We start from the raw sequence: 140,644 nt of genomic DNA on the forward strand, positions 1-140,644 counted from the left end.
GATTCAGATATATATATATATATATATATATATATATACATATGTTCGTTTTCAGATTATTTTCCTTTATAGTTTATTAGAAGATATTGAATATAATTCCCTGTGCTATACAGTAGGACCTTGTTGTTTATCTATTTTTTATATAGTAGTTTGTATCTGCTAATCCCAAACTCCTAATTTATCCCTCCCCCTTTTCTCCTTTGGTAAGCATAAGTTTGTTTTCTGTATCTGTGAGTCTGTTTCTGTTTTGTAAATAAGTTCATGTGTATCATTTTTTAGATTTCACATGTAAGTGTTATCATATGATATGTCTTTCTCTGTCTGACTTATGTAGTATGATAATCACAAGAGATGTACTTTAAATAGTAAGACAAAGTAAAGCATGTAAAAGTAAAAGGATGGAAAAAGATACATCGCACAAACACTAATCATGAGTAAGCAAACATGATTGTATTAACATCAAACAAAGTAGACTTCAGGACAAGGAGTGTTGCTAAAGGTAGAAGGAATATTTTATAAAGATGAAAGGATCAATTCTTCAAAAGAAATAGCTATCCTAAATGTGTATGTAACCCAATAACAAAGCTTCGAAATACATAAAGCAAAAGTTGATAGAACTAAAGGGAAAAATAAATCAGTAATTGTAGTTGGAGATTTTATCACTCCTTTTTCAGTAATTGGTAGAACCAGTAGACAAAAACTCAGTAAGGATACTGAAAAAGGTATAGAAATTTTAATAATACTATCAACCCACCTAATCTAGTTGATATTTATTAATCACTATAAGAATAACGGTAGAAAGCACATTCTATACACATGGAACATTTATCAAGATAAACCATATGCTGGGCCTCTAATATCTGGACGTGCTCCTACTTCAGAACCTTTGTACTTGCTGTTCCCTATCCCTGGAAAAATTTTCCCTCAGCTATCCTCATGGCTTATTTCTTCACAACTTTTATATCTTTACTCAAATGTCACCTTCTTAAGGGGACCTTCCCTCACTATCTTATTTTATTTTGTAGCTCCTCTCCAGAGCAACTCCCAATTTTTCTTTCTGTGGCCCCAGAGGAGTTGGCTATCCATGGAGTGCCAGATCTGGGATATGCTCACTCTTCCCTGGCTTGAGCCTAAGGCCTGAGACCTCTGAAAGGGCATTGCCCAAACACTGCAGCTTGTCGTGAGCAGTAACAAAACCAGGCACCAGATGCCTTATCATGGCCCTTTCTATTACTAAAAATTCACAGCTGATGTAGAATGTGTAATAAGGGGCTCAAGATGTCCCTGAGGACTTGACCATGCAGCCAGGAGGGCTGGAAGGTGAAAGAGGAGAAGGCAGCTGATGGACAGGGGCTAGGAAGGGGAGGAGAAAGAGCTACCATTGCCATAAATTATTATCATAAACACTCTTTCTGTGCTGAGGTCCCCCTACCACTGGCGGCTGCTAACCCTCCATATCACCTGATCTCTCTCCTCCTCTGCTGGCATCTACTCATCAGAGGCAGAAGAGAAGGTGACTGGAAACAAAACAGGTTCCCAAGGCAACACACCAGGCTCTGTCCTTCCTAGGCAATGGCAATGGAATATGAGCTGGGGAGGAATGTGTGAAATCTACATAATCCCTACCCTGAAGAGCTTATAGTTTAATGGGGACAGTAAAACAGACCCACAAAGCATATCATTTCAAAAGTGCATTGCCTCTAACCATCCATACTGTATACCCACTTCCTGGCTCAAGCCAACATTTAAAGAGTGTTATGCTGAATGCCTAGGACAGTGTGCTCAAACCTTACTGAATCACCTGGAGATCTAATTACAATGTAAACCACACTTTGATTAGCAAGGCTGTAGAGGATCCAAACACCTTCCCTTTAAGGTAAGAAAACACCAGACTCAAACCCAGGCCCAGTGTTCTCTGGAAGAGCCCACAGTGCTTCCCTTTCCCTGGAGCTGAGATCGTGAATAAGGACAGCTCCACAGTCCTCATAGAATCATCCCTGTACCCCCTCTGCAAGGTATGAGGGACAAAGAGAAGAGAGGCAAATCCTCTGCCTGGGGTGGAAGGTGAGGGGCAAGAAGGATTGGTTTATCAGTTTTGGGGCCATCCTCAGAGGCCAGTAGGCAGGACTGTGTGCCTGGTGACTCAATCTCAAGAAGCAGAACCACCTGGCTGCTGAGAATGGTAGAAGTTATCCTAGACTGCAATCCCCCAGCATGATGGAGGGCCAGCAGGAGTCGGGTCCAATGGGTACCACCCCAGAGTTAGGAAGACCTTGTGTCCGGGTTTGCCTAGGACAATCCCAACACATAATATACAACTGCTACCCAAGCATAATTATTAAAAGTGCCCCCTTTCGCTACACATCACTGCTATTATTTTAGACAATCATTTCTCTGGTCACCATGGAGTAGCTCCAAGTTTCTGTCTGGTGTCCGGGTCCCCCCTTTGGTAAGAGTTATGGAGAGAAACCCTAGACAAGGTTAGAAGGTTGCCCTGCCAAGTCTTCCTCAGAATTACTCTCTCCGAATATGATACTTCTGCTGAATCACTGACCCCACTGTATTGCGATTTTCTTTCCCCCTAGGCTGTCGTCACCTGCTAGGCTCGGCGTGACTTGGGACAAGGATCGCATCTTATTTGTGACCCCATCACGCAGTTGGTGCCTGGCATGTAGTAGCAAATGCTCAATAAGGATTTGCTGACTGAGTGACTAAGCGAGCGACTGAATAAAGGAATGCGAGTTGGGTTGTGCTCTCACTTTTGCCCCCATTATACTGTATGACCTTCTAGCAAATAACTTCTCTGAACCTTGGTTCCCTCGTCCGTCGATTGAGAGAGTTGCACTAGAAGATCTCCAAGACTTCTTCTCATTCTGACACTCGGCGATTTTTAACCCCCATCACAGACCAAAGAACTCCCACTTCTGGAGTTGTTTCTTTGGATTGAGGTATTAACTATGCAGATATCTCCTGTTAAAATGTGCATACAACCACATGGGGAGGTTATCATAATAAAAAAATCCAACAGCATCACTGAGGAAAATTCTCTGGTGTTTATAAATAGCGGGCCCCAGAAACAGGTGTCTGGAGGAAGGGGGCAAAGGGGAGGTCAGTGTTGACGTGGATAGGAGAGAAAGTCTGAAGCAAGGTGAATTGTGTATTCTGGGACTAACTGAGATTCTGCAAGAAATAGAAAGGAAGCTAGGAGTCTGGGTAACTGGAACACAGGGGACATAAAGACACTGGAGAATTGTGGGACACAGAAAGTTGCCAGAGAAAACACCATCAGCTGCCTATGTCTGTCTAGCGGAATAGCTGAGCATGACCAGCCAGGCTGTGGATCTCAGAGTCGGGTTGGGGCAGGGACGGATACCTTGCTTCCGGAGGGCAGACCAGGGCACCTGATGGAAGGCACCTCTGGGCAGCATGTTGTCAGGATGTGGCCTGGAAGCATTGACCTTCCACTGTGATACCCCATGGGACAGTCCTTGCATGGCTAAAACTGAGCAGAAGAGAGAAGAGCCTGTCTCCCGCGCCTTCCAGACCCACCTCCGCTCTGCCCGTGCAGGGAAAGAGTCAGACCCAAGGCAAGCGGCATCTTCCCAGGGTGCCTATTTTTGTCTTTTTGCTTAACCTGTCACATTCTCTTCCCCTCACAGATATTTTTGCCATGAATATAATGGTATCACTTTATTATTTGTCACTGACCCTGCAAGTTCACATTTTTTTTTTTAACCCCAGGTACATTGGATTAATCACAATCCTTTGTCTATAGCTCTCTTTCTTCACCGATCCAGGTGTGGCCCACCTTTGTGTTTATTTCTGTTTAATAAATTGTTTATTTCAAAATAATATAAAAAACACCCATGAACACCCAGTGCTAGAACTAAAATATGGACCACAGCCACCTCTACGTATGTGCTCCTTCTTCATCCTATCCCTCTCTCCACCACCCACTACCCTCCACAGATTTTTTTTTTTTTTTTTTTTTTTTTTTGCGTTACGCGGGCCTCTCACTGCCGTGGCCCCTCCCGTCGCAGAGCACAGGCTCCGGACGCGCAGGCTCAGCAGCCATGGCTCACAGGCGCACCCGCTCCGCGGCCTGTGGGATCTTCCCGGACCGGGGCACAAACCCGTGTCCCCTGCATCGGCAGGTGGACTCTCAACCACTGCGCCACCAGGGAAGCCCCCTCCATAGATTTTTTTAAAAATTTGCTCTCCAGGGCTTCTCTGGTGGCTCAGTGGTTAAGAATCTGCCTGCCAGTGCAGGGAACACGGGTTTGAGCCCTGGTCCAGGAAGATCCCACATGCCGCAGAGCAACTAAGCCCGTGTGCCACAACTACTGAGCCCACAGTCTAGAGCCCGCACCACAACTACTGAGCCCGCGAGCCACAATTACTGAAGCCCACACTCCTAGAGCCCGTGCTCCGCAACAAGAGAAGCCACTGCAGTGAGAAGCGCATGCACCGCAATGAAGAGTAGCCCCCGCTGGCCACAACCAGGGAAAGCCCGCATGTAGCAATGAAGACCCAACGCAGCCCAAAATAAAAATAAATAATAAAATAAATAAATTTATTTAAAAAAAATTAAAATTGGCTCTCCAAGGTTGATGAATTATTACACCTACTACCAGAGTTTACTCACCAGGACCACAACCCAGTGCTTCTGATTTCCAACTGGCTGGATGTGCTTATGCTCAGAGGGGCCCCAGACTCAGTGGATGACACGTATTCACAGCATCGTGGCTGGAGTCACCAGCTTACTATGAAGTCAGATCACCCACAAATATATTTCCCATTGTTTTAACATTTTATCTAAGCCTGGGTTTCTCAGCTTTGGCAATACTGACATTTTGGGCTGGATCATTCTTTGTTGGGCAGAACTGTCCTGTCCATTGTTGGATGTGCAGCAGTATACCTGGCCTCCACCCGCTAGATGCCAGTAGTACCTGTGCCCCCGCTCCTCTAGTTGTGACAGTCAAAAATGTCCCCTTGGGCTTCCCTGGTGGCGCAGTGGTTGAGAGTCCGCCTGCCGATGCAGGGGACGCGGGTTCGTGCCCCGGTCCGGGAGGATCCCACATGCCGCGAGGCGGCTGGGCCCGTGAGCCATGGCCGCTGAGCCTGCGCGTCCGGAGCCTGTGCTCCGCAACGGGAGAGGCCGCAGCAGTGAGAGGCCCGCGTACCGCAAAAAAAAAAAAAAAAAAAAATGTCCCCTCAGGGAGGAGGCAAAAATCACTCCCCATTGAAAACCACTAATCTAAACAAACATTTGGCAATATCCAGTTCAACAAATTCTGCAGATAAAATGCCCCCCTTAAAAGAAAAGACATGCATATTTGTGCTGTAAAGCCTTGCTTTGAAAAGTGTGGTCTTGAACAAGCAGCGTGAAAAACACCTGGGAGCTCATGTGAAATACAGATTCTCAGGCCCCGACCCAGGCCTACTGAGTCAGGATCTGCATTGTAACAAGATCCGCAGGTGATTCATGTGCTATGAAGTGTGACGAGCCCTGCTGCAGGGATTACACAAACTGCACCCTGTGAATAAGGTGGACCCTGATGCGGTGTCTCCCAACAAGGGAAGTTACTGCCTTTTGCGGGGGACAATCCATTGTTCTGTTGGGTGGTCCCCTGCTTTACAGGGTATCCCTGCCCCTTCCCCATTAAATGCCCACACAGTGCTCCTTGGTCTCCAAGGCAATCAGAGCTACCCTCACCCTCCAGATGCCCTCTGAGGAGCAGAACCACCTCAGGGTACAGACCCCTGGAGGGGCGTGTTTCTTGCAGCATGGACAGTGTGCCCGACAGCGGGCTGCCTCAGTCTACAGATGGGTCCAGGAGGCAAGGAAAGATGCAGAAGTCAAAACATCGCAGTGCTCTTCACCACATCCCCGAGGGGTGGAGGGTACCAGCTGAGGAGCGCTGGCCCCGGAGGAGCCACCCCAGCTAATGGGAACATGGCAGAGCTGGGGTGGCGGAGCAGAGGAGGGGAGCAGGGGAGACACAGAAGCCCTGTGCAAGAGACAGAGCTGCGACTGCAGCCCAACCAGTCAGACCAGCTGGGGCAGTCCCCCCTGGTCCTGGCAGCCTCAGTGGCCTAGTCGAGATAAAGCAAATAAATGACAACAGGTGGGCATCCGAAAGGCCCGTCTGAGCTGTCTGAGGTGAGGAAGGGAAGGCATCCAGGTGGGCGAGGTGCCCATTCTGTGCCCTGCCCTGTCCCCTTCTCACCTGGGATGGGGGAGAGGAATCCTCAGGCCCTTCCCAGAGCCGGGAGAAATAGGTGGCTCAGTAGCTGGGAAACCTGAGAGCTCTGTGGAAGAGATCCAGCTTCCAGACTGCAGCTGGACGCCTGCCCTAGGCTGGAGCAGAAAGGGCTGGGTTTGCCCTCCAACCTTGCCATTTGCCAGGTGCAGTGAGTGAGGGCATCCTCAGCCAGGTCCGCACACCCCTCCTAAGCTCCTGCCGTTATGACTACCTGCAGGCCCCTCAGACACCTGCACACTCTCTCTTTCTCAGGGAGGCACATTAGCTGTGCTGTTCCTTCTGCCTAGAAGCCACTTCCTCTCCTTCCAGTATCTCCTACTCATTTTCCAACACCCCTCTCGGGGAGTTCTTTCTGACCTCCCCTTCTCCCAGCCCCTCAGCAGAGGAAGGAACTATATCCTCTTCTGAGTTTCCCTAATTCTAGGCACATGCTGGGTTTTAGCTCATAAGCTGCCATGCTATAGATTGTTTTTTCAAGCATAGGACTTGTGTTATTTTTCATATTTATATGAAAATGTGTCCATACCTGTCAGGTACAGCACCTGACATGAAATATTTATAAAGTGTTTGTTGAGTGAATGAAGGACATCCTGGAGTACTTGGTCTACCAAGGTCATGCCACAGAAGTAGAGAATGGACTTGAGGACGTGGGGAGGGGGAAGGGTAAGCTGAGAGGAAGTGAGAGAGTGGCATGGACATATATACACCACCAAATGTAAAATAGACAGCTAGTGGGAAGCAGCCCCGTAGCACAGGGAGATCAGCTCGGTGCTTTGTGACCACCTAGAGGGGTGGGATAGGGAGGGTGGGAGGGAGACACAAGAGGGAGGAGATATGAGGATATATGTATACGTATAGCTGATTCACTCTGTTATACAGCAGAAACTAACACACCATTGTAAAGCAATTATACTCCAATAAAGATGTTAAAACAAACACACATACAAGCAAAAAAAACTCCTCTCTTTTGTTTGCTTCTGTCAGTCAGTCAGTTAACCAGTGTTGATTGAGCACCTGCCTTGGGCCAGGTCCTGGGAATTCAATGAAGGGCCAGAACTGCCACACCCTGTCTCAAGGCTCTTACACGGAGGAACGCAGAACCTCTGGCTGCTCGGAGGAGCCAGCAGGTCCAATATCTGTTGGCAGCTGAGGAAGAAACTGCCCCCCACAGATGGGAGGCCTGAGCCTCTCTCATACCTGACTGTGAGGCCGGGTGCTCCCCATGACAGCCACCATAGGTAATATATGCCCAGGGTCTGTCTGTTCCAGACACACGTCTTCCAATTGGCAGAAGCCAGCCTTTCGAATATCACAGGTCCCCTGGTGAAATCACAGCTGGCAAACGTCCCTGCCACTTTTCTTGGCATGCCCACTGCCTTCTCTAACTCCTTATAAAGGGGCTGGATAGAAAATCAGAAAGAGGATCAGATTGTCTTTAGCTGTTAAGAGATGATGTTTTTCTAACTCTGCCTGTCCCTGGATTCTCTTCTCCCTCCTTCAGTTTGGGAGCCTGTGTTGCAAGAAAGACATTGCAACTTCCCAGGGGCAACACGTCCTGAAGACCTCTGTGGAGAAAGGAAGCTTGTATGGTTTTGATCTGGCTCAAGAGCCTGGGGTTCTTATCACTGGCATGTTCAAGCCCAGGAGTGAACCTGGGATTCTGAAATGTGAAGAGTTCCTCTAACGTTGCTCTAGAAGTGGCCCAAATTCAGGTTTCCCACTGGCCCTCAGTCTCAGAATTGTTTTAAGAAAGGAAGAATGTTGACCAGTCCTGAGAGGACCCACACCTCCAAGCAAGGACCAAAAAAGGACAGCTTTCAGGGGAAAAGGTGGAGGTGGCAGCAGAGGCCAGATAGCTTGTCACCTCACTTAATTCCCTGAATCACCTCACATCTAGCCATGGCCACTTCTCACTGTACAGTCCAAACATTTCCATGCTTGGCTCCCAAACTCAGTTGTTTCCACTCATCTCATCCTGTCTCAGCCTGGGGGCCTCTGACCTCTGACCATTTCTTGGAAAAGCAGCACGTAGCCCAGATCCGCAGAATGTCTCCCACAGCTGGGCCCCTCAGAAAGTCAGAAGCAAACTTTCCACGGTCTGCACCAGGCCCCAGGAGGCAACGTCTGAGAGAGGGAGCGAGGAAGCTTGCCAGGTGTACAAGCAATGGGAGGTGGGGTACCCACGCCTACACACTCCATCCTCCTGTCAGTTTCCCATATTGGTTGGCTCTGCCAAGTGCCCTCCCAGGTGTTGTCCCCCTGTCATGGTATCAATACCTCCTTGAATAAGGACAGACCAGTACATAACTCATTCCTCAAGCCTCAATGTTATGGAGCCACATGAACATGAGTAACGAAAATTCCACTGGCTCTTCCGTAGGATCTCCAGGCCCAGGGTCATGGCTAGCACACACAGTGCTTTGTGTGAATTAGGAAAAGGAGGCCCCTCCGGGCAGATGAATTTTTTAAAGTACCTACTCTGAGCGAAAGCAGGAAAAAGTGTCTCCATTCATGCCTCTGGCCAGGCACTCTTGGGTGTGGCATTAATTGAACAACTATACATGCAGCCCTGAATCAGCCTCCCTTTCAAAGCCTCCCCCAGGTCATCTGGGTGTTTTCCAGAGCTCTGGCGCTCACAAACCAGTCCGTTCCCCACTGCAACCAACCAGTATCTGCCATGCTCTTCCTTTCCTGCTCTAGCTTCCTGGCTGATGGCCTCTACCTCTGAGGTCACTGGAGGGTCTGTCCCCTCTGCTGCATCCTGCTGTGAGGGTGCTGATGACCGGGTCCGGGAGTGGCCTCCCAGTGTTCTCAGAACGGCCAGAACTTGAGATGCTGGAGCTGGGCTGTACCCTTGGCACCTGGGCATGAAGACAGTGCTGGTGGAGCCCAGCATCACACAGTACCAACTCCTACAGCCTCTGCCTACCAGTCCTCTCTCTACAAGGCCAGGGCTCCTTGGGGCCAGGCCAAGGAAGGGTCGCTGCTCAAAACAGATATCAAGTGGCCCTCCCCATTCCAGTTCTCCCCAAGTCCGCGGTTCCACTGTTCTTATTCCTCAAAAGCACACAAAATTGCCTGCCAGGGGCCCCACCCACTGTTTTTTGGAAATATCTAACATGTTAGGGTAAGTGGAGGCTCCCACTCCGTACGATGCTGGTTTCCTCCCCCAGAATTTGGCACCCAGAAGCTGACGTTTATTAAACATAAACTTGGGTTGAATGAATTAAACATAAATTAAGGTTGAATCCCTTAATTTAGAGCTTAGGTTTGTGGCGCCCAGAGTACTGGGCTTGAAGTAAGAAGCTGGCAGCATTCAGATCCTACTCTGTTCTTCCTTAATAGCTGACTCTCATCGACACTTTACTTCCTTGAGGTTGAATCAGCTCATGTGCAAATTGAGCACAATGATGAATATTTGGGAACCTTCTAGATTCTCCAAGACCTTCCTGGAGCACAAAACTCTGGTCAGGCTAATTCCAGGGCAAAAGAGCCTAATTTTGTACTTCTTATTAGCAACATAGCTTATTTAGCTCTACATCTTAACTTGTATCTTAACAGCCCTGCCATATGACTGCTTCTGTTCTCAGCTTGTGGTCCATTCTGACCTTTTGGTCCTTTTCTGCCAGATGCAGAAAAGTTGATAACTGATATCTTCTTGTTCAGTATGTATATTTTTTACATATATCAGTGTGGAAATTCTGGGTCAGGCAATTTCCAATGATTTGAGAAGACCCATGAAAAGTAGGGTGGTTCTGCAGAAAAGCAAACACAGAGTTCAGAAAGAAGTTTTCATGGAACTGGAGAGAGACCCAGCTCCTAGGAGATTCCCTAATACCCTGTAATAACAGCTACTGTGAGATGCAACTAGGCAGCAGCCAGTAGCCTCCAGCCTTGGGACTAATGCATCTTTTCACCCTTCACCTCCCTTCCTCTTGGCAACACAAGATGGTTTGGATTATTATGCCTCCTTCTCATTGGTTCTTCTACCTCATCACTGGTAAATAAAAGACGCAGCTGCTGCTCTGATTGGCTGATCTGTTGCTGGGGTAAAGGCCAGCTTGGTGATGCTGCTTTGCCAGATGTGGTCTCCTTCAGGCCCTGAACACACACACCCTCATTCAGTCTCTCTTGACCTTCCTCCCACCCCCAGATAGTCCCTCTCTCTTCCTGTGGTTGCACAGTAAACAAGCAGTTCGTCCAAGGGTTCCCTGGAGACCCAGAGGTTTTCATCTTTGTAGCGTTTAGCCTGCTAACGTAGGACTTTGCATAACCCATGAAGGCAAAGTTGGGGAAAATCAGCCTTTGACAATCAAGAACACACATATCTCCACAAGACCAAGCAAGAGATCATAGATTTTGACACCTAAATCCCTCTAACAGCCACTGATGCACATAGGTATGGCTTTGCATATAAATGGGTGAAAATGAGAGTCCCCAACAGCTACCAGTTCCCACTGTACCTGAAATTCCACCATTAAGATTTATTCCGTTATGAATTTTCTTCTCCTGGGACCTACTGTTAAAACACAAAGAGCTCCAAATCTGTTCTGAAAGATGTGTGAAAAGGTTTATGGTCAAACGAGTTTAGAGATGCCAACATATTTTAGCACTCCCTGTGGCAGGCAGAATAATGGCCCCCAAAGACGTGCATGCCTAACCCACGGAACCTGTGAATATGTCAACTTACATGACGAAAGAAACTTAGCAGGTGTGATTAAGGTTCAGGACCCTGAGACAGTTTATATGGATGGGCCCAATATAATTACATGAGTCCTTCAAAGCAGAGAGATTTTCCTGACTGTGGTCAGGGAAAGAGATGTGATGACAGTCACTGGGTCAGAGAGGTGCTATGCTGTTGGCTTTGAAGATGGAGGATGGGGGACACAAGCTAAAGAATACCCATGAATGTTTCTAAAAACTGGAAAAAAAGAAACAAATTCTCCTGAAGGGCTTCCAGAAACAAAGTCCTGCCAACACCTTGTTTAGTGTGAAACTCGAGTCTAATTTCTGACTTACCAAATTGCAAAGTAATAAATTTGTGATGTTTTAAGCTGCTATGTTTATGGTAGTTTGTTAGAGCAGCATTAGAAGATGGAGTACACCCCCTCCCTCAGAGATTCATGGTGTGCTTTAGCTATTAAGGGCTCTAGAGAGCCTTTCAGGACTCCAGTGTAGCTGGGCTTGTTCAGCTTCCCAGCTACATCTGAGGCTACCATAGTTTCTTCCTTAGGAAATCAGAACAGTGGAGGTTGGTCTGCTGAAGGGGAAAAGAGGTAAAACCTAGGGAGCTGTGGAATAGCTGCATTTTCTGTCTGGGACTATGCAGCAGAGAAAGCAACGCAATATCACCGCATTATAGACGAGGAAAATCAAAGGTCAGAGAGATTATGTGGCTTGCCTAAGGTTGCACATTTGGTATGATTCTTACAGAACTAGAATCCGGCTTTTCTCAGTTCAAGGGTGGGGCAGGAAACAGCTGGGTCAGAGCCGCCCTAAGAGCTCAGGACATGTGTGAGACTTGGGGCAGACGGGTGGTCATAGCCTGGCCAGCCACCCCAGAAAAAAGTCAGGCCAAGCGCAAGCACTCAAAGATATCTCACTATGCTCATGACATCAGAGAATCCTGGTGCTTAAAATGTCCCTCGCTAGGCTCAAAGATTAGCTCTAGAGCCTGGACGCAGAGAGCACCTGGAGAGAATTTACACCTGGACAGCCACAGTCCCCCGGAAACTACCACTCCCACTATGCACCGCGACAGCGTGGCCTAAACCTGGGATAAACTACAAGTCCCAGAATTCCTTGTGTGGTAGGCGCGAGCGCGGAGGAGCGGAGGGGCGTAGCACGTTGTCGGCGCGGGACCGTTAAATTTGAAACTTGGCGGCTGGACGTGAGAGCTTGAGGTGGCTGGTTCGCGAGGGAGTCAGGTGCGTGGTTTTTTTCGGGAGCGCCCTCCGGTCGCTTCAGTACGTCGAAGGGCAGGTTGCAGAAGGACGCCCAGGCGGTCTGCAGCCCTGAAGAAAGGCCCTCGGCAGGACGAGGCCCTGAGCCGGGAATGCAGGATGGCGGCGATGCAGAAGGAAAGGGGTGCTCCGAGGTAGGTACCGGAGAAGGGCGGTCGGGAGCTGGGCCTGCGAGCCCCGCGGGTGCCTGGCAGGTGACAGAGGCTTCGCTCAGAGCAGCCCAGGAGAGCACCGGCACGGTCAGGAGAAGAGCAGGCCCGGCCGGATCCTCCTCCCTGCTGGAGTCGGACGCAAGCGGTGGAGGTGAAAGCGCAGAGCAGGGTTAGCACCGACCTCAGTGGGGTGAAGGGCGCGTGAAAATCATGCTGCATCCTGCTTCAAAGCCAAGGAGGCTGTGGGACGCCAGGGGTCCAAAGAGCTTGGAATTTGTCGTGTGTTCTGTGTTGGTATCTCAGCCCAGACGTTTGCTAGCTCTTTGACCTTGGACACGTCTTAATATGGAAAACGCTGCTGTTAACGCTACCATGCCGGGTTCTGGGAGAATTAAGAGTAGCTGTAAAGTAACTGCCTCCAAGTAAGTGCTCAGCACATGGTGGGTGCTAGCATTAAGCTAGTAGCATAGTTAGAAATCTAAAAAGCCCTTGTCTGCATGCTGGCTGCTCTTCCTTATTTATACATATATAAGCTCTTACTCCTACCCTCCTGAAGCTTAAGTTCTGGGGTGGGATGAGGGTAGGGGCAACAGACAATAAACAAGATAAATAAACTAAAAGTTAGATGGTGGTCGGTACTAAAAAAATAAATAAATAAAACATTTGGGGGGTGCAATTTTCGATAGTTTTGAACTGAGGGCCTCACTGAGAAGGTGTCATTTGGGTCAAGACTTGAAGGAAACTCAAGAGCTAGTCCTGCATAGATCTGGGGGCGGGGGCGGGGAAGTACAAAGGCTGGTGGGTGAGAGTTGCAGGAGGGAGGCGCACTGGGCCAGTATCTGGAGCAGAATGAACCAGAGTAAAAGGAAGCGAAGTAAAAAAGGTGAGGATGCAGGCATTGTAAGGACTTGGCTTTTACTCTGTAGTTGAAAGTTATTGGAAGGTTTTGAGCAGAGGAGAGACATGATCTGACATGTGTTTAAATGGGATCACTTTGGCTGCAATGTTGAAAAGACTAAAGGTAGAAAAGGGTGGAAGCAGGGAGACCGGTTTAGAGGTTATTGAAATATTCCAGGCAAGAGAAGGTGGTGGCCTGAGCCAGGCTGGAGACAGTGGAGATGGTGAGAAGAGATTAACTTCTGGATATGTTTTGAAGGTAGAACCAACAGGACTCGCTGAGTGACTGGCGGGGTGGGTGGTGGGTGAGTGGAGTGTCAAGGTTAGCATTAAGAATTTTGACTTGAGCAACTGGAAAAATGAAATTGCCATTTATTTGAGATGAGGGAAGGACCAGGTCTTTGAGGAGGCAAGAGGAGGAGGAGGAGGGATGGAGGAAGTAATCCAGCTCAGTTTTGGATACTATTTAATAGAGATAATGGGCTTCCCTGGTGGCACAGTGGTTGAGAGTCCGCCTGCCGATGCAGAGGACACGGGTTTGTGCCCCGGTCCGGGAAGATCCCCCATGCTGCGGAGTGGCTGGGCCCGTGAGCCATGGCCGCTGAGCCTGCGCATCCGGAGACTGTGCTCCGCAACGGGAGAGGCCACAGCAGTGAGAGGCCCGCGTACCACAAAAAAAAAAAAAAAAAAATAGAGATAGTTTAATTGCTATTTTAAGAGCAGGAGAAGAAATTTAGATGAACTTAGGAAATATTTATTCAGTGCTAACTAGGGTTAGATACTATATTAGAGCATGAGAAAATAAAAATAAATGACATGGCCCTTACATTTACAGGATTCACACAAAATAGTTAAAAAGATATGAGTAGTTACAACCTAAATTATTATTAATCACTTACAGTTTACTTTCTTGAAGGAAGTTTTCAGCTCTCATCTAGACTGAGGTCTCACATAACTTTCACTTTGTTTTGAAGAATAATGCCTATCTGTTTTAAACCCAGAGATAGTGTCTCTCAGCCAGAAGTAAGCTTCTCTTCGACCATTGCAGAGCTCTGAAGTTCAGAGTGCATACCCTTTGTAGTGATTACCTCCAAAAACCTTTTGGGGATTCCCCCCATAGAATTGGTAGAATTGGGGGAGCCATTTGTGACCAGTAAGCTGTATTTTTGTCTGCTTCTGCTCTTGGCTACCCGTATACATAAACTTCAGTTTTAAGTCATCAGTTGAAACATGGGGTGTTAGTCTGATAAACACGTTGCTAATTTTAAATTAAACTAGATGATGCATTCAGTGTAGGCATCGAACTGCTTTTTGTCTACCTAGCCAAATTTATAATACTTTTTTCCCTTTTTTCCTTCCTGCCATAAACTTTCTTCTTATAATATTGTTCACAATACCCTAGCTATGTTCTCTCTTCCATTAGGCAATAGTACAGCTGTAAACTTGGAAACCATGTCACAGAAAGGCTCCGAAGCTTAGGAGTATAATAACACTACTAATGTGCCAACCCACTATATTCAACCCAAAGATCACGATCACTTTTCTGAAAACATTTACAATAATCTAGTGTTATAATAACTCAGTGTTGGTATGAGATTTACTTTTGTTTCCCTCTTCGCAGTGAAGTCATGTCCTTGGAGGGAGATGAATGGGAACTGAGTAAAGAAAATGTCCAACCTTTAAGGCAGGGGCGGATCATGTCCACACTTCAGGGAGCACTGGCACAGCAAGAATCTGCCTGTAACACTACTCTTCAGCAACAGAAAAGGTATGTAGAATGGTTGGGGCTCAACCTGTCATCATTTATCCCCAGTTTGGTAGGTAATGTGGGTGTGGACCCGTGCAGTATGGCATGAGGAGTACTAAACTACTCTTCAAAAGCTGGTAGGATGAGAATCTGTTCCTCTCCTGCTTTCTCATCACACAACAGCTATCTAAAGATCTCCTCAAGTGCACTTAAGAACAAGAGCTATAGGATTTCATTTCATTGTGGAGCAGCCAAACTCTTGTATCAATAGAAATATTTCTCATACAGGGGGAACTGATAAGTAAAGCAAGTATCATTTTACAATATTTCACAAAAGTATTATGACATTCTGAATCCCTAAACAGAATGAACTCTTTGAGAGTAATCAGTTAGTGAAATTGCTTCTTTGGATTCTGAGTACTGAGGGAGAGTGAATCTGCTATCTTTTATGTGTACTCAATTATTAACTTTCTAGGAAAGTATTTTCGAGAATGTGCCAGAAAGAAATAGTGGTCTCCAAAGAAAATGTAAACCTCGGAGAAACTGAATTTAACAAACTCAGGATAATGAAAAGCTGAAAAATACCACTACATCATTCAAATGGACCTATGGAACTTGCTCTCCTCTGACAAATGTTTTGATAAATATACTTTTTTCAAAAAAGTAAAGTATCAGTTTCTACCATCAGTCTCGTGACAAAATTCTGATATTATAGGCAAATTATCATATTTTTTTATAGATACTTTATTTATTTTATTAATTTTTTTGGACGTGCCACGTGGCATGCGAGATGTTAGTTCTCCCACCAGGGATCCACCCCACAACCCCTGCAGTGTACGCGCGGAGTCTTAACCACAGGATGGCCAGGGAAGTCCCCAAATTATCATAACTTTGATAGAATGTGATGAATATCCTTGTTCATCTCTTTGGATCTTTAAAAGCATTGAATTTTATGGTTTTGTTTCACAGATGGTGTTCTATTCTTTTTTTTTTTTTTTTTTTAATATTTATTTATTTATTTTTGGCTGTATTGGGTCTCTGTTGCTGTGCACGGGCTTTCTCTAGTTGCGGTGAGCGGGGGCTACTCTTTGTTGTGGTGCATGGACTTCTCACTGCGGTGGCTTCTCTTTGTTGCGGAGCACGGGCAATAGGCATGCGGGCTTCAGTAGTTGTGGCACGCGGGCTCAGTAACTGTGGCTTGCGGGCTCTAGAGCACAGGCTCGGTAGTTGTGGCACACGGGCTTAGTTGCTCCGCGGCATGTGGGATCTTCCTGGACCAGGGCTCAAACCTGTGTCCCCTGCGTTGGCAGGCGGATTCTTAATGACTGCTCCACCAGGGAAGCCCTGGTGTTCTATTCTTAAAGCTTCTTGGTTCTGTGACGTTGTGCTAGTTTTTCCACGTCACTAACTACTCTTCCTTTTTTCTTGTTGGCTTCCTACTGCATTTTATCTAAGTCTCTGTTCTTTGTCCTCCGTTCTCATTCCATATTCAAATTTTCCAGGATTGTTTAACTACTATTTACATCTCTTACTTGCCTTCTATCAATAAATGTCTTTTTATCTACCTGTAACATATAATTAGATAAATGTTTTACTAATATATTAAATACTGAATCGTTTCTCTCATAAATGACTTATCTTTTTCTACTCCATTTTGATTAATGGTACCAAAACTCATCTAAATGATCTTACCTCACTGCCCTCTCACTCTAATTTTATTTAGTCAATTACTAAGGATTTGTGGTTTTTAATTTTTATTTATTTATTTATTTATTGCGGTACGTGGGCCTCTCACTGTTGTGGCCTGTCCCGTTGTGGAGCACAGGCTCCAGACACACAGGCTCAGCGGCTATGGCTCACGCGCCCAGCCGCTCCGCAGCATGTGGAATCTTCCCGGACTGGGGCACGAACCCGTGTCCCCTGCATCAGCAGGCAGACTCCCAACCACTGCGCCACCAGGGAAGCCCATGTGATTTTTATTTTTAAAGTATAATTTACATGCAGTGAAATGCTCAGATTTTTAGTTAGTTTTAAGACATTTCAAGACACAGAACATTTTTATTACCTCAGAAAGTTCTCTCATGCCCCTTCCTAATCAATCTTCCTCTCCCTCATGAAGCAAGCAGTGATTAGATTTCTATCACCATAGGTTATTTTTGTTTATTCTAGAATTTTATATAAATGGAATCCTACACTTCTTTCAGTATGTTTTTTAGCCTTTTTCATGTTGCATGTATCAGTAGATTTTTCCTTTTTATTACTGAGTAGTATTCCATTTGTTTATCCATTCAGTTGATGGACAAGTAGATTCTTTCCAATTATGTGCTTTATGAATAAAGCTGCTATGGACATTCTTGCATAAGGCTTTCTGAGGACATAGATTTTCATTTCTCTCGGAATAGAATTGCTAGGTCATAGAATAAATGTATGTTTAATTTTTTAAGAAACTGCTGGTTTTCCAAGGAGGTTGTAACACTTTACACTCCTATCAGCCATGTATGAGGATCTATTTGCTCCACATCCACTCCCATATTTGATGTGGTCATTTATTTTCATTTTAACCATTCTGGTGGGTGTATAATAGTATCTCATTATGGTTTTGCTTCCCATCTCCCAGGTGACTAATGATGGTGAGCACTTTTTCACTTGCTTGTTGGCCTTTTATATATCTTCTTTTGTGGTGCATTTGTTTAGACATTTGGCCTAGTTTTAAAATTGGATTGCAGGAGTTCTTTATATAGTCTTATCAAATATATGTGTTACAAATATTTTCTCCCAGTCCATGGCTATCTATTTTCTTGGTGGTATTTTTTGACAAGCAAAAGTTTTTTATTTTTGTTTTATTTTTGAATTTTTGAATTTTATTTATTTTTTATACAGCAGGTTCTTATTAGTTATCCATTTCATACATATTAGTGTATATATGTCCATCCCAATCTCATCCCACCACCACTTTCCCCCCTTGGTGTCCATACGTTTGTTCTCTACACCTGTGTCTCTATTTCTGCCTTGCTAACCGGTTCATCTGTACCATTTTATTAGGTTCCACATATATGTGTTAATATACGATATTTGTTTTTCTCTTTCTGACTTACTTCACTCTGTATGACAGTGTCTAGATCCATCCACGCCTCTACAAATGACCCAATTTTGTTCCTTTTTCTGGCTGAGTAATATTCCATTGTATATATGTACCGCATCTTCTTTATCCATTTGTCTGTTGATGGGCATTTAGGTTGCTATCATGACCTGACTGTTGTAAATAGTGCTGCAATGAACATTGGGGTGCATGTCTCTTTTTGAATTATGGTTTTCTCTGGGTATATGCCCAGTAGTGGGATTGCTGGGTCATATGGTAGTTCTATTTTTAGTTTTTCAAGGAACCTCCATACTGTTCTCCATAGTGGCTGTATCAATTTACATTCCTACCAACAGTGCAGGAGGGTTCCCTTTTCTCCACACCCTCTCCAGCATTTACTGTTTGTAGATTTTCTGATTATGCCCATTCTGACTGGTGTGAGGTGATACCTCATTGTAGTTTTGGTTTGCATTTCTCTAATAATTAGTGATGTTGAGCAGCTTTTCATGTGCTTCTTGGCCATCTGTATATCTTCTTTGGAGAAATGTCTATTTAGGTCTTCTGCCCATTTTTGGATTGGGTTGTATGTTTTTTTAATATTGAGCGGCATGAGCTGTTTATATATTTTGGGGATTAATCCTTTGTCCGTTGATATGTTTGCAAATATTTTTTCCCATTCTGAGGGTTGTCTTTTCATCTTGTTTGTAGTTTTCTTTGCTTTGCAAAAGCTTTTAAGTTTCATTAGGTCCCATTTGTTTATTTTTGGTTTTATTTCCATTACTCTAGGAGGTGGATCAAAAAAGATCTTGCTGTGATTTATGTCAGAGTGTTCTTCCTATGTTTTCCTCTAAGAGTTTTATAGTGTCCAGTCTTACATTTAGGTCTCTAATCCATTTGGAGTTTATTTTTGTGTATGGTGTTAGGGAGTATTCTAATTTCATTCTTTTACATGTAGCTGTCCAGTTTTCCCAGCACCACTTATTGAAGAGACTGTCTTTTCCCCATTGTATATCCTTTTCCCCATTGTGCTTCCTTTGTCATAGATTAGTTGACCATAGGTGCATGGGTTTATCTCTGGGCTTTCTATCCTGTTCCACTGATCTATATTTCTGTTTTTGTGTCAGTACCATATGACAAGAAGAAGTTTTTAATTTTTTTTTTTGGCTGCATTTGGTCTTTGTTGCTGCACGCGGACTTTCTCTAGTTGCAGAGAGTGGGGACTACTCTTCGTTGAGATGCGTGGGCTTCTCATTGCAGTGGCCTCTCTTGTTGCAGAGCACGGGCTCTAGGCGCGTGGGCTCAGTAGTTGTGGCTCGCGAGCTCTAGAGCACAGGCTCAGTAGTTGTGGCGCAGGGGCTTTGTTGCTCCGCAGCAAGTGGGATCTTCCCAGAGCAGAGCTCGAACTCGTGTCCCCTGCATTGGCAGGTGGATTCTTAACCACTGTGCCACCAGGGAAGTCCAGAAGTTTTTAATTTTGATGAAGTTTAATTAATTAGTGTCTTTCTTTTAATGCGTTTTGTATCTTCTCTAGGAAATCTTTTCCTGCCCCAAAGGTGAAGAGATATTCTCCTGTGATTTCTTCTAACTTTATTGTTTTAGCTTTTATGTTTAAATTTATCCTTGAGTATGGTGTGAGGTTGGAGTAAAAGGTCTTCTGCATCCACCCCCACCCCCACCCCCACGTGAATATCTAGTTGTTCTGCCTCCATTTGTTGAAGAGATTATTTTTTTCTTTCCCCATTGAATTGCTTTGGGGCTCTTGTCAAAAATCATTTGACTGTATATGTGTGGATCATTTCTGAGCTCTCTATTCTGTTCCTTTGATCTAATTGTCTTTCTTTTCACCAATTATATATTGTCTTGATTAGCTTTATATAGTAAAGACTAGAATCAGGTAGCGTGAGTTCTCCAACTCTTGTTGTTCTTTTTCAAAATTGTTTTGGCTATTCTTGGTCCTTTGCCTTTCCAAATTTTAAAATCATCTTGTCATTTTCTAGAAAAGAGACTGCTGGGATTTGGGTTAGATTGCATTGAATCCATAGATAAATTTGGAGGATTGCTGATTTTTATCAGTAGTGTACATAATTGTGTCACCTTAGCTACATAATTGTGTACCCTTTTCTAATTTTTCCTTTTCTTATAGTGTTGTTACCACCCAGGGTTCTTGGACTCTTTAATCAATAGAAATTGATAAGGGGCCAGACCAGAAATTCAGGCAAGGCTTTACTGGGACTCGTGCTGCAGGGAGCAAAAACAAATAACAGGTTCCCCTGAGCTGGGGCGAGCTGGTTTCTTAAATGGGGTGAGGGTAGGAGTGGGTCCAAGGGTTGGGCCAGAGGGGTGACTTGGGTGATCGGCCCCACCCCCTTGGTGGTGCTGTGTGCAGGGATTATTAGCAGTACTCTGCTTTTGTTCCTGAAACCTCAGAAGTGGTGGGTTTTGGGTCTTTTTGGATCTTTTTGTTCATAATTTGCCCCAACTGCAAATGTACACAGTTATCTTTAGTCCCTTATAGTTTCTTTGTATTCTGTTGCACAAGGAGACTTTTGTCCAGGTGCCAGGACTGCGGCAAAGGGTCCCAGGTCCCAGCCTGTCTCAGTGTTACCTGATTAGTCTTTTTGAAATCTTTACTTACCATATTCAAGATACTCTCCAATTGAAGAACCACTAGTGGCTTGAACAGGTAGAATCCAAACTCTTTAAATTTACATTTAAAGCATTCCCTTCTTACCTCTCCAGATACCTGCATTTATTCCCAATACTGACTTTATGTTATAGCTTAATTCCCTCTGGGTTAACTGTCCCATTTTGACAATTTTATTCAGTACTGATTTCCCTCTTTCTTGGAAAATTCCCTTTTTCTTTCAAATCTTATGGTTCCTTCAGAGTCCCACCTTCTAAGATTGCTTCTATGATACCTCCTTTTGACTTCATAAAGCCTTTACTATCCATTCTTGGCAATTGTAATATACTGCTCTGTATTATTAATTTTTCATTTATGTATTGTCTTTCTTATTAGGGCATAAATTCCTTTGTGTCAGGGACTATTCTTTATGTCAAACATAACCCCTTATACAGTTTTTATTGATTAAGCATTTATCTAAATTGTGGTTTATTACCCAATACTTCCCCTCTATTCTAACTGGTCAGTCTTAACTTAGTCTTAGCCCTCTGCTTTCCCAGCTCTTTACAGTCATATTTCACACTTTCTCTGAAGCATTCCTCCAATTTATATGTGGTTTAATTCTTCTCTGACTAATGTTACCCATGGAATTTTTCTTTAAGATTCTTATTTCTATATATATCTGTATGTGTGTGTGTTTAGTTTTTTTTCAGTGCTATCAGATACATATAAAATAATAGCTGTCATTTATTGAGTACTTACTATGTCTAAACACTACACTTAAGACTAGTCAACCTAATAAGATAGATAGTATTATTATCCCCATTTTATAGATGAGGAAACTGAAAACAGTTTAAATAGCTTTTCTAATGTTACTCAGCTAGTGATTACTGGAGCTGCATTGGAACCTAGGGAGTCTTGTTCCAGAGATTTAAACTGCTGTGTAATACTTCTTTTCTGTATGTTGTCTTGGAATTTCTCTAATTTCTGTATATTTTATCTCTTCTGTTATATTATCAGGCAGAATCCTGATTGTTTCTATTCTTTTTCTTTCTGTTTAATAAGCCCTCAAACTCCAGTGCAGTTATGTAGGTTGATATTAAACACTTAATAATGAATAAAAATGAAGGTGATACTTGTTCATTTGGCTTTTATCACTATTGCTTATGCTCACATTTTCTGTTTAAATTTCAGGGCATTTGAATCTGAAATTCGATTTTATGCTGGAAATGACCCTCTGGATGTTTGGGACAGGTGAGTCTTTTTATTTAACAAGGGCCATAGAAACTTAACAGGTGAGTCCTTATGGCCATGCATCTCAAACTGGATGTTTTGCAGACACAGATAAGCAGAATAATCATAGTGTATCTTCCTGAGGTGTGACTGAGCTATACCTGTCTATCACCATCCCCATTATTTCCCACAGGTATATGTTAGCAATATTTGGAAAAGTTTGAGGTATACAGGCTTAGGGCATGTCATTGAGGACCTCTAAATATACTGGTAAATATATCAGTATATTAGATATTTCTGCTTTAAAAAGTCCATAATGGGTCTTGGAGCAAGATAATGTTAAACTTGAAAAATATTCTTTTCCTCTCTTCTCATTCAGGTATATTAACTGGACAGAGCAGAACTATCCTCAGGGCGGGAAGGAGAGTAATATGTCAACATTATTAGAAAGAGCTGTAGAAGCGCTACAAGGAGAAAAACGATATTATAATGATCCTCGATTTCTTAGTCTCTGGCTTAAGCTGGTAAGTCTTTCTCAAGTGCCATCTGAGTTTAAAATATTAAACCAAGAGATTTTCTCTAGAGGTATCTTGTACACCAAAAAACTGAGCTGTTCAGTAGATACTAAACATTTAATAAATATTCAATATTTGTTAAATTGTTTCTACTTTAGAGGTGGATTTTACTATAAGGTTTTTTTATCCCTTTAAAAGTGATCATAAGGCCTGTCTTATTTCTCTGTAGGAGTGGGTTATTTATTGATTTTAAACACCATTGGGCCATGCAACTGTACTGGGGGAGGATGTGTAGGAGCCAACACATGGCAGTAATACAATTGTTTGGGGAAAAGCTTTTGTAGGTGATTCTGGTATCCCTTTCTCCCAGCTTTTGAATCTTCACCATAAAAAAAAAGTGATGTTTATTTTTCATCTGTCTTTGGGTTTCTTTCACCTAGTATGTTGCTACAATTAAAAATATTGAGCTGACCTGACCACTTTGTACTATCTTACTTGACATGTAGTTCTTTTAAGAACACTCTTGAGGATTTTTTTATGAAAATGTCTTTGTAAAAATTATGGCCAGGGTTTCTTAGACATTAATTTCATTGCTTTTATCCTAAAAGAGATTAGAAAAAAAGCAAGTGATAAATATTTAGAATAGAATTTTAGATGATAGAATTAGATATTGGATTTAAAAAATTTAAGTAAAATATATTTTAAAATTAAAAATACATTTTTAAAAATTAAAAATTTATTAAAAATAAGTAATTAGATAATTCTAAATAACGGAATATTTACAACCATTGTAATATGATAAAATACTGACACTAGAAATTAATAAGATTTCTGGCTAAAATATATCTCTTGGGGAGGACTTAAATTAAACTTCAAATAGTTTCTAATACAGGAAGTTAGGTGAATCCTGAAGATATCATTATCTTGATTTCTGCAGGACATTTGACATATCTTGGCATCCTTATACAAGTTGGTGAAATTACCTTAGGGATAGTAGTTAGGGGAATTTATAACAAAGGATGGCACACAAAGAATTCTAAACAGATTTGTTAGTATGGAGACTGTGGTTCCTGGTGGTATGCTAATGGATTTTGTTCTTCATTCTATTCTATATAATATTCTTATGTGTGATTTATTAGAAGGTTGAACTAAATAAACCTCTAAAGTGACTTTTAATCCCAGGTTTCTATGACTATATTTAGTTGGAGCTATTAAAAGTAACAATTGGAATAATTTCTCTGTTCACTTATGTTAACCTGGTGCTTGGACTGAAAAGCAGTTATTATCATAGAGTAAAAGACATAGTCTAAACCAGTACTCCTGAAAGAATGGTCTGTAGACTGTTCAAGATAAGTACAAAAATTGAGAGTAAGCATTTAGACATTTTGTTAACAGTTTAGCATTGGCACAACATCTAAGCACATCCTCATTTTTCTGGTAACTTCTCTTTTTATTGTATTTTTAAAAAATATCAGTCAGTACCTTGATTTCAATGTGGTGAAACCTTGAACAGGGAACCCAACTGATCCTGACTCAAAAAACTGTAAGACAGTAAACTTGAATTGTTTTATGCTACTAAATTTGTGGTAATTTATGATACACCAATAGATGAATGCAATGGGGAAAAAAAATCAGCGATGGAATGGAAACTTTTAAACACACACACACACACACACACACACACACACACACACACACACAACTGTCTCCTTCACCACAGGTAATCTGAGAAGGACTGGTCTAGATAACCGTAAAATTCAAATTATCAGCCCTAGAGTGATCAGCAGTAATTTAAACTTTGCACCTGGAAAATAAGGTCCATATGAAACTATTTTGCTGTCTTTCTTAGTCAAGAGGAGTAAAGGTGGGTTTCTCACAGTACTCTTTTGATTTGCAGAAAGATTTCTGCAGTCAGAGGGTTTTTTTGTTTTTTTAAAAATTTATTTTATTTTATTTATTTTTGGCTGTGTTGGGTCTTCGTTGCTGCACGCCGGCTTTCTCTACTTGCGGCCAGCGGGGGCTACTCTTCGTTGCAGCGCTCTGCCTTCTCATTGTGATGGCTTCTCTTGCTGTGGAGCACGGGCTCTAGGCGCGTGGGCTTCAGTAGTTGTGGCATGCAGGCTCAGTAGTTGTGGCACACGGGCTTAGTTGCTCTGCGGCATGTGGGATCTTCCCGGACCAGGGCTCGAACCCGTGTCTCCTTCATTGGCCACCAGGAAAGCCCCAGTTATTTTTATAAAGGATAACTACAATCGAGCTAAGGAAAAATTTGTTCTTAGAAAATATCCAGTATTTTTAGTTAAAAGTGTAAAATTGTTTTAATTTGGCTTTTTAAGGTTACCAAAAAGGTATGTTTAACTTTTGAATCCATTAATCTCACCATCTTATCCTTTTATTGATATTTATGTTATTTCTTAGGTGATCTCATTCAGCAGTCTGGAATAACCTGATATGTATTGGCTATCCCATGCTGTACCACAGCTATTCAGAAAGCCGTTAACGAAGTGCAGTCAATTTTAAGCTTTATTTATGTAGTAATAGATATCGAGGACTGGATCTTATACTGATAACGGATTGAGAATTACAACTTTGCTTGAAACACCATCACATATGGGAAAACATCTCTAATTCGGATAAGCAGAAAAACTGCATTTACTAAATTACTGCAAAATTAAAGTATAAAATACTAATTGTTTCTGTCAAAGATATAAATGGAGCATTTCATTTTTTCAGCCTTTTTCTACCAGACCCTGGGTAGGGAACTGAATATAGTAGATAGCAATGTTTTCTGCTTTCGTGGAGTTTACTTTTTTGAGGAAGACAGATGGTAAATGAACAGGAGAAAATGTTATCCTCCCCAGTAGTAAAAGAACTCCTAACTAGAACACTGAAATGCTACTTTCTATATGAAAGGAGAAACTTTTAAAAATAAGTATTATCTGTGAAATTATATTTGGGAATAACTGCTAACATTTTAAATTTGTAAAACCGTCTTAGAAAGCAATTTACTTTTTAACATAGTTCTACTTATAGGAATTTAAGGGAATAATGTAAATTGTGAAAGGCAGTATGCTTAAGGATATTTATTATACAATTATTTATATTAGGCAAAATTAGAAGTGGTTTATCAAAAAAATAGGGGAATAATTAAATGATGGAAGATCTACTAGATGGAACATTTTTCACCCATTTAAAAATAATAATGGGGCTTCCCTGGTGGCGCAGTGGTTGAGAGTCCGCCTGCCGATGCAGGAGACGCGGGTTCGTGCCCCGGTCTGGGAAGATCCCACATGTCGCGGAGCGGCTGGGCCCGTGAGCCATGGCCGCTGAGCCTGCGCGTCCGGAGCCTGTGCTCCGCAACGGGAGAGGCCACAACAGTGAGAGGCCCACGTAACGCAAAAAAAAATAATAATAATAATGAAGAGTAAGTAGCCGCATGGAAAAATGAATGATGCACTATCAAATGGAATAAAAACATTTAATTATGATTAAAACTGTAAAATGACAAAAATCCTTTTATCCTGGGTAAAATGAAATATGTTCCTTTTTTTCCCTAAGGGAAAAACAAAGACTGAAGAAAATACATAAAACTGTTAGTGGTGTGGGATTTTTAATGATCCCTCTCTCCTCCCCTTCTTGCTACTAGAATTATCTACATTGTAACTGGTCTTATAAGGTCCCTTCTAAAATATAGATTTGACCATGTCATTTCTTTGCTTATGCTCTCCTACCCCAACACATATAACATTGACTATCAAGTATATTTAAAATTGATTAGCTTGACTTTCAAGACTGTTCAGACCTTTTTTTCCCAAACTCCTGTCTTGCCTACACCCCTACAAATTTCTAGTCTTCGGTGTCTTTGCTTATGCTATTTTCTCTGCCTAGAATGCCCTTCGTTTTCCATTGTCTACCTTATGTAAGTCTATTCTTCCTTAAGCGCCACACTCAAATGTCACACCTTCTTAAAGACTTTCCTCCCTATCTCTTTTTCTTACAAATTAATCTCTTTTGTCTATGTTTTAGGTCCTCCCAATATATTCCTTATAACATTGTATTATAATAGATATATTTTTTTCAGTGCAGAAACTACATATAGTATTTCCAGTGATTGTTTGGCACATAATAGACACTCAGTAAGTGAAGAGAAATTGGTTAACTGCTAACACTTTTCATTTGTTACAGGGGCATTTATGCAATGAACCTTTGGATATGTACAGTTATTTACATAACCAAGGAATTGGCATTTCACTTGCTCAATTCTATATCTCATGGGCTGAAGAATATGAAGCTAGAGAAAACTTTAAGAAAGCAGATGTGGTATTTCAGGAAGGGATTCAACAGAAGGCTGAACCACTGGAAAGACTGCAGTCCCAGCACCGGTAAACTGCTTCTCTGGAGCTTGTCTTAACTCGTTAAAACTAGTAACAGTCGTTTTGCATCTGAATAAAGTGCTCTCTATGGATTGGCAAGTTAACTTCATTACTATTCAGTTTTTTAAAAGACATATTTAAATATTTAACATTCTGTAAAATGTACTCTTTGGTGTACAGTTCTATACATTTTCACAAGTGAGTAGAGACATGTAACCATTACCATAATCAAGATATAGAATAATTTCATCACTCCATAGAATTCCCTCACGTTATCCCTTTGTTGTCCACACCTACTCACAGTCCCAACCTCTAGCAACCACTGATGTGTTCTCCAGCCCTATAGTTTTACCTTTTCCATAATGCCATATAAATGGAATCATACAGTATATAGTCTTGACTCTGGCTGCTTTCATTTAGCACAATGCATTTGAGTTGTAAGAGTTCTTTATATATTCTGAATACAAGCCTTTTGTCAGATGAGTGATTTGTAAGTCTTTTCTCCTAGCTTAAGTCTGGGAGTGTTTTTTATAGACCAAAGTTTTTAATTTTGAAGAAGTTTAACTTACAATTATTTCTTGTATGGATCGTGCTTTTGGTATATCTAAGAATTCCATCTAGCTGAAGGTCACAGAGGTCACTCCTATGTTTTTATCCTGAAGTTTTATAGTTTACTTTTTACATTTAAATCTGTGATCCATTTTGAGTTAATTTTTGTAGAAGGTATCAAGGCTGTTTTTTTTTTTATTTTGCATATGAGCCTCCATTTATTCCTGTGCCACTTGTTGAAAAGACTTTCTCCATTGAATTACCTTTGCATCTTTGTCAAAAAGCAAGTGATCATATTTGTACAGGTTTATCTCTGTTACTCTGTTTTGTTCTGTTGATCTCTGTATCTATCATTGGTATATATCACACTATCTGGATTGCTGGAGTTTTATAGTAAGTCTGGAAATCAGGTAATATGTCTTCTAACTGTTCTTTTTAAGTCTTCTAGTTCCTTTGACTCTGTGTATAAATTCTAGAATCAGCTTCCTGGGATTTTGATGAATATTGTGCATGAACAAGGTATATTTCTCCATTTATTTAGATCTTTGATTTCTTTTAGTGGGCTTTGGTAGTTTTTGTCTTTCAAGGAATTGGTCCATTTCATCCAAGTGATGAGTTTATAGACATAGAATTGTTCATAGTATTCCTTTATTATCCTTTTAATGTCTGTAGGTTATATAGTAACCCCCCTTCTTTCGTTTTTCATATTGATAATCCTGATATTGGTCTTCTCTTTTTCCTCTGTCAGTCTGGGTAGAAGTTTATTGATTTCTCTTGATCTTTTTAGGGAATCAGCTTTTGGTTCCATTGATTTTTCTCTTAATTGATATTCTTCTCTTAATTTTATTAATTTCTGCTCTTTATTATTTCCTTCTCTGTGCTTGCTTTGGGTTTAACTTGCCCTTCTTTTTCTAATTTAAGGTGACAGAGCACTGATTTCTAGAATTTTCTTTTCTAATATAAAAAATGTCTGTCTAAGCACTGCTTTAGCCATATCCCACAAATTTTGATATAATATTATGTTTTCATTTTCATTCAGTTCAAAATATTTTTTAATTTTCTTTATGTCTTCCTTTTGATCCATGGGTTATATAGAAGTGTATTGTTTAATTAGGACATGTTCGGAGATTTTTCAGATATCTTCCTGTTACTGATTTCTAGTTTAATTCCGTTATGATCAGAGAACATAATTTGTATGATTTCAATTCTTTTGAATTTATTAAGGTTCATTTTATGGCCCAGAATATGGTCTATCATGGTGAATGTTTTGTGTATACCTGAAAAATATGTCTTTTCTGCTGTTTTGGAGTAAAATGTTCCGTAAATGTCATTTAGGTTAAGTTGATTGGTAATCTGTTCTAGTCTTCTGTATCCTTGCTGATTTTCTGTCTACTTGCTCTATCAGTTACTGAGAGAGGAATTTCGAAGTTTCTTTTATTGTGTTTTGTTTGTTTGGTGGTTTGTTCATTTTTCTTGCCGCGTGGCTTGTGAGATCTTAGTTCCCTGACCAGGGATTGAACCTGGGCCCTCACCAATGAGAGTGCAGAATCCTAACCACTGGACTACCAGGGAATTCCCTCTTTTATTGTGAATTTATGTTTCTTCTTTGAGCTCGTATCAGTCTTGCTACATATATTTTGAAGTTCTGTTGTTAGGTTTATACACATTTAGAATTGATCCCTTTATGATTATATAATGTTCATCTTTATCCCTGATCATACTTGTTCTGAAGTCAGCTTAATCTGATATTGATATAGGCAGTCCAACTTTCTTTAGTTTGCATGGTACATCTTTTTCCTTTCTTTACTTTTTTTTTTTTTAACAGTTTTAGAGTTGTGCAGCCATTGCCACAATCTAATTTTACAACATTTTTAACACCCCAAAATGAATTCCATACTTATTAGCAGTCACTCCCCATTCCCACTCACCCCAGTTCCAGACAACCACTAATCTGCTTTCTCTCTCTGCATTTGCCTCTTCTGGACATTGCACATAAATGGAATCCTACATTATGTGGTCTTTTGTGACTGGCTTCTTTCACTTAGCATGTTTTCAGGGTTCATCATAGATGAACATAGTTGTGGCATATATCAGTATTTCATTCCTTTTTATTGCTGAATAATATGTCATTCTATGGACATACCACATTTTGTTTATCCATTCTTCAGTTATTGGGCATTTAGGTTTTTATTTTTTGGCAATTATGAAATAATGCTGCTATAAACATTCACATTACAGGTTTTTGTGTGAATTCCCTTTTACTTTTTTCTTTTTAACAAAGGGAGTTCTTTTTGTTGAAGTATAGTTGATGTACAGTATTATAAAAGTTACGGGCGTACAATATAGTGATTCACAATTTTTAAAGGTTATACTCCATTTATAGATATTATAAAATATTGGCTGTATTCCCTGTGTTGTATAATATGTCCTTGTAGGTTATTTTATACCTAATAGTTTGTACCTTCCAATTCCCTACCCCTATGTTGCCCCTCCCCCTTCCCTCTCCCCACTGGTAACTAATAGTTCTCTATATCTGTGAGTCTGTTTCTTTTTTATTTTATTCACTAGTTTGTTGTATTTCTTAGATGCCACATATAAGTGATATCATACAGTATTTGTCTCTGTCTCTGTCTTATTTCACTTTGCATAATCCCCTCCAAGTTCATCCATGTTGTTGCAAATGACAAGATTTCGTTCTTTTTTATGACTGAGTAGTATTCCACTGTATATGTATACCACATCTTGTTTATCCATTCATCTGTTGGTGGACACTTAGGTTGCTTCCATATCTTGGCAATTGAAAATAACACTATTCTGCACACTGGAGTGCATTTATCTTTGCAAATTAGTGTTTTTGGTTTTTTTGGATATATACCCAGGAGTGGAATTGCTGGGTCATATGGTAGTTCTGTTTTTAGTTTTGTTTTTTTTTTTTTTTGCGGTACACGGGCCTCTCACTGTTGTGGACTCTCTCATTGTGGAGCACGGGCTCCGGACGCGCAGGTTCAGCGGCCATTGCTCACGGGCTCAGCCACTCCGCGGCATGTGGGATCCTCCCAGACCGGGGCACAAACTCGTGTCCCCTGCATCGGCAGGCGGACTCTCAACCACTGCGCCACCAGGGAAGCCCTGTTTTTAGTTTTTTGAGAAACCTCCATACTCTTTTCCATAATGGCTGCAGCTACATTCCTACAATGGTGTACAAGGGTTCCCTTTTCTCCACATCCTTGCCAACATTTGTGATTTGTGTTCTTTTTGATGATAGCCATTCTGACAGGTGTGAGGTGATACCTCATTGTGGTTTTGATTTTCATTTCCCTGATGATTAGTGATGTTAAGCATCTTTTCATGTGCCTCCTGGCCATCTGCATTTCCTCTTTGAAAAAAAGCCTTTTAAGGTCTTCTGCCCATTTTTTAATCAGGTTGCTCCTTTTGCTTTTAACCTGTCAATGTTTTTATATTTAAAGTGGTTCTTACACACTAAAGAGTTGGGTGTTGTGTTTTTCTCAGTTCCTGCAGTATCTTTTATGTGGTATACTTAGAACATTTTAATGGAATTATCGATTTTGGGGGATTTAGATCTGTTATTGTTTGTTTTCAGTTTGTTCTCTGTCTTTTGTTCATCTGTTGCCCCTTTCCTGTCTTCTTTTGGATTATTTGAATTTTTTTTTCATTTAAATTTATTTTATTGGCTTTTTGTCTGTTACTTTTTTAGTGGTTGCTCTAGGGTATATTATACATATATCTAACCTTTCACAGTCTCCTTAGAGTTAATATTTTACCACTTAAAGTAAAATATAAAAGCTTTATAACCATATAGGTTCTTTATCTTCCCGACTTTTTTGATATACTGGTTGTATGTATTATATTTACATACATTGAAAACCCCATCCGGGACTTCTGTGGTGGCGCAGTGGTTAAGAATCTGCCTGCCAATGCAGGGGACATGGGTTTGATCCCTGGTCCACGAAGGTCCCACATGCCCTGGAGCAGCTAAGCCCGTGAGCCACAGCTGCTGAGCCTGCTCTGTAGAGCCTGCGCTCTAGAGCCCGTGAGCCGCAACTGCTGAGGCCACATGCCACAGCTGCTGAAGCCCGCACACCTAGAGCCTGTGCTCCCCAGCAAGAGAAGCCACCGCAATGAGAAGCCTGCACACCGCAAGGAAGAGTAGGCCCCGCTCGCTGCAAGTAGAGAAAGCCCATGCGCAGCAACAAAGACCCAACACAGCCAAAAATAAATAAATAAAATAAATAAATTTTTTAAAAAAAGAAGAAAACCCCATCAGACAATGTTATAATTTTTGCTTTCATCAGCCATAAATATTTTAAAGAACTTAAGAGAAAAATAATCTTTTATATTTACCATTTTTGTTCTTTCTTTATTCCTGAAATTCCAAGTTCTCCTCTGGTATCATTTCCTTTCAGCCCCTTGAGGGGTTTTTTTAGCCGTTCATTTAGAGTGAGTCTTTCACCTAAAAATTATCTTAGTTTTGTTTTCATCTGAGAATGTCTTTATTCATCTTCATTCCTGAAGGATATTTTCACTGGATGTAGAATTCTGGGTAACAGTTCTTTTAACATGTTTCTGTCTTCTGGACTCCATGACTTCTGATGGGAAACCTGTAGTCATTTGAATGGTTCTTCCCCATTTTTTGTAGTGTGTTGATTTTCTCTGGGTATGTTTAAGGTTTTTTTCTTTAACGTTGCTTTTCAGCAGTTTGATCACGATGTGTCTAGGTGTGATTATCTTTATGTTTAATCCATTTGGGGATTACTGCACTTTTTAAATTTGTAAATGCATGCCTTTCACAAAATTTGAAAAGTTTTCAGCTATTATTTTAAAAATATGTGTCTAGGACTTCCCTGGTGGCGCAGTGGTTGAGAGTCCGCCTGCCAATGCAGGGGACACAGGTTTGTGCCCTGGTCCGGGAGGATCCCACATGCCGCGGAGCAGCTGCGCCCGTGAGCCATGGCCGCTGAGCCTGCACGTCCATAGCCTGTGCTCCGCAATGGGAGAGGTCACAACAGTGAGAGGCCCGCGTACCACAAAAAAAAACAAAAGCAAAACGTGTCTATACCTTTTCTTCTGGGACTTCAGTTACACATATGTTAGACTTTCTGATATTGTCCCACAGGTCCCTGAAGCTCTGTTCATTAAAAAAAAAAAATTTAACCTTTATTCTTTCTGTTCTTTAGGGTGGCCAATTTTTATTTATTTGTTTTCAGGTTCATTTACTCTTTTCTCAGTCTTCTCCATTCTGATAATGAGTATATCCAGTAAATTTTTTATTTCAGATACTGTGTTTTTCAGGTCTAAAATTTCCATTTGATTCTTTTTCATACTTTCTGTGTGTCTGCTGAGAACTATCTTTCCACTCATTTCAAATGTTTTTACCTTTATCTTATGGAGCATCATTATAATACCTGCTTTAAAATCTCTGTCTGAAAACTCTAACACCTGGGTCATTTGATGTTTATATCTGTTGATTTTTTTTCCTTTGAGAATCGGTCACATTTTCCCAGTTCTTCATGTGTGACATAATTTTGGATGATATCCTGGACATTTATCCTGAATTATTTGATTCTAGGTCCTGTTGGTTGATGTTCTCTGGAGAATGTTGATGTTTTTGTCTTATTAGGTAACTCACCTTCAGATATCATAATTTCTTTTTCATCTTATGTGGGTATTGGTTCCAGTGTCAGTTCAATTTTCCAAAGACCTTTGGGTCTATCGCATGTGTCTGTTGCTCTGGGGTTAGTCTAGGACTTGGGCAGTGGTTTATACTATAGTTCAATTCTCAAAGCCTTTTCTCTGCTGCTTTGGGTCTGCCCTGTGTATGCATAGCTCAGGGGTGAGTCCAGAGCTTGTGCCAATTTATGTATAGAATTAGGAGATCCCTTTCTTCAGCTCATCCTCTCCAATGTTTCTCCCATACTCATTGGCCCTCAGAGTCCTGTTTTCCCAGTCCTCTGGCCAGAAAGATGAGGTTTCTCTAGGAGTTTTAGCTTCCCACACCACCAGTGTAACAATTCAAAGTGAGGAAAAGAGATGAAGGGGAAAAAAAAAAACAAACGAGGAAGCAGCCCTGTGTGGGTTGTTTCTCAAGTTTGACTCCTCTCCACAGTCCACTTGCTTTTGTTTACGTTTCAGAGACCTCAGTTGCTTTTTTGTATTTTGTCTAGAGTTTTTAATTCTAATCAGTGAGAGAGAGAGAAGCTATCATGAGCTTGTTCCATCTTGGCCAGCGTTCGCAGTTTATTCAGTTTTTTTACCCTTTTAATAATGCTTGAAACTTGGACAGCAGCACAGGAAGTTTAGACTTCAAACTTCTGCCAGCTTTACTAAAGTAAAATGTCCCGTTGGATGCAACTTCACTTCATCTGATTCAGGAAAAATGGTGGGGTAGGGGGTAGGGTGGGGATTCTGTGTAGAGAAAGACATGCAGCGATAAAAATAGACGTGGCAAGATGTTAACAATTAGTGAATCTAGGTAAAGGGTATATGGGTGCTCATTTACTCTTTCAACTATTTCGTGAGTTTAAAAAGTTGGTGGGAAAGTCTCATCTTAATAAGTTCTATGATCTTAATCTTAGACATCCTGATCTGATCCTGAGATCAACTTACTCGTGCTCTTCAGAGTATTTTTAATTGGTCAAGTTTGGACATACAGAGGGGGAGCTAAATCATTCTAGCCAAAACCTTTTCTGATTTCAAGGTGGCTTTCTTTATTCCTGAGAGCTTAAACACTTCCTTTTGGCTATTTGTATATATTTCTTCCCTTATCCCAGTTTTCGCCCTTGTTTATTTAACAAATTAAGAAATTTGAATCTGGTGAGTAGTGTTCATCTCACCAAATGTTAATTGTCCATTCTCTTACTTTAGACAATTCCAAGCTCGAGTGTCTCGGCAAACTCTGTTGGCACTTGAGAAAGAAGAGGAGGAGGAAGTTTTTGGATCTTCTGAACCACAACGAAGCACATTGGCTGAACTAAAAAGCAAAGGGAAGAAGACAGCAAGAGCTCCAATCAGCCGTGTAGGAGGTGCTCTCAAGGGTAAGTTTGTTAAGTGTTATTATGGGAAGCTCTTCGTCTCAGGTGGTAGGCAAATTATGTAAGGAGAACATGTATAAATATATATATGGACATTGTCCTTCTGTTCTGAGTACTAGGTAGCAAAAAAGAAAAGTCTAAGGAGAACTGAGATCACAGTGTGCAGTAACACTAAAACATGTCAGCATTTTGTCTCTTAATTAAGAAAAACCCATTCTGAGGCCCTTATAATGCAAAAGAAAAAGAGAGAGAAAAAAACCTAACCTAATATACAGGGAGCATCTAGAGTTTCTCAGTTTTAGTTGTTAGTTGAAAGAATATATGCAATGATATAGCAAGTATTATCAAAGTAAAGCTTACATGTACCAAATCCTCAAAGAATGTTTTAACTTGGTTTTCAGCTTTTGAGGGGTCAGAAATTGGGCTTTCTTTGTATACCTAAAGATGATCAGTAATAGCTTTTTTTAAAATTCACTGTTTTTTAGGGAAATTTAGGTTTACAGCAAAATTGAGTGGAAGGTGCAAAGATAAATAATTATTAACCAAATTTATAGCAGTTAGACATGTAGACCAGATTTTTAAAAGATCTCTTATCCCTTTTCTGATATCAACTTTTAATAATACTCAGAATGGGGACTTCCCTGGTGGCACAGTGGTTAAGAATCTGCCTGCCAATGCAGGGGACATGGGTTTGAGCCCTGGTCTGGGAAGATCCCACATGCCGCAGAGCAGCTAAGCCCATGCACCACAACTACTGAGCCTGCGCTCTAGAGCCTGTGCGCCACAACCATTGAAACCCATGCGCCCTGGAGCCCGTGCTCCCCAATAAGAGAAGCCACTGCAATGAGAAGTCCGTGTGCAGCAACAAAGACCCAACGCTGCCAAAAATAAATAAAAATTAATACTCAGAATGTTCCTTGGAGATCTGAGAATTAGGGTATAAGGAATATAGTCTTAAAGAATATTTCATCCAGATCATGATGAAGCTTGATTCTAATAAGCAGCCTCACTAAAGAGAATACCACTAATAAGTGGGTTAATTTGTTTTTTCTAGATTCAGTACATTTCAGCTGATTTCCATTGAGAGAAAGCTTTAAACTGAAAAATGAAGATTAAGATTAGGTTAGTCTGGTAAAATTAGGCAATGTTAGAATGATGACTGAAGGAAGATGTAGAATTTGTTTCTTGGATATCTATGTATAAAAGATTACAGGTGAGGGAAAAGAGGTAGGGTATAAGTAACATACAGAATGGACTTAAAAATTACTAATTTGATCCATTAAGGTTTTTTAAATTATTATTTAAAAAAATCTCTGATTGTGTGGTAGTAGAAGTAATCTCCTTGATTTGGGAAAGAATTAGGTATACCTTCTTGGGCATCTAAATTGATAATTAAAGATTTTACATGGAGTTTTAATATTTTTCTCTTAGCTCCAAGGCAGAACAGAGGACTCCAAAATCCAGTTCCTCAACAGATGCAAAGTAATTCTAGAATTACTGTTTTTGATGAAAATGCTGATGAACCTTCTAGAGCGGAGTCATCTAGGCCTACAGGGCAGCCATGGATAGCACCTCCTGTGTCCAGGGCCAAAGAGAATGAGCTGCAAGCTGGCCCTTGGAACACAGGCAGGCCTTTGGAATACAGGGTAAGGACTCTTAGATCCAGTTTATTTGCTGACATAACAAAGACTTCAGAGTTAGAGTAGATGAGTATTTTTAGCATCTCTCTTAATTCCTCTTGAATAATTAGGCATGGTCTTCATATGTTGTGTCAGAATGTAAAACCATGGTAATTTTAGTTTTCTTCTTCATCACCAGCCTCGTGGCAATGCAGCTTCTATGACAGCTGTACCCTCTGTGCTTCCCAGTTTTACTCCATATGTGGAAGAGACTGCACAACAGCCAGTTATGTGAGTTTGGTTTCCAGATATTTTGAGGTGGGAATTATGAAGAGTGGGCAGGGGCACCTATCCTAGTTCCCAAAGACATTTTCTTCTTTGTGGGGATGAAGGTAAACCAAAGTTTTATTTCCTTTACATCTATATTTTTTTGAGTATGTTAGGGCTAAAAGACTATTTGTTAGTATTATTAAGGAATAAACTCAATAGGTTTACATTTACATTGCTGTAGTCAAAGACAGTCACTGTGATTTAAATGAGGTGTTCTACCTTTGTTATTGACAGTAATAAGAAATTATGGCAGTTTTTCCTCGTAACCTGCTTTTTCTTTCTGGATGTCTTTTTCTTCCTAACCCTTGGCATTTCTGTTTATAAGAAAAAATATGATAGATGATGATTAAATAATCAGGCAGTCTGAGATTCAGTCTAATATGTAACATTGTGGAGTTCTAATATTAGGTCGTATTTTGCACCCCATGGCAAGAGTTTCCTCATAACTAAGCTATAACCCTTCGTATATGCTAGGTATGATGTTTGTGTGGGATTTTCGTAGAGTCTTTTATCAGTTGAGGAAGGCTTTTAAGCACGTAGATGCTTGGGCCATTAAAAGTTCTGATCCAGTGTATCTGAGGTGAAGACCAGGTATCTTTAGTTGTAAAAAGGTACATAAGAAAATAAAAGATACATAAGTGATTCTGATCCATTGTCCAGATTGAGAACATCTGCCCTATCCCGATTGAGGTACTTTATGCTTCATTCTTTTCAAACCTATATTACCACTCTCGTTCTTCCCCCTCAGCTGAGAACATTGAATTTCACATCATCAGTTCCCTAAGTGCTATATTCCTAACTCTAATTCTTTGGGGTGCTAAACAATGGAAAATGGGCTGTATTGCATAAGTTAACTTCATTTCATACACTGGCTTTGATTTAGATATTTCCACAGACATAGAAAATAAACTTATGGTTACCAAAGGGGAAAGATGAGGGGAGAGATAAGTTAGGAGGTTGGGATTAACATATACACACTACTATATATAAAATAGATAACCAACAAGGACCTACTGTATAGCACAGGGAACTATACTCAATATTTTGTAATAACCTATAAGGGAAAAGAATCAGAAAAAGAATATATCTATAAGTATATATGTATAAGTGAATCACTTTGCTGTACATCTGAAACTAACACAAATCAACTATACTCCAATAAAAACAATTTTTTAATAAAAATATTACATCCTTTAAAAAAAAGATATGGTATTCAGATTTATTTTTACCTATAAGTAATAAAAGCTATATGATGACCCTAACTTACACCTAATGTCCTTCTTCATCATAGTAGTACTCAGAACATAATTGTTGATGGACCATGTAAATTATTTTTAGCCTGTTTTCTCAGTCTTTTTTGTTTTTGTTTTTTTGGAATCGATCACATATAGCCTCACTACTGACATTGTCCCTGTGTTCTGTCAAAACGTAAGAAATAACTCATTTGATCTGTATGGTGAATAATAATTATCTTGCTTCTTTTAGGACACCATGTAAAATTGAACCCAGTATAAACCACATTCTAAGCACAAGAAAGCCTGGAAAGGAAGAAGGAGATCTCCTGCAAAGAGTTCAAAACCTTCAGCAAGAGTCTGAGGAGAAGAAAGAGAAAATGATGTATTGTAAGGAGAAGATTTATGCAGGAGTGGGGGAGTTCTCCTTTGAGGAGATCCGGGCTGAGGTTTTCCGGAAGAAATTAAAAGAGCGAAGAGAAGGTATATGTATTGATCTAGTTCAAGTTTGTAAAAATAACTTAGTTGTAGGAAGATTGAGTTGATATGTTAAGTCTGAGGAAAATTACCCCATTGTGTGTACCTTTATGTGATGCTTCTATGGTTTCTACGTTTCTCCATTTAGGCTGAATTTCCATTGTTGCTTTCCATGAAACCCCTGAGAAAAAATATTAAGCAACTAAGTTTGTGTTCAAAAGTAAAGGAACTGCATGACCAATTCATAATTTCCCTGCAATCGGAGACAGAGTGCTTTTCCTAACATTTCCTAAATATTTCACTTTACTTTTGATACTTCGGCCGAAATTTCTCCCAGGGCTTATTTAGGTTAACATACTCACTCATTTGGATGATAGTTATGTGTACTGTTTATTAAAGACATTATGTTCTTTCTAAGTTAAGGGAAGCTTCACTATAAATTGAAAAACTGGGAATTTGGGGGAAGTGGGAAGTGGTTCTGATTCTGAAGCCTAGAAGTACTTGGGGGCAAGAGGTGTGCAGAATAGGCTGAAAGTAGGGAAGTATAGCATTTGGAGCTTAAGGCATTAGAAGATGCGCGAGAGTACAGAAAAGGAGGTAGGGGAGAGTCCAGAAATAAATTTCATTCATTTAGACATTTTGACTAGGATCTATACCAAGAAAGAAGAAAATATTTTTTTTTTAAACACAGGCATCCAGAGTAACCTGCTATTGCAGCTCAGCTCACTTAAGGAGACGTGGCATTCATAAGGCTAGCTGGGAAACTTAACCATCAGTTGTAATTTGTTTGAGAAAAAAATATTTCAGAGTTCCAGGTGACAAGTTAGAAGCAAACGTCTGTAAAGCAGACTGTACGTTTGGAATTGCCCTGTTTGTTACATCAACTGGTGCCTTCCAAGGTTGACAGAAGTGCTCTGGGCTCAAATAATACATTGAAAAATGGAATCTACGTGTCTAGGTAGGAGACAGGGAATGGTTAAAAAGCAAGGAGCTGGTTATGTAAAGCTTTCCAAAGTGGGAACCACCACGACAAAGAAGTAGGCTAGCAGAGTAGCCAAATATGAGCTGGGAAAGGAGCTAGGTACTTAGATTAAAACTACTGCTTCCTAAAGGGAAGGCTCTAGCTATGCCAAGTATATACAGGTAAAATAGTACATTTTATTCTCAACTAGCCAAAGAAGGACCTGAGCTAGGGTTAGTTGGGATTTGAGTAGTTAAAAAAAGTATTGACCTTTGAGGATATTTTAATACTCATTTCCTAAACTTGTCTCTGAATCTAGTTTGTACTCTTATAAATCCTTATGCCTATAAGAAAGAGGTTTCTTCTTATATTGAAAATTAGCTTCAAAGATTGTTGCAGACTTTCACTCTCAGGTAGGGATGAGAAATGAGGAAGCCACAGGTTGGGCCTAAAGACAAGGCTGTTATCCTTTCTTACCATTGCTACTTCCAAACCATATTCCCCCTCCTCCTTCAAAAAGCTTCTTTCGGATTCATGTCTTCCAATTTTTTTTTTTTCTGCCTCTTGAACCTCCTTAGTGTTCTCACCTCAGACTTTTTAGTCACTCCCTGTCACTCATTAACTGACTAAGCACCTGGCTCATATCTTACTTTCTACTCCCTACATCATCCACTATACTGTATTCACCTGGCAGAACCTCAACCCTGGTTAAATCCAGCTCTCTGCTCACACTCTGTATCTGCATCCAAGTATTGATAGTTTAAATGTAGCTGGAGAAAAATGCCACTGTGTGCATCGGTCTCGTTTTTTTTTTAATTGGGGTATAGTTGTTTTACAATGTTGTATTGGTTTCTCCTGTACAGCGAAGTGGAGTTCCCTGTGCTATACAGCAGGTTCTCATTAGTTATCTATTTTATACATACTAGTGTATACATGTCAATCCCAATCTCCCAGTTCATCCCACCCCACACTTTCCGCCCTTGGTAGCCATACGTTTGTTCTCTGCATCTGTGTCTCTATTTCTGCCTTGCAAACCAGTTCATCTGTACCATTTTCCCAGATTCCACATATATGCGGAAATATATGCACATATATTCCACATATATGCAAATATATACAATATTTGTTTTTCTCTTTCTGACTTACTTCACTCTGTATGACAGTCTCTAGTTCCATCCACATCTCTACAAATGACCCAATTTTGTTCCTTTTTATGGCTGAGTAATATTCCATTGTATATATATACCACATCTTTTTTTTTAATATATAAATTTATTTATTTTTGGCTGCATTGGGTCTTCATTGCTGTGTGTGGGCTTTCTCTAGTTGCAGCGAGCAGGGGCTACTCTTTGTTTTGGTCCCTGGGCTTCTCGTTGTGGTGCGCGGGCTTCTCTTGTTGCGGAGCACAGGCTCTAGGCACACGGGCTTCAATAGTTGTGACATGCAGGCTCAGTAGTTGTGGCTCGCAGGCTCTAGAGCACAGGCTCAGTAGCTGTGGCACATGGGCTTAGCTGCTCCGTGGCATGTGCGATCTTCCTGGACCAGGACTTGAAGCTGTGTCCCCTGCGTTGGCAGGCAGATTCTTAACCACTGTGCCACCACATCTTCTTTATCCATTCATCTGTTGATGGACATTTAGGTTGCTTCCATCACCTAGCTATTGTAAACAGTGCTGCAGTGAACATTGGGGTGCATGTGTCTTTTTGAATTATGGTTTTTTCTGGGTATATGCCCAGTAGTGGGATTGCTGGGTCATATGGTAGTTCTATTTTTAGTTTTTTAAGGAACCTCCTTACTGTTCTCCATAGCAGCTCTATCAATTTACATTCCCACCAACAGTGCAAGAGGGTTCCCTTTCCTCCACACCCTCTCCAGCATTTATTGTTTGTAGATTTTCTGATGATGCCCATTCTAACCGGTGTGAAGTGATACCTCATTGTAGTTTTGATTTGCATTTCTCTAATAATTAGTGATGTTGAGCATCTTTTCATGTGCCTCTTGGCCATCTGTATGTCTTCTTTGGAGAAATGTCTATGTAGGTCTTCCACCCATTTTTTGATTGGGTTGTTTGTTTTTTTGATATTGAGCTGCATGAGCTGTTTGTATATTTTGGAGACTAATCCTTTGTCCATTGCTTCGTTTGCAAATATTTTTTCCCATTCTGAGGGTTGTCTTTTCGTCTTGCTTATGATTTCTTTTGCTGTGCAAACGCTTTTAAGTTTCCCTAGGTCCCATTTGTTTATTTTTGTTTTTATTTCCATTTCTCTAGGAAGTGGGTCAAAAAGGATCTTGCTGTGATTTATGTCAAAGAGTGTTCTTCCTATGTTTTCCTCTAAGAGTTTTATACGGTCCAGTCTTACATTTAGGTCTTTAATCCATTTTGAGTTTATTTTTGTGTATAGTGTTAGGGAGTGTTCTAATTTCATTCTTTTACATGTAGCTGTCCAGTCATTTTAAATTCTTGACCACAAATCTCAAATGAGCATTTAACAGTGCCTAACAATCATTCTAGTTTCCTGGTAGGTGAAGTTCTTCTTTCTGCTAAACAACTAATTTAATTTTCTTTCATATTTTCAGATCTGCATCCCTGTCCCTCCTCACCTATAATCTCGTTTCTAATTTCATTGAGAAAATAGAAGGAATGTAATGGTAACTCCATTTTCTTCCACCAAATCTGCCATATCTGCAATCTGTACCTATACACTCATTCTTTCTGTTAAAATTAACGTTTCCCTGGGGCTTCCCTTGTGGTGCAGTGGTTAAGAATCTGCCTTCCAATGTAGGGGACACGGGTTCGAGCCCTGGTCTGAGAAGATCCCACATGCCACGGAGCAGCTGAGCCCGTGTGCCACAACTACTGAGCCTGCGCCCCTAGAGCCCATGCTTCGCAACAAGAGAAGCCACCGCAATGAGAAGTCTGTGCACCCCAACGAAGAGTAGCCCCACTCACAACTAGAGAAAGCCCATGGGCAGCAATGAAGACCCAACATGGCCAGTAGATAAATAAATAAGTAATTTTTTTTAAGAAATTAATGTTTCTCTGTTCCTATCAAAGGAGTGGCCCTTTTTTCTTCCCCTTCCAGCATTTTCCCTTTTTACTAAACCATTCTCACTCATTTATACATATATACTCTAATGTCTCCATTCTTTAAAAAAAAAAAAAGAAAAAGAAAAAATCTCCATTATCCTCATATTCTTCTCTAGCTACTACCCCGTTTCTATACTCTCTTTCACAGCAAAATTTGGGGGCAATTGCAATCATCTTTTGCTGCCTATTATTTCCTCAAGCATCCCTTCTATTCCAGTGATCACGGTGACCAGAAACCTCCTTTTTGCCAAATCTTATGGCTCTTTCTCAGTCCTGATCTTTATTGACCTCTTGGCTTCATTTGGCACAGTTGATGAAATACTACTTTATGAAATGCTTCTCTTGGCTTCTTCCTTGATGTGTATTCCCATTCAGTTTCCTTTACTCCTGTTCTTCTCATTCAGGACCTCTTCCTGAGGCCCAGGGGAGAGTTCTGAAGTATCCCAATTATCTTTTCTTTCAACAGCTATCTTTAGGTAATAGATTAAATACTGTTTTCAAGCCATGGACTCTCAAATTCATATCCCCATCCCTGACATTTCACCTGAACCGCAGACTCACATTTAGTTGCCTGCATCTATTGGCTATCCTAATAGACATTTTAAACTCAACCTAAGCAAAAATAGTTACTGGGACTTCCCTGGTGGTCCAGTGACTAACATGCTGCACTCCCAATGCAGCGGGCCCTGGTCCGATCTCTGGTCAGGGAACTAGATCCCACGTGCTGCAACTAAGAGTTTGCATGCCACAACTAAATATCCTACATGCCTCAACTAAAAGATCCCGCATGCCACAAGGAAGATCCTGCATGCTGCAACTAAGACCTGGTGCAGCCAAATAAATACTTCAAAGAAAAACAAAGTTGGTGATTTCTGTCACAAACCACACCCCAATATGCAAGTGTACCACAGGCTTCCCTATCTCAATAAAAGGCATCCCCATGCACGCAGTTGGTTCGAGCCAAAAAAAGTCCAGAAGTCATCTCTGATCCCTCTTTCTTTACCATTCCCCCACATCTAATGAATAAGCCTATCAACTTTACCACCAAGAAATTTCATAAATCTTTCATTTATCACCATTCCCATTATTACCTCAATCGAAACCACAGTCTTTTAGCTGGACTACTGCAATTAGACTTTCTGCCCTCATTCTGGCCTTAACACAGTCCATTTTATTCACAGCAAATTATCTTTTTTAAAAAGTCAGAGCATGGGTTTCCCTGGTGGCACAGTGGTTGAGAGTCCGACTGCCGATGCAGGGGACACGGGTTTGTGCCCCGGTCCGGGAAGATCCCACATGCCGCAGAACAGCTGGGCCCGTGAGCCATGGCCGTTGAGCCTGCGCGTCCGGAGCCTGTGCTCCGCAACGGGAGAGGCCACAACAGTGAGAGTCCCGCATACCGCAAAAAAAAAAAAAAGTCAGATCATGTCACTCCTTTATTTTAAAATTCTCCAGTGTTTTTTCATTGTCTTAGAATGCAGTACAGCGTCTTTACCCCTATGTGATTTGGCCGTTGCCTACCTCTCCAACCTCATCTTTTACTTTGCTCCCTCTATCTGTGCTACAACCATGTTGGCCTTCTTTTGGATCCTTGAACACAATAATCTTGTTCCTGCATTAGGACCTTTGTGCCAGCTAGTCCTTTGGCCTAAAATCTTTCCCCAGATCTTTATATGACTGGCCTCTTGTCATCCAGGTTACAGCTTTCTAATGTAACTTTCTTAGATGATCTTTCCTGATCTCTGGTCTTAAGTAGCCCCTGACCTCCATCCCCCTACCCAGTGACACATTCTCACATCACCTATTTAGTTTTATTTTTAAAACTGATTTTTCTTGTTAATTTCTGTGTTTGTCTGTCCCAAATTGAACGTTAGCATCACATGACCAAGGACTTTGTATTATGTACCACTAAAACCTAAATTCTTAAAGTTGTGCTTGGCACATAATAGATATTCTATTTTTTATTGACTGAATAAATAATAGAGACCTTGGGGCTTCCCTGGTGGCGCAGTGATTGAGAGTCCGCCTGCCGATGCAGGGGACACGGGTTCGTGCCCTGGTCCGGGAAGATCCCACATGCCGCAGAGCGGCTGGGCCCGTGAGCCATGGCCACTGAGCCTGCGCGTCCAGAGCCTGTGCTCCACAACAGGAGAGGCCACAACAGTGAGAGGCCCGTGTACCGCAAAAAAAAAAAATAATAATAATAGAGACCTAGACCTCAAGTTGAGGGCTTTGCTCCATTTGTATCATTCTCATCTGTAATATTAACATACGTTGAGGACATGAGCCCCAAAGACAGTTTTTGACAGGTTAAATTGCTATGAGGAGTAATGCCTCAGCCAACTTCACTGTTTCTAGCTGAGCTACTGACCAGTGCAGAGAAGAGAGCAGAAATGCAGAAGCAGATTGAAGAGATGGAGAAGAAGCTAAAAGAAATCCAAACTACTCAGCAAGAAAGAGCAAGTGATCAGGTCATTCTCTTTTTCAATACATACAATTAATGCTTATTGAAACAAATTTAAACTATAAAAATATAGAAAGTAAAAAGTCCTGTCAGACCCACTCAGTTTCTGATAGTTTCTTTGCTATTAGTATCAGTAAAGTTGAGCAGGAAAGTAATTTTAACAGGTGACTTCAAATGGAATTTGTGGCATATAAGTGATGCAATTTATTGACTATTGACTTCTTAGTTATACTCTAAATCACTATTCTGTTACTTCTTACTTTAGATTTTTATTCTAGTTATGTTCCATTAAAATGAGATTAGCTAAAGAAATTTAGTGTGTATTTCCGTGCCACTACTCAGTTGAGTACAACAGTACCAGTTTATACTGGGAACATAAATTATTGGGAAGAACTTTTGTGGTACAGACATTTTATATGGTTAATATATGTCTAGGGGAAGAGTATAGTAAAGTTAATTTTGGCACTAAAACTTGAGAATAGGTAGCATTTTCTATATAGGAGGGACACATTGATTTTGTTTATTTAATGCAAATAGCAAGAAGAGAAGATGTCTACAAAGGAGACAGCTGAACTGCGAATTGTTTCAGAGTCTCAGGAAATACCAGGAATGGCTCTATGCAATTCTGTTTGCCCAGTAAACTCTTGTGCCAGGTAGGACCACATTGGTGGGAGGGATGGTGCTTATAGGAGGGCATCTAGAACTGACCTTTGACTCTCTAGTGACTTGAAGTCTCCTTAACTTTTATAGTATTGAGACATGATTTTTCCAAGTCTTTGTCACAACATAAGCTTTGATGCTGATGAGGGAGGTCTGAGTGCTGGCTTTTTTCCATTAAAAAAAATACATGTTTCTTATAAAAACAACCAAATAATTTTTTAAATGATAATACCACCCATTTCTACTACCAAGAGATGACTAGTATTAACATTGGTATATTCTTATTTATTGTTTTGGTTTTGTTTTATAAAAATGAAAGCTTACCATTTTGTAATCTGCTTATACTGTTAATGTAACTTAACATCTGTTATCAAATATAATTCTATGACAATTTTAATGACTGAAGGTTCTATCTTAAAGAATTTGGTTTAATGGTACTAGAATATTTTCTTTATCTTAGAGTGAAGAAGATTATATTTAATAAAAAGACCTCTTGGACTTTTAAGAATTAAATAATTCTTTCTGTGGGTACTTAAGCACATGTTTTAAAACAAATTTCTTCACAGGGAAACTTCACTTGCAGAAAACATTTGGCAAGAACAGTCTCATTCTAAAAGTGAGTTTTATTTGACAATCTCATGAAGAACTTATCGGTACAAATGCATTATATAATAAGTGTAAATACTTTTCTTGATTGTGGTAAAAGGATTTGAAAGAAAGCAGAGGGAGGGACTAAGGTACTGTTTTATATTTGAATCATGGAATTCAGTTATAAGCATATGATTCAAGATATGTTAGACATTTGAAAGAATATTTTTATAAAATAACTCATTGCTTTAAAATATTTGGTTTAAATGTAATTTAAATTTATACTAACTACAAAATAATCTTCCACTTTAGTTAGTGTACTCTAGCTAAGCATATCAGTAGTACCCAGCAGCCAAGAGTGGAAAGTGGTTTTTTGGAAGAATGAGGGGCGAAAGCTTAAAACTAAAGTTATTTTATATTCAAATTTGTTGTCTTTTCAGAAACATGTTAAAAGTGGTAGAAACATGAATATCCATCTATAAGTAGTTAAAAAAATTCAGTAGAATCTGATTAAACCTCTAATTCTAACCATTAATTTATAGGAAATGCAAAGCATAGAAGAACATGTGAAACAATATAATTGGCAAAAAAATCCAGCATTATGGGGCAAACAACCCAGTTTCTAAAATAAAAAATTAATAGCAAAACCAAAAACCCTATAAAATAAAAGCAATTTAAGAGGCATTTCAACTAGTCAACAGTGTATGAATCTACTTTGCATTCCTAATACAAACTTTCTAGAAAGTTTTGGTAAAATGTGAAACCTCTGACTGGATATTTGAATACAGAAATTGTCAATTCTTATAGGTATGATCATGTTTTGAGATTATGCTTTTTAAAAAGAGGCTATCTCTTGAAGAAATATGTACTAAAATATTTACATATGCAATGATACGGTGTTTTGTATTTGCTTCAAAATAATCCAGAATTGGGTTAGGTTTGGGGGAGTAGTAGTGGGAAATAAAGATGACACAAGATCATCCATGTTTAGGTAATTGTTATTAAATGATGTCTACTTTTATATATTTGAAATTATTTATTATAAAAGATAAACAAAATTGTCTTTATGCTTTGAAACAGCAAAAATGTTAATTGACCTAGTTGTCTTGAAGAGTAGGGCATTTACTCTTAAGAGTGTAAATTTAGTTTCTCTTTCTATAGGTTCCAGTGTACCTTTCTCCATTTTTGATGAATTTCTCCTTTCAGAAAAAAAGACTATCAGGTTTGAGGGGTTTTTTGGTTTTGTTTTGTTTTGACAATTAGAAGTTTTCTGTTATTATAAATGAGGATGAAATAGGGGGTTACTGTTATCTATGTTAAGAGAAAAATTGCTAAATGAAATATGTCTTTTTCCAGTCCTTCTGCAGATCCCCCACGGGTTTTAGCCCAACGAAGACCACTTGCAGTTCTCAAAACTTCAGAAAGCATCACCTCAAATGAGGATGTATCTCCAGATGTTTGTGTAAGGAGCAATATCCCTAAGTTTATATAAATGGACTAGTGGATAGTTTCATTCAATTCTCACAAAAGTTTAGGGTTAAAATGAAAATTACTGGCTTGAAATAAGCACATGAAAAGACACTCAAAACCATCTGTTATCAGAGAATGAAAATCAAAACCACAGTGAAATGTTGTACACATGCTCTAGGATGGCTATAATCAAAAAGACAAAATAACAAATGTTGGTGAGGATGGGAAGTAACTAGAACCCTCATACTTCGCTGGTGAGAATGTAGAATGATGCATCCTCTTTGGAAAACAGTTTGGCAGTTCTTCAAAATGTTGAACAGAGTTACCATATGATCCAGCACTTCCCTCCTAGGTATATACCCAAAAGAATTTAAAACATATCTTCACACAAAAAGCTTTACATGAATGTTCACAGCAGCATTTTTCATAATAGCCAAAAACTGGAAACAACCCAGTGTTCATCAACTGATGCATGGATAAACAAAATGTTGTGTATCCATACAATGGAATATTATTAAGCCATAAGAAGGGATGAAGTACTGATATATCTTACAACATGAATGAACCTTGAAAACACTGCTAAAATGAAGCCACACACAAAAGAACACATTGTATGATTCCATTTATGTGAAATGTCCAGAATAGGCAAATCCATAAAGACAGAAAGTAGATTAGGGATTTCCAGGGGATTAGGGAGAGAGTGGGTTGGAGAGTGACTACAAATGGATATGGTGTTTCTTTTTGAGGTGATGAAGATGTTCTGGAGTTAGATAGTGGTGAAGGTTGCAAAGCCCTATGAATATACTAAAAACCACGGAAATGCACACTTTTAAAGGGTGAAGGTTTTGGTATGTTAATTATATCTCAGTTTTTTAAAGTGGGGAAAAATCACTGCCTTGAAAGCCAAGGATCTTATAAAATGTTTATGAAACATTGGCAATGAAAGAGTTATGTGAACCAACCTTTTTTTTTTTTTTGTAGTAATGTTTTATTTTAATCACTGTGGAGTAGTGACATGATAATACTTAGGATAAAAAAAGACCCTGTGTAGACATTCAAGACAAAGTAAATAAACTTTATCAGTGACATTTCATTGAAGTCTTAAACCAGCATCTGGAAACTTGTCTTGAGATTGAAGGGAACTGAGTATGTTTAATCTGAAGACTTTTAAGAGGAGACATGATCAGTAGCTACAGTGATTTAAAACACTGATTTAAAACAGTATATTCTCCACATCCTAGGGAATGACTCAAACATGTTTTTGTTTACTTATTTATTGAGGTATATTTTATATTCATAAACTGCACAAATATTAATTTTTATATATGTGAATATCTGTGCGGTCTTCACCTATGTCAAGATACAGAAAATTTCCAGCAACCCCGAGGAACCTCGGGAGCCATTTATGACTAAAGGTGCTCAGGCCCCATTCCAACTATACTGAATTGGAATTTCCAGGGATAAAACCCAAGCGTGTATTTTTATTTGTTTTAAATAGTTTCCCAGGTAATTCTAATATAAGTAATCCACTGACTGGTATGAAAAGATAATGATGTAGAAGAGTAAGTTTTACATACTGTGTTCTGGAGAATATCACCAGAGAATAGATGGATAGGCTAGATTTGGAGGTAGTGGTTCTAGGTTCAGCTGTTCAAGGATGGACTAAATTATTAAAGGGGTAAATCTCAATCTAGTTTTTTTGTCTTAAACCTTTTACTTGAATTTTGTTAATAGGTACCTACCAGGATTCTTCCCCCTACAAAAAAAAAAAAAATTAAAGTGTCTAAACTAATAAGGCCATAAGTAGAATTTGTATAAAATGTATTCTTAGACTGCAGACATCTATTTTACTCTAATCTTACAATTATTTAGTTTCACTTATTGTTTCTTCTAGATGTATCTCACCTCTACTAAATAATGTTGAGTCAGAAATTCAGAGTATATATCATATTGGTAATAATCTAGAAAATTAATATCTAGTATCTATAAGGGTTAAATGAAATAGGCACTTTTGTGTACTTCAGGTAAATGTATAAAGTGGTACAGTCCCTCTGAGGGCGGTATGTATAAAGACACTTAGTGTTCAATTACCTTTTTGACCTGATAGTTCTACTTTTATGAATTATTCCTAAGAAAGTTAACATATTCTTAAAGATTTAAATCTACAAGAATATTTAAAATAGTTTTATGACAATGAAAAACAGGGGATAACCTAAAACATTTGGTCAACTTCAGATAAACCCACAATGTTACCATCATGTTTCTAAAGCATTTTTAATAGCACAGAAAATATACTTAAAAATATAATGAGAAGGAATAATATAGACTAGCATAGATGCTATAATTTCACTTGTTTTAAAACCTCTTTTTTAAATGCATAGAATATGCTTGTGCATGTATCCTACCAGATGCATATGGTCATAGCAGTTGCCTCTGGGGAGTAGTAACTGGAGTGGAGACGTCAAGGGGAATCAAGTGTGGAAAGGAGACTTTTTCACTATATATCCTTTTAAACTAGTTGACTTTTTAAAACTATATACCTGTATTACTTTTAAAGACAAAGGCGTATTTTTTTTTATGGCGACAAAGGCGTATTTTAAATGTTTTCCATTATTTTATACTTTTTTTCCCATATTTTCTACCATGGTCATGAATTACCTTTAAGAAATAAAATAGAAATTAAACATTTGTCAAAGAAAAAGACTTAAAAGCTAGGAGGATAGCAGATTATTGGAACATATTCTAGGCCAAAGCCAGAAGAAAAATAGCATTAGTCCTCTAGTTCCCAGGTGAAATTGGTTGGGAAAAAAACATTGTCCAGTATTTTTCCTTTGTATGGAGAATCCTCACAGTGTATTTTTTGATGAAATATAATTTGCTGTTTTCATAATACAAAACCTTTTTCCTCAAATGTAATGATGTGCTTTTTAAATTTGTCTTTCTCTAGAGATTCTGATATGCTTTTGCACCCTGTGTTAAAAATCACTTATCTAATATGTATCTCTTTCACTAAAAAAGATAGGCCATTCATATGCTCACTGAAATGTTTGAGCTAAGTTTTTTGTGGTTTTTCAGGATGAATTTACAGGAATTGAGCCCTTGACTGAGGATGCTATTATCACAGGTTTCAGGAATGTAACTATTTGTCCTAACCCAGAAGACACTTGTGACTTCGCTAGAGCAGCTCATTTTGCATCCACTCCTTTTCATGAGATAATATCCTTGAAGGATCTCCCTTCTGATCCTGAGAGACTGTTGCAGGAAGAGGACCTAGATGTGAAGACTTCTGAGGACCAGCAAACTGCTTGTGGCACTATCTACAATCCAACTCTCAGCATCAAGAAGCTGAGGTGACTGGTGATTATAGGTTGTACAAATCAGGTTGTTTGAGGGCTTTCTTATTCTGTGTGTGCTTGTCAGTTATAGCAATCAATTATGAAGCTTTTACTACCTGCTGGGTACTGTGCTAAGTGCTTTACCTGACAGCTGGGCTCCTCCAGATAAAGTGTTAATGGGATTTAGTAACTGATTTGATTCTAAGGGTTAAAAGTAAATTTTGCCAGTTATGGTATCTTTGAGAAAACTCAGCAAAGTACCTGATTGGTAGAGACGAGGCATTTATTTTTCCTTTAATATTGAGGTTAAAATAATGGTAGAGTAGGTTGATGCTAATTTTAAATAGGCAATTAGAGACATGTTTTTGGGTTTTTTTAACATCTTTATTGGAGTATAATTGCTTTACAGTGTTGTGTTAGTTTCCGCTGTACAACAGAGTGACTCAGCTACATGCACACGTATATCCCCATATCCCCTCCCTCCTGTGTCTCCCTCCCACCCTCCCCATCCCACTGCTCCAGGTGGTCGCAAAGCACTGAGCTGATCTCCCTGTGCCATGAAGCTGCTTCCCACTAGCTATCTATTTTACATTTGGTAGTGTATACATGTCAGTGCTACTCTCCCACCTCGTCCCAGCCCACCCTTCCCCCTCTCCATGTCCCCAAGTCCACTCTCCACATCTGTGACTTTGTTCGTGTCCTGCCCATAGGTTCATCAGAACCATTATTTTTTTTAGATTCCGTATATATATATGTTAGCGTACACTATCTATTTTTCTCTTTCTGACTTGTATCACTTTGTATGACAGACTCTAGGTCCATCCACCTCACTACAAATAACTCAATTTCATTTCTTTTTACGGCTGTGTAATATTCCATTGTATATATGTACCACATCTTCTTTATCCATTCGTCTGTCAGTGGACACTTAGGTTGCTTCCATGTCCTGGCTATTGTAAATAGTGCTACATTGAACATTGTGATACATGACTCTTTTTGAATTATGGTTTTCTCAGGGTATATGCCCAGTAGTGGGATTGCTGGGTCATATAGGAGTTCTAGTTTTAGCTTTTAAGGAAGCTCCATACTGTTCTCCATAGTGGCTGTATCAATTTACATTGCCACCAACAGTGCAAGAGGGTTCCCTTTTCTCCACACCCTCTCCAGCATTTATTGTTTGTAGATATTTTGATGATAGCCATTCTGACCAGTGTGAGGTGATACCTCACTGTAGTTTTGATTTGCATTTCTCTAATGATTAATGATGTTGAGCATTCTTTCATGTGTTTTTTGGCAATCTGTATATCTTCTTTGGAGAAATGTCTATTTAGGTCTTCTGCCCATCTTTGGATTGGGTTGTTTGTGTTTTTGATATTGAGCTACATGAGCTGCTTGTATACTTTGGAGATTAATCTTTTGTCAGGTGTTTCATTTACAATTATTTTCTCCCATTCTGAGGGTTGTCTTTTCGTCTTGTTTATGGTTTCCTTTGCTGTACGAAAGCTTTTAAGTTTCTTTAGGTCCCATTTGTTTATTTTTGTTTTTATTTCCATTTCTCTAGGACGTGGGTCAAAAAGGATCTTGCTGTGATTTATGTCATAGAGTGTTCTGCCTATGTTTTCCTCTATGAGTTTTATAGTATCTGGCCTTACATTTAGGTCTTTAATCCATTTTGAGTTTATTTTTCTGTATGGTGTTAGGAAGTGTTCTAATTTCATTCTTTTACATGTAGCTGTCCAGTTTTCCCAGCACCACTTATTAAAGAGGCTGTCTTTTCTCCATTGTACATTCCTGCCTCCTATGTTCTTAGATTGGAAAAATCAACTTTGTGAAAATGACTATACTACCCAAAGCAAAGATAAGGTGACCGTATGTGTGTGGGTTTATCTCTGGGCTTTCTGTCCTGTTCCATTGATCTATATTTCTGTTTTTGTGCCAGTACCATACTGTCTTGATTACTGTAGCTTTGTAGTATAGTCTGAAGTCAGGGAGCCTGATTCCTCCAGCTCCATTTTTCTTTGCAAGATTGTTTTGGCTATTTGAGGTCTTTTGTGTTTCTGTACAAATTGTGAAATTTTTTGTTCTAGTTCTGTGAAAAATGCCAGTGGTAGTTTGATAGGGATTACATTGAATCTGTAGATTGCTTTGGGTAGTATAGTCATTTTCACAAAGTTGATTCTTCCAATCTAAGAACATACTATATCTCTCCATCTGTTTGTATCATCTTTAATTTCTTTCATCAGTGTCTTATAGTTTTCTGCATACAGGTCTTTTGTCTCCTTAGGTAGGTTTATTCCTAGGTATTTCATTCTTTTTGTTGCAGTAGTAAATAGGAGTGTTTCCTTAATTTCTCTTTCAGATTTTTCATCATTAATGTATAGGAATGCCAGAGATTTCTGTGCATTAATTTTGTATCCTGCTACTCTACCAAATTCATTGATTAGCTCTAGTCGTTTTCTGGTAGCATCTTTAGAATTCTCTATGTATAGTATCATGTCATCTGCAAACAGTGACAGTTTTACTTCTTCTTTTCCCATTTGGATTCCTGTTGTTTCTTGGTCTTCTCTGATTGCTGTGGCTAAAACTTCCAAAACTATGTTGAATAATAGTGGTGACAGTGGGCAGTCTTGTCTTGTTTCTGATCTTAGTGGAAATGGTTTCAGTTTTTCACCATTGAGGACGATGTTGGCTGTGGGTTTGTCCTATATGGCCTTTTGTGTAGAGGTAGGTTCCCTCTGTGCCTACTTTCTTGAGAGTTTTTATCATAAGTGGGTGATGAATTTTGTCAAAAGGTTTTTCTGCATCTGTTGAGATTATCATATGGTTTTTCTCCTTCAATTTGTTAATATGGTGTATCACATTGATTGATTTGCATATATTGAAGAATCCTTGCATTCCTGGGATAAACCCCACTTGATGATGGTGTATGATCCTTCTAATGTGCTGTTGGATTCTGTTTGCTAGTATTTTGTTGAGGGTTTTGCATTTATGTTCATCAGAGATATTGGCCTGTAATTTTCAATTTTTGTGACATCTTTGTCTGATTTTGGTATCAGGGTGCTGGTGGCCTCATAGAATGAGTTTGGGAGTGTTCCTCCCTCTGCTATATTTTGGAAGAGTTTGAGAAGGATAGGTGTTGGCTCTTCTCTAAATGTTTGATAGAATTCACCTGTGAAGCCATCTGGTCCTGGGCTTTTGTTTGTTGGAAGATTTTAAATCACAGTTTCAATTTCAGTGCTTGTAATTGATCTGTTTATATATCCTGTTTCTTCCTGGTTCAGTCTCAGGAGGTTGTGCTTTTCTAAGAATTTGTCCATTTCTTCCAGGTTGTCCATTTTATTGGCATATAGTTGCTTGTAGTAATCTCTCATGATCCTTTGTATTTCTGCAGTGTCAGTTGTTACTTCTTTTTCATTTCTAATTCTATTGATTTGAGTCTTCTCCCTTTTTTTCTTGATGAGTCTGGCTAATGGTTTATCAATTTTGTTTATCTTCTTAAAGAACCAGCTTTTAGTTTTATTAATCTTTCCTATTGTTTCTTTCATTTCTTTTTCATTTATTTCTGATCTGGTCTTTATGATTTCTTTCCTTCGGCTAACTTTGGGGTTTTTTGGTTCTTCTTTCTCTCGTTGCTTTAAGTGTAAGTTTAGGTTGTTTATTTGAGATTTTTCTTGTTTCTTGAGGTAGGATTGTATTGCTGTGAATTTCCCTCTTAGAACTGCTTTTGCTGCATCCCATAAGTTTTGGGTTGTCATGTTTTCATTGTCATTTGTTTCTAGGTATTTTTTGATTTCCTGTTTGATTTCTTCAGTGATCTCTTGGTTATTTAGTAGCATATTGTTTAGCCTCCATGTGTTTGTATTTTTTACAGTTCTTCTCCTGTAATTGATATCTAGTCTCATAGCATTGTGGTCGGAAAAGATACTTGATAATGATTTCAGTTTTCTTAAATTTACCAAGGCTTGATTTGTGACCCAAGATATAGTCTATCCTGGAGAATGTTCCATGAGCACTTGAGAAGAAAGTGTATTCTGTTGTTTTTGGATGGCATGTCCTATAAATGTCAATTAAGTCCATCTTTTTTAATGTGTCATTTAAAGCTTGTGTTTCCTTATTTATTTTCATTTTGGATGATCTGTCCATGGGTGAAAGTGGGGTGTTAATGTCCCCTACTATTATTGTGTTACTGTCGATTTCCCCTTTTGTGGCTCTTAGCATTTGCCTTCTGTATTGAGGTGCTCCTATGTTGGGTGCATAAATATTTACAATTGTTATAGCTTCTTCTTAGATTGATCCCTTGATCATTATGTAGTGTCCTTCTTTGCCTCTTGTAATAGTCTTTATTTTAAAGTCTGTTTTGTCTGATATGAGAATTGCTGCTCCAGCTTTGTTTTGATTTCCATTTGCATGGAATATCTTTTTCCATCCCCTCACCTTCAGTCTGTATGAGTCCCTAGGTCTGAAGTAGGTCTCTTGTAGGCAGCATATGTATGGATCTTGTTTTTGTATCCATTCAGCCAGTCTGTGTCTTTTGGTTGGAGCATTTAACCCATTTACATTTAAGGTAATTATCGATATGTATGTTCCTATGACCATTTTCTTAATTGTTGGGTTTGTTATTGTAGGTCTTTTCCTTCTCTTGCATTTCCTGCCTAGAGAAGTTCCTTTAGCATTTGTTGTAAAGCTGGTTTGGTGGTGCTGAATTCTCTTAACTTTTGCTTGTTTGTAAATGTTTTAACTTCTCTGTCAAATCTGAATGAGGTCCTTGTTGGGTAGAGTAATCTTGGTTGTAGGTTTTTCCCTTTTATCACTTTAAATATATCCTGCCACTCGCTTCTGGCTTGCAGAGTTTCTGCTGAAAAATCAGCTGTTAACCTATGGGGATTCCTTTATATGTTATTTGTTGCTTTTCCCTTGCTGCTTTCAGTATTTTTTCTTTTTATTTAATTTTTGATAGTTTGATTAATATATGTCTCGGCGTGTTTCTCTTTGGGTTTATCCTGTATGGTACTCTCTGTGCTTCCTGGACTTGATTGACTATTTCCTTTCTCATGATAGGGAAGTTTTCAACTATAATCTCTTCAAATATTTTCTCAGACCCTATCTTTTCCTCTTCTTTTTCTGGGACCCCTATAATTCGAATGTTGGTGTGTTTAATGTTGTCCCAGAGTCTCTGAGAGTGTCCTCAATTCTTTTCATTCTTTTTTCTTTTTTCTTTTTTTTTTTTGCTACGCAGGCCTCTCACTGGTGTGGCCTCTCCCGTTGCGGAGCACAGGCTCCAGACGCACAGGCTCAGCAGCCATGGCTCACGGGCCCAGCCGCTCTGCGGCATGTGGGATCTTCCCGGACCGGGGCACGAACCCGCATCCCCTGCATCAGCAGGCGGACTCTCAACCACTGCGCCACCAGGGAAGCCCCATTCTTTTTTCTTTATTCTGCTCCCTGGCAGTTATTTCCACCATTTTATCTTCCAGCTCACTTATCCATTCTTCTGTCTCAGTTATTCTGTTATTGATTCCTTCTAGAGTATTTTTAATTTCAGTAATTGTGTTGTTCATCACTGTTTGTTTGCTCTTTAGTTCTTCTAGATCCTTGTTAAATGTTTCTTGTATTTTCTCCATTCTGTTTCTGAGGTTTTGGATCATCTTTACTATCATTACTCTGAATTCTTTTTCCGGTAGGTTGCCTATTTCATCTTCATTAATTTGGTCTTTAGGTTTTTACCTTGCTCCTTTGTCTGTAACAAGTTTTTTTGTCCTTTCTTTTTCTTTTTCTTTTTTGATGGGTGGTGTTGTATTCCTGTTTTATTGGTCGTTTGGCCTGAGGCGTCCAGCACTGGAGTTTGCAGGCAGTTGGATATATCCAGGTGTTGGTGCTGAGATGAGGACCTCCAGGAGGCCTCACTCCGATTGATACTCCCTGGGGTCTGAGGTTCTCTGTTAGTCCAGTGGTTTGGACTCAGAGCTCCCATCACAGGAGCTCAGGCCCAACCTCCAGCCTGGGAACCAAGATCCCGTAAGCTTTGTGGCATGGTAAAAAAAAAAAAGGAAGAAAGAAAGAAAAAAAGGAGCAGTACAGTATCAAAGAATAAAAAACAAAATAAAATTAGAAAGATAAAAAATATATTAGGAAAAATAAACTATAATTGAAGCAACTGCAACAAGGTAAAATAAAACCGCAGCAGAAAAAAGGAAAAACAAGGGGGGTGGGGTGGGGAAGAAGCCAAAAGTGAAAGAAGTTCTTTCACTAACAAAGTATAAAGAATAAAATAAAATTAGAATAATAAGAGGTTTATTAAGAAAAATTATAAAAGAATCAACAGCAGTGAGTCAACAAGGTAAAACAGAACCCAATCTAAAAGAGAAGAAAAGAAAAAAAACCTGGACTCTGGGGGAGGAGTTTAGGCGGGGGTGGGGTTTAGGGTGGGGCGGGACCTAGGGCGTGGGGGTGACGTTTGAGCATGGGGTGGGGCCTAGGCGGGATGACATTCAAGCATGGGGCGGGGCCTCTGCTTAGGACCTGCACAGAAGCGGGTAGGCAGCACGTGGAAAGAAGGACCTGTAGAGTGTGGCGTTCGGGTTTGGAGGTAGGGCCCTGAGTGAGGGTGTAGGGGCAGGGCTTGGGCTCTCCAGGGCAGGAGGGAGGCACTGAGGGCAGAGGATTAGGCCCTGGACCCCAACAGACTTCCCGGTGCCTAAGTGGACAGGGAAGGCACTGGCCGTGTTACCTTCCGTTTCTTCATGCCCCTCCCCCATGGTCTCTGCCAGGGTCTTCCCCACCCGCCCCCCACTGGGGCACTGGACCCCTAACCATGGGTGGGTCCTGCTGGGTGTAGGAACTCCTCCTCCCCCAGACACCCCTCAGGGGTGTTGGTCCCTGAAGTCCAACCTTTACTTTTGCTCCCTCTTCCCTCCCTCCCACTCCCTCAGGACCCGCGCGTCTGGAGAGGGCCTCAGTGGGGAGAGGATCAGGCCCAGCATCTCAGCAGGTTCCTGGGGGTCCAAGTGGGCAGTGGAAACCTGGCCATGCTCCCTTTTGATCCTCTGCCCTCCTAATGGTTCCCCAGTTTCCCCCTTTCGGGGTGGGATCCCTTACCCTCCCCCAGCAGCCTCTCAGGGGCGCCAGTCTGGTCCCCCTCCACTTCTCTTCCCCCTTCACTCCCCCCACGCCCCACGTCCTACCCGGTGGCTGGGGGTTCCTCCCGTCCCCTGAGATGTCTGTGGTCCCCCACCAGTGCCTGGTAGGTGCCCTAGTTGTGAGGAGACACGAATTTCTCGTCCTCCTGGTAGCCATCTTGACTCCACTGGAGACATGTTTTATAAAATATCTTTTGGTAGAGAGATGGAAATGAATAAAGAAGAGGGGGGGAATGGCATAGAGAGCCAGGGACTAAGCCTTGTGATCTCTCCATATTTAAAAGCCACCTGATTTAAACAAACATTCCAGTTTTAGAAATAGTTTTTATTTATTTATTTTGGGCTGCATTGGGTCTTCATTGCTGTGTGCGGGCTTTCTCTAGTTGTGGCGAGTGGGGGTACTCTTCATTGTGGTGCGTGGCTTCTTATTGCAGTGGCTTCTCTTGTTGCGGAGCATGGGCTCCAGGACGGGCTTCAGTAGTTGTGGCACGTGGACTCATTAGTTGTGGCTTGCGGGCTCTAGAGCGCAGGCTCAGTAGTTGTGGCTCACGGACTTAGTTGCTCCGCGGCATGTGGGATCTTCCCGGACCAGGGTTCAAACCCGTGTCGCCTGCATTGGCAGGCGGATTCTTAACCACTGTGCCACCAGGGAAGCCCAGGAATATTCTTTAATTTGCCATTTTGTGCTTTTAAAACTGTATTTTCAAACTTTTTTCACATTTTCTAGCATGTATTCACCTTGAATAATTTCGCTTTTTCTTTCTTGACCTTTGCTTATTGAAGAGTTAAAAAGTCCAAAGAATGGATAAAGAGGAAGTTAGTGTCTTAGTTTTTCTCAGTCAGTTTAGAATAGACGTAGAAGAAGGCATTTCCTATAGATTAGGTTAATAAAACATAAATTTAATGCTTGGCATTGCTTTTCAACCAGAGTAGGTAAAGTTACCTAGATTCTGATTATGAATCTTTTTTTTTTTTCAGGAAAATAATGGACTTTAAAATTGAGACTATTGAATAGCAAATAAAAGTATAATAAAGATAAGTTGATATAAATTACCCGCTTGAGCATTGACTCATCTGTGGTTCTTTCAGCCCAATTATTGAAGACAGCGGTGAAGCCACACACTCCTCTGGGTTCTCTGGATCTTCTGCCTCAGTTACAAGCACCTCCTCCATCAAATGTCTTCAAATTCCTGAGAAACTGGAGCTCACTAGTGAGACTGCAGGTAGGTTCATATATACCATTTGTAAACAAATATCTATATCCACGTCCAGTGAACACTTATTTATCAGAGCAAACTGAGGTATAAGTATTTCTTCTCTAGAAAAGTTGCCATAAATTGTGAAATCTCTAGAATAAGTGAGTACTAACTGAATTCGGTATTATAAAGACCTGAGATAGATGAGTCTTGTTAGGTTAGCAGTATTGATCATGCGATCATGGTTTTTTTTCTCCCTCCTCTGTTATAATACCCATTTTAAGTTTTGGGATAATTTTTTTGAACATTTTTTTTCCTGCAGACAGCCCTACTCAGTCACCCTGGTGTTCACAGTATCGCAGACAACTACTAAAATCCCTACCGGAGCTGAGTACCTCTACAGAGTTTTTTGTAAAAGATAAACCAATGCCTAATTTGGAAATAGAGAAGGAAATTGAATTAGGTAAGTATCGTTGAATGCATGTCCTTTTGTGTATGACAATATACAAATAAGTGATTATTTGTACTTGAATTTGATGCTTAAGTACAATCAATATTTCTAGAATGTAAGAAACAACATTATAGGAGTTGACACATTGATAAGTTCATGTCCCAGTAACAATAGGAATTCTGTCTTCCCCTCTTTCAATTTTTTTATCCCCTCTTTCAGTTTTTAACAAATGATTTTGAAAACTATTCTAGATGCTACTAACTGGCAAATATAAAGTGAGTGCCTTTAGCCCTTAAGCCAGGAAGTAAAGGCTAGGGGGCTATACATATTCACAGTGATTTTGAAATGGAATCAAACCTTCTCAACAGATAATGAGGATTATTGCATTAAACAACAATACCTGATATGTGAAGACTACAAATTATTCTGGGTGACGCCAAGAAACTCTGCAGAGTTAACCATAATAAAGGTGGGACTGATTCTCTGTCATTTCAATTTCTTTGTAAATAATGTTGGTTGAAGCAGTAACTGTGACCCCATGGTTCCATAAGATCCTTTTCATAGTCTATAAGCTTCCTTATAGGAAAGTCGGTGATGCATAAAGAAATCACTCACCATTATATGCCAAGATGAGATATCAAAAATGAGAGGGTGTGGCTTCCCTGGTGGCGCATTGGTTGAGAGTCCGCCTGCCGATGAACGTGGGTTCGTGCCCCAGTCCAGGAGGATCCCACATGCCGCGGAGCAGCTGGGCCCGTGAGCCATGGCCGCTGGGGCTGCGCGTCCAGAGCCTGTGCTCCGGCAACAGGAGAGGCCACAGCAGTGAGAGGCCCGCGTACCGCAAAAAAAAAAAAAAAAATGAGAGGGTATTGTGTAAATCTCTCAATGTGTCCAAACATGTCAGGTGTTACATCAATTTTATCTTTTTGAGGACATCTGAAATTTTCTGGCTCGCTCCAATCTGGACAAGTTACATTCTAGACTTGACACGTATACACACACACACACACTATATTACCTTGAAATTTCCATTCACCATCATCCCAGGGATTCACATGACCTCTTTTTTATATTGAATGCCTAGTTACGTTGGATCCCGTTTTCTTTTCCTTTCTTGGTTTAAGTCCTCATATTTTAGTAGATTCCTGAGAAAGGATGCATAGGATGTAAATTTTTTGAAACCTTGCATGTCAAAATATTTCTTATTCCACATCTTTATTTGATTGGTAGGTTGGCTGGATATTAGAATTCTAGGTTCAAAACTTTTTTTCTTTAGAATTTTGAAGATAAGCTCCATTAGCTTTTGGCTTCTAACCTTGCTTTTAAAATCTTTTGCCATTCTCTGTGTGATTTTTTTTTTTCCCCCTCTCTCTGGATCCTTGTAGGATCTTATGTTTGTCCCCAGCATTCTGAAATTTCACAATTACATGCTTTGGTAAAAGTGTATTTTCACCCATATGCTAGGCACTTGATGGCCATTTCAATCTGGAGACTCCTTCAGTTCTGAGAAATTATCTTCAAAGAAAAAATTATTTCTTCCCCCCAGTCTTTTCTGTTCACTTATTCTAGAATTCCTTTTATTAGGATTTGGGGTCTCCTGGACAGATTCTTTAAAAACCTTATCTTTTTTTCTCCTATTTTCTCTTTGTCTTTTTGCTTTACTTTCTGAATGTTTTGTCAACTTTATTTTCAGTCTTTTTACTGGGTTTTTCATTTCTTTTATCATGTTCTTTCTTTGTAGCATTCTGTCCTTCATTTCAAAGATGAAATATTCCTTATCTCTCTGAGTATATTAATGATACTTTAATTTTTTTTTTCTCCCTGCATCATCTGTTTCCTTTTGTCTGTTTTGATCTCTGTCTTTCATATTAGAGGCTTTCTTCAAGTCTTTGGCTGTCTCTTCATATTTAAGTTGAAAGCCAGTTGAAAGCTCTGTTATATGGTGGGACCTTGACAGCTGTAGGCTTCACTGTACAGTGATCTCACTTGGCCATTTTGTTGGAAAATCCTCAATCTTTGGGTCTTTTGAGTTTATCAGATTCCTCAGAGAAAACTTCTGGTTTCCTGCCTAGAGCATGTAATCCTGGCTGCTAGCCTCCTGAAAGCTGCATGGGGAAGTTAGTCTGGAGAGTAGAGGGGCAGGAAGATGCATCTTAACATTTGACATATAATAAACTTCTTCCTCTTCTCCATATGGTATTCCCACCCTCAACAATGCACAGTGTCCTCTAGTCCAGAGCCCTTCTGTTTTATATTCTCTAGGAATAAACTTCTGGTCTTCAAGAATGAGAGAGAGGCAGGGCTAGGCTGGGCTACAGGAGCAGGAGGGGAGTCTGGGGACTGATGTTCTCTTTACAGAGTTCAACCACCCCTGTTTTAGCTCCACCTTCACCCTTACTTCTATAGGTGATTAGTACCACCAGTTTTATATTCTAGGGAGATGGTCTTGTAGTATAAATATGGTTGCTTTCAGCTTTCTCCACTGCTAGAATCAGCTTTCTTGGATCTGTTAAGTGGATTGTTACCTCTTATTATTCTCTTTCCAGCTTTCAGAATTTCCTGCTGCTCCGTCCTTTATTATAGATTTCTACCTTTTAAAATATCCCGTTACTATTATTTCTGTTGGGATATAGGAAGGGCTGGAGGAAATGTTTTCATTCTGCCAACTATAACAATAGATTCTAATGACTCTTATTTTTAAAATATATTTTCTTACAGGTATCTTCTCAACCTGTCCCATGGGACTTTTATATCAACTTCAAGTTAAAGGAACGTTTAAATGAGGAGTGTGATAATTTGTGTATCTGTTATCAATACCAAGATGGCTGTATTGTTTGGCACCAATATATAAACTGCTTCACCCTTCAGGTTTGCAATAATATGAAAACATATCATTTAAAGTCCTCAAGTAGAGAGATTTGTGCTCCATTTAGCAAAGGAATTTAGTACAGAATTCCTGTTAATCTTCTAGAAATAGACCAATTAAATTATGAGTTAAAAGCATTGTTTTCTTTTTCCAAGTTATTTTGACCAAGAACCTCCTTTAACTTTTTATTATGTCAATTTTCAAACATATAAAAGTAGACAGAATTGTGTAATGACCTGGTCATCTAACTGTGACCATCACCAGTTCATGTCCACTTTTGTTTTAAATTCCTGGTCTGGTAATTCCAACATCCCTGCCATGTCTGGTTTTGATGCTTGTTCAAATTGCGTTTTTTGCTTTTTGGTATGCCTTGTAATTTTTTCTTGATAGCCAGGCATGATGTACTGGGTAAAAGGAACTACTATAAATAGGCCTTTAGTAATATGATGATAAGGTGTGAGGGGAGGGAAGGTGTTGTACAGTGCTATGATTCATCATCTTTTGCAGCGAGCCTATGCCTTTGGACTGTGAGCTTCACAAGTTTCTCAGTTTCCTACCCCCATACCCCCCACCACCCGAATTAGGTAGGACAAGATGGCTGGAGTGGGCTGGAATTGTGTATTTCCCTTCCCCAGGTAGGCTCTGAAAATGCCCCAGCAGGTTAGGCTCTGGTTAACTAGTTTCCCCTGAAGGCAGGCCTTGTTAAAAAGAACAGAGTGCTGTGGCCTATTTCAAATGGTTCTTTTTTCCTCTCTCGCTGCTGGAAGCACTAGGGGAATTTTTCTGTGATATTTACTGTGAGAACCTGGTCTGGCTCCTAGAGGTAAAGTTCACAAAAATGTGGGGCCCCCCTATGCTTACAGATCCTAAAGGAGTTGTTGATTTTTCAGTTGGCTCAGCTTTTTACATGCTAGGACAGTGGTAACTTCCAAGCTCCTTATGTGAGGAATGGAAACCAGAGGTCTATTTTTGCCACTCTTGTTCTATGTATACTTTCCCCCTGGATCATTTTTGGAACCCAAACACAATATATCTTTTTTGGCCACACCACACGGCTTGTGGGATCTCAGTACCCCAACCAGGGACTGAACCCAGGCCCTTGGCAGTGAAAGGCCAGAATCCTAACCACTAGGCCACCAGGGAACTCCCCACAATATATCATTTTATTCTTTGGAATGTTCTTAAGAAAGTTTTACTGCCTTTTTTTAGTTTAGTGTTTCCGAGGTTTTTATTTCTCATCTCTTTATAAATTGAAGTATAGTTGATAGACAATGTTATATTAGTTTCAGGTGTACAACATAGTGATGGTTTTGCTACAATTTTGATGGTAATACAAATTCTCCAAAATGGTTAGAATGATGGTATTTTAAAACTACCATTTATAGAACGCCTATTATGGGCCAGGCTCACCCTTGCTGCTCTTCATCCATTATTTCATTAAATCCTTATAAACAATCTAATTGGAAAGCAGCATTATTAAAAATGGGACAAAAACCCAACCTACAAAGGAGCCGACATTCTAATAGAGAACAACAAGGAAGAGTACAGGGCAGTGGTAAGCAAGGTATTGAGTGTAAGTCACCCCAAATTAAGAAATAGAAAAAAAAAAAGAAATAGTTTTCTGTCCTTCTATTTCCAGGATCTTCTTCAATACAGTGAACTTATTACCCATGAAATGATAGTGTTGATTATTTGTAACCTCTTGACAATGATGGAGAAACTACACAAAGCAGAAATAGTCCATGGTGACTTGAGTCCAAGGAGTCTGATTCTTAGAAACAGGTTGGTCCTTTTCATTCTCTTATAATTCTGTCAGCTTTGTCATAAAACATGGATAGTTGCCATTCTCTTTTGCCTTTTGATAAATGCCATATTAATGAACACAGTATGTTAAGAGAATATTTGCTACCTAAAAGTCAATAGTCACTGGGAATAGTTTAAAAGAATTCAACCAAAAAGAACACGTTGAGGAAAAAATCCAGAAAAAAAGAATTAACAACTCCATCGTGATGATTCCTGTCAAGAAGAGATGTAAAATGTGAATATTTGGGGAAATGTGAAGTAGATTGTCTAGCCTTTCTTTGTGTGGGACCAGTGCGGAGCTAGCAAGGATGCTAGCAAAACTGAGACACTGCTCAGTTTCAAAGACCAGAGCTTAAGTCACACCAAATTGAGGTAATTGCCAAGAGAAGTAGGTAAAACCAGAGTGCAAATGCAAACCATGCCAAGAAAAGGGGCTTAAATCCAGTTTAGCCGTCAGGTCCAAGGGGTGAGCACAGAGCAGGAAATAAGAAATGAAGCCCAAATACTAAGAACTGAGAAAATACAGACAACATTGAGGCATAAACAAGGCAAAGATGCTCAACAATTTTTGTTTTATGGAAAGGACTAGAGGACCAACACACCCCTCTAATAATGGGCATTGATCTCATGGTATTTGAGTGAAGCAGTCTGGTTTAAAGATGCTTTGTCTGCCCCAAGCCTGTGACTTGGGTAAGCAGTTAACTTTCTCTCTGAGGTCATTCGTGTACACTAAAAGCTGGAATTATTCTTTACATTTCTCCTGACTACTTATTCTGTAAGAAGAAACTGAATTAGACTCTAAATCATAGTTGGCGTGGAAATTAAAATAACCTTCAATGTATTTCTGCAATTATAACCAAAAAAACTAGAGCATCCTACCTTCTTTCCTGAGATGGCAAGGTCCTAAAGGCTTCCCCAGGCATAATACAGCAGCATTTCTCTTCCAGGGCACCATAGGTACTTTGGATGAGATAATTCTTTGTGCAGGTCTGGTCCAAGCATGTCAGGATGTTTTATATCTATTTCCCCGTAACTACCTCTCACCCAAACACAAGTTACAATCCCCCAGCCATTGTGATCACCAAATATCTCCCCATATGTTTCCAAATGTGAGAACCCCTGGTATAGTTTTTATTTTCATTCTATTTCACAGCACTGAAATTTCAGAGGATAGTGCTAGAGTTCTCAGGACTTTTCATGGAAATTGTAAGCAAAGAGACTTTCTAAGCCTTTTTGGGATTAGGCATTTGTATGCTGTGTATTCAGATATCCTTCTCTCAGTCACTAGAGGACTCCAGGAAACCACATAGTGTTGAAGGGACATTGCCTTTTACTTTGTCACAACTTTTCAAATTTGATAGGAAATTTCATATAGATGCACAAGGAATTGAAAGAGCCTTTTTTTTAAACATCTCTATTGGAGTATAATTGCTTTACAATGTTGTGTTAGTTTCTGCTGTATAACAAAGTGAATCAGCTACATGTATACATATATCCCCATATCCCCTCCCTCTTGCATCTCCCTCCCACCCTCCTTATCCCACTCCTCTAGGTGGTCACAAAGCTGTGAGCTGATCTCCCTGTGCTATGCGGCTGCTTCCCACTAGCTGTCTATTTTACATTTGGTAGTGTATATATGTCAATGTTACTCTCTCACTTCATCCCAGCTTACCCTTCCCCCTCCCCATAGCCTCAAGTCTATTCTCTATGTCTGTGTGAAAGAGCCTTTTGAAATCATTTAATGCAGTTTCTACATTGTGTGTGTGTGTGTGTGTGTGTGTGTGTGTGTGTATAAAATGAGATCCAAAAAAGTAGAATGTCTTGCCCAGGGTAACAGTGAATGGATGATTAGAGAGCTAGGAGACCTTTCTGCTTCTGTTTATTATTCTCAGAAACATTTTTCCTACCTCTCCCAAGTTTTGAAAATATTTGGGAATTATAGTTTTATGATGGCCAAAAACAAGTTGTAGTAAGGAATCATAAATTTTAAAGTAAAATAGATCATTCTGTGCTGTGGAGGTATATGTGATAGGATTAATCAAAGCCTATATTTAGGAATATAAGACCTGCCACTGATATCCATCAGGGATTTGAAAACACCAACTGAGAAAGCAGAGAAACAGAAGGAACACAAAGATAATCCATTTTTTCCTCACATAAATAGTTCCTATATCTCTTTGGAGAATAGCTTTATTACATGGAATAGATAAGCCTGAGGAAAATCAATAGTGAATTAGTGCTATAAAGTTCTTTCCTCTTTTTTTTTTTTGTAAGGAAACAGGATTGGAATTACATATAAGAGGAAGACAGTATGGTATTAATTTAATATAAACAGGATGGTTTACAGTATTTTGTAAAGGTATCACTTTACCAAAAAACAGCCTTATGTTGTTTTCAGTTAAACTCTGGGAAGGAGGGATCTGAATGACACTCGGAAAGCCTAATCTAATAGTAAACAAGAAAGACTGTGACATCTATCGAAGCTTAATTTCCTCCATCATAATTCTTGTCAGTGTATAAATCATTGCTGTTATATATATCAATATGTTCAGTGCAAGACAGAGGCCTGCAGTCTAGTTTCAGTATTTAGTTTATATAATATGGAAACTTGATAAATGTTCTGTGGTGGCCATGCACAATGGCTTAGATATAGCTTGGGTCACTAAACTCATCTTAACGTTCCCCAGTTGGGTGGATACTGCCACTGCTCTTACAGGTGCATTTTCATAACTAACCACTGGAGGGAGCTATTGGCATAGCTAAGGCACACCTGCAGTACCTCCTTTTTTTTCTTTCTTTCTTTTTTTTTAAAGACCAGCTATGCAGCTTCTTTCATGGCCTGTTTTTATTATCTCCTTCTCTTACATCTGGGCTTAGAATCCACGATCCCTATGATTGTAATAAGAATGATCAAGCTTTGAAGATAGTGGACTTTTCCTACAGTGTTGACCTTAGGGCACAGCTAGATGTTTTTAACCTCAGCGGCTTTCGGACTGTACAGATCCTGGAAGGACAAAAGATCCTGGCTAACTGTTCTTCTCCCTACCAGGTAAGTGTAAAACAAGCTTGAGCAAATATGGAGAGGGTTTCTTAATCTCCCTCTTACCTAGATAAGCCATGAAAGCTAGTGTTTACTGATATTGTCTCTCCTGGAACAGATGACCTAGTTTTCAAATATCACCAAGTCAAGCAAAATGTACCATTTTTCTGTCACAATACTGAAGAATTTACACATACACGTGCAGACACATGACTAACTCAGTAACCTAAGTTTTCTACCACTTATCTGTGTTGTCTTTTGTAAATCATTTTCTGTGATCTTCTCTGTAAAATAAAGATAATAATCAGCTCTGTTTACATCAGAATTCTTGTGAGGATTAAATGCAATAATGTATATAAAAAGACATTAGGAGAAATATAAAGTGTTTTATATGGTGGCATTATATGCAGAAATCCCTTCTGACTCAGCTCTGGATATATGGCATTTTGCTGATTGAATATGTAGCATAGCCCTGAACTAGTCATGTAGAACACATTTAGATCACAGCTAGAGTCCATGCAAATTTAGTAGGTGTACAAATTTGAATTTGGCAGTCCAGATATATTTGTCTTCTTTTTTTTTGCGGTACGTGGGCCTCTCACTGTTATGGCCTCTCCCGTTGCGGAGCACAGGCTCCGGACGCGCAGGCTCAGCGGCCATGGCTCACGGGCCCAGCCGCTCCACGGCATGTGGGATCTTCCCGGACCGGGGCACGAACCCGCGTCCCCTGCATCAGCAGGCAGACTCAATCACTGTGCCACCAGGGAAGACCTATTTGTCATCTTTTGTTCTAGGATAATTCCTAGAGTTGGCTCTACTGATCACTTCTTTGGGGAGTTTCTCTCTTTACTGTAAGGATAAGGAACAGTCTACTAAAATGTATGTCATAAAATAAACTTAGCTAAGCACTATGATACCTGTCAACTTCCTACATAAATAAATTGCCGTGACAGTAGCAGAGAATGATTTTAGCTGATGGTGCTTTTTGTGATTTCAGGTAGATCTGTTTGGTATAGCAGATTTAGCACATTTACTATTGTTCAAGGAACACCTGCAGGTCTTCTGGGATGGGTCCCTCTGGAGACTTAGCCAAAATATTTCTGAGTAAGTATTGGTGGTTTCAGGGTCTTTGCCTGTCCAAATAATGTTCTCTTTATCTTGGGTGCTCTCTGCTTTGACAGCCTTGGTTTCCTAGTCCAAATGCCATGATTTCATTAATTTTAACCAGTTTTCATTAGAGTATCAGTGGAGCACCTTGTGCAGGACAAAGGAGTTGTTCATTAAAAATGGGAATCAAGCTATTCGGACTTCAGGACATCATTCTGGACCTAGATGTATCATAGACATATAAACCGTGACTAGAGTATGGAAGCCTCTCAATTTAGAAGGCTTAATAGAAACATTTTATGAGAATAATTTTCTAATCAATTGGTGTTAGACTTATGGCCCTTTTTAATAGCTTTTGTCAAAAGTTAATAAGCATGTCTTGAAGAAAGCTAAATTTCAATTACATACTAATTTTAGGCTATTATTTATTTGATGAATGGGTGAAACCAAAGCAGAGAACTGAATCTCCTTGGTGAGGAAGTAAATGCTCTCTTAATAACAGCTGCTTGGTCTCAGAACCTTAGTATTCCCTCAGGCCTGCTCATAATACTTATTAAATATCCCATGTTCTCCCTTACCTTATCATAGCTATTGACTTCGCAGAATAAGCTTACCAATCTATCACTTAAAGAAAAATCAGTGTTGAAAATTTAACACCCCTTCACCTCCATTTTCCCCTGCCAACAATTGAATTGTATTTTTTTCTTTATTTAATTCAGAATTTGGCCAGTCTTACTTGTCTCTAACATGTACTTTCAAAATAGGTTTGAAATATAATGTAAGGCATATAGGATAGATTCAGGTTATCTCCAGTTGGTTATGGTCCTAGGTGGGTCTTACACAAACAGAAGCAAGTGGGGTCAGGTGGGGTTCCCTAACAGCCTTGCCTTTTACAATAATAGAAGCTTCTCTGATCTTTAAAAAAAAAAGGCGCAAACATCATAGACTTAAGCAGTAGTTACTTCATTTGAGCTTAGGATTCTGAGAAGGTTGTGAAGATAATAAACCCCTGGGCGGGGGAAGAGAGGAAGCTGTAGTCTTTCTAATGACCTAGACTTTAGAAAAGTTAGAAGAGAGGAGACAAAATTCGTCTTTCTTCTATTTGTAGAAGAGAAATGCTGCATCTTAGTACATGGAGGAAATTTATAGATTCAGATGAAAGATTTTCTTTCCCTTTATGTGCATTATATTATGGCTTTTCCCACTATGGTAGTCTTTTTTCTTTTTTCTTTTTTTTTTTTTTGTAGTTTGACCTTGGGTTTTCAAAGGACACTACTTGAATGATCTCTAACCCTAGAGTTAGGTATTACCTTAAATCATGTTGGTGCATAAATGTACCACTGAGTTAAACACAGAAAGAATTCTACCTCCTATATGCCTAATCTTGATGAAAATGGTTTTATATATTTTTAGGCTAAAAGGTGGTGAACTGTGGAATAAATTCTTTGTGCGGATTCTGAATGCCAGTGATGAGTCCACAGTGTCTGTTCTGAGGGAACTTGCAGCAGAAATGAATGGGGTGTTTGACGCCACATTCCAAAGTCACCTGAACAAAGCTTTATGGAAGGTAGGGAAGTTAATCAGTCCTGGGGCTTTCCTCTTCCAGCAAGATAGGCAGTCAAGTCTCTCGCAGATTCCTGCCTAAGACCAATGGTGGTACTGTGGAACACTGGACCTGTATATGCTATGATTTAATTTAGGTACACTACTAACACTTTTCTGCTTTTTGGTAGAAGTTTATTTCTAGGTAACTGGCATTTTCTACTCAACAAGGTACCGCCTCTTGGCCTTGTCTAACTTTAACAAAGAACTGTTTTATTCTAAATGGATTCCATATTAATGGGTACCTTGTTGTGATTTAATGCATTTGTCTCAACTTTTCCCTGTGCTTTTCCCGTTTGTAATTTGTGACCTGTGCCCTTATGATCACTATGTATTTTGTAAATAATAAAATAGTATTTGTTAAATTTGTGCTTCTAACATCTCATCTACTTTTTGCTAACTAAGGTAATAAATGGCCTGATTTTGCAGACAGACGCTACTTTACCATGGAAATGTATATATTCTAGACTTAGAACTGTTATGATAGGATTGTAACGAGACAGAATAGCCAACCATTCCTTTAGGTGTTCCTGACCTTCCACTAAATGGTCTAGATTGAAAAGCAGATAAAATGGTTTACACAAGGCCAAATTTTCTTAAATTTCAAGGGGCAAAATTGTTTGTTTTCATTATATTTTAATGTTTTCATTTTTTATCCACCAAGCCCCTTGGTCTACTTATATAATCTAGCAGTGCTGCTGCTGCTCGGTCTCTTGATTAGGGCTGTGCGAGTTAGAAAAGAAAAGGTTTTGAATGGGCTTTAGCAACCTTTCAGAAATGGAATAATTACCATTCTGTTACATGCAAAATGACTTGGTGGGGGCACGGTTAATGAAGGAATAGAAGGAGATTTTGTTGTTTGGAAGATTTGAAGAGGCAGAATTTTAGAATAAAAAGATGACTTTGAAGCATGGAATCATTTGGGAGAGAATAGGTCTAAATGAAGTATTAGACTGCTAAACAGAAGCATGAATTACACCAGGTCTTGGATATAGGGAAGGAAATTGGTAGAAAAGGGCAATGAAAATTAACTATTTCATATCTAAATATCAAAATTATCAAATGTGCCTCTATGCTGGTGCCTGATTTTTTTTTTTTTCACTCTAGTTGTCACTGTTACTGCTCTAAGATTGCTGGAAAGCAGAAGATTCTAAGTATATCTCAGCTAAAAATATTTAAGCATATAAAGTTGAAGCACTGAAACATGACTTGGCTCTGAAGGATAATCAACTTAGAAATTTTGTGCTCTTAACCAAAATATGATTTTTCAAACATTTTCATGTTTGCTTCTTGTACAACTAAGGATATGAAATTATATATCTGTATCTTTTATGTAATCGAACCCATCTACCCCTCTGCTCTGCTCTCCCCATTTCTCAATCCACCTCTTTGACACATAAAGTCATTTGAGGCTGGATGGTAAATTTAGATTCTTTCTCAACATAGGCTTAGCTACCATCTAGTGAATTTTTCAGCAACCTTGACAGCAAGACTGACAAAGCAGTGCTTTATGGATAAAGCTTTGATTCTGAAAGTCCACTCTGAGGAGAGGGAGGAAAATCTGAGGAAGCTAATTTATTAGAGAACTTGCAACTGTTTTGCTACCTCTTCCTCCTTTCCCCATCCCCTCCAATCCTGACCTTTCTTCGTAGAGGGGAGAAAATAATACCTCACCAGTTAGGACCTATGATGTCTTTGTTTTCTCTTTGCCTGAGCGTAAAACCACAAAGTGGGCACATTTCCGTTTTCCTTATATTTTATGTTGTTTGTCTTGGGAGAAGGAAGCGGAAGCCTCTATTTGTTGGCTGAAGCTTCAAATGGTTCTTATTTCTTGTCTCACTAAGGCAGAAATAGCTTAACGATAGACCTGAGAAAAAGAACATAGCTGAAAAGACAGGATCTTCACTTTGGTTTGAAAAGAGACCATGGAATATATAGTGCCTCACCATTCACAAAGTGTACATCCACTAATCTTCTACCACTGTTAGAACCTTCATCCCTCTGTGGCAGCTGTACAAGAAACCTTCCACCCAAGTCATAGTGCTCTAACTGATGCCAAACCTGAATCTGGAAATAAAAAGATTTCCTTTAGCATTAGGACTTTAGACTGGTTAGTTGGGCTATTATCTCAAGGTAGATAAGAAAGCCTTTCAGAGGGTTAGCACAAAGCACTTTGAAATGACTCGTGTTCAGGCTAAAATCTTTAAGCAAAGACAGCAAAGAAATGCTTCTTGTCTGTTGCATTTGGAAAAGAGGAATTCTTCCTCCAGCTGCACCAACTCTTATACCAAATTCACTTCCAGTCTGGCTCATAAAAGTAAGATTTCCCTAGGGAGGAAGATGCGTTTTTAAAAAAATTTTTAATATGGCAAACTTCGACCTTAATGAGGTTCTTGTTTCCACCAAAGACACAAGAAGCTATGAATATTTAATAGGATAAAGGTGGCATTTCAGAAAACTGGTGTTGAAATAATGGATTAGAGTTTGAACTCTATCACCAGCGCCACCACTAGTTCATACAGCGCCTTTGTGCAAATTAGAAGTCCCCTTCCTCTAGCGGATTTAGTGCCTCCCTGTGCACCACAGCTTGACTGGATTTCAGTCCGCGTTACGCTCTCAGCCTGGTGCCCTTGCAGATAAATTGCACAGCCATATGCAGTGGTCTTTCCTGTTTCACAGCTTACCTGCAAAAAAAAATTTAGATCAAAAATGTTAATGTAAAAAACTGAAAATATGAAATAGCAGATGGCTTTGTAATTTTTTGTCTGTGACATAACACCAAGGTTTATCCAGGAAGATTGCTATTTATTACTATAATAGATAAAAAAGTAAAACCTAACATAGTCACCTGTCTCTCCCCTCCCCCCCAAAAAAAAAACCCTAAACGCAAACTAGGAAAAATTACTTGCCACACGTTTGCATCATTTTTCACTTGCATTATCTCAAGGTCTCATAACTAGTCTCTCTGCTTCCCCTGCCCACCTCCAGTCAAATCAGAACCCTCCAATGGCTTCCCATCTCACACAGCACAAAATCGGAAGACTTCTCACAGCCTGCAAGACCCCACCAGGTCTAACCCTGCTATTCCCTCACCTCTTCCCTGACTCCTCTTTTCCTTGCTGACTCCACTGTAGCCTGCCTACCTCCTTTCTGTTCCTTAAACATGCCAACTAGTTTCCCTCTTTATGAACTTTTTGCTTTATTTCTTCTGCCTGGAATGTTCTTTCCCATAACTTTACATGGATTACTCCCCTACTCCCCTTCAGATATCTTCTCAGATCTCCACCTTATCAGAGGCCTTCCCTGGCTATTCTGTACAAAACAGCATCCCATACACACACTGATGTTCTGCTGTTACTCTCTATCCCTCTTTACCCTGCTTTATTTTTTCCATAGCACCTATCACCTATTTTTTCCATATCATACATATATATATACTTTGTTCTTCTCCCCTGTATCCCACTACTAGAATTTAAGCTCCTTAAGGGCAGGGATTTACTTTGTTTCTTGTTTTAATCCCAGTGCCTAGAGCACTGTCAAAGCACTATTTTTCCTAAGGTACAAAGAACTCGCTTAAAAAATTGAAAACCAGTAGAAATAGACAAAGGGCATGAACAGTCCACTAAAAACATTTTGATGGCCAGCATGTGAGTTGTTCACTCTAATTCCTAATTAAATAAAATGCAAAATAAACCTGAAATTTTCATCATTCAGATAGTAAATGGTTGAAAATTTGTGAGGGTGAGGGGAAATAAGTACTCATGTTATTAGTGGGAGTGCAAATTGGCACACTATTAGGAGGTGATTTGGCAATGTTTATTTAATTTAAATATTCATTCCCTTCAGCTGAGAAATTTTTCCTAAGAGTTTATCTTAAAGAAGCATTGGCACAGATGCTCAAAGATAAAGCACTGTTTGTAACAGTTGTCCTCCCTGCTTCTAAGGCTCATTAGTCCCAGAGGGATAATCCATGTGACAGACCCTGCGAAAAGAGGAGTCCTGGAACTAATGCAGAGGTGAAGTCAGACAATTTCTGTAGATGGCAGGGATGCCTTGGCATTGGTGCCAAGAAGATCGGTGCCCAATCTTCCAATCTGGCATGAGCCTGTAGAGATGGCAGAACCTGAGTTAGGCTTTGAAAGTTGAATTCCAGACATTTCAGCTTATGTTTAAAAAAGAAAAAAAGCTGAGGGGAAAAAGTGGTTGCCTTTGAGGAGAGTAGGGTGGAGAGGGGAACGAATAAAGGCTTTTACTTTTCAATTTGTGCATTTCTGAGCATTTTGAACATTTTGATCACTTTTTTTTATGTCTGTGGGATAATCTAGGCTAAGAAATTATGGGCTATGGTTTTGTCATCTTTTCCCTTCTCTACGTTAAAAAAACAAAACGCCTAATATGTGTTAGGTGTTTTTATAGTGGGAAATTTGGGAGACTTTATCATCCAAATATAAAAGCAAGATTAATTTGGAATTAAAATGAGAGCATGAAAACAGTTTTAAATTATTGAAGATAATATATCTAAACTTCTATTTTTAGTATGCTAAAAATTCATACATGTTCAAATGTTTTATAATGCTTCTATTCAAGGTGCGCTTTCTAAAATTATCTTCCTACTGTTACAACTTCCTATGTCTGTGAATAAGGGATTGAATTACATAAAACTTGACTTTTTTCAAAACAAAATACATTTTATGGCTTTCGTATAAAAACTTGAGTTTCCACAAACTGACATTGTATGATTAAGAAAGGAACAAACAATGATGAACTCAGGCCAAATGTCTATAAGCACACTTTTTTCCCGTCAAAGCATACTACTTCCAGTAGTCTTGCTCTTTAGAGGCTCCTGCATCAGACATTCAGCTGCCTAGCAGTGTTGTCCACTAAATTCAAATTGGCTTCTCCATGGGGAGCAGTGGTTGCCCAGTCACACTGCTAGTTCTCAAACCCCTTGTGAGCAAAGGACTGTGTGTCTATTAATTTTATATAGTCCTAGAAATTAGTAGTGAATTAAATACGTAGTGAGTTAAAAAAATAAGTAGTGAATTAAAATGTTGGAAAATAGCGGCCACAAGTTCAAAAACTAGCTGTATTAGAGTCTTGGTGAGGGGGGAAAGGCTGTAGATATGCCTGGAATAATAATCTCACTTTCATTTCTAGTGTGTCACTTTGTGTATGTTTCTTTAACCTTCTCTTGTAATCGACTGCTGACCTTGCATCAGGATACACTTCATTGTACTGTTTACTCTTTTCAAAATTAAATGTTATTTTCACAGGTATGTTTATTCCATCAAAGTGTGTCTTTTATTTTCCGTGTGTGTATCATTCAGCCTCACGTTCACTCGAGACAGTTACGTGAGTCAGTGTATGCTGCAGTTTCCAAGTAGTCTGATCTTACTGGCCTGGTCATGTGATGCGTTTCATTTAGTTGCTTCAGTCCTGCAAGTAACAAAGTGAGGATGGCATTTCATAAAAACAAATACCCATTAAAATCTGTGAACAAAAAGACGAACATGCATTTGCTTTTGCATTTTAAAACAAAATTGAAAAATAAACTGGTAATGCTAGAATAAAGTGATAAAGATGTTGACAAGGATGAGACATGGAGGTTCACCGAGACTGGCTCCTTCCAGGAAATGAGACAGCTAAGGGTGAGTACATGTGTGGTACAGCAAGCCAAGGAGTCCTAGTGAACCTAGGGGATCAGGCAGACAGAAATAGGAGCTAGGCAGAGCAGACAAGACGTTAACTAGCATTGCTGGGAGAGACCTTCCTGATCAACTACCCTGTCACTGAACAGATAAGGAAGCCACTTGCTCAGGACTCGCCCAGGCAGGCACATCCAGAACCCTACCTAGCTTGTGGACCAGTGGTGTAGGCCACTGGGGCAGCCCCATAGCACCTGCCTGCATTGGATCATCAGTTGCCTTGGACAGGTCCATGTACATGCCTTACCTCTCTAAATCAGTTGAGCTCTGTGGGACAGGAACTGTGTCTTTTTATACTCTAGTTACATCTGGCATGTGGTGCTCACATTATAGGGGGTTAACTTCACAGGCCCAGGGCCTGCTAGAACCTCCTCAGTACTGAGATAGCCCCTTGCCTGTGGTGCCAAACCAAATGCTAATAACATGGTTAGAGATGCTGCCTCTACAGCCAGAATGCCTGGGTTTGAATCCTGGCTGTGTGACAATGAACAAGTTACTTATCCTCTCTAAGCCAGTATTGTCCTCTATGAAATGAGGATAACCCGAGTGCCTACTTCACAAGGTTCTGAGAACTAAATAAAGCTTTTAGTACAGATGCTTGTAGATGTTTGTATTGATTTAGTTCTAATGTGGTCTAAAGTTCTCTAGAAACCTCTCGAGTAGATTAGAATCCCAGCTAGATTGGAGCCTTACTGTCTTTTGAATTAATTTACAGTACAGAGTACAGCTAGATCTATAATGTAATAAAGGTAGGTGAAAGAAACATGGTGTTCTCTAACCTAAAGGGGAAATGAGTTTCTACTGGGAGTGACCTTCAGGGAACCAAGTATCTGTACTTCAAGAAGACAGACTCAAGAAAAGCCAGGTACCAAGCTATCGGGAAGATCCGTCTAGTCCCGTCTTCAGCCCACGAGGCTGTTTCAGTCCGAAGGTGGTCTCTGGCTCGCAGCTCTCTGCTGCTTCTGTGCCATGTTCAGAGCACAGGAATCTTAAATGCTGCCTCTGGTCCTGTTTGCTCTGACAGTACGTAACAGGCAGGTCTTGCTGCCCACATTAGTGGGAAGCAAGATGCAGATCCCTTCCCTCTAGCCACCTGCAGATGTATCTCACTCCTCTCCCCCACCAGGGGAAGCACTTTCTGACTTAGGGAGCAGGGTCTACTCACCCCATTTAAGGCCAAGACATTTAGTCTCTTCCTGAGACTCTTGCTGCTAGAGCTTAGGCTTTCAGAACTATTTCTATGTTACCCTCTGCTACATCCCTCTTCTAAGCATCCCACTTGCTTAGTAGGAAAAAGGAAAGGCAGAACATAGGAAGCCCTATAAATTCGATTCATGAACTGGAAAACCTGGGCTCCAACCCCAGTTCTGCTGCATGCTGGCTTCTTTTTTTGCGGTACACGGGCCTCTCGCTGTTGTGGCCTCTCCCGTTGCGGAGCACAGGCTCTGGACGCGCAGGCTCAGCAGCCATGGCTCACGGGCCCAGCCACTCCGCGGCATGTGGGATCTTCCCGGACCGGGGCACGAACCCATGTCCCCGGCATCGGCAGGCAGACTCTCAACCACTGCGCCACCAGGGAAGCCCCATACTGGCTTCTGGATCAGGGCAGGTCAATCTGCCATCTATAAATTAGTGCTGAGGCTTCTACCCCAAAGGGCTGTTGTGAGAATTAATAACACAGTATAGTTGCTAAACATGAAAATTTCATGGCTCCTGGCAAGCAGTGAATATGCCTCTGTCTGCCCAACAGCCAACCCAGAGCTGGGCACAGGAGGCAGCCGGAGCTGGTGTAATCCATACTCGTGGAATCTAAGCTACAATGGAGATGCCTGACATTCTTATTCACTCAGGCCTCCAGCTGCAACCTGTTGACTCCTGTTTTACTCTGTTGATAAATGTTCATTTACCCCCTTCAGGACAGCAAGTAATCTCTTGGAATGTGGCAAAGATGTTTAGCCAGTGAATGTTTTTAAACTCTACTGGCGCTCCACATTTAATGACAGGCACCATGAAGGGTATAAAGAAATGTAAGACATGCTCTCTCCCTTCAGGGAGTTTATAATTTAGTTAGCAGAACAGGATATTACAGGTTAAAAGCCAAGAGAATATCGAGAGAAGTAAGTCAAAGGACATCTCAAGGTAAGGCAGATGGAGCAGATATGTTAGGACACTGGAGAAGTGAGGGTCAGCATGGGTTAGGGTGTCCTGGGAGCCATCAGGGCATGGCAGGGATTGGAGCTGGTCTGTATCGGGTAGTTTTCAGCTGCAAAAATCAAAATCGAAACTAGCGTAAAAGGTAAGAATATCTGTGATCTCTCATAACAGCCTGAACCCAGCAATTCAGGGAAGACCCATGTTGTTTCCACCTATTCTGCCATCCTCAGCATGTTGGCTTTTGTCCTCAGGCTGGGTCCTCTTCTAGAACCCAGTTGGCTACCACAGCAAGCTCTACAACTTGGAGCAGCGCAAGGAAATTTTTCCCAAAAACTCTCCCAGCAAACTTGCACTCCGATTGTCACATGCCTAGGGCCCAAACCAATCCCTGGCAGAAGGAAGGGAATTAGCAAGATTGGTTTAAACTAATCAAGATTCACCCCTAGGGCTGGTGCTGGGGAGGGGCCCTTCCCTGAGCACACAGGAAGGAGAAGAGTATACATCCAAATAAGTTGGGTTTCTTCCAGCAAGTAAGAAGGGACAAGCAAGAGAAGGCCATACGAAGCGGTGCCCAGGCCATCTGCTAACACTGCCATCTTCTCTGGGTCTATCTCCCCGTTGGCCACGACCCTATTACCCTTTCTTCTTGCTTCCCCCAGTTGGCCCAGAAGCTGGGGCACTCTGGGGTGGAAGCATGGGGGACACTAGACCAGCTTCTCAGGGAACAATCCCTGTCTTCCCTCAGTCTATGCCGCGGCCCCTTGGCTTCCTCCCCACCTCCCCTGCCCATCAGTGTGCAGGTGGGTTCCGCAGCCCAGCCTGGGCTACCGGAAGGCCTCGTCATTCCCTCTTTGCTTCTAGGCAGAGGGCCAGCGTTGGGCCTTCTGATCAAGGCCAGAGGGACAGTGGCAGGGCAGCAAGGCAGTTGGCCGGCAGCAGTAGTAACTCCTGGGCTTTTCCAATTTGCTTTTGTTGAAGAAGAGTTCCTGGAGAAATTCCCTAATACGCAGCCCGGCAGGCTCTCCTACTCCATGGAGCGTGGTGGAGAGAATTCTGCCAGGCACACTCTCGGCCCTCTGCCAGGAGTCTTCCACACACCTTGCCCCGCTACCAGAATACCCGATTACCCTGGCCTCCCTGCCCCCTCCACACCCACAGGAGGGAGAAGGAGCAGGGCGGGAGGAGAGGCACAGAAGGGGCCCAAGCATCCCTGTCTGATGAGGCCCCAATGCTTCCTTCCCACTGAGGACCACCCCCAGGACTCGCTTGGTCACTCTCCCTTTTGCTACCACCACCTTGGAGGGTGGGCGGATTCTCTGGAGGCATCTGCTCCCTGCGAACCCCACCTGCCCTGCGGGAAGCCATTTGGGAAAACCTCTTAAAGGTGGGGCCCCTGCCTCTTACCTGGAGGCCCAGGGCTGAGGGGCACCTCTGAGGTAATACCAGCCCTGGAACGCAGGACACAGGCCCCAGTGACAATACCTGCCCCTTAATACCAGCCCTTCCCTTCTGGAGCCTGCCCCAGCTTGGGATGGTAGGGGGTGAAGGCAGGCAGACCTGTTCCTCCCTTCCTGGCCCTGGGGCGAGAGATGCTGACAAGTGTGGGCAGGTGGAGACAGGCCCACACAGCCGTCAGAAAGGCCCGTGTGAAGCACCCTCTATACACACAGCACAAGGAGGGGCGGGAAGTGTGGGGAAGAATCTAAAGATCGAGAAAAAGTTGGCGGTAAAAAGGCATTTTTCCCACACGCTGGAACCCTAGACTTTGTTTCTGAAACTTGTCATTCTTAAGGAAAGCTGGGGAAGCACGCGTCTACGAAAATGTGAGGACTTCGCTGTTAGAGGGCCTTTCCAAACCCATCCCCAGACGATTTGCTTAAAGCCATGCGGTGGGACAGTTCGGTGTCAGCAGTCGTCGATCCAACGGAACCTGACTCACCAAAATGGTACAGATGAGGCAAGTTGCTTTTGAGGCTTTAAGTATATCTCTATTTTCAAAAGCAAAATGGAGAGTAAAATGAAAGACTTTATTGTACAAACACCATTTTGGCTGATTCACGTGCTGCCACTTCCTGGGAGCCAAGAGTAAAAGGCAGAAATGCCCACAGTGACAGCACCGCTGCTGCCTTGGACGAAATTACAGGTACGTCACACTCGGGGCTTGACCTAGAACGGGCTGCACGGGCCGCAAAGGGAAGAACGGGTCTGGAGGAGGAAAGCGGAGTTGCAGTCCCGACTCTGCCTCTAAGTTCCTCTGTGGCTTTACTGAGTCACTTAATCTCTGGGGGCTGCAGTTTTCTCACCTGCAGAAGGCGGGGCAGGGCTGATGATTCTAGAATTCCTTTCAGCCATGATTCACTGTATTCCAAGTAAGGGTGACCAGAGCACAGAACCGCTTCATGCATTCACTCATTCAACAAAGTTTGCAAAGGCATCTACTATGTACAGGGCACCATGCTGGGTTTCCTGCCCTCGAGAACGCAGCCTGCTGGGATTAGCAGAGGTGACTCTGCTGGGATAAGGAAGGGCACAGGGCATACCACTGGCCCAAGAACACGGGCATCTGGCCAACTGCCTTCTACAACAGGCAGCCAAGCCTTTGCAGGATTTCTTCCATTGGCTGGCAGATCCCCCTTTTCTACAACCTGTGAGGAAAGGGATCTAGGTTGGCAGGTGTCCTCACCAGATCAAGAAGCCATGCAACATGACGGTAGAGGAGTGAGTTTCAGTCTGTGCAGGCATCAGCTTTCAGAAGTCCCTGAAGACAAGACTAACAGAATTGACAATGATGAATTATCATGCTCAGGAATTTTAAAGGATGAGAAAATGTAGCCAAGACCCATGGTGACCCTTGGCTGGTTTTTGGCCTCCAGCACGCTAATCTTCCTCCCCACCTCATGTGGGTAATGGGAACATTTGACCAGGCTACCCTCCCCTCTGCCAGGCCAGAGGTGGACACGTGACCTGAGCCTCCAACCAGACTCCCCCTGCTCTTGGACCAGGTGCCGAGGTGCATCGGGTGGAGCGCGTGGTGGGAGCACCTTCCATCCAGGTGGGGGAAGCGTGGAGACTGTGGAGTTAGGTCTGATGTCTAGAGACCTCAGGGCTGCCCGGCGTCTGTCCTGGACTTGATTCTCCAGACTTATCAGTGCTGGGAGTTAGTTACCTGACGGCTGTCCAAAAATCCCTTTCCTGCTCAAGATGGCTGGTCATTAGATAAACCTGAGTTTTTATGATTAATGCCACATGGTCCAATGCTGTGAGGCTCAGTCAAAATGCCTGTGTGTGCAGCCTGAGACTGTTACAGGGGAGGTGACTGGAGTCATGGTTTGGAAGATGGACCTGCTGCTGTTTGGTGTGTGGATAAGAATGAGTGACAAAACGAGCACAGCCATGAAGCTGAACGCTGAGAACATTGATGTTTTCTGAGCTCTCGGGATGAGCAGTTCCTACGCCAGGAGCTTCGTTCATTTATTTCCCACACCCCTGTAGGCAGGTGAAATCATCTCCATTTTATGGGTGAGGAAATTGAGGTCCAGGTGATTAAATAACACGCTAAAGGTCACTCAGCTGATGAATGGTAAAGCTGGGACGTGAACTCAGGAGGAAAAACTCAGAACCTGGGCTTTTAACCAAACACCACGTTGTTTCCCTATGGAAGAAAATTCATGAAAGAGTTTTCAAAATTAACGCGAACAGCTTAGTGCCGCCTTGGGCTGGGGGGTGAGAAGCGTCAAGGGGAACGGTGGGTTTCCATCTTCAGCAGTAGCGGGCCCTGGGGCTGGAACTGGCAGGTCAGGGTGGTGCCTACACTGGGGCAGCTGTGACTTGGGCCCTGGAGTGAGCATTTCCAGGTTGACGATCAAAGCCATGGAGAGGATGGTGTTCCGGCGGGAGTGTGGGCAAGTGTAGGGGAGAGGAGCAGGGGCCGAGACTGGGCTTGGGCACTGGGAGAAGAAAAGGAGCCAGTGAGGGGACAGGTGGGTCCAGGGACCGGGAGGGCACTGTAGAAGGCTGAGCTCTGCCTGGCCCCTGGGGAGCTCAAGTTCTCACCTGCAAAGGCCCCTGTTTCTGATCAGGGTCTGGGAGACAAAGGGTCCCTGCCGACCCCGGAAGCCGGTGCCCATGCTGCCCGCCACCCCCTGCGTGCCGCTTTCCCACCCTTCACAGCAAAACCAGCCGAGACCCCTAAAGGCGAGCTCAGCCAGCTGTGGCCGGGCAGCCAGGTCCCAACCCCGAATTCTGAATCCTACATCTCTGGGAGTGGGGAGCCTGGGAGGTCTGGCTTCCCAGGGGCTGAGGGAGGCTTGCACTGAGCTGGGCAGGCAGCCCTTCCCCCCACCTCCCCCTCAGTAAAGGCAGGCAGGAAAAAAAACGTGTTTTTATAAATAGCTCCAGCCCCAGCTGATTTGTAAATTCAGTGGGTTTTTTGTGTCAATGACATCACCCTCCTCCCCATGGCAACCTCCGACGATATCAAAATTGCCAAGCAACGTTGAAGCAGCTCGGCGCCCCAAACGAGAGCGGGTTGATGCCTGAGGATTTAATGGAGAAATCCCAAAGTGAGCCAAGGTGTTCCGTGGAGGAGGCGTGCGTGGCTGGGGTGGAGGCCAGAGCCCGCCAGTGCCGCTTGCCAGGAGCCCTGGGCCAGCTGGGGCTCCTTGGCCATGCTCCCTTTGACAGCCTGCTGCCGGCAGCAGGGGGAAGGACATCGCTCCCTGCCTGATGTGCCAGGAGCCAGGAGCAGCCATCCAGGTGACTAAGCCGGCCCACGGGCACTGAGTCACCGCTGGCCTGGAGGTTTCTTCCTTCCCTTTTGCATCTGATTATTTTGGGAACTGGAAACTTGGAGCTGCACCTGAGTCCCGCCCCTTCTAGCTCTCCCCTCCCTACCTGGGGCTCCAAGGAAGATGGGACCTGCCACGAGTCTGCCGCCACCCGCTAAGGATATGGAAGACGCTGTGGGGGCCTGAGGGGCCGGGGAGAGATGTCAGCCGGCAAAGTGCAACCGCAGATATGGTGATGAGGCTGCCTGTCCTCTGGAGGTGTCGGGAGAAGGGGAGTCTGGTCCATGCTGACTGGCGTCCTCCGGGCTGGCTTTGAACTCACCTCCTAAGGGATATTTCTGTAAATGAGCAGCTCCTAGGGTCAGAGTGGCATTTGGAGAACGAGGCTGGATTGGCTTAGGCTGGCCTGGGCAGGTAGGTGGCTCTGCGCCGGGTGTGGCCCCATGTGTGTGTGAGAGGAGCAGGTGTGTGTGTGAGAGTGGACCGCAGGGGAGCTGGCAGAGACTGGGGATGAGGGATTTGGCAGCAGTTCATCCTGACTGATGCTGGGCCCGCCCAGGCCCCAAGATGTGTGCTGTGGAAAAGGACACCAGGTGCCTGGCCTGAGCAGGTGCAGAGCAGCTCCAGCTCAGACAGACCCAGGCCCCACTGAGTCCACGGGACAGAGATACGGCAGGGTGCCAGGGTAGGGGGTGGTCCAAGGATGGAAGCCAACCCGCCGGGGGCACCGGACGGTGCTTGGGCTGCCTCCTCTTCTGGCAGCCCTAATCACTAAGGCACTAAGGAAACAGCTTCCTACCAGGAATTCTGTCCCTCTTGGTGCAGTGCCCGTCAGCACCTACGTGTGTCCTCCGCCGAGCTCTCACGGGTGCATCCCTGGGAAGGATGCTGCCCAGGGCTCTGCTCCCCCATACTCAGGACACAGCAGGGCCACTGATCAGGCTGGTGCTCAAGCCAGCGCCCCGGACCCCTGACCCCACAGGACGTGCTCTGGTGTGGGTCCCCCGCCTCCACACCAGTGAGTAAGCTGCTAGAGGGAGAAGGCTATGTGCCCACAGAGGCAAGACGACACCAACCAGGAGCCTTCGGGAGAAGCGGCTGGGTGAGAAAAGCACTGAGGTTTTCTTTTTCTGTTCCTTTTTTTTCTTTTTTGCCCGAAGGGAGTGCCGCTTCCTGGGCTAGAGGCAAGCACCGGCCTGCAGCAGGGAGCTCGGGGCCCAGAGGACAGCCAAGGTAAGGTCCCTGCTGCCACGGCGGCGCGGGCCTCCCTGGCGGGGTGGGGTGCCAAGGTGTCCAGGTTGCCCACCATCTGGGACAGCTGTGGGTTCCTGGGCTAAGGAGCCCCACACCCCGCCCGAACTGCCACTCCCTTCCCAGATGGATTTTGAAGCACCCCCGTCCAAGCTGGCCTCTGGCTCCCTGGCCAGAGAGAGATGTTTATTTCTGCTCTTCCTGCCTTTAACTCCCCTTCCTGCTGGGCCGTGCCAGTGCCACCGGGACGCCCCTCCAGGAGGCCCCACCGCCTCTGGGACACTCCCCCCATGCGTGCATCCCACAGATATTTATGGAGCATCCGCTGGGTCCCGGGATCCAAGTCACGCCCCTGTGCTGAGCTTGACTTGGCACAGACTCTGACTCTGAAACTCAGCCTCAGGCCGGATTCAGGGGGCTGCCTGGCTGAGAGCACCGTGTTTCCTCACAGACCTCAGACTCCCCTGCAGTGTTAAGGACCTGGTTGGCTCCGGGGACGTCAGGCCCAGTGAGCTCGGGTTTCTAAAGCACTGGGGCCCCACCAAGAAGCAAGGCTCATACAGTGTAGTTTGCTCTTTCCCTGGCATCACACACCAAGGTCGGAGGGTCCTGCTTGGGGTCTTTCCCTGAGTGGTTTTGGTGGGAACCGGGTTCCTGAAGTAGAGGATGAGCTCTGAGCTGCATGGGCCCCGGTGCGCCTGGGACTTGGCCCCACAGAAGCTCATCTAGCTGAGAATAAGGCCTTTGGGCCAAGCAAGGGGTCCTCTCTGCAGCTCAGGAGTGACAAACCTGGGAGCCCTGGTGACCAGGGTGCCTAGTCAAGAGGGGTCGGCACCAGGAGCAAGCTTTCTGGGAGCCCCTGATTTGTGTGGAAAGCTCTGTGCACCTGAGAGTGGCCACAAGAGGAGAGTATGGTGGCCGCATGGACAGTTCGGTTCCACAAGGACAGACATTCTTGGTGAGCAGAGCCCCCTGGTATGTACCAGGCACAGGGAAATGTGCAGGCAGGTCTGGGGCCTCCGGCCACGGCAAACCCACTCTGTGCATAATTCCCAACAATGACCAGGAATGCCCCCTGTCCTGGAAGAGCCCATGGGACCAGAGTCAGGATGAACCCAAGAGTCTCCCACTCAATTCATCCCCATACCTGGCTCCAGGAAGAGGAAAATGGGGGTATTTACTAGCCGTGGGGTTACCAGCTTTGGGCGTATTCCCAGCTCCTGGAGAAAGGCCACTCCAAGCCTGGCGGAGCCCCGTGTATGCAGAGCTGAGCAGCGACTGGTGCCCAGGTGGGGACAGAGTGGCAGAGGCTGGGGAGCACCGGACAAACAGCAGGCCAGCAGGGTGGCAGCTGGCCGGGCCAGGAGAGGAAAAGCTCAGGGAGGGCTCAGGACTACGGCTTTCTTATACCTACCGCCTCGGTGGGAGGGCTGGGCTGGGCGGAGGCGGAGACCCTGAAAGACCTCATTCCTCACCGGAACAGCCCCAGAGGCGCCTCTGTGCACTGTGTCCTGGGTGCAGAAGGCAGGAAGGACTCATGGGAAGCTGACCTGTGGCTGGAAGTGGAGCCCTTCCTGTAGGATACATTCCACACCTGAGTGGGAAGGAGACTCGGGCAGTAGGAAGGCTGCTAGCAAACCTCATTAGCAGGCCTTCTGCAGCCTGTCCCTAAAAGAAGTGGAGTAGCCAACAGGTTGGAGTAGAGCATGGAAAATGGAAGCTTCGGAAGATCTCTCAACTTCCTGAAGCAGGGCTGACCCTCCTGCCCGGGGTGAACAGGCCAACTGGTCCTGGGAAGCTGCCCCTTCCAAGCTCAGCCCGAGGGCCCACTGGGGGCTAAGGCGAGAGGCGTGAGGTGTGGGATAAAGGGGGACTTGTCTTTTCTGGGCAGGGTGTGGGCTCTAGGCAGCACTAGGTGGTGGCCACTGGCACCTTGCTCAGGCTCACTCGCTTGCAGGCAGGGAAGAGCTATGGCCTGACTACGAAGTACCAAACACTGGTGGCAGGATGGGGGACGGGGTGGGGTGGAGTGCTGGAGCCCTTGCCCCGGGGGAACTTACAGGCTTCAACAGAGCAGTGGAAAGGAAAGCTGAACAGGACAGACTTTCATACCCTGGGGAGAATTAGCATGGAGGCAGGGACCATTCCCTCGCAACTGCAAGGGGCCACATCAGCCCCAGCAAAAGGACACTTACACTGGTCAGCATTTTCTATAAAACCTCACTCTGACCCACCAGGCAGTGCAGAGACTTTACAGGGGGACAGTGATGACCTTTTTTTTTTACACCTGTGGTTTCTCTGTGGTTAAACTTTCCCCCTCGAAGTGCTGCCTCAGTCAGCAAACACTGGCACCTTTCAGCCTGGCTCTGGTTTGCCTGAGTTTGCCAAGCACTTGGGCCCCGGGCCTCTGGCTAACGGGGTGAAGTCAGGGCTGTGTTCTCTTGCACACTCAGGCTGCCCAGGACCTGGTGGCGGCCTCTGCGTGCTCAGAGAAGCAGGCCCAGGAAGCTCAGGTCAGCTGGTTCGTTCGTTGTTCTGGTCTCTGACCCCCGTGCACCCGGAACCCAGCCCACTCACCCCAGGGCAAATAGCAACGAACCAGTCACCTTGCTCAAGGCCCCTGCTGCTTGCCTGTCCGCCCAGCTCCTGAGGCTCCTGAGTGCTGCAGCGGTGGCAGCGGGGTTAAAACCGGGAGGACTGGTTCTCTGGTTCAGTCCTGGCATGGAGCCTCCAGCCTCCATTTTCTTTCTTCCGGCTTCGAATGAGGCTCCATATGGAATTGTGCAAGAAGGCACAGAGAGTGCAGGGAGCCGGGGACCAACTGTGCACCAGAGCACAGTCTCGGGTCAGTGGGGAGGAGTGCAGAGGAGGAAAGGGGCTGCCCCAGAAAGGAGCTAGCCGCCTTGGACTGCTGTAGTACATTCAAGCCAAAGGGAGGCCCAAAGGATGTTTAATGCAGCCTTCATAATTTCATAGAGGGAAACAGACCCAGAGAAGGAAAGTGGGGTCCTAAGATCACAGAACTAACTGGTGACAGAGTCAGCTTCAGGCCTGGGAGTCGTCGCCTCCCAGTCTAGGTTGCCTTTCCGTCAGCAGTATCAACAAACGCACCCCCAAGCAGGGACAGGTGAGAGCTGCCAGGTAACAAGGTGGCTTGAGAGAGGCGGCCTGGCCTAACACAGTAGGAGGACAGGTCCCCTTACTCCTCTGTGCCTCCTGCCCACCCCCAGCCCCTGCATCTCGATAGACCTGGAGCCCCAGCTCAGCCCACGCTTATTCACCAGCGCCCCCCAAGGAGAGGCCCGGCCCACTCCTGGGACCCGGCCACTCTCTGATAAACAGATCCAGCTAATTTGTAAATGGATAGACTCAATTTCTTGTCCCAGGAAGCATTTTACATTTTAAACAGAAGCCTGTTAATGTCTTAAGCCAAAGGAGGGGGTAATGATAATAGTATCTAGGGATGAAAGAGATTCTGGGGCAGACCCTGAGCGGGAGGAACACGGGAGACCTTTTACCTCAGGTGGTCTTTTCACCAGTTATATACCATGACCCCAGGCAGGAATTTAAACACCCACCATCAGAGGTCAGATCCCAGAAGCAGGTGGCCTGTTGTCTGTCATTTGTCTCCCTGACCCCAGGCACGAGCTGGACAAGAAGTCTTTTATATTCCACTGTAGTGGGGTTTGTTGGAAGATGGGGTGTCAGGGGTCAGGCAAGGTGGAGAAAGGTAGAGGTCTCGGACCCTGGGAAAGGGTGGAGCCGGACCCAGGGGCAAGAATGCAAGGCCAGGCAGTTAGCAAGCATATGCAGGGCTTCTGTAGAGGACAGGATGGTCAGACAGGAGGAGGGGCTGCCTCAGACGGTCCATCATCCCAGCAAGAGCCACTGGGGAGGGCGGGGCAGTGCACACCAGGACCCTTTGCCTCAGGGTTCACATGAAGTTCCCACAGGCCCACCCCAGGGCAGTCAAGGTGTGGTCCAGAGATTAAAGAAGGAAAGACCCTGAGAAGGGATGGCAGTAGCTGCCTGCCCCACCCGCTACCCTAGGACCCTCTAAGCAGAGCCCAGCCCAGCCAAGCGGTAGTTAGGTCATGCCTTCTAACCCAGGGCAGACGCAGAAGGTGGAGTTCCACAAGCTCTGCAGCAAGTTCCCACGAGGCCACGTGGCCCAGAGCCTGTGAACTTCATGCATTTAGAGCTAAGGTGTTCCTCCCAGACGGTTGTGGATGGGGCTTGGGCAGCCAACATCATGCTTCCTGAGCCTCTTTCCTTCCCTGGACTCTGGCTGGGGCTCTTACCTGGTCTGGCACAAGCCTTCCACTCCCCCAGCTCACCTGTCCTTCCTGAAAGTCAGGCCCTGGGCTCCAGGGCGTGGGTGCCAGTCGCAACCCTGCCCTGGCCTTAGACTGGGGGCAGCTGCTGGAGGCTCAGAGCAGAAAGGAAAGGACAATGAAGGGCATCCATTCAGGAAGCTTCCCAGCGGTCAGTTCTGCCAGCAGAAATGCCAGCCAGAGAGCTGAATTGCCAGCAACACACAGTTGGATGGAACTCTGGAGCCCATTAAGAGCAGGGGCTGCGAAGCGATCATAGTGAGAAGATATTAAAGGAATTCATCATGTCTCTAAAATGAGTGTCCTTAGCACAGAGGTAGCTCCTTCTGTTGCCACCCTCCCCAGCATAGCTCATGCCCCCATGCACCCGGGAAGGGGGCCGCAGCTTGCCCTGCCCCTGCTTTAGCTCCTTGAGGTAGGTGGACAGTGGCTTCTGCATCTGGGTGGCTCACCCAAGGTCACCAGGTCCCTTTGGGACTATCAGGCAAGTTCAGCCGCCAGTGTCAGTTTTCATTTTGGGGAGACAGGCCTACATATTCTCATTGGCACAGGAAGCCTAGTACATATATATACACTTGAGAAAAAGGCAGAAAGAGGCTGGAGGCTTCTGGGTGTGGTCATTTCCTTCTGCTGAAGTTCAGGGTGGCAGAGGGACACATCTGTCCAGCGGCCAGGCAGGAGAGTCCAGTGGACTTTTCCCGAACACCTAACTGGGCCCAGATGGTGCTGCCAGCTGGAGCTGGGGTTCTCTCTCCAGGATCTGGAGTGGATAGACCTGTTGCGTTGATTTAATAGCAAGTTCTCCTGGAAGAACCCTGGGATTCTGCCTCCATGGCACACTAAACCGGACTCCATTGCTCCCTGTGGCAGCTGTGTGCACGCATGGTGTGGGGGAGGGGAGTTTCCTCCTTGGTCCCTTCAGCAGCTGTGAGGGCCGAGGGCCGAGAACTCTCACCCTGTTTGTGGGTGCTGGTCCTTGGGGCCCCTGTACCCCAGTGCTCTAGACCTCATCATTCCACCACCTTCCCAAAGGAGAGGGGCACCCTCTCCCCCATTATACACATCAAGAAACTAAGGCTGAGACACGCTGGAAGTCTAGAAAGGCAGAAGGGCTCCAGTCCTGCAGGAACCCATGGTCTCTGCAGCTAGATTCTACCTCCTTCCTGCCTAAGGACCTCAAGGGCTTAGCAACCTCAACTTTCTCAATTCACGCTCCCAGAACCTGAGAGGTTTGCACCTGCCTCCCAGCCCCAGCAGCAGAGAGATGGATGGTCCCATCAGGGTGAGGGGCACTGGCCCAGGCCACGCCAAGAGCAGGAAGGGACAGGTGTGGGACAGCCCAAAAGAGAGGGGGAGGAAGGGATCTTCTCCAAAGAGTGCCTCTCTCCTAGGGCTGGGGGCTCAGGGTGAGTGGGCAGCTACCCCCCTGGAGCCCAGGCCCCAAGGGGCTCCTCCAAGCAGGTAGCAAGCAGGTGTGCAGCCCCACTTCCCCAGCGGTGCCTGCATGTGGGCCTGATGGCGCCTGGCCCATTCTGGGTCTGTGAAGGACAGATGGCTTGATTCAGGGACTTCAGGCAGGGTGCTGGCTCATGACTCAGTGAGAGGGTGGTGGAAACTGAGGCCCCCCTCTGCCCCTCTTACCCAGTGCCATGTGGGCGTCCTCATGCCCTCTTCAGAAATGGAGGAGGGATATCCCCACCTCACCTCCCGACTTCTCTGTGTCACATGACATACCCGTCCTGGGTGGCAGGCAGAGTTGGCACAAAGAGGCAAATTACCAGCACCTCCCCCACCAGCTGCTCCCAGGGACCTGACCCCACATGGTCAAGTCATATCAGACAGTCCCTGGCACCAGGAACCTCTGAGCAGGACAGAGTTAAGAGAACGGACTGGGGACAGATACCCTTGGGTTGAAATTCCGGCTCCACCGCTCAAAAGCTATAAGACCCTGAGCTGATTCCTTAACCAGTCTGAGCCTCATCTGTTTCCTCATCTGTAAAATGAGAATAATAACAGTATAGTAGTTCTGTCCCAGGGTGGTTGTGAAGACTTGAGTGATGACACGTGTAAATAGCTTAGCATGGGGCCTGGCCCACCTGAAGCATTCAGTAATCGGCAGGCATTATTATTACTATTATTAGAGAAGGGCAGTCATCCAGAGAAAGGACGCTGAGGAAGCTTTTCAAGTCACAGAGCAGAAAGGTGCCAGGAAAGGATAATGTGTTTGTGTTTCTAAACCACAAGTTGATCTGTATCTTTCCTCTTTGGCCCTAACCCGGGTTCTCAGCCCTGGCTGTAGGTACTCAGATGTTACAACAGGCCCCAAGAGCCACAGGCTGAGAGCCAGGCAGTGCCTGCCCTGCCCATGTGCCCTCCCTGACAGCCTCCCAGACCAGGCTGGTTGACCAATGCCCCAGAGCTGGCAGAGCTCCAAGCGCCATTGCCCACGGTGAAATGCCACTTCTCAGTGCCCCTGTCCAGCACTCCTGCCCAATTTGTGCAATGGCATTGCGTGGACAACGCCCTTGACCAGAAGGCCTATGCCAGCTGCCAAGGCTCTTCAAAGGAGGGTGTGCCTGGTCCCGCTCCCTGCGCTTGGCACGGCAACCTGGGAATAGGCCAGAAGGAGGCATGTGGATGCTGGAGGAGAAGCTGTCTCTAGACTGTCCCTGCCACTTCCTGAACTGTTCTGCCCCCTCCTCCTGGGCAGGGCCGAGTTGGGTGTGGATCAGAAGAAGATGGAGACGGGGGTGGGGGGAGAGTCACACACAGAAATGAATCACTCAGGACCCATTCTGCACATCCCAGCCATTCCAATCTGCAGACGGTCATCCAACCCTCTGCAGCCGACCCGCCGTAGACCCACCTGGAAGGGCAGAAATGTGGGGTTGTGATGCACCCAAGAGGCCCCCTACTCTAGTCTGGTATCCACTATGGGAACCTTTTCTCTAGCATATCTGACAGTTATCTGCTTCTTGAATACGTTCAGGGATGGGGGATTCATTACCTCCTCAGTCAGTCTTATTTGGGAGTCCTGTCTCTCTCAAGGCACCAAATGTCACTGCAGCTCTCAAAGGTGAGAGGGCCCCCAAGGTACCCTAGACTCTCTCCCTTTGGGGTAAGGAGGGGACTGGGTGTGTAGCCTTTTTGGGATACCCAAGCCTGAATTAAACCAAATTAAATACCAGTTCATTTCTGATAATATTCTAATGTTCACACTTTATTGTAGTGTAACAGTTCAAAAGTACTGCTTGGAGCCGTGGTTTTGGTATATAAGGTATTTGTATCGAAAGGAAATAATTCATGTGTGTCGGTAAAACATAATTTAGGGTGTTGATTCTAGGTTCAATAAAGTAATGCATTTCGTTCTAGCTTTGGTTCTTGGTTCATTTCCAATCCTCAGCAGCCAATTCCCATACCCACCCCCCAACCCAGCACAACCTCCTTCCCACAGCCAGCGCGTCTCCACCTGGCATCACCTTGCCTTCCCCGGGATGCTGAGGACATCAGGGCTTTGGATGCAGCCAGACAGGGTGCAGGCCTGTTTGGGGTAGTGAATCCCCACTGGCCACCTCAGCTCTGTTCAGTGGGAGCCTAGAGTAAACTGTGCATAAGCAATTGGGCCTATAATGCACATTCTTTATCCACAACTTGCACTGATATGTCTAAAGAATCAGTGAATAAAAACAATACATGGCAATAGTGACCTCAGGACCTAAAGGTTGAGGTGACCAACACTGACAGAAATTCCTCCTTCGGGCCAGCCATCTGAGGTCTAGATATACTGAATTTCCATGCCAGACTCCCCTCGGCACTCGGGTGGACACAGCCCTCCCTGGGGACCTGGAAGTCTTCCCACTTCCTTGTTTGGGGAAGAGACAGATGGCCCCTGCCCTCCTCCACAACATATAAACACAGGAGAAACCACCCTCCAATCCAGAAGCAGGGCAAAGGGCAGCCCAGAGTGAGCCACTTGGGACAGCCATCCTAATCCTAGGCCAGGATGCTGCTGGGGACAGCTAGGAGATGCTGACTCTGGAACCGTGCCTTATCCTCTGTTTGGGGGTGCAGGGCTCCTGGAAGCTTGCTTTTCCTAGAGGTCCCTTAGAATCCTGAGGCCCGAGGGCTCTCAGTACTGATCAGGGTCTGACAAGGGCATTGGAATCTCTTTAAATCCCACTTTTCTGCCTGCACAAGGGGGCTAACCCAAGACAGCCGTAGGGCCTTGTCGCGCGATGGGACAGGACAGGCCAAGGTGGTAGGTTTCAGGATTCCAGCCGGGCTCTCCAGGGTGGGCAGGTGGGACGCGCCGCCCGAGTGTGCGTCGGCAGTGCAAATTGAGGAGCTAATTACACAGAGGCGCTCGGCGGACAGTCCAGGTCAGGCCTCTAGGCCGTAGCCCAGGGTCCGAGGGGGCCACATGTACGTCACAGCGGGCGGTCGGGGCCAGTACCGGAAGGCAAAGGGCCGGCGGGAGCCGGAGCCGAGCGGGTAGGGGGAAAGGGTTGAGAAAGGGGGTGCCCCTCGGGCAGGGAGGCTCCTGGCCGCGGCCCCTGCGCCCCTCGGCGGCTTTTCCCGGGCTCTGCGTTCGCGGCGTCCTACCTGAGGCCACACCCCGAAATCAAACTCGCGGCAGGTGAAGCCGGCGCTGCACAAACATGTAAGCGCGGCCTCCCCCCCGTCGTTCCCGGCGCCTCCCGGCGGAGGGCGGGCCGGGCTCCCGCGGCCTCTCCCAGAGCTCCGGGCGCTTCCCGCTCGGCAGGTGGGTGCCCCGACCACCGGGGTGCTGCAAGCCCTGCCCGGGTAGGGGCCGGGGCGGGGAACAGGCCTCCCCGCACGCGCGGCTCCCGGTTCTCGGGTGTTAATTCCCCGAAGTGCGGGGCCGCCGGCGCGGGACGAGGGGAGTCGGCGGCGCCGGCAGCGGACCTCGCTCCGCGTGGGCGCCCGGCCCTCGCGCCCAGGCTGGCGGGGGGCTTCGTCCCAGAGGGCGCCTCACTCGGGCGGCCGAGGCGGGGCCGGTGGCCGCGCTGGGTCGGAGCTAGGAGAGCAGAGTGGCCGGAAGCGCTGAGCCCGCTGTCCCCTCATCCCCGTGCGCCCTGCGGGGAGCCCGCCGCCTCCGCTGCTCGCTCGCACCTGAGAAGGTGGCTTAGCCGGAGGCGGGCGGCCGGGGGTGGCGGGGGGCGGGGGGGCGGGTTCCCAATGCTCTGGATTCCGGCCAGTCGCGAAATCCGCGGGGACACTTACTACATCGGCCACAATGAATTTCTGACCTGTTTCCACCCAGGCCTCGGAGGACCGGCCCGCGAAGGTCCCCAGTTCCCTCTCCTCGGTGCCTGAGAGCTCTGCCCACTGAAGAGTGAGGAGTCCGGAGAAAGAGGAGGCAGGGAAGGCGGCCCGGAGGTGAGTAGCCCTGGGAGGGTGTCCAGGGGCCTCTTGGGACCTCCGTGAAGGACAGGCCGGGACAGTGGGCAGGCAGGTGGCCCTCCTGGGCTGCCCCGTTCTCGGTACTGTTAGGCAGTGGTCCCTACTAGGTGCCATTTCTCAGTCCTTAGTGGATGTGCCTTGTTACTTCACCCGCCTCTGCCCACTGGAGGCGCGCACGGCTTCAAATGCCCCGCCCTGGCTCCTGGCCCAGCCTCCGCCTGTCCTCCCGTGCGCTAACGGTCAGGGGCGAGGCAGTGTCACCAAGGCCAGTGCACTAAATTCTTGTTTGGGAAAGAGGCTCCCAAACAGGAAGGGCAGAAGCAGGCCCAGCGTCCGTGCTGAGCAGACCAGGAGGCAGCCCCAGCCAGAGGTGCTGCTGGGCAGATCCCAGCCTGCCGTCAGCTCATTCCCCAGCTGCCCAACCTGCTAAAATCTCTCCAGCTTTGCCCACACCCAGTGAGTGGCATCCACCCTGGGAGGGAGATGCTGCTGGGAGCACCAAGGGCTAAGACATGAGGAGTTCCCAGGGTGTAGTCTGTGTTTTCTGTATCTTGCCCCATTCTGGTGCGAGCTCTCCTCAGGCCATATATAGGACAGGGGTAGAGAACACATTTGGAACCAGAAAGAGCTGGGTTCGAATTCTGACATTTTGTCTTTGATTCCTTAAGCAAGTTTCTTTACTTCTCTCCCAACTTTAATGTCCTTATCTATAACATGGGGGTGATCATGCCTTCCTCATAGGGCAGTTGTGAGAAGTCACAATGATAACTGATAAAGGAGAACAGCCCCAGCAGGAGGCTATCTGCCTAGCCTCCAGTTTTGGGAAAGGTTAAGCTCCCCGAGCCCTCCTCTCGGGGAGAACTTTGAGAATGGTCTGGCTGTGTGGCAAGAGATTGTGGAGGACATCAGAGCAAAGCAATGGGAATAAAGTAACGGCAGAGGGTCTGTGCAGGGTGGGTAGTAAGGTGGCCCCAGAGCAGGGGCCATTTCTGGAAGGGAATCCCACTTTGGAAGCAGAAACAGCAGCGTGCTCTGTACACATCACACGGCTTCATCTGTCCATAGGTGACCCTGGACACACTGTTACCACCTGTGCAGCCTGGGGCAGAGAGAGAGACTCTGGCTTGAGGCTTCCAGTCCTATCTCTGCCCAGAGTAGTTGTGTGATCTGGGGCAGGTCATTTGACTTCTCTGGGTGCACTAGGCATGGTGCAAGAGCTTGGAGCTTGGATTTGATTCCCAGCTACACACTCACCATATCAGACAATTACTTCTCTCTCAGCCTCAGTTTCTTCACCTGTAAAATTAAGCTCATAAAACCTACCTCGTAGAGTCGTGACCATTAAATGCAGTAATGAAAAGCGCCTGGTACGGTGTCTGACACGTGCGAGGCACTTTATACACGTGTATGTGTAGCTTCCCTTTCTCAGCTCCTCCTTCCTTCCCCAGTCACTTGCCATTCTTAAAACGCACCCAGTAAAACAGGTTTGGCCCATGTCACTGCAGTATTGTGAACTTGGGGTGAGGAGGGGAACAATATAGTGATACACAAGGTTAAGGGCTGTGAAAACATAATCTTTTTGTGACTAGGGGACTTAATCCTGTGACTTGGGGACTCTGGAGATTCTTTCTGGCTAGGCACTGAGGTCTCGAGCCTCTATATGTGGAAGCTGTTGAAAATCTGGGGTAGGCTTCCCTGGTTGGTGCAGTGGTTGGGAGTCCACCTGCTGATGCAGGGTACGCGGGTTCGTGCCCCGGTCCGGGAAGATCCCACATGCCGCGGAGCGGCTGGGCCCGTGAGCCATGGCCGCTGAGCCTGTGCGTCCGGAGCCTGTGCTCCGCAATGGGAGAGGCCACAACAGTGAGAGTCCTGCGTACCGCAAAAAAAAAGAAAAAAAAAGAAAATCTGGGGTAGTGAAGAGGTGGCTGGCCTGCAGCTCTCCCAGTCTTCACTCCTCCCTTGGAGATTATGCCATGCCCAGGAAGCCCCAGTGCTGCGGACTGGGGAAGCGGTTAGGATTCCAAGTACAGTGAACAGAGGTCAGAGGGCTGCTCTGGCTTGAGCCGCTGCCGGGTGGCGGCAGCACAGCACTTGCAGGCTGGAGCTGGGCCCAAAAGGCAGGCCTGAGTCAACATTGACCTTCCCTGGCTGGCCAGCCTAGCTCTTCGGCCTCTCATTCGGCTGGAGTGTTGACACAAGTGATTGAATGAGACTTATTATCATATTCTTTTCAGCAACAGCCCCATTATCTTTCCCCTGGGGATTCACTGGGACCTGTAGTGTGGGAATGACAACAAGGGTGGGGAGCCCGGACATTTTGGCGTGTTCTGTGCACAGTGCCCCCTGCCCTGCACACTCAGCTTCTCTCTGGGCCACTCGAGTGCGTCCGAAGAACCTCAGGGTACTGCTCTACATCCCGGGGATGCTCCACACTTCCACACAGCGGCCCTGGGAAGGTCTTGAATAGTGCCTGTGGGCAGTGGCAGTAAGGGCCACAGCCTGGGTCTAGGCCCCATCCACCCTACAGGGGACAACTGGGCAGAAGAGCAAATGAAATTCTCTTCAGGCCCTTCCCCTGGTGTATTTCTAGGGGACAGGAAGAGGGCTGGGGTGCCACCTCTCATGTCACGTGAGGAGGGCAGATGGCAGGCCTGGACCCCTGGTGGAAGCTGAGGGAGGACAGAGCTCAGCCCCACATGAAGGATGAGCTGTGAGGGGACAGAGAGACAGAGGGCAGGGGCCTCCGAGGGGGAGGAGCCCCCCATCACTGAATTCATTGGAGCAAGGCGAGCAGGGCGTGGCCCAGCTCCTGTCGGGAATGCCACCGAGGGATTGAAAACGGGGCAGGGGCGAAGGGGAGGCCATACCCCCTCAGTAAGTCCCACAGGTGGTGGCGCAGGTCAGGATGGGGTCTGGCAGCATCGATTTGGAAAAGCCAGATGAACTGCACGAGAGCTAGGATTTTGTCTTGTCCACCATGGTCCCCAGAGCCTGGAGCAGAGCAGATGCACAAGTGAATCTATCAAATAAGTGAATGGATAATGTCATTTCATATTTAAACTAACTCCAGAAACTAACGTTTGAGAAAGAGCTTCCTGGCTGATGAGGATATTCCAATGAAAGACTGGCTTCTGTCCAGGATATTCTCAACCAGGGGCCTTCGAGGCACATTCCTATTCACAGAAAGGTGTGGGATGTCAGTTCCCAAAGGGCGTTATGAAGAGGTTGGGCAGCAGACCTCGGGGTGAAAGGGCCCAGCTCTGGAGGTGGCAGGGTCCTCCATCAGCCCCTCTGTGACTGGATGGTGGCAGTAGTGGGGGTACCTTTGTAAGTGCTCTAGGACTCAGGGGCTTACCTCTATCTTGATGTCACGTGGGTCTGAGAATGACAGGCCGGGGTGGTGGAAGGTGACAGCTAACTGCAGCCTTGTTCACATCCGGATCAGACTAACAGGGGTCTTCCCCTTCTTTGCTGCTCCACTTGGGCAAATCACTTAATCTCTCTGAACAAGGGTTTTCTCATCTGCATAATGGGTACAGTAATAGGCCCACCTCACCGGCTTGCAGCGAGGATTCTGTGTGTGAACTGCTCAGCCCAGAGCCTGGTGCTTATACTAGGCACTCCCTGAGTGACAATTACTAAAAATACCCAAAACAGCCCCTCCAACTAGGAGAGATGCTGTTTCTTTCCTCACTGTACCTGGAGAAGCTGGCAGAAGTGGATAAGCCCATGCCCCTGTCGTTGGCCCCGGAAATGCTGAGGCTTAGAAAGGAAGAGTGGGCCAGGATCACAAGCGGAACTCAGGAACACCGCGCCCCAGGTCCACGCTGAGCCCGCACTCAGCCCTGACAAGCCGACGGTGCCTCCCTCAAGGGGGGCCTAGGCATGCACCCCACTCTCACTCTCTGGCCCTCAGAGGGAACAGGGCCCCAGGTGCAGCTGCCTTCTCTCTTCCCACTCATCTGGAAATGGAGGGGAATCCCACCAGCCTCATCCTAACAGACAGTTTACATCCCGGAACTCACACAGCCAACCAAATCCTCCTCCCCTCAGAGTGGCTGCAAGCTCCTTCAGACTTGCTTTCTAACCACCTTCCCAGCCTGTAGTGCATTCTTGTGAATCCCTTCAGTGGGCTGAGTGTCCTCTCCTTGAAAGGAATTCGATGTGTGGGAACAGCCAAAACTCACTGGAAGCCGGGTCTAGGCGGCAAGGCAACCTCGTTGGACACCAGCTCTTCTGGTGAAAAGCAGAGGCCACAGGTTAGGAAAACACTTGATGCTTTCCAAGATGGGCCCCAAAGTTGATTCCCAGGAGGACTTCTGAAAGTCCTGGAGCACATCTATAACAGGCGGTTTCACTTCCAAGGGTCTGCCTCAAATGGCAGTGCTCACTGGAAAGTCTGTGCTCTGGTTTGAGGTTTAAGTGCAGACTCATTTCTCCATAGTTCTGGTTGGGGAACCAACAGCTTGGTGGCCCTGGAGCCCCAGGCCCTGGCGGACGGATGTCTCCTCCCCAAGAGGAAAAGCAGTTTGAGGGGCTGACCCACCCAGCACAGCTATCTGCTGTCCCTGTTATAGACCCTGGACCAGCTGAGCCACAGTGCCTGGTCTGGGGGCCCTCACCACCCAGACCCCATGGCACCGTGGGACACTACTACAGGCCTGCCGTTTGCCTGACTTGAGGCTGAGACCCTACTGAGGGGACGTGGACCTATGCTGGAGAAAATACCCTCCTGCTGTTTCTGTGGCTCTTTCCATGTGTGCCAGGCCCTGACATCACAGCTGCCAAGGCAAGCTCCTTAGAACACCCCCCCACCACCACTGCAGGGCAAAAAAAACCAGACAAACAAGCCCTGGTTCCAAACAAAGTAAGGGTCAGACTGCAAGTCAAGACAGCGCCAGTCTCCCTTGGCCTCTGACTCACAGATCAGCCCAGGAAAGAACCTAGTAATCTTGATTGAGAGAGCTGGCCCTGGCCCATGCCCTTCTACACAGACTGCCCAGCCCCCTTCCTGTTCACAGAGACCCCTGGGAAGGAGATTAACAATAGCCCGAGTCCCTCTGAGTGGGCATGGTGGACGGAGCAGGGCTTTGGAACCAGATCTGGGTTTAAACACCAACTCGGTCATTTCCTGGTTCTGTGACCCTGGGTAAGTTATTCAGCCTCCCTGAGCCTCATCTGGATTTGTGGATAATAATAATAGCTCCTACCTCCCAGGCTTGTTGTGAGGATTAAATTAGTTGGCGCTTGGAAAGGGCCTAGCATGTAGTAGGTGCTCAAGAAAAGTTACTTTCCTTTCTCTCTGGAGCCTCCTGCTCCTCTGACATGATAGTCCCACCCCTCAGTGACCCCAGGCCTGTGGCTCCCTGAACTCTCCCACCACCTCCACCCTCAGTTTTACTGGGTGTGACAGCATTTCCTCCAGAAGCCTCTGCCAGGAACTGACCTGCTCCCCATCTGCCAGGTTCTGGCTGGAGGAAGCAGCCTCAGCAGGAGCTGTGCCGGGGGGGGGGGGGGGGGGGAGCTTCCTTCTAAAGCTGGTTGGGGCAGGGCTCTCCCTCCCCTCCCCTCCCCTCCCCTCCCCAGTGATGGGCATCCTTCTCTGGTCCAGTCATGGGCCAGCCTGCTGGCTGGAAGGTGATGTCCTCGGCCATTCTCAGAAGAGGAATGTTCAAAGCATTCCTCGGTCGTAAAGGTGCATCCCAGCCTGAGAAAGACTCCTCAGCACCTCCCCCCGCTGCGTTGGAGGGGCTCGGGAAGTGGAGGTCCCCCTGAGCCAGAGCTGGCGCCCTGCCTCTGCCCATTTCTACTTCAGTGGCCAAGGCCCACATCATTTCTGTCAGGCTAGGCAGAAGGAAAGGCAGGGACTGGCTCTCTGAAGGAACAGCATCCTCCTTCCTCCTCCAGGGTACCTTCTTTAGGGAAAGCTCTTTCACTAGGTGAGTGGAGTGTGGATGCAAAGAGGTGGTGCTTCTCGGATGGCAGTTTTAAAGGTGGGCGTGGCCTGAGTTGATTTAACCTCAGGGCTGACACAGCACCCCCTCTCCCTCAGCCCCGAGGTCCTTGGGCTTGTCAGAAGGCGGGAAACTGGGTGAAAGACGGAGACCTAGGAATGGCAAGTGAGGGCCCCTGTCTGGGCATTCGTGTGTATGTCCAGGACATGGTGCTGGAGAGATGCAGGGGATGCTTGGGTCTCAGGTGATTGACACCCAGTGACCTGGCAACATCGGATACTTAAGTGGGTGAGTATCTCTTAGGAAACTCAGTGCTCGTGGATCACTCTTTTCTTTATTTAAAAATATTTTGTTTTCTTTAGAAAGGCAGCCCATCATCTTTAAGGAAAGTTCAGAAGAGTAGAAAGATGGGGTAGGAGGAAGTCACCTGGAACCCCACCAGTCAAACACAACAACAATGAATATTTTGCTGTATTTCCTTCAAATATTCATTATATTCATACTGCATTTACAAATTAGTCTAGGTGAAATCTTTAGAAAGAATTTCCTACTCCTAACCTAGGCCTGCTTTGGACAAAGAAAACCTTGATAGTTTAATTTGTCCTCGGGACCCATGGGTGTGGATTTGGGCCCCAGCAGGTCAGGGGCTCCAGGAGAGCCCATCAAACTTGGGCTCGCCATAGTCACTCACACCAGACCTGGGGCAGGGGATGGCCAGACTAGGGGTTACCCTCTCTCCTGCCCCCCACCATCACTCCCACCAGCTTTATTATTTTTACCTTTCACATTTAGATCCAGTTAGTTTGGGGATATGATATGAATTCATTTTTCCAGACTCCTTTTTCTTTTCATATGGATATCTAATTGCTTCACCTACATTTATGGAAAAGATCATCTGTTCCCTACCATATTGCAGTGTCACCTTTGCCATAAATTAAGTGACCTTATGTGAGTGGGTCTATTTCTAGATTCTCTCTTCTGTTCCACTGGCCTATTCATCAGTCTTTGTGCCAATTTCACACTGTATTAATTGTGGTTGCTTTATAATAAATCTTGATATCTAGTAGTGTAACCCTCCAACTTTGTTCTTCAAGATTGATTTGACTATTCCTGATTCTTTATGTTTCTCTGTACATTTTAGAATCAATTTCTACCAAAAGAAGTATGCTGGGATTTTGATTGCAATAACTCTGTAGGTTAATTTGGGAATAATTGATATCTTTATAATATTGAGGCTTCCAATCTATGAACATTCTTTATTATCTTTAACGTTTGATATTTTTCAATGTAGAGACCTTGTGCATCTTTGATTAGATTTATTCCTAGGTATTTGATATTTTTAATGTAAAGTGGGAAAGGGTGTCTGAGGGGTTTTTCCCTAATAACACTTCTGACAGCAAATGAGAGGGTTTTTCTCCTCCTGAGATCATTTCTCCAACTCTCTGACACCAACTGGGTGTTCAACAATTCAATTTGATTCTGACACTAACTACCTGGATTAGCACAGACTCCTCAGGCTCAGTCCCACACACTGCCCCCCACTTTGGACTCAGGTTCCAAGGCCCAGGTCCCCGTACCTCTGACCAGCTGGCTAATAATTGAGGTTCCCACGACCCCCTCCTCACATTTGATAATTTGCTAGGATGGCTGGTGGAAGTCGGGAAGGCACTTTACTATTACCAGTTCATCAAGATGCAACTTAGGAACAGCCAAATGGAAGAGATGCATAACGCATAGGGCAGGGTATGGGGGAAGGGTGCAGAGCTTCCATGCTCTCCCCAGACGCGTCACCCTCTCAGGACCTTGAGGCGTGCACCAGCCCTGAATCCTATCTCTGAGGGGTTTTTATGGAGGTTTCATTAAGTAGGCACAATTGATTAAATCATTGGTTATTGATGATTAACTCAATCTCCAGCCCCTCTTCCCTCCCCAGAGGTGGGAATGGGGAGGCTGAAAGTTCCAACACTCTTGTCACTCTGGGGGTTCCAAGAGGTTTAAGAGCTCTGTGCCAGGAATAGGGGGCAGGGTGTGGGGTGTACAAAGACCAAACGTCTATTTCCCATTGTACCACAGAATCTTTTTTTAAATTTCATTTTCTATTTGTTTGCTGCTGGTATGCAAAAATACAATTTTTTTTTTGATATTGACCTTGAATTGGGGACTTCTAAAATTCACATTTAATCCCAAAAGTTTGTATGTAGATTTTTCTATGTACACAGTCATATTGTCCCAGGCAGTGTTGGCCTCACCATGGTTTTGGGCAAGTCCTGGCAGCCTCCCTTTAGGTGTGGATTTCCCGCTAGCTAAGTGGCTGGCTCTGATTCCTAAATCTCTACTCCCCCTCCCCCAAAGCCTGAGCTCAGTTCATTGCTTCTGTCAGCTCCCCACCTCCCCTGTGACCCCTGGATCCTAGGACTCTGCACTGTCCTTCTTTCTCCTCAGGCCCTTCCTGCTGCCTGTGGGAAGAACTTATTCTGGAATTGCTGTTAGGGTGGACTCAGGAGGGGCATCCCAGAGTCATGTAGACCATTTGCTAAAGATGCTTTGCAGGAACTTCCCTGGCAGTCCAATGGTTAGGATTCCATGCTTCCACTGCAGGGGGCGAGGGTTCCACTGATCCCTGGTCGGGGAACTAAGATCCCGCATGCTGCGGTGTAGCCAAAAACAAAAAACCGAAAAAAAAAAACAAAAACACAAAAGATGCTTTCCCTGGGCATTCCTGCAGCAAATGCTGGGCCTTTGGGTTCAGCCGGGGAGTTGGGGCCAGGGATGTTCTGGTGGGGGGTGAGGGAAGTATTAGCCACCTCTTTTGCAACTCTAGGCTGTGTCCCTACACCTCCAGAAGGGTTTACAGAGTGGGGAGGAGAGTGAAACCATCAGCTGAGCTAATCCAGAGATAGAGGGTCTGTCAGGACAGAATTGCAGAACTGAGACTCTTCTGTAGCCAAAGACTACAGGGAGGAGGTCAGGCTTTACCAAGCCAGGAAGAGTCTATGTCGTGGAGCGGTGACGAGGGCCCCAGAACGAGAAATCAGGCATGACCCCTGCCAGGTGACTCCGAGAGGACAGGAGTTGGGCATCACTCCCAGACTTGGATCTGCTCACGTTCTGATGTCTGCAGGGACCTGAGCTGAGAGACAGGATGCACGGAGAGGTAACATAGCAAGAGAAACGCCCCTTTTTCCTGGGAATTCGCTCATTTAACACTCCCTAAACTCTGTGCGTTATTTTTTATTAACCGCATTCTATAGATGAAGAACGCTAAGGCTCAAATCATTAAGGTAGCTCGCTCAAAGTCTCCCCAAATTAGTGGAAGACTCCCTGCAACTCACCTGTAACTCAAACAGTTATATTTCATTCCAAAGTCCTTGGTCGTTGGGGCTCCTGCACATGTGGCTTTGCCTGGTGGGAATGTTTGGTAGATTTCCTGAACCTCAAGGTCCCCAGAAGTGGCTGCCATTCCAAGAGGTATGACACGGATTCAGATTGATTCATGCTTGGTGAATGCCTAGTGGAGAGACTGGGCTGTTTGAGCCCCCTGCCTTCCCGAGTGGCACCAGCTGCCTCCCAGATCTGTGACCTGCTCCAGAACCTGTGAATGTGACCAGGAAAATTCTCTCTCTGGAGCAGGAAAAAAAAGAGAGTGCCATGGCACAGATCTATCCAGTTCTGTAGATAGATGAATGATCCAAGCATTCAATTCAAGAAACACACGTCTTGTTGAAACAAACCTAGAAGTGACTTTTCCAGCTGACACAAGAGCCCACTGAGTGTCCTTAGCACCCATCGCCCCACACAAATGCACTGAGCTATTCTGAGCCACTTCAAATACAATAGCATTCTAGTGGGTACCCCCAACCCTGTCTTCCATGTGGTCCCAGCCCAGGGCTCCCTGAAGGTGAGGCCAGAGCAGCACTTTGGAAGAGTCACTTTGCCTCCTGGGTCTCCAGTCTCCCTCTCTCAGATCTGCATGCCGGTGTCACTCAGAGCTGTTGTTAGAGCTTAATAGGGCCTAAGGCAAACCCGAACCAGCAAGGCAAGGGATGGAGGTTTGACTGCAGGTGATGTTTTGTACAGAGTTCTGAGACCAGAGAGAAGGGGACCCAGAGGGAGGTGGGCTCTCTCTTCCTGGAGAGCTTTTCCCCTAAGATAGCTGCCCTCACCCACCCCAGCAGTGCCCTTAGCTCAGGGCCTTTCCAGAATTAGGGCCGAGCACCTGGGGACCATAAGGGCCCTTTTCGTTTGGTCCCTGATGGGGCAACATGTCTCTGAATCAGCAGCTTGACTTTTTATGAAGTTGTATGTTACATTAGCAGTTTCTGGTTTTGAACCATTCTGGGACAAACCCGAGCTGACTGTGTTATAAAAGAAACAAACAAAAAAACCCTTTAACGAACAATTGGATTCAATTTGCTAATTTTGTTTAGGATTTTCATTTATGTTCAGAAGTGAAATTGGTTCAAATTTTCCTTTCCTTTTACTATTTTTTTTTAATTTATTTAATTTATTTATTTTTGGCTGCGTTGGGTCTTCGTTGCCGCACGTGGGCTTTCTCTAGTTGCGGCAAGCAGGGGCTACTCTGTTGCAGTGCGCGGGCTTCTCATTGCAGCAGCTTCTCTTGTTGCAGAGCACGGGCTCTAGGTGCGCAGGCTTCAGTAGTTGTTGCTCGCGGACTCTAGAGCGCAGGCTCAGTAGCTGTGGCGCACGGGCTTAGTTGCTCTGTGGCATGTGGGATCTTCCCGGGCCAGGGATCGAACCCGTGTCCCCCGCATTGGCAGGCAGATTCTTAACCACTATGCCACCAGGGGGCTTCCTTGTACTATTCTTATCTGGTTTAAGAATCAAGATCATACTTCATAAAATGAGTTTGCCAGCTTTCCTCCCTCTTCCCCACCCCCCTTTAAATTCTTCGACGGTGGAATGTTATTTGTCATGGGCTTTGGATCTTATAAATACAGCCCCCCCCCCCCCCCCCCCCGCCCCGGCCTCCTCAGCAGGGGACTTGGCGCAGATGAGAAGACAGACACCTCTTTTCCTCCTTTGTAGTCTGTGTTGGCTTATTTATGGGGTTTTTGCTGCTTCTGGGACTGCTCTGCGGGGAGCTAGCCATTTCCCTGAGGGAGTAGGCCTGAGAGGTGGGCCGGTGCAGGGGGTTGAAGTGGGGGAGGGAGTCTGGGGCCCCAGTACCCACTGGGGCCAGGCTCCTGTGAAGCCCCCTCTGGAACTCAGTCTGACCCTCCCCACGCAGGCACCATGTTCCGCAAGAAAAAAAAGAAACGCCCTGAGATCTCGGCCCCACAGAATTTCCAGCACCGCGTCCACACCTCCTTCGACCCCAAAGAAGGCAAGTTCGTGGGCCTCCCCCCACAATGGCAGAATATCCTGGACACACTGCGGCGACCCAAGCCCGTGGTGGACCCTTCACGCATCACCCGGGTGCAGCTCCAGCCCATGAAGGTGAGGCGGGCATCAGGGATGGCGGAGGGGGAGGATTCAGACCATCCCCCTTCACAGAGGGCTGCTGGCAAGACCACACAGGCACCTGAAGAACCACCTGATTTACCAGCTATCAGTTAGCCAGGATGTCTTCATTCCCTGCTAATCAGCCTCTCGTTCTCTCCCTGGGTGACCCAGGGAGGAGGATCCTGGGGAGTCCCTCTCCACAGGGTGGTAGGGTTGCCAGATTTAGCAAATAAAAATACAGGATGCCCAATACAACGTGAGTTTCAGATAACAAATAATCTTTAAGTATGTCCCATGCAAAATTTGGACCTGCAGCCCCTGTGGGGCTGGGGGCTGTCACAGACCCAGGGGATTAAGTTGTGTGGGTCAGGAGGGGTTGATGCAAGAGGCTGATAGGGGTTGGGGTCAGGGCCCTGTCAGGGTTTGGAGGCCACAAAGCCAGTATGTGTGGAGGAGAGCCCTGGACTGGTGCGTGTCCCCTGGAAGGCCACACACAGACAGAGCTGGAGAACGGCAGCGGGCCCCAGGCAAGGCCTGCAGTCTCCCCAGCTCCCGAAGCTCAGCTGCCGGCACCATCAGGCACGCTGGATTGAACGCCACGGCTACTCACCTGTCTGCCCTGCTAGACTGTGGGCCGGTGAAAATGAGGCTTCTCCCTGTATCCGTCCGCCAGCACAGGCCTGGCCCGCCGTGGGCCCTGGGTAGGGGCTGAAAAATTAAGAATAGATGGATGACACTGCAAGCGAGGTCCATGGTGCTCCTCCCCCAGGCCCCCCAGGGAGGCTCTCTGACCTGGTCCCCGCCCAGCGCCCCCTGCCTGCCATGACGGGAGGCTCACCACGCTCTTCCCCCTCCCCTGCAGACAGTGGTGCGGGGCAGCGCAGCACCCACGGACGGCTACATCTCGGGGCTGCTCAACGATATCCAGAAGTTGTCAGTCATCAGCTCCAACACCCTGCGCGGCCGCAGCCCCACCAGCCGGCGGCGGGCACAGTCCCTGGGGCTGCTAGGGGATGAGCGGTGGGCCGCCAACTCGGACATGTACTTGCAGAGCCCCCAGTCTGAGCGCAGGGACCCCCACGGCCTCTACCTCAGCTGCAACGGGGCCGCACCAGCAGGGCGCAGGCGTGTGCCATGGCCCGAGCCACAGAGCCCGCGGGTCCTGCCCAGTGGGCTGGCCACCAAGGCACAGTCCCTGGGCCCCACCGAGTTCCAGGGTGCCCCGCAGCGCTGCCTGCAGAGCTCCCCAACCGGCACCTCGGCCTCCACGGCTGCGGGCAGGCGGGGGCCCAAGATTGCCGGGCATGGCTCTGAGGAGGCCCGGCCACAGTCCTGCCTGGTGGGCTCGGCTGCAGGCAGGCCGCGGGGGGAGGGCAGCCCCAGCCCTAAGACCCCGGAGAGCAGCCTGAAGCGCAGGCTGTTCCGAAGCATGTTCCTGTCTGCTCCTGCCGCCGCCCCTCCAAGCAGCAGCAAGCCAGGCCCTCCGCCACAGAGCAAGGTAGGTCAGGCCGCGGCCTCCGCTGGGGCCACTCTTTGACAGGGCAGGGAGCCTGGCCCGGCAGCATCCGCTGGGGACACAGGCCCTGCCCGGCCTTCCCCACTTACACGGTCGGTCGGATTGGGGAAAGCATGAGGTAAACAGATCATCAGCTGAGGATTCTACCCTGAACCAGCTGAGCCCTAGCGCTCCAAGGGCTTCGCACGTGTGAGTCAGATGTTGCAAGCCAGGTCATTTTCCGGGGGCCTCTGAGGGGCTGTGGTACGCCTCAGCTGACGTTCCTGCCCTCTGGGGTGTATCTAGGCGGACCACACGGGGAGGCAGGCACCCCTGAAAAAGCAGCACCTTTAACCACAAGCCCAGACCCTCCCCTGCCCCCAGTGCCCAGCGACCCCACCCAGGCTCCAGCCCCGGGGGGGTGGGGAGGGGGGGCAGGGTCTCTCTGGCTCCCTTTTCTGATCTTTTTTCTGCCTGGACCCCCAGCTTGTCCCAGTGCTCTCCTGAGGTCATACACAGCCTCTCTGCGCTGCTTCTCCCAGAGGTTTATGTTACCCCTTCTCTAGTGAGGATTCTTCCCTCCCTCCCTCCCTTCCTCCCTCCCTCCCTCCTTTCCTTCCTTCCTTCCCTTTTTCTAGTAGTTCTTGCTTTGTTTGACATTCCTGTAGTTATTTATTCTCATACTGTGTGCCATATGAAAAGCTAGAGGATTGAATTTGCCTGGGTCTGGGAGCAACAGGAGAGCTGACTTTTGGCGTGTGACAGCCTCAAATGCACATATTTTTCTTGTAAAAAAGGAAACAGTGAAGGGAACCCTAATGGTGACATTTTTGGGCAGGCCGAGGAGAACATGTATGCTTCTTACGTGCCCTATGACATCCTGTCCATGGTGACAGTGACATCCTTTCCCATTTGGCAGATGAGAAGACTGACTCAGAGAGCGTGGTACAACCCCCTGGTGTCGCGAACGGGTCAGCCGAAGGTGGGAGGGGAGGCTTTTCCATGAAGGCATCTTTTAGCTCCTCCCTGAGGGTCAGGCAGAAATGAGCTCAGGCTGCAGCACAAGGGTTGTTAAGTCTCACCTAAGAAACCGCCACTGACAGCGGCATGAGTAATGGAGTGCCCCCTCCCCGGATGGCGTCAGTGAGTCCAGCCCAATCGTGGGGGGGGCGGTGGGGGGTTGAGGGGTGGCCTGGACCCTCAACCCCATATAGGTCACTGCCAGCCCAAGGCACCCAGGGAAGGTTCTGGGCTTTGTGCCCTCCAGTCCCCACTGGGACAAAGGATGGTAGGCTGGGATCCCCTGTGGGGCGGGGGCTTTAGGGAGGAACAGATGAGACGTGGCTTGATATGCCCCGTGAGAAAACATGAGTGCCTGTGAGCCGAGGGGTCTCTGGAAGGCTGTACCCCTGGGGAGACATTCCCCAGAAAACTAAGGTGGGGGCAGGACAGTGCACCCTGCCAGGAAGTGCACTTCGAGAGTCCTGCTGGGGTGGGGGGTGGTTTCAGGGATTTGGAGAAAGGGGGTGTCAAAACTGGTATGCGTGGTCCTGGGCTCCTGCCAGCACCCCACAGCAGGGGGCAGGCCAACCGCCCCCATCCCCGCACACCCACAAAGCACCTACTGTGGGCCACTGCTGCGGGCTGTACGAGGTCTCCCCTGCCCCTGAAGAGTCAGGTGGTGCCCATCCGGGGCTCAGAAACACCATGGTTCCAAATCCAGGGGAGTGGTTTCCTTCTTGGCCCCCTGGGCACACCTTTCTAGATGGATGTTCTCAAGCCAGGCCTCCGAAAGGCGGGGCCGAGACTGCCCCACAACCGCTCTGGGCCAGGGCTTCTCAACCCTGTACTATTGACGTTTGGATCAGATAATCCTTTGTTGCAGGGGCTCTTCTGGGTGTTGAAGGATATTTAGAAGCATCTCTGGCCTCTATGCGCTAGATGCTAGTAGCACCCCTCAGATGGGACAACCCCAGATCCCTCCAGACATTGCCAAATGTTCCTTGAGGGAAAAAAAAAATCACCCCCAGTTGAGAGCCACTGCTCTCAGCAAATTACCATATGGTTGGGAAGCATTCAGTTTCCTCCTCCTCCCCCAAGGCCTGGGCCCTGGGAACCCAGACCAAGCCAGCAGCCAGCCCTCCGCACTCAGCACATCCCAGAGGTTGGCCCTGGACACTCACAGCAACTCCTAAAGCAGCAGTCCATGCACTAGTGCCCTGGGAGGGCAGGCCACCAATAGCCACAGCGTGCCAGGCATGGCTGCAGGAGGGTCTGTGACCTAGAGCTCTTGTACTCAACCCCAGGCAGCTTGGCCTGCACTCACTCGCTTTGGCTAAAGAGCAAAAGGAGACCTCAAGTGGGGACAGAGAGGCCAAAGAGGTAAGACAGTTAGGAGCTTGGGAGATTTAGAAGGGGTCCCACTTAGCGGCAGAAGGGCCTTGTCAGAAAGACCTCAACAATCTGCAAACCTTGGTTAAGCACCTACTGTGTACCATGTACTCGGTTACATGCCAAGGATCCCCAGTAGGACCACTGCATAGGGATCAGAGGTTAAGCTGATCAGGGCTGAAGTCTGGCCTTGTCCCTTACGGCTTAGTGACTCTAGGCAAGTTACTTAACCTCTCTGAGCCTGTTTCCTCATCTACCAATGTAGATAATAATATTACCCATGGGCTAATAAATCAGTCCACAGGGCTATGAGAATTAAATGAGATAATGCATTTAAGGCCCTTGTCAAAGTGGTAAGCCCTCAATAAAATGGCTCTAGTATTTCTTAAATATTATGAAATGGCCTCTGCCTGGGCGGCACTAACAGAACAGCCTCCTGAGCCCACAGCTGGAGAGCCTGGCCCTGTCTTCTTAGCCTGGGAAGGGAACATGAGGCCTCATTGCAACTCCATGTACAACTCTTCTTTCTAGTGGCTTCCTGCCCAAGAAGAGGCCTCAGTCACACAAGTAACTCCAGAATTAATCCAGAGCCCCTAACAATTAATTCCACCTTTTGTCCCCCTTTCCCTTTCTTGGAGCGGTTTAACACGTATCATCTGGTCCTTTCTCGTGGTTACATTAAGTAAAATCTCCCTCCCTGTGGAGACAGGCAGCAAGGGCCACAAAGGGACACTTGGGACCAGACCCTGCTGAGGTGAAGACCAATCCTGGCCCGACCACCCCCGTGTCCTATGTCCCATGTCCCAGGCCACGTCAGAGCTGGCTGCCTCCCCCAGATCCGTCTGCTGCTTCCATCCACCTGCTGCCTCCTCGGCCCCTGAGCTCAGCCAGCACCTGCGGCAGGGTCTCCACAGGGGCCTCGACAGCAGGGGGGGAAGCGAACCCACCTCCTCAGTCCCTCTGCCTGACTTGTCCCCACCCTCCAGTGTTCACTCATCCTCAGAGCAGAGAGCTCATGCGGGAGGCCGGGAGGCCAGAAGGAGAGGGAAAATGTTTTACCGCCTTCCTTAGAAATCCAGAGTGGAGAGAGGTCAAGGGCCGTGAGAGCAATCTCAGGAGCAGCTTTAGGAGCTTTTCGGATCCCCAATCTCTGCCCAGCCCCACACAGATGCTCAGAGAGCACATTTTCTGTGTTAGGTCCATGCCTCACAGGCCAGCGGGCAGCCTTTTCACAGAGCCTTGGAGGCTGCTACCGGGTGACATCTCATGGTCCTTCTGCTCCTGGTTGTGGCCTCACAGCCTTGGTGGTGGCCGTGCTCCCTCCACCCTGAGTCCCAGCCCTCCCACAGTCTCCCCAAGGCCATGGAATTGCAGAGCTGCTCAAATTGTGGGCCAAGGTTCCTCTCACATCCAAAGCCACGGGCCTTGTTAAACTGCGGAGTCCCTGCTCTAGGGACCTGCTGAAGCCGTTCCCAAGGCCAGGGAATCTGCATTTTATCCAGCTCCCCAGATCACTGTGCCTTCACAGAGGAGACTGGGGCTCAGAGAGGGGGAATGGCCTAAGATTCACCCCAAGTCAGAGTGGAGCAGGACTGGAACCCAGGTCCTGACCCCCCAGTCTGGAGTTCCCACTGCTCCGCCACAACACAGTAGGGAAAGGGGGGTGAGGTCGGTGCTGGTGCTGGCGGGGACAATCCATTTACTGCACACATGTGCTTGCCGGGCGGGGGTGGAGTGGTCACGGCAGTCCCGGGAGGTTTACCTGGCTCCTTCGCCTCGAGGGCTGAGCACGAGTCAGGCACGGCCTGGCAGAGGCTGGAGCACACTCAGTGGGCCTGCGGGGCTGGGGGTGGCAGAGCCCCACAGCATGTCTGTCGCCAGAGGAGGCACCGTGCACATGCCCAGTACTAGGCCAGGCCAGGACTGGGATGAGAGCCCTGAAGTCTAGTGGGGAGGGGTGCTGAAGAGGTTGTAAAGGCCCTGGCTGAGCCTGGTAGCACCCAAGGCCCAGATTCAAGCAGCCCAGCCCAAGCTGAGTGCTTGAGTAGATTCCCTGGAAGCTGATTCAGTTTTGAGGATGAAGACCAGCACCCTCTGGGCACCTAGACAACCGCCTATGAGATGGGCTCTGAGATGTTCCGGGAAGGCCCCTCTGCAGCTCCTCAGGTGTCCCCCGTTGTTGCACATGGCCCTCTCCAGGTGGCCCTTTTAAACATACACAATCCCTGGGAAGGGTCCTGCTGCACTTCGCCAGCTCCTTGGGGACACCCAGGGATGGGACCCTTTCCTGCTGGGGCTGCCCGGAAGGCTGGGCCTGAGCAAGACTCACTGGGGGCCCAGCCTGCTGCTCGATTCCATCTTCCCTCCCTCCCTCCCTGCCAGAGACCAGAAAGATAGGCCCCCTGCCTTCTCTTCCTTCTTGGGGGGTCATCAGCCAGGAGTTCCATGTGGCTAGTGGAAGAGCTCCTCTGGGGAGCCCTGAGGAAACCCCCTCACCCCTGGCCCCAAGGCTTGGGTTTGGCTGGACCTACCCTCCTGATTCCAGATCTCTCTAGCACCAGATCCCCAGCCCAGGAGACACCTGAGGACCCCCCAAGATGGTAACATGGCTCTGTGGTCCTCTGTTGGGGACCTAATCTCACCGCACAGACACGCAGACGCCCCGTTGTCAGGAACAATCGGGACTATTAGATGGCAGCCGTGTGTCCTGGGAGTCAGTCACAGCTGCTTCGCTGCAGCCCCCGCCCCTACGCCCAGGGCCTCTTCTGCCCGCATGGGCCCTTGGGTAGGGTAGCCACGGTTGTCAACGCCTCTGACCCAGATTGCCTCCTGGTGGCCTCCCTGGGGTCTGGCTGTCAGTCACCCAAGGAAGAAATACCGGCCCAGGACACCCCAGGGACTCGGCTTTGTCTTCGCAGGAAGGACAGTGTGGATATAAAGAGCTGTTGTTTTGTCTGCTCACCTGGGAACACTGGGGGTTGACTTCTCAAGCAGGACTATGGTTTGGCTTCAGCTCCATTTGAAAATCTTTGCTTGCGGCACCTCCCACATTAGTCTGATGCCCATCCCGGCTCTGCCCAACCCTGCCAGTGTCCAGAGGTCACGGCAGCCACCCCCTGCCTCTGGGAAGGGTACTCCAAATGCTCCCACAGCCAAACCCCTTTCTGTTTCTTCCCTTCTCCTTGCAGCCCAACGCCTCTTTCAGACCGCTGCAGAAAGACCGCCCCCCAAGCCTGGTGGCTAAGGCCCAGTCCTTGCCCTCAGACCAGCCCGTGGGGACCTTCAGCCCTCTGGCCACCTCGGATACCAGCAGCCCCCAGAAGTCCCTCCGCACAGCCCCAGCTGCCGGCCCTCCTCCAGGACGGTCTTCCCCGGCAGGCTCCCCCCGCACCCGGCATGCCCAGGTCAGCACCAGCAACCTGTACCTGCCCCAGGACCCCGCAGTGGCCAAGGGTGCCCTGGCTGGTGAGGAAACGGGCGTTGTGACACACGAGCAGTTCAAGGCTGCACTCAGGATGGTGGTGGACCAGGGTGACCCCCGGCTACTGCTGGACAGCTACATGAAGATTGGCGAGGGCTCCACGGGCATCGTCTGCCTGGCCCGGGAGAAGCACTCGGGCCGCCAGGTGGCCGTCAAGATGATGGACCTCAGGAAGCAGCAGCGCAGGGAGCTGCTCTTTAATGAGGTGGGAGGAGAGGGCGTGGCGGGGCATTTGGGACGGGCAGTGATGGTGGAGGCAGGCTGGACGTCTGCAAGCAGGGGCAGTGGGGAGGGTGCCCGGCACTCAGGCGTCCCCCCTCCTGCCCCCAGGTGGTGATCATGCGGGACTACCAGCACCTCAACGTGGTGGAGATGTACAAGAGCTACCTGGTGGGCGAGGAGCTGTGGGTGCTTATGGAGTTCCTGCAGGGCGGGGCCCTCACGGACATCATCTCCCAAGTCAGGTGGGCAGCTGGGAGGGCTGGGACCCAGCGCTGGCTGCTCCCGCCACTGCCCTGGCAGGGATATTAGGCAGCCTCAGGCCCGGATGATTGGGGTGCCCGTCACGTGGTCCCGAGCCACACTGCCCACCCCCATCTGTTCGGGTTAACAGACCCAGGGGTCTCAGGGCAGTGGGGAAGACACGAGGTCTCCAGCCTAGGCCCAGGCCCGTTTCCAGGGCTCTAGCCTGACTGGGCTCCCACACACATCGTCCAGGAGCTGTGGGGCCCCGTACCAGGGGCACCTACTCTGCCCAGCCCGTCTTCCCTGCAGCCCCGCCAAAGCTAACATGCTCTTCTGCTGATGGCCCTGCCTTCCCCGTCCAGGCTGAATGAGGAGCAGATTGCCACCGTGTGCGAGGCCGTGCTGCAGGCCCTGGCTTACCTGCACACCCAGGGTGTCATCCACCGGGACATCAAGAGCGACTCCATCCTGCTGACCCTCGATGGCAGGGTAGGGCCCTTCCCACCGTGGCACACCCACGACCCCACTTCACGGCTCCTCCTCCCTAGTTCGCCATCACTCCCCTTTCTCCCTCTCACCCCAACCCCAGGTGAAACTCTCGGACTTCGGATTCTGTGCACAGATCAGCAAAGATGTCCCTAAGAGGAAGTCCCTGGTGGGAACCCCCTACTGGATGGCTCCCGAAGTGATCTGCAGGTGTCTGTATGCGACTGAGGTAACGGCTCCCTCCACCACCCAGCCCTCCCAGAAGAGGCTTGGGGACACACAGCTCTTCTACTTGTGGTCTCCTCCAGAGCCCCCCACCCCGAATAGCCCCGGTTGTCGGGTTCCCACTTAGTCAATACCCTACCCCAACATCCACTGCCCCCTTCCCACTCTTGGTTGGATCTTCTCTGGCCTGTGACTTTGCTGCCACAAACTGGTCCCCAAAATGCTCTCCCCCAAGCGCAAGAGCAGGTTGGGGTATGGCCAGGCTTCCCCATGTGTGGTGGCCTTTCTAAGAGAGTGGCTGACAGCTGTGTCCCTGCAGTCAGTGGTCACTCACGCAGGTGGTAACTGACCACAGGGAAGGTGACCAGGAAGGAGGCCGACTCACCAAGGAAACCTGGGACCAGCTGTTCCCCTCCCCCTGCAGCATGTTGCTACCAAGGGGCCAGACTCTGGCCAGTGGAGTCAGGGACATTCTCCTCCTGCAGGTGGATATCTGGTCTCTGGGCATCATGGTGATTGAGATGGTAGATGGAGAGCCACCCTACTTCAGTGACTCCCCAGTGCAAGCCATGAAGAGGCTCCGGGACAGTCCCCCACCCAAGCTGAAGAACTCTCACAAGGTCAGTCGGTACACAGGGTGTGACCCTGCAGGCCCCATTCTTCCTGAGGCTTCAAGGATCAGAGTCTGGGCTGTGAGGCCCAGCTTCTCCCTCCCACAGAAACCAGAGGGCCCGGGCTCCCGGAAAAGGCTCGTCTTTCTCCACACAAATCCCGCAGCTTGGTGTGGAGCCTAGTCACAAACTCCCGTGGTCACTCCAACAAGTTTCCACCTGCAGACAACTGACAGGAGCCTGAAAGAAGGGAAAGCAAGGCCAGCGGGAGTCCCTGATGCCCTGGGAAAGAATCTAGAGAAGTTAACTGAGCAGTAACGCCTCTACCCCATCTGTCAGGGGAGGCATGCCAAGGCACACAGTGTTCCCAGTCTCCATCACAGAGAATTGGCTTGCCCTCCATCAATGTACATCCTAACCACATCTGAGCCAGCTTTTCCCTTAAAACCAGTGTGTGTGTGTGTGTGTGTGTGTGTGTGTGTGTGTGTGTGTGTGTGTGTGTGTGTGTGTGTGTGTGTGTGTGTGTGTGTGTGTGTGTGTGTGTGGTGTGTGTGTAACGCTTTTCTGGCAAATCCTTACCTGTGGGCACCCCCTGCTGGTAGCCAGCTCAGCACAGGGCTGCAGAGTGGCACTGCCATCTGGTGGCCAGAGTGAGAAATGTCCCAGAGGGTTGAAGCTCAGCCTCTAAATGCAAAATAGTTCCGTAGCCCTGCTGGATACGAGGAGAGACAGGAAACACTTTCTGAGACAGCTGGTCCTTGGAACCCGCACTCCTGACCCCCTAGACTAGCAGATATTTCTAACTGGCTAATTCCCCAGAGGATGCATCCTTCCATTACAGCCTAAGACTCAGCCTTATCCCAAAATATTGACTCAAAATGAACCAGGGTAAGCCCTTGACTTAGACTCTAAGGCTTAGAGAAATAAAGGAATCTTCCTTTTTCAGGTCCCACTTTGTTTTTTTCTATTTTTCAAAACACTCCTTCCTCGCTGACCTCTCTTTTTTATCTTCACTAAAGTCCTATGTAGCAGACAGGGAAAGCACATTTTATCATTAGCCCATTTTACAGATGACAAAACTGAGCTCTAGAGAAAAGTACAACTTGCTGGAGATTAGGGATAGACCCAGGACTGGATCACTGGGTACCAATCCCGTGCCCCTTTCCACAGAGCCTGAACACTGAGAGCCCTGAGAAGCAGCGTGGTGCATGGGCTGTATTTGGAGCCCAGCTCCCCAGCTCTCCTGGTATCCTAATTCCATTGCTCACCAGCACCCACTATAGGTGAACTGGCCACCTTTCCCGGACTGATGCTGACTTTCTTTACCTACCTGATAGTCCAGAAAGTACTGAGCCTGGGAGGAACCAGGAAGTAAGAAGCGAGAATTTAAGACTTTCAAATGACAGTGGGGCCAGGCAGATTGGGTCACCCCAAAGTGGCTGCAAACTGTGGCTTCCTCTCACTGCCCTGCCTCCACAGGTCTCCCCAGTGCTGCGAGACTTCCTGGAACAGATGCTGGTGCGAGACCCCCAGGAGAGAGCCACGGCCCAGGAACTCCTGGACCACCCCTTCCTGCTGCAGACGGGGCTGCCCGAGTGCCTGGTGCCCTTGATCCAGCTCTACCGCAAGCAGACCTCCACCTGCTGAGCCCAGCCCCAGAGTGCGCCTGCCACCTGTGCCCACAGGCAGGGGACACTGGGCCACCAACTTGCCAACAGGGCCTGGCTGCCTGCCTCATTCTCTCAGTATTCTCTCCAAAGATTGAATGTGAAGCCCCGACCCTGCCCTCCTGCCCCTCAGCCCACTGGGCCAGGCCGGACCTGCCCCTCAGTCACTTTCCCTCCCAAGAGTCCCCAGTTGCCTCTGGGATGATGGAGACCTCTTCTGCAGGATGACCCTTTGTTATCTGCACAGGGATATTTCTATGAAACATGGAGACCAGTGCTTCTGGCCACTGTGGCCAACACAGCAGGAAAGGCTGCTGAAGTTTTTTTTTTTTTAAAGTAGTAAGTAGTACACGAGCATCCCAGGTCACCCAAGAGGCAGACTGCCTGTTTTCATCAGGATACTTGCTGTTCTCAGCTCCAGTTCCAAATCCTGGGGTCTGGAAGGTGTTTATTGCCTGACACCATCTTCCTCCCTTGTGTCTGACTTCCTGAAGGCACAGTCTCACCTGCACCTGCTTCCCAACCCACCTGAGCTGACAACACACTCCCTGCACAGCCCGCGCCCAACTGTGAACAGCCTGCTCGGAGGCCGTGACGGGGAGGGGAATTTTCTGGGTGAAAGAGGAAGAAGGCAGCTGGTGGTAAAGTGGTCTCACTTCACAGGATGCGTGTGTGCGCACACGTGTGTGTGTGTGTGTGTGTGTGTGTGTGTGTGTGTGTGGTGTGGAGGAAGGTCACCCACGACTGTCTTCGGTTAGGCTTCTCCATCTTCTCTCCCACTAAACTCTGCTCTGAAGGTGACCTGCTTCCTTGGCCCCGTTTCCCACCTCTTAAGTCCCGGGGTTCTACCTGACCAGCAAAGAGGTCTGTATTGAGTCAAACACATCCTGGGGGCCTGGCCGGTTTCTGAGTTTCTCCTGTACTGTGGGATCTGAGAGCCAGGGACCAGAATGGTGAGGGAACAAACTTGTTTTACCTGTGAGCTTCATCTCAACAACCAGGTCATCGGGGACCCACTCTTCTTTTGTGTGCTTGGGGGACCTGTTTTCAAAATCCTGGTCTGGGAGAGGTGAACCAGCTCCCAATTCCATCATGTCACTGGAATGGGCAGCCCATTTGTGCAAACCACGTGCCCCTAGCTGCCTCCTCAGACACCTGTCTCCTTGTCCCCCTCCCCTCCCCACCTTCAGGGCTGCTGTGAGACAGGGAATCCCAGGGAAGAACTCCAGGTGTCTGGACCCTATCTAGATAATATTTTTAGATTCCTCTATCCCTAGTGGCCTGCTTTGGGGCAAAAAAAAAAAAAAAATTGCAAGGACTTTTTTTAAGGGTCAGAGTTTTAAAAACAAAAGCATTGTCCCTTTTGTGAATTGTTTGCACTTGTGCCTGTTTTAAATTAAACGGAGTGTTCAAAACCTCTGGCCTTCCTGTCGTCCCTGGGAGTAGAGCCAGGCTGTCTTCAAACTGAACACGCTGTAGTGGGTGTCCAGGGTGGCCCTCCCTCCTCCCTGCTATGAGCCCCCTGACGGTCATTCTGATCCACAGAAAATCCTACTCCCTGGTGGCATGTGGGCCTGAAATGAGGGCAGAGAAGAAGGGAAACAGGAAGTGAAGGCCCTCAGGACTGAAAGAGCTGAGAAATAGACAGGGCTCCTTCCCAGGGGAGAGGAACCCAACCCGGAAAGCCAGGGCCGTGGGCTGTGCTTGCTGGCGCCACAGGGGCTGACGGCCACTTTCTGCAGCAGCATCTCCCTTCCCCCGTTTGCTTCCCCCCTGCCACCTCCCCGGAAAGTCAGAGGCTGCTCCCCTCAAACTGTCCATAGGAAGTGGCCTGGAACTGCTTCCAGTGAGAAAGCAGTCTCTGCTTCAGTTCTCACAACAGAGGGTGACCGTGAGGAGCTGTGAAAGAGCGCAACTGGAAACCAAGAAACCTGGGTCTTTAAACTTCCAGCTCTGACACTGATTCCAGCACTTACTTCCTGAGGTCTCATTCTACCCCCTCTCTGTCAGGGTCACTGAAACCTTCTACCCAGGAGCAAGGAGTCCTGCAGACCTCCTCCCCACAGTTCCCCACCTAGACAGCTGCCCTGGTCTAAGGGCCCCTGTCCCACCAGCTCAGCCAGAAGCAGCACCTGTTACCTCCAGGAAGCAGCCACAGTGGGCTGGGCAGAGATGGAGGCTGAGGGAAGGCGGAACCTACCTCCCAACCGAAGCCCACGGTCACGAGTGGTTGGCAAGGCAAAAAGAGGCCGGTTCTTGCAACTGAATAACACTGGATTTATTAACTATTCTTTTGAGCTCTAAGAGTCCTTCCACTGCACAGTGTCATTCCAAAAGCATGTGCGTATGTCATTTAGCCTCACACACAGACCGGTTCTGAGCTTGACCCCAGAGTACCAGCTCCAGTGGCACAGGTGACTTCACGATGACGAAAGCAACAAGAATTGGAAAAACAAAATGTTTAGAAAAGTCTCTTCTAAACCAGATTGAGCTCGAGGGGACCCCAGCCTCAATGCCTTGGGGCTGACAATAAGGGGAAGTTCAGGATAGCGAAATGTGGTGAAACATCTAAGTTCTGCACAGAGCTGGGCCTGGTAAGAAATCTGCAAGAACAGCAAGGCAGTCAAACACACAATTCAGTTCAGACAGGAAAGATCTGCTGTGGTTTTTTAGAAACATCACTTTCAACCACCAAACCCTTGGCAATTCCAGAGAGGAGCCCTCATAGTTGTTTATCCAATAAAGAGGGCCCAAGGTGACGTTCAACCAGAAATCCCCATGGCGGCAACACTTGAAACATGACAGCACCTTCAACACAGTGTGCAACCCAGACCCATGTCTTCAATGTGGTATTTTGAAGAAGCCAAAATACTTGTATTCTTACACCATTAAAATTAAACTTCATAAAAATTAAACACAGTTGGAAAAGGATAAGTGAACAAGCAAGGATCAGAAAAAAGGAGTTTGCACTTGGGGCGTCCAATTACCACCCATCCCACCCCAGATTCTCTCCTTCTGGCTTTTCAGGCGTTTTTCAGAACTTTTCAGTTCAGCCACCACCCAGACAGTGGGACTGAGGAGAGGCAGATATTTGGGGAGAGAAAAATGGGGGAAGGGCAAAACACCCCAGAAACGAAAGCAAATCACATCAGAAGAAAACAGTGCATAATCAGCAGGTCTCAAGGTTCAGAAATCGTAAGGGACGGGTTGGAAGCTCCAGTTTCTCAGAAGACAGCAGGAGCTCTCTATATGGAGCCTTAACCTGGAAGATCTTGATGTCCTAAGTAAAGGGTCTGGCCTCCTGCTACTCCAAATGCGAGTTTTTTGTTCATTGTCCCTCACTTCACTGCTGTGAAATGACTTCAAGTATCCGGATTTAATACACTACAAGAGGAAGAGGATTCCATGGGTAAGTGCACAGAGAGGGAGAAGTACACAGCGGTGGCTCCAAATAAAACCGCAAGGCTGAACTCCGAGCCTGGGCGCAGCGAGAGCGCAACTTTGCCACCAGGGGGCACCAGAGATCACGTCCAGTGTCTGGGCCCTCGCGGCCTCGCGGACCCCGGATTGGTGGAAGCACTGGGGAGGTGTCTGACACTTACACGAGGCCGGACCCTGATCACCCATCCCTCACCCCAGGCCCAATTTCTCATCACAGGTCATTCTCGCTCTGGGCAGTTCCCCTAGAGTTATTGGTGAGAAACCTTCCGTTCTGCAAAGATGAATAGATCGACGTCTTGAAAAGACCCCACGGCCGGCAGCTGAGGGGCTGCACGCTCAACCTTCGGGGTTCACAAAAAACTCCCCACGTGCTGCCACCCCACGGGCTGGGCACACAGGTTCGTGTGCTGGCGCTTCAGCAGTATCCTAGGGTACGCGATTCGCCAGACCCTCCAGACCCTTCTCCCTAGGCCGGCACAAAGATGAGGGCGGGGGCGGGGAGGGGTGGGGACGAAGGGCCAGGCTAGGAAGGGGCCTTTAACCACCTCTCCGCAATTGCCTCTGACTCACTAATCTGCCCAGTACTGAAGCTGAGCCGGGCCTGCATCCCACGCTTTGGGGCAGAGGCAGGGGTCCTTGGTCTCGAGCTCTAGCATCCATTATCCACCCTGCCCTCTATTAACGGCCCAGAGAGAAGCAGGAACCGTTTAACAGACCTCTTCCAGCTCTCAAAGGAGTTTGATATAATTTAAACCCGGACCTGCCGTTCGTGTGGGCTTCAGACTCCCGCGCGCCGCCGCCTTTAACGTGGCAAACACTTCAGTCAATTATCCCCCTCGCGGAGCTTCTATTTAAAGAGACATTGTCAGGTTCTTAAGCCTCGGATCAGACCCGCTGCTTTCTGCTTCACATACAAAGACTCAAAACACGAGTTCTTTGAGGATTGGAAGAAATACAATTAATCAAAGCCTTCGCAACCGTTCCCCCCTGCGGGAGCACCCACGTGCAAGACCGGGAGCTGCGAGGCGGGGGGGGGGGGGGGGGGGGGGGGGGGGGGGCGGGGGAAGTGCTAAGTCCTTTCCATTTCAGGCCTCTGAGAGTGAGAGGAAACAGGCTCAAGAGCCCAGAGCTGGGCTGGGCGAGGGGGGCGAGGGGGGCGCGTCAGCGGGATGGGGGGAATGACCCCACATTGTCGATGAAGTTGAATCTTGGGTCTGACTCCGGCTGAGGCAGAAGAAGCTGGTTCAAGGGACAACTAGCATTCCTCCCACCCCCAAACTATGCTTTCAATGTCTTGAGGCAGGAGTTTCTCCCCCTAAAAATGTAACCTCCAGACTCCTTCCCTCCCGTTCAGAAAGGCTCCGAGGCCCATCTCCAGGCTCCCCTTCTCCATCATTCCAACACAAGGGGAAGGGATACTTAGGTCATGTGGGGCATTACTGTCAGCATCACTGGGGTAGGGGGGGCAGGGGTTGAGGGGTGGGGGAGTGGGAGTGGGGGGGAGGAGGGAGGCTAGGCCTTTGTTCTACAGGACAACTCTTCTGCCTGGCTGGCTGACTAGGGTGTGGGAAAACCCGGCAAGGGGAAGGAAACCCGGCAGGAGCCTGAAAGACGCAGGAGTGCGCCTTAGCGCTCAGGGAAGGGGGTCCAGCTGGAAAGCTGTAGCCCATGGATCCAGTCTTCTACTTCTCGCTTCCAGGACTGGAACGGCAGGCCTTTAGAAAAGGTGAGAGACTCGGGCAGTGAATACCAACAAGCACAAAAAAGAAACAAGATAGGGGTCCGTTTCGGAGAGAGGGCTGAGGGAGGTCTCACCTTGGCAGCAGGGACAGGTGCTAGGATCTGGGGGTGGGAAACTGCCAGGAAGGTGAGGGACCTGGGAAAAAGAAATCCCAGTGGAGCAGAGAGGGCAAGGTGGGGGGAGCAGGGCTCGGCCTCGAGGCTGTTTACTGCTGAGCGTGCAGCGCCGCGGCCTCCGTGCCCGCCTGCCAAGGCTGCGGCCCAGGCACCGAATGGGGCAGAGCGTTGGGCTCTAATTCTGGGCCGCTCTCGGGCCCAGGTGCTTCCCCGACCAGGCTGGGGATGTCTGGAGCTGTAGAGCGTCGGCGCAAACCCGAGCGGCCAGAGCCGGGGCCGCCCTCGGGGTGGGGGCTAAGGCCGACGGGGGCTTGCACTAAGGCTGGGGGCGCTCCCTCCAGCACCTCCTGCGAACGCCACCGCCCAACGCCTGAAGACTGGGGCGAGTGTGGTTGTGCCATCAGGGCTCCCGCCCGCAGTCGAGCCGCCTCCTCTTCGGTCACGGCACCCAACGCCAGGCTCATGCTCCGGCCCAGCTCCGGCCGCTCGCTGCCCTGCACCCGGTGCCGACCGAAGCCCTTACCCCCTGAGCCAGCCTCGCCGCCGTGACCATGGCCGCCGGCCGCTCGAGCAAAGCGCGCCAGGAGCGGCCGCGGTAGGCGGCGGGGACTGGGTCTTCGGCGCTCCGGGCTGGGCGCGGGAGCCGGACGGCCAGGGGGGCTGTCGGAGTTGGAGCCCCGGGCCGCGGCGGCGGCGGCTGCGCGGCCCCAGGGCCCGGTGAGGGCCTGCACACAGGTCCCGTGGCCGCTGGCGGCGGCCAGTTGCAACGCCGTGTGGCCCGCCCGGTTGGTGCGGTCGAGGCGCAGGCCGAGGCGGCGGAAAGAGCGCACTAGGAACTCGAGCACCGCCCCGTGGCCGCACGCTGCCGCCCACATCACCGGGCTATTGCCCGCCGAGTCGGCCGCCTCGGGGTCGCCGCTGAACTGCACCAGCAGTTGCACGGCGTCCAGGTGGCCCCGCTCGCACGCCAAGCTGAGCGCCGTGCGGCCGCGCTCGTCCCGCAGGTTCACTGCTGCACCCTGCTCTAGCAGTAGTCGCACAAAGCGCGCGCGCAGCGCGGGGTCTGGCAAGCCCACGGCCACCATGAGCGGCGTGCGGCCCTGCTCCGCGCGGCAGTCGATGATGCTGCGGTCCAGCGCGTCCAGCACAAAGCGGGCCAGGTGCACTTTGCCCGCCTGCATGGCCTCCAGGAAGGTACGCGTACCCGCTCGGGGGCACAGGTCCTTGGGCTTGAGCATGGCCTCGGCCGCCGCGCCCAGGCGGCCCGGCAGCTCCGCACGGGGGCGCCCCTGTTTCTGAGCCCCACCGGGCTCCGGCCCCCGCCGACGCTCGGGTATGGCTCCCTCCACGCGTGGGCGGCTGCGGCCGAGGGTCCTGAGGTTCCCACTCTGTCCTCCAGCTGCCCCGCCGCTCCTGGGCCGCACGCCCGGCGTCTCGCTGCTCCTTCCCTGGGCTTCCCGCCTGATGGTGTAGGTTGCTCGCTACTCCGGGCTCCGCGCCTGGCCCGCCACAAGACGACGGGAGCCGAAGCTCGGGCCCCTCCTGACTCTCCCGCTGCTTTCCCAGTGTCCGGCGCCCCTCAGTCCGTCGTGGCTGGGAGCCACGCCACTCACCCACACCCGGGGCAGCACCGCTCCCCTGCTGAGACGGTGGCGCCCGCCGTGCGCGCCTGCCTCTAGCCCTGGCGGGGCGCGCCGCTCCTCAATCTCCCGGCGCCGCTCCTCCGCCTCCTCCCCTCTCGCGGGGGCCGGGCCACGCCAGGGCGCTTGCTCCTTACTTGGGGGGCTTGGCGGCGCGGGAGTCGCCGCCCGCATAGATACCTGGTTTTATAGTCTCGGGGGTCTGCATGGCAATGGCTACTCAGGAAGCGGGCTGAGCCGTCAGGGCCGAAACTGACGGGGCGGCGGAGACCGCCCCTGACCTTCACCCACCTCTCGGTGGGCCACGACGTCGGGGAGCAGCTTCTCCTCCGCGCTTCCCTGGGGCTGCGGCAGCGGGGGCGGGGCGGGGGCTGCTCGCAGGGGGCCACATGCACCCGACCGGGCCAATCCCAAAGTCACAGTCTTCTCTCCCCACCCTCCGCCCCCACCGGAGTCGGTGCCCGGGGCTCCATAGAAACTGGAGGGACCCTGAGCCCGTCGAAGAAGACGAGGGCTGCCCCCATCGGTGCGGCTGGAAGGAAGTGGGACCCCATGAGGGCAGAACTGGACCATAAGCACGCTGGGGGTGGTGGCGAAAGGCGGACGGGGAGTAAATCACTCCCCAAATCGGGGAGGGGGGAGTACCTACGCTGCGCGGGGTCGGGGGCCCTCAGTCTGGCTGGGAACCGCCACTGGAAGTGTAGCGAATCACGCACGCACACACAATTGTTCCTCCCGCACACGCTGATTCGGCGCGGGGGTGGCGGTGGGGGAGTGCGCTCTCGTATCTCGGACGTCTCCAACCGAGACTAACGCGCCCGCCTGCCAGCTCCCGGCGGCTGAGAAGCTGGCGGTGCGGAGACGCGGCGAGTGGAGCGGGCGCCTTAAGATCCGGGAGTACTGCAGCTGCGTTAGCAACTCCTCGGTGCCGCCTCCCCGCTGTTTCAGGACCCATCGCCACCCCGGAAAGAGCAAGGGACATGCACACCTCCCCCAGGGTCCCCATCTCCCTCTTGAGCACAAAACCACCCCCAGACCACAGGGCTCTGACCTTGACCACTAGCTGAACCCTTCCGAGATAAGAAGAGAGCACGAATCAACAGAGTGTGAGAAAACTACCGTATCCCCTCTCCCTCCGGCCCGCTGCTCCGCCCTGGGGGGGTGGGGGGGGAGGAGCAGGCCTCGGAGGAGGGGAGTCAGAGCACCTAAGAGCTGCAGAGGGTGGGAAGGTGTGTAGGGTTGGAATGGATATTTGTGAAAAAAGAAGTGAGTCAGGTATCGACTACAGAATTTACTGAGACTTTTTGTGAGCTAGGTATTGTGTGTTCCCAGCCGTGGGAAATACAGAGGCGGAAATTCGGTTCTGGATGGAAGAAACCTCCCCTCTCAAGCGGGAAAACAAGATCGGGACATAAAAAGTCGAGTTTATCGCCTAGGGGCTGAATACGTATGTTAAATACAAAACGGAGACAGTCCCTGGAGGAGAAAATGGAGTTGTGGGGAAAGGCGGACTCTAGGGTCTTCTGAGAATAGGGCTTCTGAGATGGTCTTCAAGGATGTGTGGGAGCTGGCTGCTAAGAAACAAGGGCACGTAAGCAGGGAAAACACCTTTAGTGCTGAGGGCTGCTTTAAGGGGTCCCTTTATATGAAAGACAGGAAATTAAGGGAAGAATAAAGGTGTCCTCAGCCTGGGTAAAGCAGTGACCAGAAGCTTTGCAGCAGGCTCTGCCTGGGGAAAGGTATGGGCAAGGAGAGGATTTGCCTCTGGGAAAAGCCCGTGGGCCCAGATGGGGGAGTGGCAAAGTGGGCACATAGCTCTGCACCCTGAGCTTCTCACCTCTCTCCAGCTCCCAGGCTTCAGAGATGCCCACATGGCATCGGGGCCAGCCGTGAAGCAGGGACTCCCACTTCCCTCTCTCCTGGACAGAGCATGTGATGTATGCCTGTGCACACCGTGAAGCGTCCCCCTTCTGACTTTTTGAGTTTTTTAATCCCCCTACTCTGAGATCTGCCGCTTTTCTCTCATGGTGTCACCGAAAGGGCATTTGACAGCAGAGTTAAGTCCCAGCTTGAAGGCATTTACTAGCAGTGTGGCTCCAGGCCTGCATGCTCTCATCTGCAAAAGGAAGCCAAGAACACCAACCCTGCCTGCTGCAAGCAACAGCAAGCTAGGGAGTGTCAGGGAAAGAGCTGCACAGTTATTCAGAGTGCAGAAAGCCCAATCCCACCCACAGACCTGCGGGCCCCAACTGGAGTAGGAATAGACTCGCCAAGCCTAGTAAGGACGCAGGAATGCTCTCCCTGTTTACTCAGGTAGCAGAAGAAAGGTTTTCTTCTCTTCATGACTCAATTTCCCTTTTCTGCAGCATGAAGAAAATTGCTTTCTTCTCTTCTTTCTCTGTTTCCAGGGTTAGGGGAGGGGGTATCCCAGGAAACTGTGTGGCAGGCCAGCCCAACAATCCAGGCAGTGACACTCCCAGGTGGAGGAGAGAAGCAGCAGGAACACAGAAGGGGCACCGGTCCCAAAGAGCCCTGCCCCTCCTCCCTGAGCCAGCTCAGCCTCATTTTTGTCCTTTTTCTCTGTGGTGGATGGAGAGAGTGCCGGGGAAGAAGAGGAGCTGAATCAGGGCCTCACCCTGGCCCGTCAGAGTGTGCTGTGCTGGGTACTCTCTGGAAGGAGCGGCCGTTCCATTGCCCCAGCTGGTACTACCAACCCAGCCAGGCCTGAGGTGGGATGGGGGGGGCAGTGCCACGTCTCATGCCCTAAAGCCTTTGCTCTGACTTCCCAGTGGGCTCAGCATGTTCTGAGCAGAAAAGAAATAGCAACGATGAAAAAAAGCTGAGACTCTGCTGAGGAGGATCGAGGCCCCAACAGCCGGAATTAGAAGCTGTCGCTTAGGGAGCTGAAGGCTGACAGGCGATGGAGCTGAGGCAGGCAGGGGGCAGGCAGGCACGCCACACTCCCCTTCCCTCCCACCTGCTGAGCCTCCCCCTTGCAGGCCCCAGGCTGGCAAAAGGGCTTCCTCCCAGAGGCGGCTCAGGCCTGCAGTCTGTCACTCTGTCTGCAGCTGCCCCCCTTCGCAGGCCCCCTTCTTTCTTCCTCAAGTGTCACCAGCCCCCTCACCCTGTCACGTTGCACCAGCTCAGCAGGGTTGGGCCTGGTGGCACGTGGCTGGGAGATCCAGAGAGCTGGGGGGGGTGGGTTGTGAGTCAGCAGGGGACTCTGGCGTCTGAGTCAGCAGTGGGATTGGGAAGGGGGTAGGGACCCTTCTTTTGATGCAAAAGGTGAAACTGAGGCATGCCAAGTGGATAGGGAAGCTGGCCTCAGCCCCACAGATCTGCAGCAGGAGTGGAAGCCAGGTGTTCTTCCCTTGCTCTAGAGCCCTGAGGGAGGGCATCAGTTCTTCCTCTGCACATCCCCTGAGGCCAGAGATTAATTCCCATCCAGGGCCCAAGGACTGTGGCATTTTCCCAGGGGCACCCTGCCCTTTTTCCAGAGGACAGAAAGCAGGGAGGTGGGTATTTGCCCTGCCCTCCTGGGAAGCCCCCAGCCTGCTGTGCAGAGGCCTCTCCGGGAGGGAGGACTGTATCCCCTTCCCTATTCCTGGGCTTCTCAGCCCCAGACTGGAGGCCTAGAGACTCTGCCTGGCCTGACTAAGGGGCAGAGAAGGCAGTCTTCTTCCCCTGAGCGGTCACTGGTCAAAGCTAGGGACTGCCCAGTGGGCCCTATTTGGCACTGGCTCCGGCTTATGCCCCATGCCCAGGTCAGTGAGTTCCTCTAGGCCTGGATCCTCATCCCTGTGAGGTTCTACCCCTGGGTTGGGGAGGAGATGGGGCAGCTGAGTGCTCAGCTGGAGTGCTGAAGACAGGGCACTGCCCTGGGATGTAGGTGTCCCGCCCTCCGCTGTCTCCAGTGTGTATGCAGGCTGACCAATGACAGGCCTTACTCCTGTGAATGCGCAGGCCCCTAGCCTCACCCTGCAGCCAGGGACTGCTAGCATCACAGAGATCAAGCCCCCAGAGGGATGGGGGGAGAGGCTAATGGCATTTGCTATAACTCTCTGATAAGAAAACAGTCCAGAATCAACACCCACCCTGCCTCTCCGAAGCCAGTGTCTGTTTTCATTTGGGATTTGGGACTATGCCAATAGGTGCAGTGAACAGCTGCCCAGAAGCCTCTCTACAGCCTGTGTTTGGGTCAACCATAACGGCCCCAGGAGCCTGAGAATACGACCGGTCTAAGTCTGCCTAAAGGGGCCCAGGTGGCCTGACAGCTTGCGACTCCCCAAGAGGGTGGGGGGCACCTTTGCAGGAGGCTCTTCTGCTCCAGCCCTGAGGGTGGAGACAAGGAAGGGCCACATCTGGTGAGGAGTGGAGCAGAAGGGTGACATCATTTTCCAGTGGTTGTGGCATCAGGGCCGGCAGATGGGGAAGTGAATCCTCTTCAAGCCCAGAGGCAGGGCCATTCCACTGGGCTCTAGAAGGGACCTCATGCTCAGGTCAATTCTCATGGACTTTTTCCCCAGCCCACTTCATTTGGGGGGCAGTCTACTCCGCTGCCCCCCCCCCATTTCTTTTATTTATTTTTGGCTGCGTTGGGTCTTCGTTGCTGCGCGCGGGCTTCTCATTGCAGTGGCTTCTCTTGTTGCAGAGCACAGGCTGTAGGTGCTCAGGCTTCAGTAGTTGTCACTCGCGGGATCTAGAGCACAGGCTCAGTAGTTGTGGCGCATGGGCTTAGCTGCTCCGCGGCATGTGGGATCTTCCCGGACCAGGGATCAAACCCGTGTCTCCTGCATTGGCAGGTGGATTCTTAACCACTGCGCCACCTGGGAAGCCCTGCCCATCCCCACCCGCCTTTCTTAGCTGTAGAACAGAGGCCAGGCTTAGGCAGGAAATCTTGAGACAGGGTTCTTTAGTAGGAGTAAGAAAGAGAAAAATAAATAAACCTCATAAAGTCAGGAGAGAAAATGGCGCTGACCTTGTCAGGACAGCCTGAGCTGGGACACATGCTGGGAAGTACCCCCCAGGCCTAGGAAAAGGGGTGGCTGGGCCCTGGGTGGGAGAGTGCACAAAAGGCCATCCTTCTCCCCTCACCCCCAGCCCCAGTTGTCTCAGTGGCCTGAGGGCCACACAGCTGAGGCAGCTTTTCCACATCAGCCTCCCATCCCCCAAAGGCAGGAGGCAGGGAAAGCACCTTAGCCTGGGATCCTGGGAGCAGCTGTCCCCAGGGAGCTGGAAGGAAGTGCTGGACTCTGTATCAGGGAGCTGACAATGAGGCCAACTCAGGGCAAGCCCGAGATGGGGCCTAGAAGCCAGGGTGAGCTGCCCGCCTTATGGCAGGAGAGTTTGGAGTTTGGACCTGCTTGAACTACAGGTGATGGAGTAGAGGTTCCAGGTGGCCAGGCCTAACCCTCCAGGTGAGGAAACTGAGTCTATAGCGGCACACTAGGAAATGCAGACTGAGGCCAGGGCCCCATTTCATGCCTCCAAGTTCGTATTCTTTTGCCCTCAACAAAAATGTGACAGACGCTTGTTCAGAGGGGAAGCGGAAGCAGGAGGGGCAGGATGTTGGACGGAGAGGACCTCAGACCCCAGACGGGCCCCAGCTGGCCTGCTTCCTGCCTCCTCCTTAGCCTGGCTGTTGAGAAAGGGGCTCCAGTGTCCAAGGGAGTCCAGCTTCCCGCAGCATCACGGTGCTGGGGCCCTTTCCTCGAGGGGGAATGGTCTCACGTCCCAGAGAAGGGTGAATGTCCTTGCAGAACGTCCCAAGGGCATGGGGGCATCAGAGGAGGGTCTCCTGGGCGTCTGTCTTCTCTGTGAGTGCATCCTGCTCACACAGCTCCCTGGAGACCCTGCAGGGCCTCTCAGGCTTGTCCTCCTCCGCAGAGGGCAAGCAGGCTCTGAGGTAGGTCCTCACCGACTCCTTCACTTCCACCTCCAGGCCCTTCATCTTGGCCTTGTACTGTGCCAGTGCCTCCTGCTGGAACTGTGGGGACAGCAAGGACCACCCCCTGGCTCAGCATGGGCCACCCGCCCACTCTTCCTCGCCTGAACAGTGGAACCAGGAGATGCCTGGTTTGTTCAGACCTCCCAGGAGATCAGGGTGGGAGGTGGGGGTAGTGGAGCCCATCAGGGGGTCTTTCAGGAGAGGGAATACCAACCAAGCAAAGAGATCTGCAGAGCTGCCTCATGATCCCCTGGGAATCAGAGCCCTGACCCACTGGAGAGGGGCAAGTCCCCCACAACCACCCACCTCTTGACTCGCAGCTCCCCAGAGCTGGGTCCCTTTACACCCTGGAGCCAGGCCAGCTCTGCTGTGGGCCAGGGTAGTGGTCGTCCCCCCCCCCCCCAACCCCGTCACCTGCTTTTCCATCTCCCGGATCTGTTCCAGGCAGGCTGCCTGCTTCTCTTCCAGCTTCTCCTGGTGCCTCTCCAGGTTCTCTGTCATCTGGGCAGGAGTGAGAGACAGAGAATCAGGACAGCATAGGCAGGCAGTCTGGGGTGAAATCAGCTACAATCCCAGTCAACGAGCTGGGAGCCTTTGGACAAATTCCTTAACCTTTGAAAAGTTGGGTTTTTGTTTTGTTTTGTTTTTTAATTTGTAAAATGAGGATAATAGTACCTGTCTTGCTGGATTGTGAAGGATTATATGAGACAGTTCGTGTGAAGCACCCGGCTTAGTGCCTGCACAAGGTCAGGACTCAGGAGCTGGTAGCTCTGTTACTGTTGTTAGTAATCCCCAGGGAGCTTTAGGGCCATTCTCCACAGGGCTTTCCTTCTTCTTCTGACTCCCTGGAAGCCTAACTCTGGAAGCTCCCTTGCTCCCTCTTACCCACCCACCCCAATCCCACCTCCCCTTGGCCAGCTGGCCCATATCATTTCCATCGAGGGCAGCTGGCCAAAGACAGGCTCCTTTAGGCTGGTATCCCAACCTCTGCACAAAGGTCAGAACCCTGGATGGCCTGGGGGAAGCCCCTCCCCTCTACTGCCTCTCCCCCCATCCCTAGCTGGTGGGCCACTCTAAACAGTGCATCTCCTAAGGGCAAAGTAAAGGCCTTGGGGCCACTCCTCTCAGAGAGAGAGTGTGTTTGGGAAGGGCACAGCTCTTACACACCTGCTTGAGGACCTGCACCACCTCCTGGATGTGGGAGTTGTTAATCTCTCTCTTCAACCTGTTGGGGTGATCAGAGTTTCAGAGAGGGCAGGAGGCCCCCGGGAAGAGCTGGATGAGACAAATTCTCCACAGGGTGTAGGCAACATGAGAACTCCATCGCAGAACCCTCTGTGGCTGGCATGCATCTATGTCTGGTCTGGGAACCAGCCAGAGAGGTAAGCATGGGGACCCAAGGAGGATCTAAGGAGATATTGGGAGCCCTGGGGGCCCTTTGAGGGAAGGGCTTCCTCACTAAAACACACTGTTCTTCAAGGCATGCATGGGAAAGTGTAGGTGGGAATCAGCTCTCCCAAGGTTTCACCTCCCTCTTTACACACTTGATTTTCCCTTAAATTCTCCTCTTTCCTCAAATAGTGGTGGCATCTGTGTTTTGCCTAAGGAGGACATTCTCTGATCAGAGGTGACAGAAGTAGAATTAACTTTCCAGCACAAGGAGACAGGCACATCTCTGGGAAGCAAGTCAGGACCCACTTGTAGGAAGGCCCCTTCCCACCCAGTGTGGTTCTTGCTCAGCACTGGGCCTGGAGTTTGAGTCCTGTGCCTCCCCTCCAGGGCTTACCTCTCCTGAGCCATCTTGTCTGTGGTGACCTTCATCATGGCCTGGATCCGATCCAGCCTCTTGGCCTCCAGCTTTTTCTTCACCTCTTTGGTGTCACTGCAGAGAAACAGGCATCAGGAAGATGCTTCCTGCGACTTGGGCCCTCCTGGGAGGTAAGAGTCAGGCGTAGAAGGGAGGCAGTCTTACGTCTCCAAAGTCTCCTTGAGGGTCTTCAGCTCTGCAGCCTGTTTCTCTCTGGCCAGCTCCATCATCTTGGTCATTTGCTGAGGGAGAGGAAGGACCGGCTAAGCTAAGACCGAGGAGATGCCCTTGGCTGTGCAGAGGGTGTGGGGTCGGTCGGGCCCTCGCTCCCTCCCCTCCCCGACGCTGGCACCTCGGCCACTTGCTGCGCCCTGCACCTCAGGACACACTCGCACTGCTCCTCGCCCTGCTGCAGCAGCTCCAGCTCCAGCCTGTCCCTCAGCTCTCGCAGACGCGCGCCCGCGCCCTCGGGGCCTTCGGCCGGCGCCGACCCGGCGGGGTCCTCGGCCGGCGGGGTCCTGCGGAGGCCATGTGGGGACAAGCCGTGAGCCCCAGGCCGCCCGCGCCCGAGCCGCGGGGGGCAGGATGCCTCCGCTGCCCTTACCTCTTTATGCAGGAGCCTTTCCCCGGGCCGAGCTTGCGGCCCCGGCCCTCGCCGCCGCCCCCAGCGCCCGGCGGCCGGAGCTCGGCCCGCTGCGCCGTGCGCCTCTGCAGCAGCTCCTCCCAGCGTCGCGCGCCGCGCCGCTCCAGCTCCCGCAGCTCCTTCTCGTGCCGCCGCTGCAGCTTCACGACGCTCTTCAGCTCCCGCAGCTCCTCCAGGCTAGCGGTCCGCGGCTCTGCTGGGGCAGGCGTGAGGCGCGCGCCCCCCGGGAACCGCCCCCACCCCCGAGTCCCGGACCCTCCCCGGGCTCGACCCCAGCGTGACTCGGTCTCAGCAGGCCTTACCCGCAGCTTCTCTCGTGGCCTCCTCCCTGGCCTTGGCCCCGGCTGCTGCAAGAGCCAAAGGAGAGGCTCTCCGATGCCCTCGGCTCGGCCGCTCCCGCGCCTCCCGGGGGTGGCGGTGTGGGCCCCCTGCTGCGCACTGCCCAGCCCGAGGCTTCACATGCAGCCGTTCCCTCCCCAGGTGCAAGTTTTCGGGGTGGTTTTTGGTTTTGTTTTTATAGAGAACTGCCACCTGTCTGGGATGTGCCTACCGGCGCAGCGGAGAGATCGAGACCCTTCCGGTAGGTGCGGGGACCCTGCAGTGCGTACCTGCTGACCCGTTGCTCGTTAAAGCTGATGCCCCATTGACCTGGCGGGCAACTGGACTCCCGAGAGGGAAGGGATTCTGTGTAGGGAGAGCGTGTTAGGAAGGTGTCTCTCTCCCTGAGCCCTGGACTCCGCCCCCTCCCTCATCTTCCCAAGGAGAGGGTGAAGCTCGTGGGGGCCCCTGGCAGTGGACCTGACAACACAGACCTCAGGCAGGCCTCCCATGGCTTCCTTGAGCTTCACAGACTTATCATGAGCACTGAAGAACTTGATGGGATTAGTGAGGGCCACCGTGAGATCTGGGTGCACAGGGACATGATGGGCCTGATAAGGAGATGTACCTGGGGGCCTCCCCCATCCTCACCTACGCCAGAATACCCTGTCCTGCCCCCCTCTGGAGGCTGGCTTGCGGAGAGAGGAGGGGGGATGGACACCCTGGGGCTTCCAACATTCCAGGGGCCTCCCACCTGCCCAGGTGTCAGGTACATAGTCCTTCATCTCCAGGAAGACGAAGAGTGCAGGCATGGTGAGTGGCATGTTGCTCTCGCTGTGCAGGCACAGATGGTGGTATCCTGTGGGACATGACCGGGTGGCCAGTGAGCCAGAGCCCGCTGCTGCCCAGCACTGCTCACCAGCAGCCCAGTACTCGACCCTGCTGGCTCTAGTCTGGTTCTACCTCACGTGGTTACTGTTAGGATTAAGCGAGAAAGTGTTATAAGCCCGTAAAGCATTTTAAGTGCCCAAGAAGTGTCAGCTACTTGGGAAACTGCCCCAGTAGTTTCAGAGAATTAGAGACATTGTGTTGGGTGGGCAGAGTCCCCACCTCTGTCAGTTTCCTGGAGAGGTACTATTCCTGCCCCACTTTCCCAGGCTGATAAAATGACAAGGCCACCTCCCTGAAGCTGCCCCACACTCTGGACGGGATCCTGATGCTGGTCTTGGTCTCAGACCCACTGGGAACAGCAAAGAAGAACCCCTATCCTTACCAGAATTCAGGGCGTTGACGGGGATGATGCGGTGTCCAAGAAACTTGTTGCCGTCCTCCATCACAGCCACCCTGAGGGAGGCCAGCTCAGGCATCAAGATCTGGGGAGAGTTCAGGACAGGACAAGCTGGAGAGGGTAGAGAGTGGCCAAGCTGCCCCCCTTCCCTGATTCCAGAAATCTAGGGTCAGTGTGAGAACATGGCGGGCTTTACTGGATTTGGTGAGGACAGAGGGCCCACTCTAAGCCACACACATAGACATCCTAACAGCTCATGTCACGGCTGGTCCACACAGGGCAGAGAGCTGGATATGCAGCCCAGGGCTCCAGGGGGCCTGGTGCAGACAGCCCTTGGAAGCTTTGTCAACAAGTATCCAATGGGAGCAAAAGGCCCCCGTGATTCCTTGGGTCCCTGCACCCTGGCCAGGGAGTTCACATTTCTGCCTCTAATCGTAACATGGACAAGCACGCACATACGCACATGTACACACACATACAAAACTTGCCCACGAAGTAAATTTCTGTAAACTTGGTTTTTGGACTCTTGAAACTCAGGAGGGCACAGATGAGGGGTGGGGAGAGGAGGAGGATCGAGGAAATCCCTTTATGTATTTTCTCTTCTACAAGTAGAGACCAAGAACTAGGGACAGATCCCAGCCCCTGCCCTGATCTAGCCACCCCACCTTTTCAAAGACAAAGGGCTCCTCCTTCCAGACAGGATTGATGGAATTGGTACTGGGTGACAGCTTGGTGCGATAGCGCCTCTTGGGGTCCCCAGGAAGGCCAAACAGCTCCACTTCCACATAGGTGCGCACACTGCGTTCTGACAGGAACTGCCCAGAGATCACCTGGAGGTTGGGGCCCATGGGAGACCAGCATCAGCTCCCCCACCCAGCCCATTCCCCAGAACTTAGGGCCTCCAGCCCCCCTAGCTGAAACATCCATTCCTGGGTACTGTGAAGCGCCCCATTCAATTCTGGCCACAGAGTAGAGGCTGTGTGGCTTAAGGGTTACAGCTAAGCTCTGGCACCCAGGGTGCTTCCAGCATTTAGGGAAGAGGTGTGGGCCTCCCCACCTCCCTCCCCAGCGAGGAAGGAACAGGGCCCTCCCCCCGGGGCCTGGGGCTCCAGCTGCCCCACTCTTTCCCCCTCCCCCACCCCAGCCTCAGCCCTTCCCCTTGGTTTCCATGGGGACCAAGAGGCAGCCTCCAGTGCTGAGGAGGAGGCAGTTTCCAAGGCAACTTGCTACTTCACGAACTGGCTGGGGCTGAAGTTTTCGGGATATCAGGGGAGGGGGTTGGGAATGGAGGAGTGGGGCTCCTGTGTCTTTCTCCTCAAGACCCCAGCCCTCCCGGCCACTTGTCCACCTCAGGGCCTTGCCGTAATGGAAAGGGTGGTGGCTACCACCACGTCGATGCGGTCCACCGAGAAGGGGTTGAACTGCTTGTCCAACCGGCGCATGAACTCATGCTTGAGGAGGTAGCCACTCTGCCCGTTGAACTCAAAGAGCGCCATGTTCTGCTGCATAGGTAGGTCTGGGGGGGACAAGGGCACTCAGGAAGGGCGGCCCGGCTCTGGTTCTGCACGCAGCCTCTCTTTCCACATTTCCCAGCCTTTCCCGTCTCGCAAATGGGGAGGTTGGGTGGACCGTGAGGATGAGGGTTTCTCATGTCCCGGCCTGGTTCCTTAGGGTCTCATCTCTCAGGAAGGGCCCGCAACCTGGAGTCAGCAGGAGCAAAGCCACAACCGGACCTCAAGCTCACAGTGGGAGTTGAGGCCAGTGGAGCAGGTGTTCCCACAGACCCACTCAGGCCGAGCAGCCAGACCCATGCCAGCACCCTGGCATCGTCACAGACATACTCGTATACGTGCAGTCACATAGGCGTGAGCTGATGCACTAAACACTCACACACATGCACATGCGCCCAGAGCCTAAATGAACATCAGCCCCCCCGCCCCCAGGTCTGTTCCAAAGACCCCCCCTCCCCAGGGAAGGGGTAAAGGTGGGAGGGGCAGGGGAAGGTTCTTAAGGGCCTGAGCATGCCCTCACCCATCGTCTGGAAGTTGAGGGCAACCATCTGGCAACCAGCATTCCAGAACATCTGGGGCATGTAGTTGGAGGAGTCCATGCGGGTGCCCTTGGGGTAGATGCGGCTCATCTGGCGCTTGTTGTAGCTGTCGCAGGGTATAGGAGCCAGCAAAGCCACCTGCACCGGGAAGACCCACAGACCCCCTGCGAGCCCCGTCCCAGGCCTCCCCCTTCCCTCCACCCCACCAGGGACCCTGGCTAGTGAGGTCTCAAGGATACTCCACAAACTGCACTGAGAACTTGGAGAGCAGGTCGTAAGCCTTGAGCTCCGTGAAGGAGGAAATGACATAACTTCGATTCTTCTCTGTGTAGGGGAGAAAGAGGAAGGAGAGTCCACGTCAGCCTGTCCCCTCCCACAGACTTGCCCTCCCCTGTGGCACGGCTCCCTCCAGCACAGAGGTGCCTCCAACCTAGCGTTTCCACCGAGGGCTGAGGGTTGAGGGGCCACCGCCGGGGTGGGGAATATGCAGATCTGTGTGGATAGCAGTGTGTGCTGGAGGTAAAGGGTACGCACAGTGGATACATACGCACAGGGATGGGGTGTGCGTGCCAGAGTCCTAAAAAGTGGGGTACATGCCCTGGGTGGACGCGGAGGGTGTAGGAAACATGCAGCGATGAGCCCGGGGGGTCAGGAACACGCTGTGATGCACAGGAAACAGGGTGCAGGGGTGAGAGGCACACAGCAAGGGTGGTGCACAGGAGGGGGTGCAGGCTGGGGCTTCAGGGATGACGAGCCAGTGCTGCAGAGTGCATGCAGAAAAAGGTGTTCGTGTTGGGGCTGTGCACAGAGGGTGAGAGGAACTCATTGTGCGCATGTCCGGAGAAGATAAAGGTAAACGGCGTGGATGCGCTCAGAAAGGGAAGGGAACAAGGGGCAGATGTGCGCTGGCTGGTTTCTTTGCCTTCCTCCCCCTCCCAGGAGTTCTCATGCCCAGGCAGCCACAGAAGGAAGCTGGAGGAGCCCCAGGCCGCCCGGCCGAGGTGGCCCTTGGTAAATGACCTGCCTGTCACCGACACACTCCAGAGCGTTCTGCTTGCTGCCAAGTTCTCAGTACAGTGATGGGACACTGGGAGCCACTGCCACTTAAACATGCCTTTGCCTGGCTCCTCTGCTGGGTATTTATAAACAGGGCCCCCAGCCCAGGGAGAGGGAGGACCCGCCTCGCTCACACCCCCACCCATCAGGCTGCTCTGGCCGTCCGGACACGCTTCCTAAGGGCCTTCTGCCGAATATAGCCTAACTTCCAGCTTACCACCACTGCATGCTAACTCACGGGCAGAGGACTCGAAGGAGATGAACTTGGTGGGTTGGACGTAATTGACTAAGCTGGACATCTCCTTGTAAGCCGTCACCTCCAGGCCCGCTGTGCCCTAGGGAGAAGGGGGGAGGATGGGGAAGAGGCCAGCTCAGAGCCCAGGGGCCCGGTCCCACGCCCCCGCCTGGAGGGCTCTGCAGTGGAGCTGGCAGAAGGGCCTCGGGGCTCCCCACACACCTCATCTGACTGCATCTTCTTCATCCCTTCTTCATCCAGGCTTCCCGACTCCTCCTCTTCCTCTTCCACCTCCTCCTCCTCCAGCTCAGCCCCTTCCTCACCAGCCCACACTGCCACATACAGCTCTGTCAGCACTGGGGGCGGGGGAGACCCCAGCACCAGGCTGGCTCTACCCTCCAGGCCCAGCCCCTCTCTCCCATTCCAGATGCTCCTCCTCGGCCACCCCCACTCCTCCCAGGCCGCCTCACCTGTGTCCTCACCCACAGGGACATTGGGTGGGCCGCTCCCCTCAGCCTCCCCACCCGGCTCCTGGCTGGGGGCTGGGGGACCAGAAAACTGGTTCTTCTTGTTTTTGATGAGGATCTTGCCTCGGAGATCCTCAGGGCTGGGCAGGGGGATGCCTGGTTTCAGCTGTGGGAGAGGAGACAGGGTCCTCAGCACTATCTCCTCACCTTCAGGGAGTTGCCCAAGCTCCTGCATGGCAAGCTACGCTCCACCTGCCCCCGGCCTAACTCTCCAGGCTCTCCTCTCATCACTCCCACCTCGTGCGCTAAACCCCTGCCTGACCCAACTTATCCCAGCTCCTCAGTGATCTTTTCTCAACGATTCAGCCTGCCTAGAACACCCTTCCCCACTCTCACCAAGATAAATCCATTCTTTCCCTCAGGTTTCAGCTTAGCCATCACCTCCTCCAGGAAGCCTTCCCTGATCCTCAAGACCAGATCTGGAGCCCCAGGTGCTCTCATAGCAGCCACTGGTTGTAATGGCCTGGTTACTTGTCTGCCTCCTGACTAGAGGGTAAGTGACCTGAAGGCTGGGACTGCCCCTCTGCTACTGACGTACCCCCCAAGCCCAGCACAGTGCCTGACACGTGGTAGATGGTAGGACCCCAGCCCCACGTCCTCCCAAATAAACCCCAGCATCCTCTGGGGGCATCTGCCTCCTTAAACTGGCACCCTGCCCTGGCTCCCCCAGCCCTCAGACCCAGATGCCCCACAGTGAAGTCCACTCACTGGGAACTTTTCCAGTGGCTCTGTGAGCAGCATATCCCCAAATATCGTTCGGCAGTACTCGGCCATCTTAGCCTGTTGGCGGGGTCTGCAGGGAGCAGAAGTGGGTGTGGTTCAGCAGCTCCACTCCACCCTCTTGTCCATCTTTTTGTGCCCCCTGATGACCCAGATCAGCGGCTCAAGATGTTGGGGAGGCAGGGACACAGGCAGGAGAGCCTGGGGTCCCAAGGAGATTGTGTTGAGACCCGGGAGAGAGCCAGAAGGCATGGCTAGAGGCTGGAGACAGTTATGGGGAGGGCAGCTGCAGGCGGGAGATGGTGACAGGGTAGAGAATGAGGCTGGATGGCCTGGATACGCACGAGTCCACGTGGTTTTCAAACGACAGGATGACCGGATAAGGGGAGGTCTTAAAGGCACTTTCTGCAATAGCTTCAATTGCTTCCTGGAGGAGAAGGGGACCCCATGGGGAGGTCAGTGCTGTGCCTCCAGGCTTCGCCTCCCTCAATGGCATCCTTCCCCACTCCCCAGTTTCAACACACACATAGAATTGGAGGGCCACTCTTGGCCCTGTGTCTCTTCTGGTCCTCTCTGGTACCCACACTGGTCCAAGGCCTCCCAGCCATCCCTCCTTTCTGGCCTCACTCCCCCCAACCCCAGAAAGCTCATGGCCCAGGGCCCTCCCCTAGTGCCACTGCCACCAGCCTCCACATGACGAGTCTCACCTTGAAACAGATGTCTGTGGTCATGGTGAAGCCGTGGGTGATAATGGGCTCCTCGTCAGGGGGCTTCCCCTTCCAGCAGTCCAGCTCCACGCAGCGGCAGCCCGCCAGCAGCACCTGGCGGTACATCTCGGCAGAGGAAAGGCCTGAGAACTGGCCGGCTGAGCCAGAGGAGGGGCGAGGGGCGGGGGCTTCACTCAAGGGCAGTCCAGCTCTGCCCCGCCCCACTCCATCGTGGGCAGCCCGTGAGCAACCCCCGCAGGGGATTCAGGGAGCAGGAACAGCCCCCGTAAAAGGAGAGGTTGGCAGTGAGGTCGCCAGGGCCCACCTGTCAGGTAGGTGTTGTGGGAGGAGTTGATGAAGTAATGGTTGAGCGGCTGCGTCATGTCGTGGTGCAGCAGCAGCTTGTCCTGGGCCAGCACGCTGTTCTCTGGCCCACAGAGTAACCATACCATGCCCTCGGGGGACAGCTGGCCTGGGGGACAGGGGTGGTTGTCAGGGCAGCAGCCCAGCTGCCGGGACCGGAGAGGACCGTGGAGGGTCAGAAGCTCCCTTAGGCCTCACCCCTCTGCACGTTGATGCCTCTGGGCTCGTACTTGTCGATGAGGCCCTGCACCTGGTCAGGCCGCGCGAGCGGGAACAGCAGGGAGTTGAGCCTGGAGTCGCGCTGTTTCTGGTTGATGAATTTGGCCAGGTGCTCCTTAGTCATGTAGGGTTTGGCCTTGGCGTGGCTGCAGGCCAAAGAGAGGAGCACAGGTCTCCTCTATATCCCCTGGGCTGGGGGCGGGGGTGTGTGTGGTGGGAGCTGGGACAACCCCCTTCTCCAGCCACGCTACCTAATTGTCAGCATGGCAGGTGGGAATTTTAGCCACCACCCCTTCCCCAAGACCAGCCCAGCCCAAGAAGCTCACTAGGAAGTGAAGATCTCATCTATTTCTGGCCGAGGACAAAGGCTCATGAGGAAACTCTTGTAGACGGATTCTGGGAAGTCCTCGGGATTGATGGCATCATTCTGGGGGGATAGAGAGTCACCTGATGACTCCTGCCCCCACCTTCCAGCACTAAGAACCACAGACTAGGCCCAGCCCTGCGCGAGGCGGCTTGGGGAGAGGGAGGGCTCAGGGCAGACAGAAGAGCATCAAGGGCACCCTGAGCCCCCACTTTTCAAGGCCCTGGCTGCTGAGCAGAGAGCATCTTAACTGGTTTGCTCTGCCCCTGGATTGATACTGGCTAATCTCTTGGCTGGGCAGGATTCAAACTAAGAATGACCAGAACTGGGAAGAAAAGAGCTCAGAAGCAAGCTACTGTATGCTGTTTGCCAGAGCTGTGGGCTCTTTTTCTTTTTAAATGGAGGATAAATTTTCAAAAAGAAGCAATTTGCATACAAACAATGCACCTAACAATGGAACCCCAAGATGCAGGAAGCAAAACTGACAAAACTGAAGGGAGAAATAGACAATTCAACAACAATAGTTGGAGACACAAAAAGCACAAGGAACTATAACAAAAAATAGACAGATTGGACTTCATCCAAATTAAAAATGTTGGTGTTCCAAAGGATACTGTCAATAAAGTAAAGAGAATAGGAGGAAATATTTGCAAATCAGATATCCAGTAGTAGACAACTTCACACTAAAAGAAAACCCAACTGAAAGATGGGCAATGAACTTGAATAGATACCTCTCCAAAGGAGATATGCAAATGACCAATAAGCACATGAAGAGATGCTCAGCATCATTAGTCCTTAGGGAAATGCAAATCAAACCCACAATGAGGGGAATTCCCTGGCGGTCCAGTGGTTAGGACTCTGAACTTCCACTGCAGGGGGCACGGGTTTGATCCCTTGTCGGGGGACTAAGATCCCGCAAGGCGGGTGGCATGGCCAAAATAAATAAATAAATAACATAAAACCACAGTGAGATACCACATCACACTCACAGGATGACTAAAGTAAAAAGAAGAAAAAAAAGACAGACAATAACAGGTGTTGATGAAGATGTGGAGAAATTGGAACCCTCATACAATGCTGGTGGGATTGTAAAATGGTATAGTAATTTTGGAAAACAGTGTGGAATTTCCTCAAAATGTTAAGTATACAGTTACAATATGACAGAAGAATTCCACCCCTAGCTATGTCCTCAAGTGACTTGAAAACATACGTCCGGACAGAATCGTTCATAGCAGCATTATTCATAATAGCCCCAAAGTGGAAACAACCCAAATGTCCATCAACTGTTGAACAGTTAAACAAAATGTGGTATATCCACACAATGGAATAGTATTCCACAATAAAAAAGGAATGAACTACTGATACATGATACAACATGGATGAAGCTTGAAAACACTGTGCTAAATGAATGAAGGCTGACATCATATTGTATGATTCCATTTACAAGAAATGTCCGGAATAGACAAATCCATAGAAACAGAAAGTAGATTTGGTGGCATTCAGGGTTTCTGTGCCTTTGCATTCCATTCCAGAAAAACCCATCAAATGTTTTCCAGGGTCATTCTGGAAAGCCAACATCAGTCTTAGATTGGAGCAGAGGCTCTGAGCAGGATAGCTAGACCGAATCTTGGACCCATCAGCTGCAAGCAAAGATGGCTCAACGGCTCCTACCGGGATGCAGGAGAGCTGATAAATAAG

The 140,644-nt window shown here is 47.5% G+C and overlaps 4 protein-coding genes and 1 non-coding gene across 9 annotated transcripts in view; 2 read left to right on the forward strand and 3 right to left on the reverse strand.

Moving 5' to 3' along the window:
- The first annotated feature begins 12,121 nt into the window (after positions 1–12,121).
- BUB1B (BUB1 mitotic checkpoint serine/threonine kinase B) lies at positions 12,122–70,247 on the forward strand. Its single transcript, XM_065871419.1, has 23 exons — positions 12,122–12,363; positions 14,900–15,046; positions 21,922–21,981; positions 22,340–22,484; positions 26,661–26,857; positions 34,280–34,449; positions 35,878–36,092; positions 36,265–36,356; positions 37,881–38,110; positions 44,512–44,624; positions 45,155–45,270; positions 45,844–45,893; positions 47,027–47,087; positions 47,222–47,327; positions 50,411–50,685; positions 58,896–59,029; positions 59,325–59,465; positions 59,822–59,922; positions 62,172–62,321; positions 63,959–64,101; positions 67,000–67,171; positions 68,160–68,266; positions 69,683–70,247. Exons 1-23 carry the CDS (start codon positions 12,329–12,331, stop codon positions 69,912–69,914), a joined length of 3,192 nt encoding a protein of 1,063 aa, XP_065727491.1. The 5' UTR covers positions 12,122–12,328; the 3' UTR covers positions 69,915–70,247.
- On the reverse strand, positions 28,897–28,969 carry TRNAE-CUC (transfer RNA glutamic acid (anticodon CUC)). The gene has a single exon. It is a non-coding gene; the product is annotated as a tRNA-Glu (tRNA).
- A 34,486-nt stretch (positions 70,248–104,733) lies between the features above and the next one.
- On the forward strand, positions 104,734–115,744 carry PAK6 (p21 (RAC1) activated kinase 6). 2 transcript variants are annotated; one of them, XM_065871301.1, is made up of 8 exons: positions 104,734–104,937; positions 105,806–106,441; positions 112,018–112,515; positions 112,641–112,774; positions 113,138–113,264; positions 113,365–113,490; positions 113,972–114,106; positions 115,577–115,744. In XM_065871301.1, exons 1-8 carry the CDS (start codon positions 104,734–104,736, stop codon positions 115,742–115,744), a joined length of 2,028 nt encoding a protein of 675 aa, XP_065727373.1. The 2 variants fall into 2 exon arrangements, with proteins under 2 accessions (XP_065727373.1, XP_065727375.1); XM_065871303.1 differs by lacking the exon at positions 113,972–114,106.
- A 5,407-nt stretch (positions 115,745–121,151) lies between these two features.
- ANKRD63 (ankyrin repeat domain 63) lies at positions 121,152–122,300 on the reverse strand. Its single transcript, XM_065872949.1, has one exon. The coding sequence runs from the start codon at positions 122,298–122,300 to the stop codon at positions 121,152–121,154; it is 1,149 nt and encodes a 382-aa protein (XP_065729021.1).
- A 5,296-nt stretch (positions 122,301–127,596) lies between these two features.
- PLCB2 (phospholipase C beta 2) overlaps positions 127,597–140,644 on the reverse strand; it is a 19,385-nt gene continuing 6,337 nt past the window's right edge. The window contains exons 8-32 of one of the 4 annotated variants that reach the window (XM_065872518.1): positions 138,909–139,009; positions 138,562–138,728; positions 138,326–138,472; positions 138,001–138,158; positions 137,638–137,720; positions 137,282–137,366; positions 136,517–136,679; positions 136,269–136,378; positions 136,050–136,146; positions 134,995–135,079; positions 134,737–134,861; positions 134,067–134,221; positions 133,371–133,535; positions 132,691–132,790; positions 132,172–132,276; positions 131,912–132,003; positions 131,708–131,783; positions 131,402–131,446; positions 131,061–131,292; positions 130,809–130,974; positions 130,622–130,698; positions 130,436–130,531; positions 129,817–129,874; positions 129,064–129,150; positions 127,597–128,688 (exon numbers count right to left, since the gene is read on the reverse strand). In XM_065872518.1, coding sequence (XP_065728590.1) covers positions 128,485–128,688; positions 129,064–129,150; positions 129,817–129,874; positions 130,436–130,531; positions 130,622–130,698; positions 130,809–130,974; positions 131,061–131,292; positions 131,402–131,446; positions 131,708–131,783; positions 131,912–132,003; positions 132,172–132,276; positions 132,691–132,790; positions 133,371–133,535; positions 134,067–134,221; positions 134,737–134,861; positions 134,995–135,079; positions 136,050–136,146; positions 136,269–136,378; positions 136,517–136,679; positions 137,282–137,366; positions 137,638–137,720; positions 138,001–138,158; positions 138,326–138,472; positions 138,562–138,728; positions 138,909–139,009 — 2,979 coding nt within the window. In that variant the 3' untranslated portion in view covers positions 127,597–128,484. Of the gene's footprint in view, positions 128,689–129,063; positions 129,151–129,816; positions 129,875–130,435; positions 130,532–130,621; positions 130,699–130,808; positions 130,975–131,060; positions 131,293–131,401; positions 131,447–131,707; positions 131,784–131,911; positions 132,004–132,171; positions 132,277–132,690; positions 132,791–133,370; positions 133,536–134,066; positions 134,222–134,736; positions 134,862–134,994; positions 135,080–136,049; positions 136,147–136,268; positions 136,403–136,516; positions 136,680–137,281; positions 137,367–137,637; positions 137,721–138,000; positions 138,159–138,325; positions 138,473–138,561; positions 138,729–138,908; positions 139,010–140,644 lie in introns of all 4 variants that reach the window. The other 3 variants (XM_065872517.1, XM_065872519.1, XM_065872520.1) reach the window with 3 other exon arrangements.

The sequence above is a fragment of the Phocoena phocoena genome, chromosome 2 (genome assembly GCF_963924675.1).
Source record: "Phocoena phocoena chromosome 2, mPhoPho1.1, whole genome shotgun sequence".
NCBI classification, from domain to species: Eukaryota; Metazoa; Chordata; class Mammalia; order Artiodactyla; family Phocoenidae; genus Phocoena; species Phocoena phocoena.

What these genes read in the sequence shown, in the direction of transcription:
- BUB1B (XM_065871419.1), top strand. Translation starts at nt 12,329, where the DNA reads ATGGCGGCGATGCAGAAGGAAAGGGGTGCTCCGAG. An exon ending in AAGGAAAGGGGTGCTCCGAG is followed by an intron (nt 12,364 to 14,899) that starts GTAGGTACCGGA and finishes CCCTCTTCGCAG; the next exon opens with TGAAGTCATGTCCTTGGAGG. An exon ending in AGAGAAGGAAATTGAATTAG is followed by an intron (nt 59,466 to 59,821) that starts GTAAGTATCGTT and finishes CCTTCTCAACAG; the next exon opens with ATAATGAGGATTATTGCATT.
- PAK6 (XM_065871301.1), top strand. Translation starts at nt 104,734, where the DNA reads ATGTTCCGCAAGAAAAAAAAGAAACGCCCTGAGATCTCGGCCCCACAG. An exon ending in GGGAGCTGCTCTTTAATGAG is followed by an intron (nt 112,516 to 112,640) that starts GTGGGAGGAGAG and finishes TCCTGCCCCCAG; the next exon opens with GTGGTGATCATGCGGGACTA. An exon ending in TGCTGACCCTCGATGGCAGG is followed by an intron (nt 113,265 to 113,364) that starts GTAGGGCCCTTC and finishes CCCCAACCCCAG; the next exon opens with GTGAAACTCTCGGACTTCGG.
- ANKRD63 (XM_065872949.1), bottom strand. Translation starts at nt 122,300, where the DNA reads ATGCTCAAGCCCAAGGACCTGTGCCCCCGAGCGGGTACGCGTACCTTC.